Genomic DNA, 144,179 nt, shown 5'->3' on the forward strand with positions numbered 1-144,179 from the left:
AAACTTAATTGCACAACAGAAGACTAATATATCCAGTGTTAAATATTACAATTACACAGAAAATTAGTAATTAATATAATGGTGGTGTTTGTTGTCAAAATTAAGCACTCTGCTTAATATTGTAGTACTCTCCTCCATGTTGAGTATGTTGAGTGTATAAATAATAAACATTTGATATAATGTATGTTTTTTACATTAGTAATTCATTTTACATCATTTTGGGTAATAAATTAGCCATGTGGGAGCCGAAAGAGCCGGCTCTTTTTAGGGAGCCGAGCCAAAAGAACCAGCTCACTAAAAAGAGCCGGAATTCCCATCACTACCAGGAATGATGCTTCTGTGTAATTAAACACCTCATGTTTCAACAATTACTCCCAGTTTTGTTGTTAAGTCTGCCGTCATTGTCACCATAAACTGCATATGTGCAGTGCGAAAATGGAAAGCTTGACAGACGAAGCAATAGTAACTAAGGAGGGCGGTGCTTAGCGAAGTATCAGTTGTGTGTAGGATAGGGTGAGGCAGCCATGATTCGTATGGATGCATATGTGAATGCAGTTCATTGAAAAAAAAAAGTTACAGTTTAATTTATTTTTGTTGTAGGCCTGAAGTGATTTTTCATTTTCCAATTGTAAAAATGTGTGGCCTATACACCAAATTTTAAAAAGTTTCTCTAAATTTTGCCAGTGGCTATTCTCCAATCTGTCTTGGCTAGTTATGGATGCTGATGAGAAAAGAAAAAATCTCCAAAGAAAATATGGAATTTAACAGTTGTGGCTCAAGGCAGACTTTTTTTTTACTCTCAAAAAATGCCTTAAAAGTAAAGAAGGTTGCTGTCCCCATGAATATAGTAACACAAATGTGTGTGTTTGTTGGGTAGGGGGGCAGGTGTGTTTCAGTTTATTCCAGGAAAGCTGATGGAGGACGTGGTGTGCACAGTGATTATTTATAGCAGTGTGGAGCCTGAATTTGGTGTGAAAATACACTCAGATGCCTGGATACACAACAGAGACCCCGATGGAGAGCTCTCAGCCAATCAGGACACAAACACACACACACACACACACACACACACACACACACACACACACACACAGAAGTTATAATTATAATCAGCATGATGGATATGTGGAGCTCCTAGCCGCAGTGCAGAGTACAGAGGATCCTCCTCCTCACTGTCAACACTCTGTATACACAACAAACACAAACATACAGTATGTGCTCAGCTATAAAGAGATGAAGGGAACACAGGCAATAGTCCAGAACTTGGCAACCAAGACATGTTTTTACAGTTTGAAGGGATAGTTCAGATTATTTGCAATGAGGCTGTATGAGGGACTCCTCCATAGTCAGCGTATTACCTACAGTAGATGGCGATCTACACGCCAACAGTTTGGAGAAGCAGCAGGAGCACTGGTGTAGGAAGTCAGTCAGCAGGAAAATGTACTTTAGCCACCAAAAAAAGTTTAAGTACATGCAATATTTAGAATATTTTCAGTTTTACCTTGCAGTCAGGCAGCTTTTTCTGACAGGATATCGCTCTCTCCACAGCCACCAGACTCCATTGGAAAAATCAGTCATTTTACCTCACAGAACACAGGCTTGTGTACTACTGCCTCGATTTGTTAGTTTGTTTGCGTGATTGTGTGACTTCATTGAATCCCAACTAACCCTTTAAAACGCCAAAGTCACACAATAACTCAAACAAAACTAACCAGTCTGTGTGGCGGTAGACCAGCAACTCCTGTGTCCTGTGAGGTAAATGGAGTCTGGTGACTTTTGAGAGAGCGAACGGTAGTTTCTAGTCAGAAAAGACATCTGTTTATCTATCTATGTATTTGTGTGCATGTGTGTGTGTTTTAATATATTATTATTTACATTTAAAATATTTTAAAATTGCAATCCTGCTAAATAATCATATTTCCTCTAAATGTAACTGCAGTTGGATTACAGTTTATTTTCTGTAGCTAATAGAATACAGTTACCTTTTTTGTATCCTTATTATGTAATCTCATTACTCTGTTACTCCACAAGTATTCCTCATGACAAGTGCTTTGACTTTAATGTGAAAAATCATGGATTGCCCCTCATCTGTAACCAGCTGTTAACAGCTGTTTCCCTTTTAAAGATAAACTGTTGTACCATCCAGTCAGTGTTATTGTCTGTCAGTGATCAGCTGTCTGCCCATTTTAATCCATAACTGCACATTTTGTTCCAAAGGAAAAATCTCTCAGGAACTCCTGACAGATTGTTATGAAATTTGATTTGATGTGATTTCTTGGTGGTCAGAAGATGATTCTGGTGACTCCTGTGAGCTTTACTTTCATCATACCTAAATGTCTACTGCTGCACAACAAATCTAAAGGCAGATTACCATGAAAATTACTGAGCAAACTTTTACTCTAAGACAATGAACTCTTAAAAAAAAACAAAAAAAAACATCATGAGCTTTCCTCTACCACCACCCTCAGGACAAACTAAGAGTTGTTAAACTCCCGAGAAAGCTGAATAATCAATGTGATGTTCATCACCTTAGTCCTTTCAGGGTATCATGAGAACATGTTCATTCATTAAGAATTACATTTTGAAATATTACATAAATTATATAAAACAAACATGTGTATCTCCAGATGCTGATAACGAGACTGAGCAAGAAATAATGTGTATTATGGTTGCACATATTGTATTGTGTTTAGGAAAGAGTTTGAGAATACATATTGTGTAAAACACAATCACTGAGAGGAAAATATTCTCACTTATTTTGAATGTAAGGATAAAGAATCTAAGTACTATTGTAAATTTATTTTATTATATTAGACAAATTTCATTTTCATAAATAGAATTTTTAATTTAAATGCATCTTTTGAGTTCTTAGTAACTGAAACAGAATATTATTTTGAGTCTCTTAAATTCATAACAAATAAGAAATGGATGTCAGGTGCTAGAATTTACTCAGAGATGTTTATCATATCACTTTTTGATGACACTATAATTTTTTTTCCTTTCTTGCATCTTTCTTTTGCACATTCTTATTACAAAAAAAGCTTGCTATCACTCAAGGTGGGAGAGAAAATCTTGAAAACAAACCTTTTTATAATTTGGGTGTGCTGATGTTTGAACATGTGTAACAGTGCTCTGTTTGATCCAGGAGCTGAAGGTCTGAGTGTCAGTTGTTTTGTGGTGGAGTGCTGCCCCCTTGTGCATAAAAAAGGTAAGACAATAGATGGGAACGGTAACTTCTTACTTCTATCCTCAGGATTCACACAGTTTATACTGGTATTAATGACAATACAGGTAAATGACCAGAAATGACCAGAAATGTGAAATTAAAATATAAAGAAATATATTATAACAAAATGAATAACAAATAACATCTTAACTAGCTTCAGTCTTTTTATATGGGCACTGTGCATAAAGGGAAAGACATGCACGCACACACACACACACACACACACACACACACACACACACACACACACACACACACACACACACACATTGAAACCAGCTATCCAACCACAGCGTCTGCAGGGCTGGTCTGACAATCAGGTTACTGAGTGGATCATTAACATGAGTGATAACTGAGGGCCAGAAACCAGCAGTTCATATTCAACTAAAGTACACACAAGTACACACAAGTACACACACACACACACGTGACTCAAACACTGAGGAAACAACAGTTAGAATAGTTCAATAGTTCTGTCAGATGGAAGACTGTAAAGGTTCATGTACTGCCTGTTTGTGTTGATCAGCTCAGTATCAGTCTGCAGATATTCAGACCAGAGCTCACTGAGCAGAGGAGAATATTTTAAAACTGCTGCTGATGCAGAGGAGAAACGTGTGTCTTTGAGCACCGTGTTGATGGTTGAGGAAAAGTCAAGGTGTCACTGCAGACTTGTTGCTGAGGTCTGACTTTGTTAGAAATACACTGTGTCAACATCCACGCAGGTCAACTGGATGCAGCATCTCAGTTTAACATACAGTGTTGAGCTTTTATGACAGTACGCTGCTGACCTTTGACCTTTCATGTCATGAAAGGTCTCAAAAATGTCCACATAATCAATACTGAGAGAATAAAAATGACATTTGGTCAAAAATAAGCAAGCCTAAATACACGTTGAAGGAACTAACATATCTATATTACCTTCAGAACAGATTGTGCCAAGTTTGTCGTGACTCAACTATATGTCCATGGTTTTGTCTGGTTTGTCCTTTTTCTAAATGTATTATATAAATTTGTATTGTTAAATCCTCAGGCATATGAGACTTAATATGTTTGTACATGTAAAATTCATATCTTCTAACAAGATCAATGCCTGATTTTCCATTTATTGTATTATTTTCTGCTTTATTGGCCAGTGGCTGTACCCATGAGACTTAAGTGATGTCCATCTGTAGCCTACCAGAAGTAGCCTGAACAACGTGTGCTTTTACATTGTGGGGGGCTGAGACTGATTCAGAGAAGAAAATGACACAAACTATAACAAATATAACAACATCTGCAACAAAATGCAGATGGTGAAACTTAAAAATGAAAAAAAAGTTCACTCTCTGCTACATTTAGTTCTCTGTGATGCACTAAATGTCTGAAGGTTGTAGCTACGTTGTTTTGCTGCCCTTTGTCGACACACAGACTTCGACCCCTTCGTCCTCTGACCCCTCTGACATTCTTAACAGGAGCGACAACAACAACCAACAACAATGTTATCAGCTCCAGGGTGAGTTAGTCTATATCTGCTCTATATGAAAAGTTCCCTGTTTTAACTTCACTTATGATTTGCTGCTATATAAGTAAAATTTCCATACAGCAGATTTCCTCCTGCACGTGTGATTAGTCACCTGCTATGTCATGTATTTTCAGCAGATTGTAATGAACCTGTTCAGAGTTTATGGCTGTAGAATGACCCACTGTGACTGTCCACTGCTGCCTTATCTCTGTTTCATTGTAAAATACACTTTTATGTGCACACTGCTGTTGAGTAACTATGGAAGAATAAGCTATGACGTAAAGAAATAAGGAAACAAAATGAATAAAGTCAAACTGTATCTAGCATTAAAAAGATATATATATTCCTCTGATATATAATATATCAGAGGAAGAATTTGCTTTTATGTTGGTGGTGGTGGTGTGGTGTTTTTTTTTTTCTTTTGATTTTGAGAATAAAGCCAGTATGTTGAGAATTAAGATGAATGAAGTCAGAATGGTGTTTCAACTGTCTCAGCATTTCAACTTTATTCTTAACCTTTATTTAAAAAAAAAAAAAAAAGGTGTAAGAAAATTAAAAATTTCCTCTTCTGATTATGTGTAATATGTATGTCTGGGAGTAATACTGAAAGTTTATCTTAATTCTCAACATTTCAACTTTATTCTCAGAATACAAAATTTAAAAAAAAATCTTCTTCCTCTCATTGTTTCCTTGGCCCCAAGACTCTTACGTAGTTTCTCAACAGCAGTGAGCACATATAAGTTTATTTTATAATAAATCAGAGATAAGGCAGCAGGAGACGGTCACAGAAGGTCATTCAATAACCATAAACTCTGAACAGGGTTATTATGATCTGTGGAAACATTGTAAGTTCAATACAAACTTAAACCAGCCTGGATATGCAGTTATTATTGTATACTTAATGTAACTCTTAAAATGGGCTCTACTATAATGGCTCACACTGGTGGACTGAGATGGGAGCCAGTTGCCTCCCTGGAGCCTCAATATTTGAAAAAACATTGCAGAACTGGCCTCTTAATTACCCTTGTGGCAGATAAAACCTCCCAGTGGACAAAACATGAAAAGGAGCCTTCTAAGGTGGCCTTCCAACAGAGAAAAAGTGGCAAAATTCCTTCTTGGGGTGCAGAGAAAATGCCATATGCTAGAAGATAAGTTGTCCTCTACACACCTCTAAATGGTTAAACAGTTAATTGTTCCTAGTGTGTTTTTATTACAGAAGTGTAGTAGTTGTTGAACTTTAAGTCACATAATAAAACAACTTTAATCTAAACCAGGGATTGGAACTGTTTCGCCATAAATGCATCACAGCTTTCTGCATGCTGGTGCCCCACCACATACACCTGGTACCCTCTTTATTCATTTGCCCCTGCCCCTCTGACAGCCTGAGTTCACCACTGTTGGTACACAGGTACACAATAAATTGCCATTTATTTGTTTTATTTGGTAACACTTTATTTTATAGGTCTCTAAATTCCTAATAATTTTCAAAAAAGTTTCCTGGAAAAAAAAGTGTAATTTTGCAGTTGTTGAATTGGCCCACTTATATAGGCTACTTGAAATTCATTGCTAAAGCTAACATGATATCTTTTATTCAGAGCACAGTGGGTCAATTCAGCATAAACATGTGCAGTTTGTCTACAGGCAGCCAAAAATAATTCAAGCTTCAGAATAATGGCAAATGTTTAAATGGAGGTTAAGAGCAGCACAAGTAGAAAAGAGTGCTAAATGCAGTGAACTTAGATGGTAAAGAGTAAGAGCTACCTTAAAGGAGAAATCTGTAATATATTTATTGTAATAAATCATGAAATGACCACGATGTGTCATCAGAGATCAATGAAACATGTTAAATTGAAATACTCATTACTCTGAGAACATCGCTACAGCTGCAGTGTCTGGACCAAAATAACTGTTTTTGTTGGCCCAGTTCACTTTCATTAGAGTTCAAATTAATGCCAAATGTTCACTGAAGGAGTTAGTATCTGTTTATTAGTTGTAAGAAATCATAAATAATTTTGTAGAAGGTGTACACGTTTATAACTGTTAAATTGAGCAAAATGTTGATGGAGTTTGGCAGTCAGTGAGACAGGCAGCCTCTAAACTTCAAATCCAGAGTGTAATTTCAGAGCGTGTAATTTCAGAGCGGTGTTGTGTTGTTTTCAGGATAACAGGCTGAAATGGATAATTTTTGCAGAGATTATGACACATGGAAAAAAAATTACACAAGTGGTGGTTTCTTCAGCGCCCACATTCTTTTTTATACCTCCAAGTATTTTGCAACTATGAAGCAACTGAAAGGTATTTATTTACTCCAGTCTTTATTTGGCTTAAAGCGCACTTAAAGGGATAATTCACATTATTTGAAGTGCGGCGGTACTTCTCCATAGTCAGTGTATTACCTACAGTAGATGGTCGACATGCTGCCAGTTTGGAGAAGCAGCAGGAGTACTGTTGTAGGAAGATAAGCTATGTGCTGCTGTGGACAGAGTCAGCAGCAAAATGTACTTTTTACACCTAAAACAAATCTATATTAGTTCAACTGTATGCTATATATGGTATATTTTTACAGTTTTACCTTCCTGTCTGACAGCCTTTTCTGATGGGAAACCGCTGTTATATAAGCCAAATATCACTCTCACCAAAGCAACCAGACTCCAGTGGCAAAAACATCATCATCACAGATGTTACCAGTGATACTAATGAAGGTTCTGTTCCATTCAAGTCAAACAGAATCAGGGTGCTGCTTTTATGCATTTTGGCTCCCTGGAAAGGCTCCACTACGCTAAATGGAATGGGACCTAAATTTATTTCATTTATGAAACCTGTGTTTAGCTTCTATTTCATGTCAATATGACTGCCTCAACAAAAGTCCATTCATTTGGAAATCAACAACCACTTACTTTTAGTCTTTTTCTTCACTTGTATTTGTTTTCCTCACATTTTTTCACATTTTAAATAATGTAAAGGTGCATTTCTTGTTTTATTCAAATTTAATATAAATTATTGTAGACAAGGAATTATTCTTGTAATGCCACAGCAAAATCTCCATAATATTCATAATATTCCCATGGTCTTTGAGCATTAAATTTCCCTTTGGGAACTGTATGTATAATTAAATCAAAAGCAGTGGAAATTATTTTAGCCTGTACTGTTTTACGGACATTCATTATCCAAAATTTATGGATACATCATCGAAAAATTCAAGATCCTTTGACAAATACTCATTTCTCCCAGTTGGGATACTTTTTAGTCTTGGAAAAAAAGGAAAATATAAAATAAAATAAAGTATAATGTTAATTAAAATAACCTTAAGAGGGATTTAATAGCTATATAACTCAGATATAGTACATCAGGTGACAGTAATGAATTATCTCAGTTGACAGTAGCTTCCGTGTGGTTGGGTTCATTCAGAGACTCTGGCAGCTGATAGGCTGCCCCCTGCAGCCTCATGGCCCGTCCTGTCCAATCACGATGCTTTATTTGCGTGTTATGTAATTGGGCGGCCTGCTGCGTGTGTGAGCAGGGGGGAGGAAATTAAAAGCAACGGTCTCCGACAGATCCTCTCTTTCCAGACAGGCAGAGGAGAGCAGGTCTGCTGCAGGGGGTAAGACACACACACTTTACTGTCTTCATCGTGTCTCTGAACTCTCTGCACGGTGCATGAAACTTACAGGCGAGCATGCAGGCTGCTGATTGGTCTCCCGCCACACAGGCACTGATTGTTTGCATTTGCAGAAGAGACAGTTGGTGTTTGTAGTAGTTATTGAGGAGACACGTGATCACGTGACTTGACAGAAGCCGTGAGGACAATAGAGGATTATTGTTGTGAAAGTTAGTTTCTGCTTAAACTTTGTGTCTTGAAACTTGTCTGTCTCAACATTGTCCCCTCAGCGGGCTGTCAGCCCCCCCCTCACCTCCCCTGTGCCTCTGATTGGTTAACACCAGAGGCACGAGCTCCACTGAGGGATTTGATTGGCTGGCAGGACATTAGGCCGCGCCCCCTGTCTGTTCAGGGTCAATAAACTGTCAAACTGAGAGTCATTATTGCTGAGCACTTTTGGATTTAGTTGGACAAATGCTGCTCTGACCTGCTCTGTGGTAGAGATCATAGTGTTTTTATGCTGAGTATGTCTGTATTAAGTTATATATTAAACATGTATAATGACAAACATACTGTTTCTAATATTTAGTGAGGAATATATTCCAAAAATATCCAGATTTATTCACAATAACACTACACAGGACATGTAAATACATTATTGTATGTGCTTTTGATAAAGCATCTGCAACTAGTGTCAACTATTAAATTAATCGTTAATTATTTTGATAATTAGTGAATCATTTTTCAATAAATAATGTCAACATTTTCAGATTTCAGCTTGTTAAATGTGAATATTTTCTGGATTCTTGACTCCTCACTGACGGTAAACTGAATAACTTTGGACTGAGGACAAAACAAGATATTTAAGGACATCGTTTTGGGCTTTGAGAAACACTGATCAACACTTTTTACCATTTTCTGACATTTTTTGGGCTTAACAACTAATCAATTGACTGAGAAAATCAACAAACTTGTGTCTTGAAACCTATTTTTCAGCATATAAGATTGTGACAGGATTAATCAATCAATAATTGATTTGAGTCATTTTTTAAGAAAAAATATCCAGATTCTCTGATTTCAGCTTCTTAAATGTGAACATTTTCTGGTTTATTTACTCCTGCATGACAGTAAACTGAATATTTTTGGATTTTGACAAAATAAGATGCTTTAGGATGTCATCTGAGGCTTGGAGCAACATTTTTCACCATTTCATGACATTTTATGGACCAAACAACTAATCAATCAATAGAGAAAATGATCACCAGTTTTGCTGATAATGAAAATAATCATTAGGTGCACACCTATTTGAAATTGTTTCATGCTAAAGTCATAGCATGGTGAAAGTACCACAGAGTTTGGTCTTTGGACCCCCTCACACACAGACAAGACCCTGACATGTTTGCATAAAGTGTGACCTCTCAGTCTTTTCAAAATGACCTTGAACTGACACACACAGCTTTATCATGAAATGTCTGCACACAGACAAGAAGCTCGGGTGTGTTGTTGTCTCTGAGCTGTGCTGAGTTCTTCTGAAGTCAGTGTGTTGCCTGAATGAACGTCACAGTCTCCCGGACCCTTAAAGGGACAGTTCAGATTATTTGAAATGGGATCATATGAGGCACTTATCCATAGTCAGTGTATTACCTACAGTAGATGGAGGTTGACATGGCAGTTTGGAGAAGCAGCAGGAGTACCAGTGCAGGAAGCTGAGCAATGTTCTGCTGTGAACAGGGTCAGCAGCAAAACCAAGTGTACATTATATTTAGAATATTTTCACTGCTTTACATTGCTGTCAGATAGACTTTTCTGACAAGAAACTGCTGTTATTTAAGCCAAGTATCGCTCTGTCCAAAGCAGCCAGACTCCATTGGCAAAAACAGTCATTTTACCTCACAGAACGCAGGAGTTTCTTGTCTATCACTGTCAGTTCACTTGCATTTTTATGTGACTTTACTGAATCCAAACTAACCTTCTGAAACACCAAAGTCACACAATAGCACAAACTACAAACCAATTGAGGCATTGATAGCTGAGCAACTCCTGTGTTCTGTGGGGTAAAATGATGATGATGATGTTTTTGCCACTGGAGTCTGGTTGCTTTGGTGAGAGTGATATTTGGCTTATATAACAGCGGTTTCCCATCAGAAAAGGCTGTCAGACAGCAAGGTAAAACTGTAAAAATATACCATATATAGCATACAGTTGAACTAATATTGATTTTTTTTAGGTGTAAAAAGTACATTTTGCTGCTGACTCTGTCCACAGCAGCATAGCTTATCTTCCTACACCAGTACTCCTGCTGCTTCTCCAAACTGGCAGCGTGTCGACCATCTACTGTAGGTAATACACTGACTATGGAGAAGTACCTCCTCACTTCAAATAATGTGAATTATCCCTTTAAATGCGCTTTAAGCCAAATAAAGACTGGAGTAAATAAATACCTTTCAGTTGCTTCATAGTTGCAAAATACTTGGAGGTATAAAAAAGAATGTGGGCGCTGAAGAAACCACCACTTGTGTAATTTTTTTTTCTATGTGTCATAATCTCTGCGTTTTGAATTCTTGTACTTATTACAGCCATATTTTCTGCGCTTGTATGACGTGTGTTTCTGCCTCTCCAGAACACAGTGAGGTGTGAGGATGAAGATCGCAGTGATTGGTCAGAGTCTGTTCGGACAGGAGGTGTACAAGGAGCTGAGGAAGGACGGCCACACCATCGTTGGAGTCTTCACCATCCCTGACAAGGATGGCAAGGCCGACCCACTGGGTGAGAACTGCACTGGGACATCCAGACTTTGGCTTTTCCATAAGCACATATGTGTAGACCCAGTTAGAGTGAAATATTAAAGGGACAGTTGACAGTTGTAGAGAAGGCAGATATCTCTCCAGCTGATATCTCCAAAACTCTGCAACTCACACCAAAACAGTATAGAGGGATAAACAGCACTGCAGGCCAGAAGAAAAATATGTATTTTTGATTTTGGGATGAACTGTCCATAATCAAATGCAAATGCTGTCTTTTCTCTGTCAAAAAATCCTTATTGAGTGTGAATTTCCAAGCAAGTACGTTTGCTATAAAAAAAGACTCAGGATGATGCCAAATGAAATTTGGACCCCTTACAACACTGGTTTTTATCACTTTTGTCATCTAAAAAAAAAAATCAATGTAGCTCTCCTATCAAAGTTGCACAGTCATGACTGCTGGCGTCCAAGTTCAGTGTGTCTGCAGCTGTTTACTATCTTTATATGTGACAGTATCAGGTCATATTCTTTATATCAGGACAATGACCAGCAGTAAAACATCCCCTTCTTTAGTGGGTTTAAAGCATTGTAAGGAAGGAGGGATGAAACAATAACTGCTGTCATGATAAACTGTGATTCCCCGTAATTATATAACTCTTTCACATTTTAATTATCTAAATGACCATGTTTGATTACCATGCTTTAAAAAACTCAAAGTAAATATTGTCCAACAGCAACAAAATTACAGTCTGTGTAAAGGAAAAAGGGAAAGGTTAAACTGTTGTTCACCATGGCTCAGTGACGTGCTGGGGCTGATGCTGTCCCCCAATACTATATAAACCCCACAAACCAACACACACACACACACACAACAACACTGCCTCCCCCTCACCTCACCCTCCATAACAGTCAGTGACAAACGTACCTTCAGTGACTCTCTCAGTCCAAATCAGCTCAGCAGTTCACTTCAGCTCACTTCAGTTCCAACAACCTGACACAGAAGAAAAAAAAATACACACCATCCTGTCACCGTCCTCTGGCTCTGGTGGCTCAGACATGTCTGGACATGTCCAATAAAACTGCTGAACAGAGTGTCCATGTTTCAGGTTAGTTTCATGTCGTAGTGGTGTTTGACACTGAGACAGTGGAGTGGACACACCCCCAGTGTTTCAGAGCACTGCTCAAAGTAACTGCTCATTTTTCATAATTTTAGACCTAATTTTATACACTTAGTGATTTTTTAATCATTCAAATTTGGCTGGATGTCATTTCATATTGTTGGTGAAATTATTTCAGTGTGTGTATCAGTGCTTTTTAAACATTTTTGTTTCATTTGAACAAAACCACAATAATGAAATTTTCATAATTTTTAATCTCTGTAGGGAAACAAAAGGAAGGACTACTTGGCTCAACAGTAAGAGTTGCCTGCTTGCCCAGGGCAAGTAAAATGCCATGTTGGGCAAGTAAATCCAAAAATAAAATGATAAAAAAAAGAATTAAACTATGTTATTACCATAATTTTCCATGCAAAGTGGCAGAAAATGCCAGTTTTAGCCTCTCAAAGATGGACACTTCCTGCTTTTTTCTATTTATTCAGTTTATCATATAAAACTGAATATCTTTGGATTTTGGACTGACAAAACAACATACTGGACTTGAAACTTTGATGGATATTTTTCACTATTTTCTGACACTATTATAGACTTTGCAGACCAAGATTAAACATGGCAGTTAACTTTAGTCTTTGTTGTTATTGGATAGCCGCTAATAAATAAACCAATTTGTACAGGGGCAAGTAAAAATTGACTTTGGGCAAGTAGATTTCAAATCCAAGAAATTAGTGTTGCTTTGATTGGCTGTGAGTGAAAGAACTACAAGTTCCAGCATTCTCTTTGATGCTTATTTAAACTTCTAAATGATGAGCTATGACTGGTCAGCATGGACTGATTTGGTTTCTGATGAAGGGAGAGACAGTTGAGAGTGAAAACAGCATTAGGCTAACTGATAAACTGTCTTACATTCTCAACACATGATGAGCTCTCATCTGGCCTCAGGTCAGTGGTTTCCAGACTTTGTCTGTCATGCTCCCCTCTGGAAGATGAAAATATTTTAAAATCTGACTGACAGGCTCTGTAGATGCAGAGCGTGAAATGCTTTTGATCTAAAAATGAAAAGCCAACTTTTTGAAATTATACATCTCACAAGTGATACAGCATTCAGGCTGCTATGTGATATTATTTCTCTTTTATTTCTCTCTCTTTCTCTCTTCAATTCCATTAGGATACCCACATTCTGAGTCTTACTGAGGCTGTAGTGTGCTCCGAAGTTAAGCTAAAAAGGGGGTTAACCTCGAGATATCTGAGTGAAAATGGGTTTTATGAGCCAAAGAGTCTCCCCCTCGCAGACACACCCACTTTATGTTAATCCTATGCAGTCCTGGACAAAAAGCATGCAGTTATAATGTATTATATAAGTTGAATATTCCTGCATTCCTGCATAAACAGCATCATGTCATAAATTGTGAGACTCTCGTAATGAGCCCAGTTGTTTTCATGTGTGATGATGATGTGTGAGAACATTCTTTTGAAACTTGATCTCACTGCATAAAATGACCTCAAGTGACCTTTAGGATAATCAGCCAGTTTTGAACAACTCCCACAACAGAAGTGCTCGCCCTTCAGTCGCCAAAGAAACAGAGTTCTTACAGAATGTCAAAGGTTTGTGAACAGTGTAGTATTTTGGAGGTATTTTTGACCATTTTTGTCAGGTCCCTTGTGGTCAAAATTTGTTAACTTTGGCACTTAATTTGTCTAATAAATTGTATCAACCCAGAAATTGCCACAACAGTGTATGAGACCTGACAGAGCACGCTGGCCATCATAGACTTCATAATGGAAGTATATGATAAACTTTCAAAATGTGAATAGGTACCTAAATAAAACAAAATGTTTATTACAGATTTATGACCAGAAAATAGATAAATAATGATACTGAAAACTCATGGTATGGTGATAAGTTGATGATAAGATATCTAGCACATAATTTAAAAACAAAGAAACTGAGGGCTGTTATGAAATAATAAATCTGATGTACTTGCATTTTTCTATCATGTAAAATTCCTTTTTCCTTTTTATTTTTTACGTGCTACTGCTCTCCTTTTTAATAAAATAAAAGTAGCCTGAATTCTCTTTTGCAATAAATGCTTGAACTGCAAAATGAAAACAATGCAGCAGTCAGTAGTGGATCTTTTCTAAAACAAATAAAAGATGCAATGTTACATTTCTAGTAGAAAAACTTGACTCACAGTGCTGAGATGCATCTCAAATCAATCTGTAAGTTTCCATCTTTCAGATCATGTACATCACTTCTATGTGACATACTATTGACATGTTATGTCCCCTTAAAGACCCCGTCCCACTAAAAAAGACAAAACTGAGTTTATGGAGGGGAGGGGAGGAGTGGAAGGGACTGAAACAACAGACTGAAACATTTTTCTCTTGTACAAACGTGCAACAAAACACACACTGCTCTCATGCTGATTTCTCTTGAGGAATATATTCTGTATACAGTCATAAATACTTTGATTTGATTCAATTTGATATTGATTCAGTCTGGGATATTTCAGTAATAATACCAATTTTGCTTGAATATGAAAGAGATTCTCAGAAAACTAATATTGTACAAAGACCCCTCTAACCGGATTTTAATTTTATACATCTAGTTGTTGTGGGGCTTTGGGCTGTTGGTCAGTCAAAATAGCAATAAGTTATGGACATTTTTTATTTCTCTGACAATAACTTGAATAGTCAAACAAATGGAAAGACGAATGGATTATAACAAAAACCAAACTAGAGACGTTCTGATACCATTTTCCCTTTCTGATATGATTCCAATACCTTCGACCAATACAATCTGATAATGGTGCGTTATTGTACGTTACAGCTGCAATGATTAATTAATTATTCAATTATTAATCAATTATTCAGTTAATTGCAAACTATTTTGATAATTGATTAATTGGTTAGTGCAGTTTTTTTTAAGAATAAAGTCTCTTCTCTTCTTTCTTCTTCTCCTTTACGACAGCAAACTTATTTTCCTCTGGTTTTTAGTTAAAACAAGACATTTGAAGACATTATCCTTTGCACATTTTTCACCATTTTCTGACATTTGAAGACCAAACAACTATTGATTTACATATCGGATCGACGCATAGGTTTGTGTAGTCGACAGTACCCACACCATGTTTATATGACACAGTTTATGAGTGCGATCATTGTTTTTCCCCACAGCAACGGAGGCGGAGAAGGATGGCGTTCCCGTCTTCAAGTTCCCCCGCTGGCGTTTGAAGGGCCAGGCCATCCCAGAGGTGGTGGCTCAGTACAAGGCCACCGGCGCCGAGCTCAACGTCCTGCCCTTCTGCTCCCAGTTCATCCCCATGGAGGTCATCGACCTCCCCAAACACGGTTCCATCATCTACCACCCCTCCCTGCTGCCTCGCCACAGGGGAGCCTCCGCCATCAACTGGTAAGTGACACACGTGTTCATTAGGTTGAAGTAACCACGGCGACAAGTCCAGCCTTTTAACCTGCTGTGTGTGACACACAGGACCCTGATCCACGGTGACAAAAAGGGAGGGTTCACAGTGTTCTGGGCTGATGACGGACTGGACACCGGACCAATCCTGCTGCAGAGGGAGTGTGATGTCGAACCCAACGACACCGTCAACACGATCTACAAGAGGTTCCTCTTCCCAGAGGGAGTCAAAGGCACGGTAAGTGTACTGATGGGGCAAACCTTCTGTTGATCAACTTTAAAGAAATTACACACCAACTTTTTAAAAATACCTCCAAAAGCAAAAGAGCTTCATTTCAACGTATTCAATGACAAATATCCCCCAAGTGATCTCCTCAGACGAAAACTTAACATCGATAACAAAAACCGTCTATTCTGTGATGAGGACACTTATTTTTCACTTGTCCATTCAGCAGTGTCTTTTGGGCTGACATGCATAACTGTCTGCAGATCAGAGTTCACTCTCTCCCTCATCACATTTGGAATCCTAAGACAGGATAAGAAATCAGAACTTTGATTAAACCTTCTAGTCATCCTGGGGAAATTTTTTACCCATAAATGCAGATGCATCAAAACACAACCTTGCTGGTGTTTTTTAAGAGAGAGGTAGTCACTGAAGCTTATTGAAGACAAAAGGAAAAAGTGACCCCTTATCTTTTGCTTTTGTTCTGTTTTGTTTCTTTTGCTGTATTTTATTTGATTTTATTGTTGTTTGTTTGTTTTTCTTCTTCATCTTTTTCTTTCTTGCTTTGTGAGTAATGCTTTATTTGCTGTGTCTGTTCTCCTTTCTTAGAAGGTTCACTTGTTTTTTTTTTTTCAGTGCCCTATATTGTTGAATATTTTGTTCTGTATAAATTAAAAAAAAAAAAAGTGTACTAAAAGGGCAAGCTATCATGGGTAGAGAAAACACAGGCTGTGCTGAGGTGGTATAGGCTGAGCTAGTTGCTAAAATAATGTGGAAAAGGTTTGGTATGCAGGAGGTAGGGTGTCATAACCACAAAATACACATTTACATGAATGGAAAAGCATTCCAAGCTCTCAGAGGAAAGGTGAGTGTGTCTCAGGTGCCACAGGTAAACTTTAACCCTCTGGTGGACTCAGAGAGGGTCGAGTGCCTCTGTGAATGAAAAAACACAGCAAAAATGCCCTCTTGGTTGCTCCTAAAGTAGATCAAATCTGCCCTCTAGGGTGCTCTTCCAGTGGACAAAACATGGAAAAGTTCCCTCTACAGAGACAAAACGTGGAAGAATTCTCTCAAGGCATACAGTTGGTGCCCTTTATATTTCCACCCCTACTTTAACCTGCTTTTGTTTTGCCTCAGAAGTTAAAGTGGGTCATATGTTTTACTGTATTTCTATATAAATGTTCAGTCTGTATAACAAGATGCACTACTTAAGATTACAATTTACATCTTTGTTTTGGGCCACAGGGGGCTGTACACATCACACACATTTGATGTTATTATGGCTTCACAGAGTTGATATAGCTAACATGTAAGCCAACTATTGCCAGTTTACACATCCTGCAGACACTGAGCAACATTAGTATTCATGTGGTGTGGTGTTACAAAAGTAACTCACAATATTCCCTCACTTTTTAGCTCTATTTTTGGTCTCCACCAGCTTTTGAGAATAATATCTGGCGCAGAGGCTTTGGACTGAAAAAACTGTTGAAAAAGTTGTGCACCATAAAATCAAAACAACGAGCTGAAATATGCTAAAATGCTACATGGAGCTAAGAAGAGTTAATTAATACAGTAACTTTGTTTGTTCATTGTTACAGATTGAACCCATTGTTCATACAAAAATATTGGTAACGCTGTCTTTGAGGGGGTGTGCATAAGACTGACATGACACCTGTCATGAACATGAAGGAGTCTTTATGAATAGTTTATGACAAGTGTCATTCAGTTATCTTTAATGCAAAGTTGACATTATTGTTGATTGTTTGACAACTTGACATAATCTGTATGTCACATTTAATGACATTTTAATGACTAGTTCAAATTGTACTACAAGGAAAATATTCATTACACAGTTATAACAGTCTCATGACAGCAAAAGGAAACAACAACCACATATGAAATTATGATGTAATGTTAAACTATAAAGCTAAGTAGATTACGTTTGATAATTAGGTCTGCTGTGGAATGTTTGACATGTTGAACCAGTGGCTGCCTGGAACAGTCGGAAGATTGTCCACAAATCTGAAACATTACAGCATGCTTTGCAAAATTAAAAAAACAGTTGCTGTATTAATTAAAAAGATGAACTAAGACCTTACAAAATATAAAGAGCACTTTCTCATTTCATTAACAGCAATTGTAGGTGAATCCAGGTACCAGCTATTAACATTTTCCTGCGAAAATTAAAAACATATCATGTTTAAAGTGTATTCTGTTATACATCTTAATGCTCGTCTGCCTTTACTTGCCTGTAGTCAGCTTACCTCAGCAGTTTCCCAACATAACAAACACTGTGGTGGCAAAGTCCACACGCACGCACGTTTTGTGTCAGTGACTTGGAGTGTGTTGTTGTGGTTCCAGGTGGAGGCGGTGAGGCTGATCGCAGAGGGGAGGGCCCCGAGGATCATCCAGCCACAGGAGGGAGCCACATATGAGTGCATTCAGAAGAAAGACAATTCTAAGGTACGACGACGTCCAGACACATCAGTGCTCTTTACCTCATTATCTATTTCTGTAGAAAAATAAGTAAACACACTCACTCTTGACAGCTGGGCCAAAGAAATATATGTGTGTGTGTGTGTGTGTTGTGTGTGTATTTATTTATATATATATTTTTAAAACAAAGATGATTATAATAGCACATTGTATACCTATGTTAGTTTTAGATTCTGACCACATTTTTAAATAGTTATTAATTCTTGTCTGGATGAGGGTGTTTTTTGGCGCAGAGCATGTTACGTAATTAAAAAAAAAACAAAGCAAACCAACAAATTTTACAAATCACAACTGAAGATATCTCAGTGCTGTACATAGTTGTATATTCCATCTGAATACTTGATAACCAGAGATTCCTCTGTGTCGGCAGATTGACTGGAACCAGTCTGCTGAGGCTATCCACAACTGGATCAGAGGCAACGACAAAGTGCCTGGTGCCTGGGCAGAAGTTGATGGACAGGTAAGAGACAGCAGACAATATCTCATCTGCATCCTTAGTTTATTTGTCCCACTGCTGGACTGTGTTTTTGTAGTGATCAGTTATAACGTAATTCATACTTTCTGCTGATATCCTATGATTAGAATGAATCTTAAACACATGAATAGTATTTTATTTTTCATAACTATGAATTTTGGACCAGAGGAATGACATAAGTGCAAAAAAAGCTAAATGTCCTTTATGAGCACAGATCATTTCTTGGGGCAGTCGTCCTCTGTTAGGGCTGCCCTCCTATGAAGTGATTTATTACCAATGCAAAACCCAAGAAATGCAGCAGTGACATTAGGTACCACCATTACAAATACAATTTATGTTCAGAGATTGTAGTTTTGATTCTTGTTTGATTTGATTTTTGTTCGCAGAACAGTTGTAAACTTTGTAGCTCTTGATGCTAATGTTATCCAGCAGCAGACTGCTGTTCACAGAGGGACAGTTAAAATCTCACCTCCTGTTCTGGTTGAAGAATAAACAACCTGTGTCGATGTGTCTCCTCAAACATTTTCTCATCCAGACTTGTTTAACTTCTGTGTCTGTTTGTCTCAAGGCAAAGTTTTACTGCAGCAAACTGTCGCACCGCGTCAGTCTCCAGTTGAAAGTGTGCAAGATTTGTGATCTCACAAGATTGCATTCCCCCTCTTCATAATCTTAATATAAAGCTATAATAAGGCCTGGTTGTAACCTGGAGGACTTTGGAGAAAATCTAAAATGGTATTTAATCAATATTTAATAGTCAGTGTTTTATTATGAACGTCCAATTAATTTTTTTAAAAGAAAAGTTGCAAAAATGTTTGTGAATGCTGTCAGTTACAGTTCTTAGAAAGACTGAAAATCGGAATTGGCCAAAATAGGAATCGGCAGTTCAGACCTTTAAAAAAATCTGAATCAGCCAAGAAAATTGAAATCTGTGCATCTCTATTTAAAGCATTTTTCAAAGGTCTGTAGATTACACACACCAGTTTTGAAGTCTATCTCATTTATTTTCTAAGAGGAGTTCCATAAAATACAATGCTTGGAAATGGCAGAATATTGTCATGTAGATGTGCTCAGGCCAGTTTGTAGCCGATTGAACAAAGTACATTCAAGTTGCAACAACTTCCTCTTTCATGGCAAAACATCGACACCACACTAAAACCACGCCATTCAACAAAAACTCAGTTGTTCATTAAATTTTTATTATGAAGGTCTCTAGATTCCTTACACCAATTTTGAACTTGATCTAATTTATTTTCTAAGAAGAGTTTGCTAAAATACAACATGTGGAAACTGGAAAAAATGCCCTAAAATTCGACAATAAATTCAAAATGCCCTTTTGGGTTTTGGGTATGACTTTGGTGAAGTGATACAGCAACTCTCTTTTCCATGGTGAAACATCAAAATTCAATGCTAAGGCCACACCGTTCAACAAAAACGTAATCTTTTAATAATTTTTCATTGCAAATGTCTCACACCAGTTTTGAAATTGATCTGATAAATTGGGTTTGTTAAAGTACAATACTTGGAAAATGCCAAAACTGACCACTTGATTCAAAATGGACTCAACTACCTGTTGGGTTGGGACTCCAAAAGACTTTTTGTACGTCACTGCAAGATACATGGGCCGACTGATTCTCGTGTCTGCAGGTCAAATGTGCTGCAGGGGCTGCTGTTTAGGGAGTGTGGTTGAGCTGTTTTGCCATGTCCATAGGTGAGACTCGTTTCAGACGTAAATTTTCACCACAACTGGTGCATTTGCCAAGTTTCATGAGTTTTCAAGCCCCCTAAAGAATGCAACTTATTTGGACAAAGAGAGGTAATCAAAGCAATTTCAATAGAAGCTCTGGCCCTAAATATTCCATGAAGGCAAGTTAACAGGAGCACTGCTGAGATTGCCAGCAGCAGTGAGTGATTTTTCAGCAAGAAAAAAAAATGACGTTAGCATCAGTATGTCCAATAACAGAAACAAATGTTGAGTTCTACTTTCAGTTGTGCTGTTTTGTGTCTCTCTTCCTGTAGAAAGTGACCTTCTACGGCTCCAGTCTGGTGGATAACGGCACCGCGGCTAATGGACAGCCTCTGGAGATCCCCGGAGCCAGCCAACCGGGCATCGTCACCAAGGCAGGCCTGGTGCTGTTTGGCAACGACGGCAAGACGGTAAGTCAACTCATGGAGTCGGGAACACACTAAAGTATTTCTTCACCAAAGTCCACCAGATTTTCAAAGCCAATAAATGATCATACGTATAAAAATGTAAAGCGTTAGTTAGTCTTTTGTTAGTCTAACTGCTAAAAGTGGGGAAATGGGCGTTGACTTTGCCTCTATTGGCTGTTCGGCCTTGAAATGAAAGCGTCTCTACACAGCTGATGGTTCTCTCTTCTGGAATTTAATTGGCCCAACAGATGGCAGATTTCTACCCTGTTGTGTGATGTATAGAACTGTATTTTTACAAACTTGAATACCAGCATAACAGAACACACATTTGTCAGTATGTAAGAATATCACCAAAGTAAGCACTAACTGCTGCTAACTGTAGCTGCCAGTAGCTAGTTGGCTCAGTTAGCCACACAGCCAGTGGTCCATTGCATTGGGAAAGAGTTGGCGTTTACACTGCTTGGACAGGAGCTTTGGGCTGCAGTGGGGAGGAGATTTTCAGGCCCAGGGTGGGGGAGACCCTGTGGGTGCTGGTGGGGAGCGGTGCCACAATGGGCACCGGAACTGGAGCCAGGAAAACAGGCAACAGAGCCTCTAGATCGACAAATGAGAAATACAGTGCTGAGCTGATTTGCAGGAGCTCCAACTGGATGTAGACTGAATATAAGCCTGCCACTGGGCACCTGTTTCAGCCAGCGTCCTCAATCTGCGTTTTCCTACGGGAAGCAACAAACTCTGAGCTAACAAACTACATGCTGAAAATGGCAGGTTAGCACCTGGTCTCTAGCAGGACAAAACCATACAAGCTAGCTGCTTTTACCTTTTCTTATGATGGGATTTTAATGCTATGGATTGCCTCTGCATGTTCCACTAAAACAAGTTCCCTCTGACTCTGTTTTGTTGGGTCATTGTCTCTGCTTCCTGGGCTTTGCACCGCCCAAGAAGATTGTGATTGGTTAAGAGGGATACACAACAGTGTTTTTTTACGTTCCCCTATAGCAGAATGATCATGTCTGGAGAGAAATTTTCATTGGAAAATCCATTTTAAAACAAAGATGGTTATAAGAGCACATTTTTATACCTGTGTTATCAGTGGGTATCGTTAGTTTTAGATTTTAAAGGCTTGTAACACATTTTTAAAATGTTTGAAGCTGTAAATTCTTGTCTGGGACAAGGCCGTTTTCTAGCACAGAGAAAGTTTAGAAATGTAAAAAAATAAAGCAAAACAAAACATTTAATAAATTATATATATTTCATGTATAAAAATCTTTTAAGAATACATTTTCACCAGAAAATTAGAATGACTGTTAGTATCAAGTTTTTTTTGTAGGACATGATTTGTCCCGATCCTCAACACTGGATGATGAACACTAGGAAAAACTTCTCATCAGTTGAAATGACGAGATGTGACTGTGAGAGAGAAGAGCGTCTTGTTCCCGTTAACCAAAACTGAGGCTGTTTCCAAAGTCCTGTTATTCAACGTTTCTTTTCTTTTACACACTAAAGGCTTCTTAAGACATGGAGTACATAATATCACTGCCTTCGTCTATGTGTTACTGACATTTTGGCGTCTTTCATGTTGATGTTCAGTTCGTCTTCAGTCAGACATGACAGGACATTTATGGAAAGAGCTGCATGCTTGTATAAAATGGACTAATGATCGGTTTAGATCTTAAGTGTGATTTCAGTAGAAAATCAAGTATAAGTCGTAATTTATAAAACCTTACTTTGTGATGACAATAATCTTATCTTTAACCAAAGTCTACTGGACTTAAATGATTTTCCTGCTGGTTACGTCGGTGTGCTGCAGCCTGTGGTGAACTTTGCATCAACTTCATGAACATTGTGATAAGAATTATCAGTTAAAGATGTGAGGAGTCAATAGTGACACAGTCCCAAGCTTTATGTTTGTCTTTGTTTGGCACCTCACTTTTTAGTCCACTGAATAATCTGTGCTCTCTGGCTTCGGTCTCCTCTACCATCGCCGTGATCTCATCCTCCAAAAAGTTTGCTTTTCTCTTTTGGTCCATGATCCAAAAAAAGTTTTTCCGACCTGTAATCTTTCATTACTCTAATAATTTACTTTCTTCTCTCGATAAACTTGAATCTTTACATTTTAGGAACCCAAATAAGTCTGTATTTCAAAAATTCCTCACTGATTTATAAGTACTTTGGTGTTTCAGAATTAAATGGTTGCAAGTGAATATATTCAATTATTATTGTGGATTCACTTTTACAAATTTACTCAACAAGTTTTGAAGTAGATCTACAAAATGTTTTGTGTCTTATAAGAAGAAAAGTAAATATGTCAACAAAAGATGATAGGAAATAGCTTATTTCAAAACTCAAGAGTTTGAGTTTGATACAGAAGTCAAAGATTTATTGGAGACAGTTGACGAGTTTTCTCAACATTTTTTTTTACAGTGTTTCTGATGAAACTCATCTGTACTTCATTATAAAAGTGGAAATCACTGATTTGATTGATAGCTGCTGTCAATAAGTTAAGTTGTGATTAGGGATGTAATGATACATTCAACTCACAATTCAATATGATTTCTGGTACTGGCTTCACGATACAACTGTAATTGTTTCTCAGACCAAAAACACAACATGTCTGAGGTAGGGTGTGGCTGCAAAACACAAACTATCCAATGAATGTATATTTTTAAAAATATTTATATTTGAATGTATAAAAACTACAACATATATTTTCTCTTATCTTTGACAAATTAAAGATTTATTTTTTATCTCTGAGAGTAAACTGCAAAACAACCCACATCAATATAACTTTATGAAAAAAATGAAATCTCTTCAAATAAACAAACTCAGTCCTGCATGTGTTCCTAGTTTGAAAATGTGCTTGTCAGTGTGGATTGTTCTTTGAACAGTTTCTTTGTTCAGACGGTGTTGACTTGAGCTTCTCTCTGTTTCCAGGTGACGTGCTGCATCATGTTGGTTGTGTTACTTGTGTAGGTCATCACCCTCTTGCAGTATTTGCACGCAGCTTTAATCTTGTCTGTGATCTTCTCGCCCTCTTCATTTTTGAACACAGAGGTCTCTGTCATACACTGATCTAAAGCACAAGTGGAAAACGTGAGGCACAATGGATTTAATTTAGTCAAGGTGTGCCGTCTTGTACCAGGGGTGCAGGTGTATCCTGTCCTGTCCTGCCCCTTACACCACCAGCACACAGAGGGATTCACCTATCAGGTGTGACCATGTGCCCTCATTAATTCACCGGCGAGTTTAGAGAGATGACAGTGATGTGCGATTGTGTTTTTTCAAGCTTTATATTTTCATGTTCACATACTGTAGCTGGTTTACAACAGGTTCATAATATGACTGAACTTTGGCAAAATAAACAATACTGATATGTACAGTGTATATAAATATAGAAAACAACTTCAAAATGCAACATAGATATCACTAGTTAACAGACGATGTACCACAGCTGTATATGTTATTATGGTGCATATTATTAATTCAGTTTTTAATCAAAAAATGTTTTAAAGCAGAATGAATTTAAAGGAATGAAGGCTACTGAATGAACATAGATATGGGTTTTATCTTTTTTCAGAAGTGTTTTTAATGCTGCAAACTCTGGTGGTTCATAATAAAGGGACAGTTCACCCCAAAATAGAAAAAAAAATTCCCCTGGTCTGTAGTGCTATTTATCTGTCAAGATTTTTTGGGGTATGAGTTGTAGAGTTTTAGAGATATTGACTGTAGAGATTTTTGGAAAGAGACACTGGTTTTGCATTCTTTTGGCGCTTTGAGCACAACAAGCCAGGTGCCATTTATTCCCATTATACTGAGGAGAAGGCAGGCATCTCTACAGCTGATATTTCTAAAACTCTGCGACTCACTAAATAGCACTACAGGTCAGGGATTTTGGGGTAAACTCTCCCTTTAATGTTCACCATCGGTTATGAGGACAGAGAAAATATCCAGCACATCTGCAGTTTATTAAGTGGTCCATGATTTCAGAGAGGCAGAGCTGAATGTCCTCCAGCATGCAGCTGCTCCTGCAGTGTCCTCTTACATGGAGAATCACGTGACCTCTGCAGTTGTAGACCACAGACAGTGCATCACTGTCCGTCTATTTTTATGTTTTCTTTGTTTCTAATCTACCAAGTCTCTACAAGGGCTAATTATTGAACCGACCAAATGTAGCAGAGTGAAAGCTGTCAAGTACCCAAAGTTGGTACCAGTTGCCTCTTCAGATACTTATACTTCAGTCAGATAAGACCTGATTTACAGGAATAGTTTGACATTATGGAAAAGTGCTTTCTTGCTCAGAGTTAGATGAGAAGATTGATATCGCTCTCATCTCTGTGTGTAAAGTCGAGATGAAATTTAAAAAAAGCCCTTTTAACCCTTTTAGATAACAACCCTGGTCATATTTCTTTGTATTCTTATATTATAATCCCATCATGTTTTCTTCCTGTAAAATAAAATATAAGACGTGTGTTTACATAGGTTTTGAACCTACCAGTTTCAACCAATAATATAATGACATCCAACCATCAATCAATCTTCTGCTTCCACCAGCACACAGATAAGATTAATTAATTAGCCAGCTAGGAACAGTGTAGTTTATTGGGTTTTCAAATTTCAAATCAAATTCCTTCTAAAGGTTATGTCCACCTTCGTCAAAATATGGAGACTAGAAACTCTGAAAATACTGTTTCATCTAGACTTTAAATGGCTCCAGCTCCATACATGACAGTGACATCAATCTTCTAGAGTTGCTATTGGTCTTTAAACATTGATCCAGTAATAAACTTAAAAAAAAAAAATACTTGATACCTCTTTCAATGCCATGGCAGAAAGAAAAAAACTCTAAGGGACACAGAATTATATACATATATATGTGTGTACATATACAACCTTTAATATTTGAAATGTTTGGCTTCATGTGGGGAAAAAAAGAGATTCCATAGTGTAATTTAAATCCTCAAAGCAACGTTCTGAAAAAAGTATGACAGGCATCTGGTACCAAAACTCACTGCAACTCGTAACAAAACATCTCACAAGATACCCAGCTGTGCTTTCTACTCAGATTGTAGAATATATTTGGGTTGTGCAGAATGTCAGTTTTTTTTTAGCATTTGAGGATTTTTGATATATTGTTGTTTTTGAATCAAGTTTTGAATGTCTTTTATGATGACATCAGCCTTGAATAAAATCCTCAATTTAAAGTAAGATATTCATCAGATTAAATGAGTGAAGAGTTTAGGCTTGGGCGGTATGAAAGTATTATGGTATACCAGGGTATTAAAACATCCAGATGGTATGATTTTCAATACTGTCCCAGATACAGATGGTCATCTGTCTATTACACAGAAAGGGAGATGTTGTATTATAGAGCGCAGCGCATGCCACCAGGGGTCAGTCGGCACTGCAGACAAATATAGCGTCTGAGGGACAAAGTAACAGGATTAACTTGTAAAAAAAAATGCCTCTGTTTGGGAGTATTTTGGATTTAGTCCTGATGATAAAAGTAAGTTAACAAACACTGGCAGAGTACCAACTGGTAAGAGGAGTGTATCATAGCGAGTGTGGAACTATATTGAGCATGAGAGAGGGTGAGTGGCAGACTAATTATACTGTCTGCAGTGGCAGATGGTAAATGCGCTAAGCGGAGGGTAAGGTGAGTAATGAAGTTGTCTGACTGGCAGTAAATGTACAGTTGAGTATGTCAGTGAGTACAGCCTGCAGCTTCTCAAGCTGAAGCAGAGCTCCTATGTGTGTGTGTGATGTCTCATAGCTGCAGGAATAGCCTCACTGTGATGATCAGCTCCACCTATATGTTAAGGGAGCACTACAGTATAGTGGAGTACAGAGCCGTTGTAAACAAGTTTTATACAAATGGCGCTATAATACTGTATACCCCGGTATAATATCAGGAAGGTACAGAGGTATGAATAAAACAGATACCACCCAAGCCTTATTTCCATATGTTGTTTTTCTCTGGTAGAAAAGTGCTGGCAGGGTGCTGGGGAGCACTGGGATGAAGTGCATTCAAATGTTGGTTTCGAATTCGAATACCAACATGTGAACCAAGCTCCAAAGCTTTGAACTGTCCAGTACAGTTCGACACTATATGTAACATGCAACTTAAATGACATCTGTTCTGAATTTCTAGGCAGGACTTTGACTCGTGGACAGTTTGACTCCATGAACTTTTCGCATGTGCCTCTTCATCAGCAGCCTTTCAGTGAACAACTCATCACAGTCCCCACATTTGTATGGTCTCTCCTCTTTATGTTTGGCCAACACGTGTTTCCTTAGCGTTGAACCTCTGTTGAAAGACTTGTCGCAGATGTGGCAGCTGAAGGGCTTCTCTCCTGTGTGGGTTCTTATATGTTCTGTCATGTGCCCTTTCAGTTTAAAGCACTTTCCACAGAAGTGGCAGCTGTAGGGTCTCTCTCCTGTGTGCACTCTCATGTGGTTCTGCAGATTGCTCTGACAGGGGATGTGTTTCCCACATATGTGACAGTCAAAGTTCCCCTTGCCGTTGTGCGACTTGCTTTCGTGTGTCTTTAGGTGCCACGTGAGCACTGTTTTTTTGGTGAAGATGTAGTTGCATATGTGGCAGCGGTACAAGGTAGTACTCGTCTTCTCTTCAGACTGCTTTGGATCCTCCTCAGGGGTCTGCTGTGACTCCCTGCTCTCCTCTGCTGCTCTACAGTCCTCTAACTGCTGCACTGTCTTGATCAGTTCTTTTGTCAAGGCATCCCCATCGTCGCTGTCCTCCGCTGAAGGTTGCTCCTCGCAGCCGTTGATCCACAGTTCTTCTTTCTGCTCCTCCTGCTCGTCTTTAATTTCAGAGGGTCCTGGCTCATCCTGGCACAGAACTGGGGTCCAGTCATGCTGTTTCAGGGGACTCTCCTCAGGAGATGGAGGTGCAGTTGGCTGTTTGGCATCTGCAAGGATGGAAACGGAAATGGATTATACTTCCAGTACACATCAAAGTCATCAGCGCCAAAATACTGCTTCACACCCATCAGGAATTTTACCTTTGAGATAGTTTTGATCAGCCGCCTCAGAGCCACATCAACTTCATGAAGGGACAAACCAGTCAAGAGTGGAAAAGTGGCCTACACAACCCGGGAGAGCATCAAACTAGGAACCAATGTTCTGGTGAATTTGTGTCACACCAAAACATAACAATAGCAATCAAATAGTATTTCATTTAATATTATTAAGGATGTGTATATTGTATCTGGGTACATGAAGGTGTGTTGCCGTGTAACCACCAGGCATTAGACCTATAAAATGATATAAGACAAATTTTTGCCACTGGTCATTTGCTCGAAGTGACTCATCAAACTTAAATTGTATAGCACCCACAGGCTAGTGGTAGCCTAGCATCAGCAGACTAATATGCAAATGTTAATTAGTCTGGAACCTTTCAGTTAATTTTCAATTTCCAAGGGGCATTATCAACGTGCGCAGATCAAACTATCTCTGAATGCAATTGGAAAGACCTACAACCAGTCCCTCCATGATTTTGCAGGGATTTTGAGGGGGTTGTTGTGGGGATTGTTGCTCACAATTACAAAAATTCAAACAAAATATGCTTTATTTTTAAAAGAAGAAAAAAAAACCCAAAAATGTTAAACAATAAAACATCAAGTCAGTTAAGTGGGACATGTTTGCATGGAAGACTGCCATGATAGGTGGAATTTGTAGGAAGCTATGGTGATTGGTCAAATTTATGCAAAAAGTTGTTGTGATTGCAAGTTCGTGCAGAACCTTCAGGGATTGGTTGACTTTGCATTACTTGTTCCTGGTGTATTATATAACCGATCAAAGCAGTGGAATGTGTGATGTAGTGTGATGAAATAGGAGAAACGGTAAAAGAATTTTGATCGATATTTGATCAGCGCTGGCTCGTCTGACAGGTTGATCTGAGTTTCGGGAGCCTGAGGCATTGCGCTCAATGGACCTGCTGACTTTATGCCATTGGACAGACCTACAACCAATCAGTGCAGCAAAACACATGACATGTGACTCTTCAAGTCTAGACCGGTGATGTGCCCATTTCACCCAGTAAATGGATGTGCTTGACCCAACTGGATCCAGTGCTGGAATTCTGTCTGAATGGAAGGGGGTCAAATGAAAAGCCCAGGTTTGTCTGGTTCCCAGGGCAGGTTAGTTCAGACTCTGTAATCACAATGCACTGGTACACTGCAGGTGACTTAGAGCACAGCTGGAACATTTGCATATTAACAGCAAATTCTTGGCACATACTGGTATTCACATAGAACATTGTAGAAACCCCAAAGATATATGACATCATTTTGCATTTTGTGCCATAGCACTGATTGTCCAGATAATGCTTTCAGATTTTCTACTCAACATATTTTACATTTGACTACCATATTTTTTCTTAATTATTAAAATTGATGCAACACAAAGACTTTTTTTTTTTTTAAATTCCACGCAGTTCTCTTCTCAAAACCAGTGGTGGTGTCGACATTACCCACAAAGCAAAGCAAACTACTCAACAGTTAGGTTGGAGATTAGAGTAGCATCAGATGTAGCCTCACGCAGAGATGAAGAGCAGGCCTCAGCGGTCCAATAAGCTCACTTTTCTCCAGCTCAACATTAACAGATTGATTTCATTGTCAAAAAGTGAACATCATTTGGTTAATCTATTAGTGTCCACTTCAAAGATTCAGCATCAGCATGACTTTAATTTTTCTTTTGACATCATGATTTTAAATCACTGATTTCCACATATATTGCTTACATACACACAATGAAAAGACTGTAGCAGTATTTACATGTACTGTAACTTTATTGACATTGCACTCTTCAAAACAGTACAGTACATCACACGCATTGTCGTATATTGTAAACCAATAAGAACAAAGTCACACATGAATTAAAATAAAAATACTGTCAATCACAAAGTTGTGCAGAAAGTTAATTTTGTATGTAAAGCCCTTGACATGCATTTTATACGCATGTTTAGCTTTATACATTTGTCAAAGTCCGCCATGTGTTTAACTATAGTGTGTATATTTCTACTGAGCATGTTACATGTTAAGACTTGAAGCAGATTGCAATTACAGCAACTCATCAGAAATGTCTGAGAAGTTGGATTAGTGCAGTGGGTCATAAGTGCTAATTTGGGGAGGGATGTCAACTGCAACTTCAACAAACGTACAATCATTAAAGATAAACCTTCAAAGAGAGTGATCCCCCTGTATCTGATTAAACAGACAAGGTCCTCTGATTAAAACTGCATTTACACCTGGTATCAAAATGTGATCTGTATCCAGACACGTTATCCAGATGAGGAAAAACGCATGTTCATGCAAGGTGTTCATGTGTCAGTATGGGAATGTGAGTAGATCATATTGTGTATAATATTCTGGCATCTGTATCTGCAGCTGGAATTTCATTGTAGCCAACATAAAACATAGGTTTTTATTCAAATTTAGAGAGCATGCAAATGAGAAGGCTCAAAGACAAATCTCTTAACTTTTGATTATCACTGCTGATATTTGAAAAGATTGGGCCAACCTCCTTGTGATTAGATTTTTTATTAGATATCAACATCACCTCTGTCAGACTGAAAATCTGAGTTGATGTCGAGTTAACAAAATGTTGCATTTTTTCATTTGACAGTACAGTTGTAGTGAGCATCCATTTTATTTTTTAAAGTGTCTGAGTTCTTTAACGTTAATCAAAATACACATTTTTAAACCATAATTCTTATTTAGCTTTGATTTAGAAGGACTACAGAATTGACATGTTATGTTGAGACACATCTGATAGCAATATTATTGAATCAATTTATCCAAAAAAAGAAAAAAGAAAGAAACAAAGAAACAAAGTTTACCAGTGCTTGAGCAGTATTCCCACCAATCTAAACCAGGAAGTGAGACAGGGGTCCTTAGTGTATAGCTTAACATTTTTTTTTACCGGATTAAATCATGTTTCTGTAAAAATCTGATGGAGTTAACAGAAATCTGGGACACACTTTAAAGGGCCAGCATTTTCATGAAAACTATATTTTAAAACAAAAAATATTGTAATAGCACAATTTTACAGTCAGGCTATCAGTAGGTGTTGGCAGTTTTAGATTTTTAAGGCTTTAACACTTTTTTTAATCATTTTTTGTGACTTCATGTCTGGGACAAGAGTGTTTTCCAGCACAGAGCAAGTTTAGAAATTAAAAGAATGTCAGCAAACCAAAACATTTCATAAATTACACAGATTTCATACATAAAAATCCTTAAAGAATACATTCTCATCAAAAAATTGGGATTAGTGCTGGTATAAATCATTTTTAAAGTTTTTGATAGGACATGATTTGTCCCACTTCTCAAAAGAATTGTTGTTACAGGTCTATTCTGTGTCATGTGTTATGACTGTGTGCAACAGTTTGCTTTGCATTCATCTGTGCAGCTGGGCTGCTGTTAACAAGGCGTATCATTTATCCAGTCACAGGCAATCCTAGTGTGACATTTTTTTGAGAATTCTGCAGGACATGAGATTCCTGTGAGATTCTTGTTGGATGAGAATCCATTTCACTATTCATCATAGGACTGGGATGGTCATGGGGAAAAAAGTCAGTGGGAGCCAGGACAGGAATCATAATGACAATAAGGTTGTTGTTTTTTTAAGTCATCATTTTTCTTTGTTTTTTAATATGACAAAATATCATATTTTTTTTAAATCATGGTACTAATGTACCATGAGTTTTTGGTATTGTTGCATCCCTTGTAAACATTCAATTTTATTTTAAACACCATGGCAGTGTGTAAGTGCGTGTAATGTGAACATAATAATTTCATTTGTAATAATACATTTCCCAGACACAGGATCTTTGTGTCCAGGTTCAATTCAAAAAAGGAATACATTAATGTATTATATTTGCAGAATTTACAAGAAGGGACAAATAATTAACAATATGTGGTAGTTTCTTAAGTTTACCCTAACTCAGGAGTCTGCAGCCCGTGCTTTTCATTTATCATTTTTGTGTCATCTAATAGTAAAACTGTGCAACCAAAACTTTTTTTTTAAATATTCTGTCAACCAAAATCTGCGTCATGGCGTGCATCTACGACTCAGCGCCTTTTCCTCTAAATTTTGCTAGTCTTAGGGACTAGTCTTATCTAATATCAAATCCAACAAAATAAAAGTCTCTGAGGAAAATGGAGAGTTTAGGTTGCAGCTCCTGGCAGATTGTTTGCTTTTGTCAAAAAATCACTTTTGTGAGAGTAAAGGTCACAGACCCCAGCCCTGACTTAGCAACTGACAAAACTATGACTTTTTTTAAGGAGGAGGCTGATTTGCCGCCACCTCAGATTACCCACATCTAGGGCTAACAAAAACGGATTGAAAACATCAGGTGTAAACACTAAGGCAAGATTGGATCTTTTGGGATAACGTATCCAGTACAGATTTCATGTTAACCGCAGGTATAAATATAGTGTATGAGAGTCAGTGTGACCTCTGAAGTTTAACAGTAGTCAGCATTGCTACATCAGCTGTGTCTCATATAGAGTAGGTGATGTCGTGGACAGTCTTCAGGTGTTGTTTTAACACAACGAGCAGAGGGAAGCGCTGGCTGCACTGTGTGCACTTGAACGGCATGTTCTCCCTGTGTTTGATCCTGGCGTGTTTGCTCATGGTCGAAGATCTGTTGAAGCTCAGCCCGCAGATGTAGCAGGTGTAAGGCCTTTCCCCGGTGTGAGTCCTCATGTGTTCCTTTATGTGGCCTTTCAGTTTGTACCTGTTGCCACAAATGGGACAGCCGAACGGTTTCTCCCCGGTGTGTGATCTCATGTGGCAGATCATTTGACTCCTGGTGTCTGTCGTTTTTCCACAGACGTAGCAGCTGTATGGTCTGCTGGTGGACTTTTGTGAAGTGTTTGTCGCATGAGCTGCGAGGTGCAGTTTCAATTCAGCCTTTTTCAGAAAAGGCTGACAGCAAATATTACAAACAAGCATGTTTTTCTTCTTTGTATATGTTGGAGATACTCCAAAGGATGATAACGGTTGGTCAGCTTGTGATGGCATCTCGTATTCTAGGTGCTCTCCCACTGTTACGACTCGAGTTAGGCTGTCCAGGCCTTCGTATTCATCATGCTCTCCAACTGTCACGATTCGAGTTAGGTCGTCTGGCAGCTCATTTTCTTCATGCTGTCCCACTGTGACCATTTGAGTCAGCGGGTCCGTGACGGTGCTGTATTCTGGATGTACAGGTGTCTCCACAGAGCCGGTCCAGGATTCAGCCACTTCCTCTTTAAAGGGCAGGATGGCTGGCTGCTCGTTGGCCTCAGTGGGAATACTTTCCTTCTGTGTCTGCTGCTCCTGAGCACAAACCTCCTGTGTCGGTGTGGGCAAATCGATGTGCCTTGTATCTGTAACAGTGGATAGGAAAATGTTTTTGGTAGCAGCTAGAAAAATCACTTCTTTGATCACACATGAACTACTGTAGGTGTTGGGAAACTTGAATGGTCCCCAGCGGTGACGCTCGTCCTAACAGCAGCAGAGAAATCAAATGCAAGTTAACATTTGAAAACACTGAGTAGAGACTTTAATAAAACTCACTCACAGCACACCAAACATTAGAACGCAAACACTAGATAGAGGTTAGGGTTAGCTTAACATGATTACTGCACATATGCATTATTCACAATATCATAATCAGGCTTAAACACAGAAACGTGAGCAGAATATAACATTTTTTCTTTAGACCTGTACCATTTAAAGCTTGTGGTTTATGATGAGCCATTTTAACATTTTCAGTAGCAGTAATAACAACTGTAGATATCAACAACTGCTTTTTGACTAGTTAGAATTCCAGTGAGACAGACAGCCCCTTGACTCATCTTCCACAGTGTGTTATTTCAGAGCAGTGGGCTTTTGTTTTCAGAATAATGGGCTTAACTTTACATTGACAGACAACTGACAGTTATAAACAGCTGGACAACTCATTCTCGCTTGTTATTGTCAATGTACGGGGTTGTGTGCGTCCGTCAATCCTGTGGAGCTCCTCTAGCCTGCTTGTTTATGGCATGTCTGAGGGGGAGGGGGCGGGGAGAAACAACTTGCCTCAACCATAGATCGTATTTTAAACAGCACTGCAACCTATTTAATATACAGTATATGGCTCAAGCTCGCTATTTGGACCACTGTACTCATTTTTGCATGTGCTTAAGTTACATATTGCTCCTTTAATTACAACTAAATCATACAGCTTGACTTATACTTAAACTAATATAGATATCTATAAATGAATTTTGACATAATTTCAAGCTGACATCCATAATTAACATTTTGATTGGCCATTTTGATATCAACAATTTAATTATCACTAGTGGAAATTGTTGATGTCAACAAGACATTCTTACTAGTGGAAATGTTCATTGTAGATATTTACAATATTATTACACTACAAACATAAATTAAATTCAAGATATCTAAAATTCAGTTTTAACTAGCCAAAATTAAATAAGTGATGTCAGCTTGCACTAGTATCCAGTAAAAATGTCATTTCAGATATCTGAAATGACATTTTAACTAGTGAAAATTAGATTTGTACAAGTCACAATCATATCTGAGATATTTACAATTTCTTTCATAACTCAGAATTGATATAAAAAAGTAATGTCCACTAATCAAAATTACATTGTAGATGTCTTAAATGACACGGGTCTACATATCCAATCATTATTCACACTAGTGAAAAGGAACTCACTATCTAATAAATATCTAATAAAGGAGATCTGTAAATCAATTCTAACTCATCGAAATGTAATTTCTACATGTGAAAATATCTGTAGCCTCAAAATTACATGTATTAATTATTTATTTCATAAATTAACATTTCGACATGTCAAAATCACATTTTGTCAGTTGTTGACTAGTTCAAAGGGCTTGCCATATTAAATGACTGTTCATTTACACACAGTGATGGCAGACACTGAAGCCAGTACAAGTCAGAGTGCAGTTCTGTGAGCTGGAGGAAACTTTTCATGTCAATCTATGTTTTGTGTAGGATTTGTGTTCCTGAGCAGAGGTGATCACTACACAAGATATAGTAATCACCATAGCCAAGTTGTCTGAGCATCACAACACCAACACTCAACGTCCACACTGACAAGGCTTTGAAACCCTTCTTTTACACAGGACTGCTGTCACATTACTGTCTTTCTTTAATCCAACTAAGTGTTAAACAGCTGCACTGTGTAACTGCCACAACGCTAGATGGATGGGTCATGTATTTATTATACTGGTGGTGCAATGGATCATTGCTGGTCCGCGGTCTGTACGGAAAAGATAAGGCAGGTGCTCGGTGTGCTTCACTCTGAAGCATTCTGTGTGGCACCAGGAAAAAAAAAAAGCCTCAACTGACCACAACTGTGGGCATTTTCACTGGTGTAACTGGGAAACTGGGCATGCTTGTCATCACAGAAACGGATCACAAGACTGTGATGTTTACTGTAGATTATTGAAACTACAAAGCACAGTAATGAATTATACTATAAAGTCTATAATTTTCTATTATATGTACTATAGTATACTATAATACAATAGATCATTACTATTAATATTATTATTATTTATTATGACTGTGAACGTGACCATAGAGAGAGGATAAATCAAAGCCAAGTGCATTTTTAAATTTAACCCTGACCTCACTTTTTATTAGAGATGTAATGATACATTCAACTCACGATTCGATACGATTTCTGGTACTGGCTTCACGATACAATTTTTTTCACGATTTTTTTTCACATAATGAGCTTGCAGACAAATTATGACTGAAAAATATTCCTGTAATTATTTCTCAGACCAAAAACACAACATGTCAGAGGTAGGCTGTAGCTGCAACTATGCAATCAATGTATATTTAAAAAAAAAAAAAATATATATATATATATATATATATATATATATATATATATATATATATATATATATATATATATATATATGTATATTGTATAAAAACTACAACATATATTTTCTCTTATCTTTAACAAATTAATGAAAATCCTTTTTAATTTATTTTTTATCTCTAATGTAGAGTAAACTGCAAAACAATCCATATGACCTCTTCTTAAAAGTGATACTGAAATGATATTTTATCTTAAATAAAACTTTAATACAAATTGGATTTTTAAATAAACCTCACATCAATATAACTAAATGAATAATAGAAATGAATGAAATCTCTTCAAATAAACAAACTCAGTCCTGCATGTGTTCCTAGTTTGAAAATGTGCTTGTCAGTGTGGATTGTTCTTTGAACAGTTTCTTTGTTCAGACGGTGTTGACTTGAGCTTCTCTGTTTCCAGGTGACGTGCTGCATCATGTTGGTTGTGTTACTTGTGTAGGTCATCACCCTCTTGCAGTATTTGCACACAGCTTTAATCTTGTCTGTGATCTTCTCGCCCTCTTCATTTTTGAACACAGAGGTCTCTATCATACACTGATCTAAAGCACAAGTGGAAAACGTGAGGCACAATGGATTTAATTTAGTCAAGGTGTGCCGTCTTGTACCAGGGGTGCAGGTGTATCCTGTCCTGTCCTGCCCCTTACACCACCAGCACACAGCGGGATTCACCTATCAGGTGTGACCATGTGCCCTCATTAATTCACCGGCGAGTTTAGGCCAAACGCAAGTGATGGCACCATGACAGCAGATTCACCAGGAGGAAACAAAGAGAAAAGATTTTTAAAAACAGATCTCCTGGTTTGAGGAGTGAAAGCATGAGAGCGCACAATATATCATCTTCATCTCCTCCTCCCATCCTCACTCCTCCGTCCTGCTAACACTACTGTGGGTGTAGGAAACAGAATTTGAAAGTGTTTTTGAAGTTTGAAGTGTGCAAAATTAAACACGGTATATCCAACCAGCTCTGTCAGAGGCACACATACCTTTTTCTCTCTGGGTCGGGCCGGTCTCACACAGTCTTAGGCGCTCTGCTCTTTAAAAATGGTATTGTGATTAATTTTTCATCTCAACTGATTTCAGTCATCACACATTTGTATCGATTTTTAACTGTCTCATAATGCATCGTTACATCCCTATTTTTTGCTGATCCGACTAAACTAAAAACTGACTAAAAACCGGGATATGATCTGAACTGTGAGCTTTGTGATCTGTTACACCCCTACTTTGTATTTCATTGTATTGACTTGACAAATAGTCATAATACTGATGGTTTCTACAAAGGTTTACTCAAATGCTTTGAAGCTTCTACTGTTGCCAACATCCAAATCAGTATCTGAATGCTGTGTTGTTGGATTTCTTTGAGGAGTCACATCAGCTGTACCAAAAAAGATAAACAATGATATATGGAGCTCCTTGATGGTGTTTCAATAGGCATGTGAAGATTACAATGTAACCCCATATCCATTCAGTGTGGGTTTAGTTACACATTTGGCTGATATGAGTTAAGGTTATTTACAAGTCAGAAACACAAAATTCTGATGGCATTAACCTCATGCCAGTGGACCGATCATTTTTATTCCAAATGCAGCTTTCTGCTGCTTCCATGCTTTATGTAGTTTGTGTTCACAAGTGAAATAGGTTGATTAATTTCAGCTATTTTTAACATACTGTGGATCTCAGGTGTGAGTGGATACTGTGCAGCTTGGTTTCCCCTCTTCAGGTCAATGTTTTTACTTTCTCCCATAATCCCATCATGCTTTTTATGAGCCACTTCAGAGAAAATAACAGCAAGCTAATGTGTCCACATTCAGTCTGGATGTAGCATGATAACACCGTAAAGACACAAGGTCAGAGGTTAGAATTACAAACAGCAAATTACAAAAAAGATCCAAAATGCAGTTATAGTATACAAGTCATCACATCAGCGTAATGTTCATTAACACACACTCACCATTAAATACATGTTCACACCATTTTAAATAAGGAAAGTGCATCCAGTCCATGGAAGCAGCTGCTCCACTTGCTCTACATGCAGCTGGAGTCTATGTTCACTTCAATGGTGTTGTGTTGGTGAGACTGTATTACAGCCTGTAGGCAGTGTTTTATTCATCCAGGAATAAAATAATGTGACTTCAGATGAATTTGAAAATAGACAAACCAAAGACAACCAGCTTGTCCTGGCTATAAGAATGTTTAGCCTATTTTTTCACAATATTTTAAACACTGACACATCATCTCCCTTTTTAAGTTGTTTTTCCCAACCTACAAGCAGAGTTATTATAGTTTTGTATTTTTCATTAGTTTTTATTTTTATTTCATTTTAGTTTAGTTAGTTTACAAACTGTTTCAGTTTTGTTTTTTATTGTTACAAAAGTTTGATTTTAGATAAATTTGACCAAAATGACAAAGAATAAAACTAAAGACATCTCCTGTATATTTTTACATTATCTTACTTCTGTAAGTACACAACATCATTTAGTTTTTGTTTTTTCTGGTCCATTTTTAGATGATCCTGTCCTGAGACATGATCTAAAGTGCAGAGCGCAAGTGCAATTTGGGGCTGTCCAACTCCACTTTACTACTTAAACAGGACAGAATCTGGGCGCAAAGTGTAAAAGGATTGCATTTATTCTCTTAATAAATTATAGGTGTGTTTTGGGCTTAACATGAATTAAACCAATCAGAGTATCATCTCCCATTCACTTTAAAAGTCAGGCACAGTTGCCTCTGGCACATTTTTATTTCAATGACTGGTTCGGTAAGATGGAGATGTGAATAGGAATGTTGTCTTGAAGCGATGCAAGCACTGTGGTTAATCCACAGGTCAGATCATAAAAATTAACATTATGATTAACAGCAGATGGGTTGTAGGTGGGTGAAATAGGATGAAGCGTCTCCCTGTACACATTTACGCACAAGGCACAGCATGCATACTGTTACATTACTGCATACATGGAAATGTTATTACATAAATCACTGAGAGCAGCATCTCTACTCATTAAAGTAAATCTGAAAAGAAAACATTCATAAATAAATACAACACACAATTACGAAATTACCTGGGAAGCTTGCACTGCTCAACATAATTTAAAAGATGATTTAATGATATACTAGAGGCTGCTTTCAGTCATTTTAAAAGTCTGCATGCACACAGTAATGTTACTTTAGCAACTACTGTTGATATTTAATCTCCAGAGGAAATCATTTTTAGTCTGATGGAAGCTCTGATGGAAGTCAGGATTTACTCCAAACAGTTTCACCTTATGAACTTTGACTGTATGAGACCTTCTGCATGTGTATAGGAACACAAAACATTGATTAACATTAGATCAATCAGTGAAGTTACAGCTGCTGTGCCCTCTTTCTCCCACCTGCAACCCATCCGTTACTAATCAGAAGGTGAATTTTTCTGACCTGTGGATTAACTGCAGTGCCCTAGAAACAGTGTAAGCACGTTGTGAACCTGCCTTTCAAGGCACATCTTACTGTCTGAATAATGCACCTTTTACACAGCAGGAAAATACTGCACCATTTAGACCAGGTTTTTGTTTGGCGATGGTGCAGTCACTGTCTGCCACCTCAAGATAGCAATGCACCAACAATATGCCTGACAACTCCTCATTTTAAGATTACCACACCCATGGGCGCAAAGATGGGCGCAAGTACATTTGCTACCTACACAACGTGGGCGTGAAAATGACAACTGTGACAGTCGGAAAATAGCAACAACAGCTGCGCCGCGCGCCAGGGGGAGAATAGAGCCCTTATAGCTCCTCACTCATGATGGGATCACTCAAGACGAATGGTAATGCCAGGTGCAAACAGGCTCAATGTGGCTCACAATGAATTTGAAAAGAGACAAACCAGAGACAACTGGCTTACAAGTGGTCACACATGTGGACACATATTCTCAAGAGACAACTGGTTTGTCTGTTACAGTAATGTCAAGCTTATTGTTTAAAAGTTGAATGTTAAAAACACTGAACCGTCATCTTCCCTTTTAAGTAGTTTTTTCCCCTACTTGCAAGGTAGGAGTTTAAGTGTTGCTACTGGTGAAACAATGTCATTCAGGTAAAAGATGGCCATGGTTACTCCACGCCTGTCCTGAGGCTGTTTTTCATATTTACTCCTACCAGATATCATTTGTACATTTGAATATAGCTCAAAAACACTCAATGAGTCGCCTTACATTTTTTTTAAATCTGCACAAATTTATGTGATTTTTTTTTAAAAAAATGTACATAAGGTAATAGTGTTTCAACAGTGAGAACAAAGGACATCAATCAGCCACCAGCCAACATGAGCCCTCTTCCCCCAAACTGAAAGCTGTCAGGCAGAAGTGTCAAATTTAAGAACTTAAAACTGGGGACTGTTAGGTAGAAAGAAGGTATGCCGAATTTACCAGTGAATCTTTCAAATATATTTTCTGTCAATATGTTACACAAGTAGCACATAAAGTATCCCCATATGTAAAATCACTTTTAGTTAACATATTTGTGTAAGTAAGTTTGGTGTATTGGGTCGTAGAATTGTGTTAAGCGAGCCAGAATGACCACAGATTGAATTACGTTTAACATGTGTAAAATGTGTCTTTTATGACAAAAGTATATACATGTGCTGACTTAACAATAACACGTTTATATTTTTAATGTTTCCGCAGTGTATTGCTACGACAAAAAATATAATTTGTATTAAAGAATTTGCTTGTTTAGGCATAAATAAAGTTTTATTTTGGAATTTGACCGGAAATGTAACTCTCGTTTACCACCTGTCATTAGCTAGGGACAGCAGCTAACATGGCTTGCTAATGTACCTGAACGTAGCGAATACGAACATGGCACATGCTGTCATCTGGTGTACTTTGGTTAGTAATAATGTTAGCAAAGTGGCAGAGGGTGTGTTAAGTTAGAAACATACCTGCTCTGTGCAGTCTAATCTCGGGTTTGTAGACCAGATCCAGCAGCCGCTGCAGCCTCTGGTTCTCCAGTTTGGTTCGGTACACCTCCTCCTGATAGTCTATTATCGTCTTTTCAACGAAGCCATATATGTCTACCGCCGCTGCGGTTAACCTCTCCGTCAGAAACACGTTGAATGTCTGAAGCGTAGCGTTTGCCATTTTGCAGCCTCACCGTCAGCTCCCAGTTGGTCGGTTTTCAGGCTGTGTTCACCAACTGTGGAGTGTAGCAGCCTTCACTAATGATACAATATCAAACAAGGGCCAGAGCACCACCTACTGTACTGGACTGTGTATGACACTGTTCTGTTCAAAAAGACTGGGCTGAAGTCCAAAGTCTGCATTAATATATTCATACATGTTAAATCCAGTCCTCATATTAAATTTCACACTTTTTGATAAACAACACCTTTGACCTCTTGATTACAAAAAACCTGCTGACCTGTATAAGTCTGAACAGTATTGTCACGGTAAAGCAGACATTCATATCTTACATTTTGACATGAAATTGAAAATTAAACACAGGTGTTACCAGTTAAATTAATTAGGGTTCATTTCAGGTCAAACAGAATTACAGTGTGGCTGTTGTGCAGGTTGGTTCACTGCAGAGGCTCTGCCACATTAAATAGAACAGGACCTTAATTAGTATCAGTGGTAACACCTGTGTTTACACGACTCTATCATATGAATATGACTGCAGTGAAAAAGGTCTATTCAGGCTGGATGATACATATCCTGAAGTGCATTAAAACTGTCCCAATTACTTTATAATAACCAGAGTTATTGTAATTTAGTGGTCATTTTTATTCATTTTTATTTCACTTTAGCTTCAGTTAGTCTCCAAACTGAGTTCGCTCATTTCAATTTCATTTTTATTGTTTAAAAGTGTTTTGTTTTGTTTTATTGTTATTTGTTTTATTAGCTTATTAATTATAATATGTATTATGTATGTATTGCATGTATAATATGTGATCTCCAATATGTATACTCCATTATCAGTATATATGTATATATTATGCTAAGCTATCAAATTATTATTACTATTGCTGTTATTATTACTGCTGTTATTACTCTATTTTACTATCTATTATATATTTAGCATAATATTTCTTTTATATAGCCATATTACAATATTATTACCTTATTTCCTTACCTGTGCTCTTTGCATATCAGATTGTTTCAGATTGTGTCCAAGTCCAGGTCAGGGTCAAGGTTTAAGAAGTTCTGATTAGGGATAACAGTGCAAACACAACACTTGTGAAGGCAACTGACTCGCAGTCAAGTGGACATCTCTAGGCAGACAGTCTTAAAAGCCTCCTCATGCTTTTAGTGTTGATAGTTTGACTAAAGACAGTTCTTATATATTTTTATTTTTATTTGATTTACCCCCTGGGGGCCTTGGACCCCCTGTTGAAGACCCATGATCTAATGAATGGCAATAGTAAAATACTGATGTTGGATGAGTTTAAGTATATTTTAAGTATTATTTTGATATATTTAGTCAATGAAAAACTACATTAAGGTGAGACAAAACATTCCAGCCGTACTTATTCAGTTAATTAAACACAATCACACAACAAAATGCTAGACGACGAGGACGAGCTCAAAATCCATGAATAACAATTTCTTTTCTTTTCAAGCCGTCCATGTAGGAGTAGTTTTGAACAACAGAATATCTTCTTAACAATATGATTATCATAACCAAACATCATATATATATATATACACTAATGTTGTTGATCATTTCATGCTGTCCTTCTGTACAGCTGCTGGTGAAGAATCTCCAGTTTGAAGATGGGGAGATGATCGCTGCAGCACAGTATTTCCGCTCAGGGAGCAGCGCTGCTGTGGAGCTGACAGAGGAGGAGAAAGCCTTTGCTGAACAGATGAGGGTAGGGCCTCCTCTCCTCTCCTCTCCTGCTAATTCTAGAAGCTGAAAAAAAAAACTCACAGAGAAGTTGACAGCAGATCTGTAACGTCTGCGTCATGCTGACTTTTGTGTCTCCTCACAGGCGGTGTGGCAGAGTATCCTGACTAACGTCACTCAGATTGAAGACTCCACTGACTTCTTCAAGTCTGGTGCTGCTTCCATGGATGTGGTCAGGTAATGAACAACCATGAAAGACCTCCTTAGATAGAATCCTACTCATATTATTGGAGAACGGTTTGTTCGTTTGTGTGTCCCACCATTTGACGTGTAATAAAAACTTAATAAACATCTCTATGACATGTCCAGAATGTACAGTTGAAGTTGAGATACAGGAAAATATTCATGACATGACTGGTGAAAAAAACAACCACATATGACAGTTTAATGTAATGTTAAAATATAAAGACAAACAGCTTATTTAAGTTTGATAATTAGGCCTGCTATGACATGTTTATGATAGTTTATGTTGTCTTGGTTGATGTATGAATGAATAAAGACTCCATGTTCATGACAGGTGTCATGTCATGGTTATATTGGCATCATGTCAGTCTTATGCACGCCGTTTCAAAGAAAATGTTACCAAACTAAGCAGTGATGTAGGCTGGTGGAGTTTGCAGGCCTGAAAGGTAAGAGTCAGTACACAACGTGTGCAGATGGACTGCAGGTGGTGCTTGAGCATCCACCCGTTTGGCCTCAAACCACACCAAGCGTCCCATGACGTCAGTTTTCAAGTGTGTTGTTACGCCTGAGAAATGCAATTGAGTTGTAATTCTGCAAGACCACACGAGACCCCGCCCCTCCCTCTTCAACTTCTCTTGTCACAGGCATGACAGGACAGGTAATGGACGATCACAGCATGATCCACGTGTCCCCGACCTGCAGCCTTCATTGGTGCCATGTAACGATAGCGTTTGCCTTAAAGGGATAGTTCACCCAAAAATGAAAATTCTGATTTTATCTACTCACCCTCATAGCGATTGAAGGTCAGGTTCAGTTTGAGTCTCACAGGAAAACAGTGTTGAAGAATCTCCTAAATAATGGAAGAAAGGAGAAAATAAAAACATAAAATGCCTCCATACTGCTCGCCTGGTGAAATCCAAGTCTCCTAAAGCCCCAATATGCCAAGTTCATCTAAAAGACATCATTTCCACCATGTTTTTTAGCCTGAATCTTCACTGTAGATCCTGAGCTTGGAGCCACGTTCACATGTGTGTGCACACCGTCTGAAATGGGTGTGTTTGGTTGTGTGGTGTGACAGTGTGTGTGTGCAAGTGGACGGCCTGTCAAGACTTTATGAGACTTGGATTACACCAGACGAGCAGTAAGGTGGCTTTTTATGGATTTTTTTGTTGTTTTTTCTGTTTGAAAACTGGTCTGTTTGGGAGATTCCGCAACACTGCTGTCCAGCAAAACTCCAGCAGTGTTAAGCAAACTAACAAAATTAACCCAACCTTCAATCGACATGAGGGTGGGTAGATAATGACTGAATTTTTATTTTTGGGTGAACTATCCCTTTAAGCCACATTACTGTTAAACACACCTGCCAACCTTGAGAATTCAAAAACAGGGAGGATTTCAAAACCAAAGCAGGGGTGTCATGGTCCTCCCTTTTCATAGACTTTATATCCTGCATTCTGGAGACTTTTAAAGAATGAAGTACACTGCAACACCATTTTATGTTACTGCTTTTAATTTTCTTTTAAATTCTATATTGTAATTCTACAATCTACAAATTTAATTCTGTATTTTGCCCCTCTGGCATTTACTAATATTCATTAGTTTTCATTTAATCATTAATTTCTTGTCCCTGAGCCCTTAGAGAAAATTACAGGGAAGGTTCACAGACTCTGTGCCCCTTTCTGTTAAAACCTTCCATAAAAAATGGGAAATCCAGGACGTGTGTTTCTGCATGCTGCTGTACAGTGACACAAACAGGCTGTGATATCAAAAAGGGGAAAAGAGGTGAAAATCAGGAGAAATCCAGGAGAACTGTGAGTCCAGGAGGAAACCAGAAGAGGGCAATGAAAAACTGGAGTCACCCAGAATAATTGGGAAGGTTGACAAATATGCTATTAAACCATCTGAGACAACCGCATGGGAACAGGCTGCTATTAAACAAGCCAGTAGTCTGGATTAAAACAACATCGTCAGTGAAAAATGAGTGAACTCTGGCAACTGAAATAAATAAATCTGTATTAGGTGGCTGATGATCTATGATGATGATATGAGAATAGCTATTGTCTTAGATTTAGATATCATTATATGGTGATATGACATGAGTTTTCTCTTTTCCTGGTTTTAAAGGATGAATTACAGTAAAGTGATGTCATTTTCTGAACTCACCAGACTGTTGTATCTGTTCTATCTTTTCGATTTTTACCTACATAGTTTTATTTACAATACTTACAACTATTTTTTCAAAAATCTCACTGTGTAAATCTTTTGTGAAAGCACCAGCAGTCCTGCATAACATTGTGATATTTAGTCAAAAATATTGTGATATTAGATTTTTCCATATCACCCATCCCTGCTGCACAGCACTTTAATCTACAACAACTCACTGTGTTCTTTAAGGTGACCATATGTTTGCAGTAATTTGAGAAATTACAGTATGTTAATTTAGAGAATTTGTGTATAATGAGATATTATATCTTATATTGTGGCATAGCTTAAAAATATGGAGATATTATTTGTAAGCCATATAATCCAGCCAGGGCGGCACGGTGGTGCAGTGGTTAGCACTGCTGCCTCCCCCAGCTCCTCAGTTGGGTCAGGGCCTTTCTGTGTGGAGTTTGCATGTTCTCCCCGTGTCTGCGTGGGTTCTCTCTGGGTTCTCCGGCTTCCTCCCACAGTCCAAAGACATGCATGCTAGGATAATTGGTGACTCTAAATTGCCCGTAGGTGTGAATGTGAGTGTGAGTGGTTGTCTGTCTGTGTGTCAGCCCTGCAATGAACTGGTGACTTGTCCAAGATGAACCCCGCCTCTCACCCAGTGTCAGCTGGGATAGACTCCAGCAGCCCGCGACCCTTACGGAATAAGCGGTTACAGAAAATGAATGAATGAATAATCCAGGCCTAAGCTGGATGTCAGAAACTTTGTCCTAGAGAGAGAGCTACTGTTGTGTGTGTGTGTGTGCGAGAGAGCAGCAGCTGTGCTCAGGGTGGATCTGAGCGATGTTGGAGGGAATGTTAGATAATTTACTGAAGTAAAACTAAAGACCACTGTGGTGTGAACTCATCATTGTGCAGAAATCCATTGTGTATTAAACAGCTAAATGAGTGTATAGCTATTGACATAAACACACACGAATATGTAAACAAGTAAAAGATGCGCTGCCATATGTCAGATTGAATTCTTGTCAGTTACAGTGTGTGTTCACAGCTGAACATATATCAGCAGAAGACTGGAAAGACTCCTTGAATGCAAATTTTAGACCAAATACTGGAGGTATTTTATCACATCTTGATAATATAACAGACGTTATCTCTGAGTAGGGAGCAGTTGTTGGAGAGGATGTGGAGAACAAAAAGCAAATCATACATGTATCTTTTTTAAGTGTTAACGAAAACCTCAGTGAATATCTTTGAGTTAAATGAACGTCTGAAACTTTGGTATTAATTTTCTGGAGACAATAAACACTGCTCACGTGAATCTCTTCAACAGACAGCATGTGGCAGCCATGAAGCAGGTGACGACGACATGGAAACAGAAAAATACACCTAAACTAAAACTATGGTTAACAACAATAGAACAAATTTTACACGCAGGAAAATTAAGATATACATTTAGAGATGACATTCAAAAAAAATAAAGAAGAGCTACTCTAAAGACAGACTTGGAAGAATCTTTAATTATATTAATCCAACCCAAGATTTGCAGTCGATATTATTCCCAAGACCCCCAGTCTCTTTTATGTTTGTTTTTTAATTTCATTTTTTATTATATATGATATAATAAATATTATTTTTTCTTTTTTTAATCTTTTATTTACCATTACTATTACTACTAGAGCTGCAACGATTAGTGATTAATTAATTATTAGTCAGTTATTAAGTTAATCACCCACCATTTTGATAATTGATTAATCGGTTTGAGTAATTTTTTAACAAAAAAAATTCTAATTCTCTGATTTCAGCTTCTTAAAACGTGAATATTTTCTGGTTTCTTTTTCTTTAAACTGAATATCTTTGGGTTGTGGACAAAACAGGACATTTGAGGATGTCACCTTGGACTTTGGAAAACACTGATCAACATATTTTACTTTACTCTGACATTTTATAGGCAAACAACTATTAATCAGTAAATCAAGAAAACATTAGAGGCTTTTAATTTATTAAGAGTCATTTAAAGAAAGAAATCCCAGTGAATGAAAGGTCTCCTGTCTGATTCCTTCCTCTCTCCTGCCGTCTCTGTCTTCAGGCTGGTGGAGGAGGTGAAACTTCGGGCCAGTACCTGCCAGCTGCAGAACGAGGACGTCTACATGAACACCACTTTCCAGGATTTCATCCAGATGTGCGTCAGGAAGCTGAGAGGAGAGGACGACGAGGAGGAGCTGGTCGTGGACTATGTGAGCGCAGTCGGCCGTGTTTAAATTCACAGCTGTGTTCCTGTAGACAACATGCTGACTGCTGTCTCACTGAACTCTTCAGGTGGAGAAGAACGTCAACAACATGACCATAAAGATGCCTCATCAGCTGTTCATCAACGGAGAGTTTGTTGATGCAGAAGGAGGGAAGACCTACAAGACCATTAACCCCACTGACGGCACGGTGAGCAAAATTCATTAAAATGTAATCAACTTATTTCCCTGTTTTTCAGTAAACATCATCTTTATGTTTTAATGTCCAACAAATCTAAAATAAAAAGGTTTGTATCTTTAGTGGCTGCGGCTGCTGACGGGTTGCTAGGTTACAGGTATGGAAAGATGCTGTATCATAGACATCAGCGCTCATTATAATGTCTGTCAGTCCACACATTCTGTACTCCAGGAGAAGTACAAATACTTCTTTACAAGTACAAGTACTAACACTGCTTAACTGCAGTAAAAGTGAAAAGGTGCAGGCTCTGAAATGTCCTCATGGTATAAAAGTAAAATGTCTCCGTCTCAAGAACATTTCTACTGACTGTTGTGTCTCTCCCCATCTGTTTCATTTTTAGTTATTTCTTTTGTGTAATTTTCATCCTGTTATGTCTTGTTTCATCTTTAATGTTGTTTTTATCTTGTTATGTCATTCTCATCTGGTTACATCTTGTTATGTATTTTATGTAGTTTTTTGTTTTGATACATCTCTTACATATTTTTTGTCTTGTTATAACGTCATTTTTGTCTTTTACATTCTTTTCATCTTGTTTCATCTTTTACATTGTCTGTATCTTGTTACATATTTTATGTAGTTTTGGTCTTCTTAGATCTTTTACATCGTTTCTGTCTTGTTACATCTTAGTAGATAATTTTTGTCTTTTCACTTCCTGTCATGTTGTTTTTGTACTGTATATGTCTCCTTGCGTCAATTTTGTCTTTTACATAATTTTTGTCTTGTTATGTATTTTTATGTTGTTTTCATTTTGTTACCCTATATTTGTCTTGTTACACCTTCAGTGCTGTTTTTATGACTTTAACGTCTTTTCTGTTGTTTACGTCCTGTTATCCTTTTTACATTGTTTTTATCTTACATTAAAATTAAAGTAAAGCGTTTGTGTTGAAAATGTTAGGAGTAGAAAGTACAGATATTTGTATTTAAATGTAGAGAGTAAAAGTAAAAAGTTCTCAGAAAAATAAATACTCAAGAAAAGTACAGATACCTGAAAAATCCACTGAACTACAGTAACAAGTATTTGTACTTGTTACCTCTCATCTCTGGTTGCAGTATTAGGTGGAAGTAACTTTGAAATAATGTAATTTTTCCAGACTGACTTTGTCAAGATTGTAACTCAAAAAGACAGAAGTATTCACTACATCACTGGTGACGAGGGAAAATCCTCCCTAACTGATCCGACACCAGAGTCTTTTTGTCTGTGGTTGAAGTACTGCTCTTTGCTCTGCTGGCTTTGACATTTCATGTCCTGTCTGTGTCCTCCCTGCAGGCCATCTGTGATGTGTCTCTGGCCCAGATCAGTGACGTGGACAAGGCAGTGGCTGCTGCTAAGGAGGCCTTCGAAGAGGGAGAGTGGGGCAAGATGAACCCCAGAGACAGAGGCCGACTCATCTACAAGTCAGTGCACGCATTTTTACTAAACTGAACAAGGATCATTTGGATTTTTGGAAGTGTGTATGTATGAGGTCCTTCTCCATACTCAGTGTATTACCAGCAGTAAATGGAGGCCGACACGCCCACAGTTTAGAGAAGCAGCAGGAGCACCGAATACTGTTAGACAAGCCAAGTATCACCCAAACCAACCAAACCACATACTTAATAACACTAAGTTTAGCTCACAGAACAAGGGAGTTGCTGATCTACCGCTGCCTCAAGATGTCAATTTTGTGGTATTGTGGGACGTCTGTGAATCTGAACTAACCCTTTAAAACACTTAAAGCAATAGTTCACCCAAAAATGAAAATTCACTCAATATCTACTCAGCCCTGTGCTGATGTGAGGATGGGTGAAGATCTCCAGTTCACAAAACACTCAATCACTCACACTTCAGTGGAAAACATCGTTGCAGTCAAATCCAGTACAATTGAAGTGAATGGTGACCAGTTTTAAAATGTAAAAAAAGAACACAAAAAAGACACACAATGTCTCCATACTGCTCGTGTGGTGTAATCCAAGTGTCTGTAAGGTGTGACAGTAAAATTTGACCCAAAAAGACGCCATTCACACCATGTTTTTAGACTAAATGTCAACTGTAGCCTCTCAGACCAGAAACACGTGCACATGCCTGAATCTGGAAAGGATTTTGTTCATTACACCACCAGTTTTCTGTTACTCACTCTGTAGTCCGCAGCTGCATGTGGGTCTGTTTGAGCTGTGGCTACCTCATCCATCTCTCTGAGTTCCTTGTCAGTATATTCCGGCTCAAACAAATATGGCTGAGCAAAGAAATGATGTTCCTCTTCTATGTCGAAGTCCTTGGACATTTTCTTCTTTGTTGAAAGTTTGCGAACTGTGCGACTGAGTCGCTTCCAGGTAGCATGTAAACACAGGCGTGAAGGTATCACGAGATCTTGTATATCTCGTGTCGCGCCGCTTGGGCGCGAACTTGTGTACCTGCTTCAGACATGTGCATGAGGATCAGGTCTGAGAGGCTACAGGTGATATTTAGGCTAAAAACATGGTGTGAATGGTGTCTTTTTGGGTCAAATTTTAATGCTGCGGCTTACAGACACTTGGATTACACCACACAAGCAGTATGGAGACATTTTGTGTTTTTTTTTTTTTTTACATTTTAAAACTGCTCACCATTCACTTCAATTGTTCTGGATTTGGCTGCAATGATGTTCTCTGCTGAAGCTCCAGGAGTGTTTTGTGAACTGGAGATCTTCACCCATCCTCACATCAGCACAGGGGGGAGGAGATATTCAGTGAAATTTCATTTTTTGGGTGAACTATCATTTTAAGTCACACAAAAACACAAACTAACTGATTGAGGCAGCAGTAGACCTGACACTCTGTGTTCTGTGAGCTAAAACACATTCCTGCTGCCAAGTCTATGTAATTCCACTGTTTGACAGCTGGGGGCAGTAATGCACCAAGAATCATAGCAGAGCAATAACAGTGAGGAAGCAGACTGGTAGCACTTTTGTGAATTACATGTCTTTTGTATTTGCTGATGTATAAAACTTATTGAGGTGAGAATTCTTCTAGAAGCCTCTAAGGATTTTTTAAATCTCACCTGCGCAATTTGGTCCTTTTATTTTTTTTGCTGGTGTATTTCTGCTGCATTTGATTGTGCAAACAGATAAATTAATGATTAAAATTAGATTTAAAGAACTAAATATAATATTAAATGTTTAATGAGGAATAAAATATAGTGATACACACAATGTGTTTGGGTGTGAACCAGTGAATGTAAATGTATCTTTATTTATAAGAAAACTCCAGAGGGCACCATTAAGGTGTCTGGATAAATAATCTGAATAGACACCTTCCATCCAGTCAGAAACATGTGAAGCTGCAGTTTTAATACTGAAATTATCACTAACTATTTTGATAATTGATTAATTGGTTTTAGTAATTTTTTTTAAGGAAAAAATGTCCCAAGTTCTCTGATTTCATTTTCTTAAATGTGAATATTTTCTGGTTTCTTTACTCTCTGACAGTAAACTGAATATCTTTTGGTTGCACACAAAATAAGAAGTTTTTGTGGTCATCATTTTTCACCATTTTCTGACATTCTGAGACTTAACAGTATAGAATAGAATAAACAAATAATTGATCATAATAATAATAATGATGATCAACAGATTAATTGTTAATGAAAATAGTTATTACAGGAAAGAGTTGAGAAATAGATCTAAACATGTTGAGATGTCAGCGTACACCACATGTTTGTGTGGTGTACACAGACAGAAGACTGTGACAGGATTTATTAATCAATTATTAATCGAGAAAATAATCGACAGATTAATGATAATGAAAATGATTGTTATTTGCAGCCCAACAAACATGTACTTTGCAATATGCAGTAGTATCAACCAAAGGTTATTATAAAGGGCTCTTTGCGCTCGTAGTACTATTGAAGCTAAGTTTCTTGTTATTGTCTGTGTGTATTCACAGTTAGCCTCAGTGTAATCAGTTATGTGTTGTTTTGATCCTGTGCTACTGGGCAGAGAAAAAATAATGAAAGTCCCAAACTGCCAGATTTTCCTGCGTGATCCTCGGTGTCAGTGACCCTGTGTCTCCTCTGCCTCTCCACACACAGGCTGGCTGACCTGATGGAGGAGCACCAGGAGGAGCTGGCCACCATCGAAGCCATCGACTCCGGAGCCGTCTACACTCTGGCCCTGAAGACTCACGTGGGCATGTCCATCCAGACCTTCCGCTACTTCGCCGGCTGGTGTGACAAGATCCAAGTAAGACAGCATGGAAGACTGTGTCTTTCATATCACTGGATGGCTAGTCAGTAACAGATCATTGATAAATACATGGAAATAAATGATGTCATTTTTTCACAGGGCAGCACCATCCCCATCAACCAGGCCAGGCCCAATCGTAACCTCACATTCACCAAGAAGGAGCCAATAGGGTGAGAGATGGATGAGTGGATATTTTAAGGACTTAAATATGAGCATTTAAACATATTTCCCTGAATCACGGACTCATTCCATTGTTTTTTTCCAATATTTCATGAATAAATTAAAGTAGCAAACAGGCACTTGTGTCATTAGCATGTGTTCCTTTCTCCTCAGAGTGTGCGCCATTGTGATTCCCTGGAACTACCCTCTGATGATGCTGGCCTGGAAGACCGCAGCCTGTCTGGCAGCTGGAAACACCGTCGTCCTCAAACCCGCTCAGGTCAGCAGCAGTCAGGCTCTGTTTGTGCGTGACTAAATGCAAAAGGCTGTGCAGTCTGCAGTAACACTGTCGAGTGGATGAAAACAAGATGTAAGCCCAATTCCACTCCGGCCCCTACACATTCCCCCTATACCCACTCTCACTGTTGGGACGTTCATGTGGAGGATCCACCACACTGAGTGTTGTTCCAAACCAGTCAGCCTGAAGTGTGAGTGGGTTATAAAACCCTCCAGCATCGAGTCTGCATCAATGCAGGCTCACAAACTGCACTCCTCTCAGGTGCAGCACCTCTTTGTGTGTAGGACTGACAGCATGTTCATTTTAACATGTTCAACATCTTAGTTTAGCATTTTAGCATGCTAACATTTGTTAATTAGCACTAAATAACGAGCACACTGAGGCTGATGGACATGTCAGTTTAACAGATGATTGGTCATAAACCAAAGTATGGATCATCAAGGTGCCTAATGATAAAATATGAAATCTGTAATAAATTTTCTGCAATAGATCATAAAATGACTTTGATGTGTCATCAGAGATCAAGGAAACAGTTTGAATACTTGCTTCACTTGACATAAATGCTGCAGCCTCGGTGTCCTTTGCAAACCAGAGTAACTGTTTTATTTGCCTGTTTATATTATTATTATTATTATTATTATTATTATTATTATTATTATTATTACTACTACATCTTCAAATTAAAGCTGAATGTTTACAGAATGACATTAATAAAAATTGTGTAGAATTAAAATTGAGCAAAATGTTCATGGAGCCTGGCAGGCAGTGAGACAGACAGCTATTTGGGGGTCCTAACAAAGACATCAGGACATTTCACCCAAACCTCATTGTGGCACTAGAGGACAAGTCAGGGTTATCACCAAAGTCACTAGGATTCTGGACCAACACAGTGGACTGACTGATGGACCAGCATGTCCAACCAAGAGTCCTGCTGCTAGCATGGCTGAAAAACAAGTCCTGTGTCTCGTGCAGGTGACTCCACTGACAGCTCTGAAGTTCGCTGAGTTGGCAGCGAGGGCGGGAATTCCTAAAGGAGTGGTCAACATCCTGCCTGGATCAGGTAGGAACACACACACACAAACGTCCACTGGGTCCCATTCATACAACCAATCAGCTTTGATTTTAAGTTTGAATTAAGTAGAAAAGAAAGTATAAGTAGTACTTTATAAAAACTTACTTTGCCAAGTAAATAATCTCTAGACTTAAGTGATTTTCCTGCTGGTTATGTCAGAGTGCTGCAGCCTGTGGAGAACTTTGCATCAACTTTATAAACAATGTGATTAGACACACTCTCAATTGACATGTCTTTCACTCCACTATTTAGTTCACCAAATAATCTGTGTTGTCTCCTCTACCATCACTGTGGTCTTGTTTTCCAAACTGTTCACTTTTCTCTTTTGGTCCATGACTATTCACTGTAAAAGACAAAAAAGAAAATATGGAAGAAACTCAGAATTTCAAGGCAACTCTCTCAAACATTTCAGTTTTTAAATAAGCTCAAAAAAGGTTTACTGACCCATAATCTTTCATTGATTTAAAAACTGACTTTCTTCTTTAGATCAGATAAACTTGAATCTTTGAGTTTTAGAAACCCCCAAAATTCTGTATTTTAAAAATTGTTCACCTGATTTATCATTATTTTGGTGCTTGATTATTAATTAAATGGTTGCAAGTGAAAATCTTAAATTATTAACCATCATTCAGTTTCACTTTGAACAATTTTTGAAATACAAAGTGTTTTCTTTCAAAAACTCAAAGATTCAAGTTTATCTAAAGAAGAAAAGTAAATCATGTCTATTAAATATTACAGGCTGGAAAAACATTTTTTTAAGTTTATTTGAAAAGTTTTCGTTTGATTCAAAAGTCAGAATTTAGTGAAGACAGTTTTCTTTTTTACAGTGTTCCTGACAAAATCCTTATCTTTAGTCTGTTATCTAAGTAGAAATCACTGATTGAAAGGCAGGTGTCATCAATAAGTTATGTTTAGATTGAAAGGGTCACAGATTGTCTTCTCTTCCTGTGTAAACACAGTTTTTTATGCTCAGAAACCTTTATGAACTGAACCTGAGCACAACGTCAAAAATGATCTTAAGACTAAGTTCAGGTACAAATCTTTTTATGAATGAGGTCGAGGTTTGAGTTGACTTATGAAGCTGTGTGAGGTGTTATTAACCTCCAGCTCTTCTTCCAGGGGCTCTGGTGGGTCAGCGTCTGTCTGACCATCCTGACGTCCGTAAACTGGGCTTCACAGGTTCCACTGAAATTGGCAAACACATCATGAAGAGGTGAGAGGAAAAGCACATTTACACAGCTCTGTCTAACAAACTTTAACACTCCTGCTCACCTCTGTTCCCGTGTTCTCCTCCATCTGCAGCTGCGCAGTCAGCAACGTGAAGAAAGTTTCTCTGGAGCTCGGAGGAAAGTCTCCTCTCATCATCTTCAGCGACTGCGACATGGACAAGGCTGTGCGCATGGTACGCTCATGGCACGGTCATGTGACACACATTTAAACAGCTGCAGAGGTGAAACCACTGTGTTCTCTGTGCGTTTCAGGGGATGAGCTCAGTGTTCTTCAACAAGGGAGAGAACTGCATCGCAGCTGGCAGACTGTTTGTTGAAGACACCATCCATGACCAGTTTGTGAAGAAAGTGGTACGTGTCCTTTTCCATCACACTGCTGATGTTTCTCAGGTCAGATTTTAGCCACACCTCTGCCTCCTCAGCCACACAACACAAGGTGGATGCCAGTTGTAGGAAAGAGGAAATAGAGTGAAGACGCGCAAGGACGGAGGAGACGGAACTCTGAAATGAAAAATCCTCGTTTCACAGCATCAGTCCGAAGCGACGTCAGTTACTGATGACATGTTGCACAGCTGTATTAGCTGTCAGAAGGACTGCACCCAGGGCCCAGCTTTTAAACTCAGAGGCCCAGGTGAGCTCAATCAGCTGACGATCGTCCCATGACAGCCAATTGGCCAAGGCAGGCTCCAAGACAGTGGTCATCTCCTCCGTCCTCGTGTCTTTTCCTCGCATCCCTCTTTCATTTCCTTGCTGGGTGGAGCTAAGGTGCAAGGAAAGGAAGCGAGTGGAGGACACAAGGAGACCAATTTACCGAATGAAAAGCACCCATTGAATTCTGCCTCCTCATCTCCTCTCTCCTCCGTCGACCGGGAAGTTGTTTCCCTTCCACCATGACGAAGGATCTTCCATTTGCTTAAATGCACCTAAAGGAGACAAGGAGTGAGGAGAGAGGAGGCTTCAGAGTGAGGATACACCAGTGTATCCTACGTGGAAGACTTTTATCAAGTGGAGTGACGTTGATTCTGACTGACAGAGGATTCTGCAGCAATTAAATGATTCACATTGAATATTTATGTCCTTTGGCATCACAAAGAGCTCATGAAGAAATAACTGATTATAATCATTATTAGTATTTTTAGACTGCAAATCTCTGCATGTTTTGAAAAATGATACACGTTGAAACAGGATGAAAAGACATTCAGAGATTATTACTGTTGGATCACTGTCACTTTTTAATGGACTTTACTTTATAGTGTCATGTACAGGGATCAACACATAATAAAATAAAACACAGTTACATGATGAGATGTGATATAATGTGCCATCATGTGTTGACATCTAACACTTTATAATAAGTTAAGTTCAATGTGTGGCATCACACAAAGTAGCAGTTTGTTTTTTATTTATTTCACAATAAAATCAACACACATTCTCACACAGCTGTGTGTGTATAATTGTGCAGATAACAATAATCCAAGTAAATAAATAGCCTCAGTAAACAGACAGCACTGATCCATAGCCGATATACATTAGAAGATTTAAAAATAATATTAAGCAATGATTAAAATCAGTAAGAATACTGCCTTCAATGCTAAAAGGAGCCAAGGATTTTTCATTTCTTAACTTCGTCTCCTCCGTCCTCGCATCTCTTCCTCACATCTCTCTCTCATGTCCTCGCTGGGTAGAGCTAGAACATGAGGAGAGGAAGCGAGTCAGAGAGACAAGAGGACGAATTTACTGAATAAAAAGAACCCATTGTGCAATTTGAATGTGGAGCTCTTAATAGATATAACCTGAAGTCCAGTGATGGTGATTGAGATCACTGGTAAAAGTATTTGTGATGAATGACTGATGCAGGCATTTTAAAATGGAAGCAGACAACAGGCAAACATTATGAAGTAACTGTTCAGTGTAATAACTACAGAGTCACTGATTGATTGATTGATTCTTTTTATTTTCATGTCATGCACAAAAAGTGTCCGACCCTCATGGGTTTATAAGACACCAAATACAGTTGCAGTGCTCAAACATTTTCCTTTCATTACAAAATTCTAGTCCATTTCATCGCTCAGTCTTCAACAGAATATTCTGCCTTCTCTCCCAGCCCTGAAAAATAAAATCTGACACAAAAAAAGTTCCCCTTTCTTAAGCACAACTCAAATTTTGCATACTCATCCAACCAAAAAAAAAAAAAATCAGCATAGACAGAGGACATTTTAGTGATTTAGAGTGATGACACCATCTGTGTTTCGATTGGTTCCCTGTTGGCGTCACTTTCTTGATGCAAATCTGTCTGCCAGTGAGCACAGTTCCTGTCAGAAAAATGACAGACTAAATTAATGAACAAATTAACACTTTTTCTCCTGTTTTCTTCCAACGTTGCACCCCCTCCACCTCAACACCGACCCCTGCTGTCGTTACTTGTTTGTGTGAAGCAAATTGCTAACGTTCCTCAAACATCTTTACAATAACTTCCCCACCTGCGCCATTTCCATCTCCTGGAGAATCCATCTGAAATTTTTGGATCGAATATTAATCCCTACTCTTCACCACATCTCACCATCTATCATTAAAGAGACTGACATTTTTTGCCACCCCAATATTCAACCCAGGTCAGCACCCATGAGTGTACCTCGTCAGTGAACATGCATCTTCCTTCTCCTTATTCTCCTTATTTTCAAAGCGGTGTTGATAATGTCATCATGTAGCTCGACCCTGAGGAAGCAGAAAACGAGCTACAACAGCGGTAAAAACAGTAATACCATCGGGAAATGCTAAGATGAGAGTTGAAATATTGTCTGTTTCCACTTTAAATAGCCCGAAAAGTAATTAACTGGAGTCCGTCTTGGGATGGGACACCCATAACTATATTGATTTTCTGACCCATGAGTACTCAGTCATCGTTATGTTGAAGAAAACTTGTACTTCTGGTCTGGTCATTTTTACTTTGATGAACAAAACATAAACTAGAGGGCTCATTCTGATCTGATGGGCTCTGAGGCGAGTCTGAAGATGAGTGATGTCTGGCGCAGTACATGACCCAGCTCATGTACTTTAGCTCTTGTTTTGTCGTTTGTCTTATTCTCATGTCTTTTCTCTCAGGTGGAGGAGGTGAAGAAGATGAAGATCGGTGATCCACTGGACCGCTCCACAGACCACGGCCCTCAGAACCACAAAGCCCACCTGGACAAACTGGTGGAGTACTGTCAGCGCGGCGTCAAGGAGGGAGCCACTCTGATCTGTGGCGGCAAACAGGTGCAGAGACCAGGTGAGGCGATGTTACCTGCACTGATAGTGATGATGCAGTCAGATATCAACCAGACTGTGAGCTCCACCTATACACTGCAAAGATTCTTCAGATTTTCAAGAAAGTAAAAGTAAAAGCCTTGTTTCTGTTTCTTATTTTTTGTCTAAGAAATTTTATCTTGTCAAGCAAGTTTTGCATAAAAAAGAAGTTATGTCATTTTTAAAAAATATATCTAACTTAATATGATATTACAGCTGATATTGAACTATATTTAACCAACAACAAGCTACAACAAGAATTTTATGAAATCAAAGTTTGAATGAATCTATTTTTGTTTGTTGTTTGATGATTATATTCGGTTCAGTGATGCAGCCAGATCCTGAAAGCATCATCATTATCAGATATGAAAATATGAAAGACTTTTATTACTTCTAGAAAGTAGAGTCAGAGTCAGAGTTGGTCACTTCCTCCATTATTGATGGACACAGTGTTGTCAGTGTTTTCCATTGTAGCAACTGTTTTCCCCATTAACTGTTTTAAAAAAAAAACAGTTTAAAAAAAAACAGTTTAAAAAAAAAAAAGTTAATAATAATTGAAGAAATTGTGTCTTATTGTAGGTTTTTTTTTTGTTTTTTTTTTTACTAATTATTAATGTCAGTTTAAGGTTTAGATTCTTAAAGTCAATCAAGCTTAATTAAAAAAATCTGTTTCAAGAAAATGTATCTTTTTGTAAGCTTAAATTAAGGTACAATTTCTTAAAGTCAACTCAATAAGGAGACTAACTTTCTCATTTTAAGAAGAACCAGCTCTGCAAGCTTCTGCAACAACTTTCAGACTTTCACATTTATTTTGGACAATCATCACCTCTGTGCCTCTTATGAGGTCACTTATGACACAGTGTTTATAGATATTCTGGTAGTTTTTAACAATTAATTTTACTTAAAGATTTGCACCTCATATTTTAATTTTATTCATAGCAACTACCATCCTGTTGTTTTCATTTCTATTTATCATCCATTCTGCTACACTGATGTACACACTACACTTTAAAATGCCAGATGCCTCATAGTTCAGAGTTCTGTTTGTGATTACGTCTTGTTAAGTTTTATATTTTATATGTGTTTTTTTTTATTATTATTAATTATTATTTATTTTTTTTACATTTCAATATTTCTATGTGTCAGCACCTTGGGCTGTGAGAAATGCAGTTTAGTTCCCATATACTCTGTATGTGGAAATGACAATAAACAACTTATATTTACTTATATTTCTGAAATAAGTTAAATATTTGGCTTTTTTTCTAGTTTTAAGGCCCAGTTTTTTGCTTAAACAAGACAATTTGATTATATTTCAGATTATTTGGTTTCTTTCTTGTGAGTCTGTTTTGGCAGTGTGACAGAAGATGTTAGTTTGTTCTGTGTCTTTCTCCAGGGTTCTTCTTTGAGCCCACCATCTTCACTGATGTGCAGGACAACATGTACATCGCTATAGAAGAATCCTTCGGCCCCGTCATGATCATCTCCAAGTTCAAGAGCGGGTGAGACTAACATTATTACACTTCATGTATCCAAATGACTCCTGCACTCTCCCTGCCACACTTGACCACAGCTCACAAAAATGTCCACATCATCCTCTGTCTTTTCTTCTCTGTTCTGCTGTGTCTTCCTACCACCCCATCTCCTGTCTGTCTCCGTGCCTCAGCGAGGTGGACGATGTCCTGAGAAGGGCCAACGCCACAGAGTACGGCCTGGCGTCGGGTGTTTTCACGCGGGACATCAGCAAAGCTCTGTACGTCAGTGAGCGGCTCAACGCCGGCACAGTTTTTGTCAACACGTACAACAAGACTGACGTGGCCTCGCCTTTTGGAGGCTTCAAACAGTCTGGATTCGGCAAAGACCTGGGTAAGAAAACTGCTGCTGTGTCTGTCACTGTGCAGCTGTACATGTTTGACTCAAGTATTTTACTAGTATTAGCACTGCAGGTAAGCACTGTAAGTTTTATTTTGTTATAGGGCCCAGTGGCTGCATTAAATCCCCAAATGTTCTTTTATCTTGCCGCTGAAAAACACTGATCACTGTTCTCCAAAGCCCAAGAGGACGTCCTCAAATGTCTTTTGTCCACAACCCAAAGATATTCAGTTTACTGTCAGAGAGGAGTAAAGACACCAGAAAATATTCACATATAAGAAGCTGAAATTAGCTCCTTTAAAAAATGATCAGTCCATTATCAAAATAGTTGGTGATTAATTTAATAGCTGACAACTAATCAATCAATCAATCAATCAATCAATCAATCAATCAATCAATCAATCAATCAATCAATCAATCATTGTAGCTCTAATTGTGATATTTGATTTTGTCCCTGTTGCCCAGCCCTATTATTTACAAACAACTTAAAGGGATAGTTCACTCCAAAATGAAAATTCGGTCATTATCTACTTGCTCTCATGTTGATTGAAGGTTGGGTTTAGTTTTTTTGTCCTCAAATCACTGCTGGAGTTTCACGGGAAAACAGAGCCGCAGAATCTCCCAAACAATGGAAGTGAATGGTGACCAGTTTTCAAATGGAAAAAAACACCAAAAACAACATAAAATGCTTCCATGCTGCTCGTCTGCTGTAATCCAAGTCTCCTAAAGCTCTGACATGCTGTTCACTTGTGTGAGCACACGGTCACACCACACACACATACACACACACACACACACACACACACACACACACACACACACAGTTCAGACAGTGTACACGTGAATGTGGCTCCAAGCTAAGGATCTACAGTGAAGATTCCGGCTAAAAACATGGTGGAAATAACATCTTTCAAGTCAACTTGGCATTTTGCAGCTTTAGGAGACTTGGATTAAACAAGATGAGCAGTATGGAGGCATTTTATGTGTTTTTTACATTTGAAAACTGGTCACCATTCACTTCCATTGTTTTAGAGATTCCTCAGCGCTGTTTTCCTGTGAAACTCCAGCAGTGATTTGTGGACTTGACACGAGGTTGAGTAGAAATGACTGAATTTTCATTTTTGGGTGAACCGTCCCTTTACGTTTGTGGTAACTGACATGCAGATTCACTGACAGTGTCTCTGTCCCTCCAACAGGACAAGAGGCTCTCAACGAATACCTGAAGACAAAGGCAGTGACCATCGAGTATTAAGTCACGTCACAGGAGAGAGAAGGCGTCCGCTCTCTGCAGCCAGAGGCAGTGGTGTGTGTGTGTGTGCATTCATGTGTGTGTGTGTGTGTGTGTGTGGACGCTGCCAGAGCAGAGCCATGCTGATGGACGCTCAGGATGTCATGTGGACGGTGGAGTGATGTCATCTCAACAAAATCGACTCAGAGCTGCAGTCACGTCACAAGACTTGTTCTCTAATTAACAAACACTGAATGTGTATTAGCATGCTAACTGATCAATAACATGAGAAATCAGTCCTGTCAGTAACACACATCTGAGACATGTTGTCACAAATAGTGTCCTCAACTATGCAAATCATGTATTTTTCTAGGTACCCTAGGAGACTGTCTGTGATCACTGTGATTGACTTACACAGTAGGAATATTTTTAAAAGTTGCATTAATTTGTACTGTGGCTTACATTAGGTCACAAATGTAACATTTGTAGTAATAATGTTTGGTTATCAATGAAAACTGCTGAGCACCCCACTGCTGTGGACGTCTGTGTTTCTGTTGTGTTATTGATGATTCAGTACCATTTAAAAAATACAATACCAACATTTAATCTATTCATTTAAAAAAAATTAAAGGCATAGTTCAGCCCCAAATCAGAAATACATATTTTCCCCCGGCCTGTGGTTCACAAAGCAACAAAAAAGAAAAATACTTGTGGAAAATTCTAAACCAGTGTCTCTTTTCAAAACTCCTGACCCAGTTACTCAAGATAATCCACAGACCACGTTGTGAGGAGTTTCATGTACTACTTTGTTTCTAGTAGAAAAGAAAGTAGTTCCAGTATATTCTACTGTAGAGAGTAGTTCCTACTTGAAACTGCTCACATCAAGGTCTGTGGATTATCTTGAGTAATCGAGTCAGGAGTTTTGAAAAGAGACACTGGTTTAGAATTTTTCAAAAGTATTTTTTTTAATCTGTGACTATCTCCAAAACTCTGCAACTCACATAAAAATATGTTTTTGATTTTGGGGTGAACTGTCCCTTTAAGTACTTTTGATACGAGCAGCGATGAGAGCAGTTCTCATTATAGAAAATGAAGCTTGTTCCTCAGGTGTGTTTCTTATCCACTCATGTGAGGAGTAATGTCAATGAAATATAATTACGATAATTACATGTTATAATATTATTATTAATGTAATATCTCTAATGAGTGTTATACTGCTCCTCCACTACATTTCAGAGGGAAGTACTGTGTACGTTTTATTCATTTATTTATACACTACAGTTATTTTGTATCTTCACATTTTTTATAGAACCAGTAAACCAGGAACCAGTAAATAAATTCTGATGTATTATAATAGATTAAACTAGCCAGCAGTATATAACGTAGTTAAACTGATGCATACATATTAATGCATCTATATATAGTCAATTATATCATCTATATTAGTGAAACTGGTCATTCTACATAATGTGTACTTTTACTGTTGGTACTTCAAATATATTTTGATGCTAATAGGCCCACCTTTGTACTTTTACTTAACTAAAATCTTGAGTACTTGAATTCTTTTAAATTGAGAGGTGGGGGATTTTGGGTCACGTGACTTGACATAAGTCACAAATTTGAGGACTAGAGACTTGATTGAAGACTTGACTTTGACTCGGTATTCAGGACTTGGGACTTGACTTAGACCTGAGACATGACTTGAAAGGAGTTGACTTTTTTTAATTAAATATTTTCACACACGAGGCAGCTACAGTATCATGGGAGAGGGCGTGTCCAAAAATACTAAAATTTAGTTTCATTGCCACAAAATATGAAATATCAGAAGGCGTAAGCAGGCTGTGACACAATAATTAATTAGTTATTTGGCCTATGAAACATCAAAAGATTGTGAAAAGTGTCAAAAAAAATAGATTTTCCAAAGCCCATCATGATGTCCTCAAATGTCTTGTTTTTCTCACAACCCAAAGATATTCAGAGAATAATGACTTTTAAAAAAAAAAATACTCAACATAAATTTAATCAATTATCAAAATAGTTGATAACTAATTTAATAATTGCATCATGGAATAATTATTACAGCCTTCTGTCCTTTAACTGATTAAAATGACCATCAACATTTTGTTTGACTTGATTTGTGACTTGTTTGACCTGAGCAATGACTTGACTTAAAGCAGGGACTTGACTTCACTTAACTTATTACAAATTCTCAAGTTACTTTCATTAAGTAGCTTTTTGTGTTCTTGTATTTTTATGAGCAGATTTTCAGGTCTACTCTTACTTCAGTATGCATTACACAATGTAATCTACTTAGTTACTTTTAAAATCACAATTGAGTACTGAGTACAATATGAATGAATATCCAAACCTTTTAATGTGCATTTTTGTTGACATAAGGCTATCTGATCACTATTGATAATCAATAGTATAGAAATGGCAGTTGCACCTCATTTGACATTGTTTTGTCTGGTGGAGCCATTTGTTGAATCAGGAAACTTACAATAACAAGAAAAGTGACAAAAAATAAAAACAAAGTAGACATGAGGAAAAAAAACATGGATTTTTTATGTTACAAATTATTAATGACTAATTGATTGTTAGTGTTTTCAACTGAGCAGAACAGAGAATAATTTATTTAGATTTGGAGAAACACCTTTGATTGAATATCTGCTATTGATAATTCATTAAACATTAAGTAACTAATACTCTGAGTAGTTTTTGAGAAGAATACTTTGTACTTTTAGAAAAGTAAAGTATTTTTCTTTTTTACTTGTAATTGAGTAATATTTTAGTAATGTAACAGTACTTGTACTTGAGTACAGATTTCCACCACTGCTTTCTACACTATATGCTCCTACTTTTAGTCGAAGTGTAGTAAACATAAAAGATCAGAAAGCTTCTTACACTCCTAAAAGTAACAACAGATTAAAGAAAAAACGGTTAAGAATAATAAATCAGTGTTATGATATTTTTTCCCTGAAATTTGTTCTAACTTTGTTACACATTGTCTATAACAGCCACCCCCAAACTGAAGAATGCCATGGACCAGTCTGAAATCTGAAAATCCTCTGTGGCCCACCCAAAACTCTGATAAACACACAAGACGAATCATGGCAATTTTTTATTTTACTCTATTAATCGATTAATAGGTGACTCTATAAAATATCAGAAAATTGTGAAAAATGTTGATCCCTCGTTCAAGAGGACGTCCTCAAATGTCTCATTTTGTCCACAACCTAAAAATATTCAGTTTACTGTCAGAATGGAGGGAAGAAACCAGAAAATATTCAACATTTAAGAAGCTGAAATCAGAATTTGGACATTTTTTCTTTAAAAGGTACTTAATTAAACCAATTAATTGATTATCAGAATAGTTGGCGATTAATTTAATAATTGATTAATCATTGCAGCTCTAGTACCAATGATGAGATATAAGATGCATTCTAGTGTTAATGTGATATGTCATGAATACAGTTTAAAGGGATAGTTCACCAAAAAATGAAAATTCAGTCATTATCACTCACCCTCATGCTGATCGAAGGTCAGTTTAGTTTTTTAGTCCACAGAACACTGCTGGAGTTTCACAGAAAAGCAGTGTTGCAGAATCTCCCAAACAATGGAAGTGAATGGTGACCAATTTTCAAAAGTAAAGAAACAACAGAATAAAAACATAAAATGCCTCTATACTGCTCGTCTCTCAAGTCTCTCAAAGCCCCAACATGCCAAGCTGACCAAAAAAATGTTATTTGCACCATGTTTTTAGCCTGAATCTTCACTGTAGATCCTGAGCTTGGAGCCACGTTCACGTTCAAATGCACATGCACACTGTCTGCACTGGGGTGTGTGTTGTGATGGTGTGTAAACGGCATGTTGCAACTTTAGGAGACTTGGTTTACACCAGATGAGTAGTATGGAGTCATTTTTTAAGTTTGAAAACTGGTCACCATTCACTTCCATTGTTTGTGAGATTCTGCAACACCATTTTCCTGTGAAACTCCAGCAGTCCACAGTTTTATTTTGTGGACTAACAAAATAAAGTTGATAATGACTTTTCATTTTTGGGTGAACTATCTCTTTAGCACCAGTTAAACTAGGTCAGATAAATGAGGGATAACACATAATTTAAATTCCCTGGCTTTGTTTTATTACTTTGGATTGCCTTTTTGAAATTAATGATACGTTTGTAATGGTATATTCAAACTTATAAAAGTGTAATATTTTCTAAATGTATTTTTCATGGTTTCTCAAGGCCCGGGGTCTTCACAGTCCAACGGTGGACCCTGACCCAGACTTTGGGAATCACTGGTGTACACACATGCACACATGCGCGCACACGCAGAATCAGTGTCCCTTTAAGATGAGAACAGGTAGAGCATCATAGTGTCTCTGCACTGCCCTCTGCTGGCTGCAGGTTGAACTGCACCGCTCATCATCACAGACATGTTGTTTTGTAAAGGGGCGCATTTTGAGCATTTCGGCCCCCACTCATCATGATCCCACCACCGTGTTTCGCGTGAACAGCCCACTCGGCCTTCTCATTGGTGCCTGCCGTGCGCGGGGATGGGCACAATCCTGCAGGAGCGAGTGCCACAACACTGTCTGGAGAGGCTCTCCATCATCAGGGAGAGGGAATGGAAGAAGAAGGCGTCGTGGAGCAACAACAGGCCCAATGTGGACAGGTAGCGTGGGATGGTGTTTGTTATTCAGGAGGACATGGAGGACACAGGCAGAGCTGCTCACTGTAATAACGCTCTATAACGCTGCTCCGGCCGCTCTGCTCTGCCGCTGACGCGTTTGTCGCGTAGCCGCACTTTGATCTCTAAACGCTTTTGTGTATTTATGCCTGAAATGTGTAATAACATCAGAGAGACGCTATGTCGCACTGCACATCATGGAATATATTTTTATATCTATATTTTAATCATTTTCTTTTCTTATCCAGCGTTATTTGGGTCATTGGGTCTGTTTAATATTTCATATTTTTCTGTTTTTTTTCAGCAATAAAATGGGGAGGCGGCAGTCACAAAGGAAGTCACTGCAGCCACAGTACATGTTCCCAAGTCACGAGAACAATAATGAGAAGGTGAGTGTGAGGTGAACTGATTCCACGAGTTACTTCACTCACTACAGAAAAATATTTGGCAAATATTTTCATAAATGATTATTAATTTTCCAAATATATAGGAAAATATATCAAAGTGATCAGAGCCTCCATCACTCTACATTAAACATGTCTGGGTTTTAGAACTTTTGGTTGGACAAAACCAGTCATTTATAGAGGTCACCTTGAGCTTTAAGAAACTGAACAAAAAGAAAGTGATTTTTTTTAAGAAATAATTGTCTGATTAACTGATAATGAAAAACTTGCAGTGTTAGTGCGAGATACTGATATATGAAGCCCATTTCTGCCTGTGTGGTGGAAAAAAGACCCTGTAAGTCACTATAAAGAGAAACTATTGAAATATTAATTACTGAAATAATGAGGTAGTTAAGGTTGGACCAATGTATTGCAGTCCATCACTGTTTGGTTTTCTGAGGAGGGGTAATTTTGTAATTTTATTTTGCTTATTTAATGTTCTACACTAGTGAGAGCTGCTGCTCAGTGACAGACTCGTTCAGCAAGTGAGAAATGTATAGAGTCATACAAACACAATCCCTCTACATCAGTGTTTCTCAAACTTTTTAGACCACGTACCACCTTGGAAAAAACAAGCTCTCCAAGTGCTGTGTTTCGATTACGTTGTTTGGTGCCAGCAGGTACTGTGGCATAGCCACTAGCCACTGGTGCTTCCTAAGTAGCCACTAGCAGCTGTGCTGGGTTCACTGTCCACTTCTCCTCCTGATCTGCACCTGATCTGTCTTTGAAATAGTTTACAGTAGGAGCCACAATGACACTGTTTTTTTTTCTCCATTTTCATTCTCTTTGTTTTACCTCTTACTATTTTACACCACAGTGTCGTATGTTGAGTAATCATGGATGATGTATGCATCATCATGCATGACCAAAAATATAGGAAAGACAAAACTTTAAATGACATTATTTTCATTTTCATTTGTAGTATTTTGATAGCATTAATGCATTCTGTGTAACTTTATTTTTTTCACTTAAAAAGAAATATTTGACATCTCTCTGTGTACCACTAGAGGCACCCCGTGTTCCACCAGTGGTACACGTACCACAGTTTGAGAATCTTGGCTCTACATCAGTGTTTCCTAGCCCTGGTCCTGAGGGACCCCTGTCCTTCATGTTTTAGATGTTTCTCTGCTCCAACACACCTGATTCAAATGATCAGCTCAGCATCAAGCCTCTGCAGAAGTCTGATAATGACCTGGACCCTGTTTCCCAGAGCCTTCGTAGCGCTACGCGTGTTGTAAGTTGTATTTTAAGGTCTCCCTTAAGGTTACGGGCTGTTTCCCAGAGTTGGGACAACCTTAAGGGAGACCTTAAAATACAACTTACAACACACATAGCGCTGTGAAGGCTCTGGGAAACGGGGCCCTGATCATTTGAATCAGGTGTGTTGGAGCACCGAAATATCTAAAACATGCAGGACAGGGGTCCCTGAGGACGAGGGTTGGGAAACACTGCTCTAGATCATCACTTATGACCCATCAGAAGTGTGTGGTGGTGTGCGTATCTGCAGAGAGCCTGCCCTCTGCCTATATTTTCTCATTTTGTCATGGTGGTGTGTAGACCCCAGCTAATACAGCGCACAGGTTTTGAGTTTGAAGTCTAAAAATGTAGTGACCAACTGTTGCATCGCATCTCCATCTCTTTCCTCTGTAGGTAGTAATTACTAGGTAATATATTTTAGAATTTCTTAGAAAGAGATTTCATGGTTAAGTATGTGATAATTAGCAAATACCATTTTCACTTTCCATGAAATCTAGGGGTAACTTGCAGGTAATTTCTACAAAAATGTAAATATGTGACTTGGTAATTACTACTCATTTTCCATCGAATTATAGGACCTGGAAATTGAAGCGTTACCATTGGTTCTAGCTTCTCCCTCTCCTAATTCACACTCTAGGTCTCTCGACTTCCCTCTCCTTTCTTGAGTCAGGGAGGAGGAGCCAACTTTGAATGCTGCATTTACAAACAGTTTGGAAAACTCAGTTTAATAACATTTTGTCCAAACTGGCGTTGGTGATTGTTTGAAAAGTGGAAAGGTGAAGGTGTAAGAATAAAATAGGTGTAAGAATGTGCCCTTTCTTGATACTTTGTGAGTTTATTTTGTTTATTTATTGAACATAGCAAATGTACATAGTGTACATAACATAACAAAATCACTGAGTAGATACGGGGGATTGTGGATTTCTTTTTTCATCACACTGGCGGAAATGGGCGTCCATACTTGTGTTTGTAAAGAATGAATGTATTAGTGATAAGTTGAACGTGTGCAGGCTTCACAGTGACTGTCTGTGATCACAGAAACTGCAGCAAAGAAGAAAGCACAAACCGAACACACCCTCAACCAAACGCAAACCCCCTCAACACAGGTGAGATCTCTGTTTGTGCACATTTCATGCCGTTCTGTGCTGCCTGGATGTTGAGACTATATCATTTACTTTTCGCTCCAGTTCTCAGGGAAGCTCAGAGACAAAGACCCCTGGGGAGAGAAGGATGGAGCCAAAGGTGCAGCCGACTGCTCAGCCCTGCAGCCACAGAGATCTCAAGCACACAGGAGGAGGAGTCAGAGGGAGCAGACACACACCAGCCTTCCCCTGCCACCGCCTGACTGACTCCAGTCCTCACCTGCCGGAAAGGCTGTCAGGAGACCCAGAGGGAGGAGGTCCGAGCGGACACGGAGACGGCGACAGTGACACGGACCTGTCTGACTCAGAGAGACTTCCCGTGTCGCCCTCTGCTCGCCGGGTCCCTCCACGGCTTGAGCTGAGGCCGGAGCTCATTGAGCCTGAGGACGACTCCCCTCGCAGCCACAGGCCCAGAGGACGCGGCCCTGGTGCTTTTGACTTCCCAGACTTCCTCCCTCCACCTTTCAACTCATGGAGCCTCAGTCAGCTGGCCGCCTTCTACAACATGGAGGGCCGCGGGGCCCCTCGGCCCAGGCCTGTGGGCCCTTTGGAGAGGTACCTGGACAGGCTGCTGCAGCTGGAGTGGCGTCAGATTCAGACCTCCCAGGAGGAGAGTGGGAGGTGGGCGGGGTCTGACATTGTATCCAGCTGCCACAGGCCAGCTGCTGCAGCCTCGTCACGCCTCAGCTCGCCAAAGTGCATCCTGCAGTGTCAGCGTGCCTTCCCCCTCACCTTCCTCTCCTCTCTGGCCAGCCACTCTGCCCTGCTCTCCGGGTGCGCCTGCACCCTCTGCCGTATCCGCTACTCTGCCTGCAGCACATCCTGCTGCCGCTCCACCCACAGCCACGTCCGTCAGTCCAGACTGAGCCCCACTCTGGAGCGTCAGGGCCCTGCGTCGCTCCCCAAAAGGAGCTATAGTGAGAGCCGCGTGCACTCCTCAGACAGGAACTCCGCCTACCGGGCTCAGAGGTTCAGCAGCCCCGTGAGGACCAGCAGCCACCTGAGGAGGATGCAGGCCTCCGGAAACATCCGCAACCCGCTGCAAGGTGCTAACAGCAAACCTCAGTCCACTGCCAGAGACTCCAGCGTCGTGGCGGGGAAGGAGCATGCGGGAGCGTGGGGGGACGTGTTGGACTACAGGACAGGGGGGTACAGGAGGAGGAGCGGCTCTGAGCAGAGGAGAAGTGGAGCAGAAAGACAGCAGGGTGCATCCGAGAAAAGACGGAGCGGGTCTGAGTGTAGGAGAGGAGGAGCTGAGCGCAGGAGGACAGCTGAGCTGAAGGAACAGGAGATCAAACCAGATGCTGTCACCGCAATAATGGACAACTTACCAGGATCCAGAAACTCTCCTCTGAACAGACCAAACAGAACCAAACAGGTCGAGTTTGTCACATAATGGCAGCTTCAGTACTGTAAGGCCCAAGTCCAGTCTGGCCCCTACACACTCTCACTCTGTTTGTGTGTTCACGTGGAGGGTCCAGAAAAGTTAGCCTGAAGGGTGAGTGGGTAATAACCCACAGGTACCCAGTGGTTACCCGCAAAAATGGGTAATCGTTCAGTTGTTTCGTCTATAAATTTTCAGCGTTTCCCAAAGTCCAAGATGACATCCTCAAATGTCTTGATTTGTCCACAGCTCAAAGTTTACTGTCAGAGAGGAGTAAAGAAAACAGAAAATATTCACATTTAAGAAGCTGAAATCAGAGAGTTTGGACATTTTTTCTTTAAAAAGTGACTCAGAACAATTAATCAATTACCAAGATAGTTGCGGATTAATTTAATAGTCGATTAATGATCAATTAGTCAGCTCTACAATACAATAACACAGAATGCAATAATTAGTTTTTTTCCCCTGGCTAAATCAGAAATTAAAGTGACTGTGCAGTATTTTTTACCATTTATATTTGCTAATACAGTAATATCAAGCCTAATCAGCTGCCAGGATTTTATTTTGATAGTCTACAACACAACCTTTGACCCCACATCCCGCCAGACTATGGGATGTCACTGTTTGATCTGACAGCGATGTAAGCTGTCTTACAGTTCACACCGATGACATAAAGACAAAAATACCAGATTGCAGACAGTACATTGTCAATGGCGAAGTCGGATGTTTGGGAGGATTATGGATATGTGTGGCTCATCGTCATTATGGAAACACAGGAGCTGTGTCAACTGACAACACAACTGAGTGACAGTGTATGTGTGTTTAATCACGGGTGCGGGTTGGGTCACAGGGTTTGTATTCATGGTTCCATGCGGGTGCAGATTTGCCTTGGAAATAATTGCAAGTAACGGGTCGGTCGTGCTTCTCAGCCTCGTAGGTGCAGGCAGGGGTGGGTTTGCAAAACTGGAGCTGTGCAGGACTCTGACTCCTACAGTGAGTCTGCATCGATGCAGCTCACACACCAACCCTCCTCTCAGGTGCAGCACCTCTGTTGAGTCCAGGATGGAGGAAACAACACAAATGTTAGTTCTGTTATTTCCAAAGGATCAGTAATAAGTTACTTTACCTCAATCCAGCATTTGACAGACTTTTTTCATGCACACGTGACGGACTGACCTTAGAAAAAAACGTTCAGATGTGACCAAAGAAGCGTGGGAACAAGTTTGACTATGACATGGATATAATAAATGTATCATGTCATTGCCACACATCTTTGACAGTGCTGGTTATTAGATAATCATTTTAATATTTATTTAGGTAGAGTATCCATCATGATGAATGTTTCCGTTCTTGTTTATGTCAGAGAAAGGCGAGGGCGTCCCAGAAGTTGCACCCATTGACACCCTCACCCTTTTTCAAGTGACCCTCCACAGCTGTAGTCACACTCATCACGGGGTGGGAGTGTGAAGGGGCCAGATGGGAATTGGGCATAAGAGTCATCTGTATACCACAGCTACACTCATCACAGTTAATATCTGAATATGAATGTATATTTTCCATTTTTTCCTCACATGAACAGGGAGACGGTGTAGTAAGTAAGTGTAGTAAGACTGTAATTGTATTTTTTTTTTTTCACTGCTGGATGTTATATTTCACCAGATTTATTTGTTCTCAGCTAACCATAGTTACATTATCAGTAGAGCCTGACCAGTACTGGACTTTTGGTGCTGATGCCGATATTAGAGAATAAAAAATTCTGATAACCACCGTTATCGTAACCCAAGACAACATAAGCACACATCAGGGCACTGATACAGTAAACTTTACAGGGAATTTAATAATTCACACATTCTTGAACCAGAGATTTGCGCTGGAAAACTTTGAAAGTTAGATCAACAAATTGAATTCCACAAGTTGAGATGTGTCTCAGCCATAACATGTCAACTCTGTAGCCCTTCTAAATCAACTTTGTCAGATTTTCTATCTGACATAGTTGATGTCCACATTTAATAAAAAGTATAATCACTAGAAGGTTGGCCTGTTACAAGGTTAAATAACCAAGATTTTGATCTTTTAAAATATATTTTCCAGCATAATTGAGGACTAAAAAATCAAAACCCCTTCAAAACACAGTTTTGTCCCAGTTCTCAAGAATAAGTAAACTTTGAATTACTATTAATTACTGAATTCCACTAAACTTCAGGTTGTTGTTATAATTTACTTAGGTAAGAAAAAATAGGCATATGGCATGTCCCATTTTGGGGCTGATAAATTATTGGTGCATAGATTCATGCTCATGCTTATAATTTAGGCATTACAGATAATGAATTAATGAACTTCAATTTAAAAAAAGAATGAAAGATACATAAGATACTGCCTATGAAACTTTTACATTTAAAAACAATGTATTTTTTTCACCAGTGGATGTTATATTTCACCAGAGAGTAAGAAATTCAATCAATATCAATATATTGAACAATATTCTTACACAGACGAAACATAAAGCACAGATTTTTTTGTTAAATCATAAATCTAAACATGACTAATTATCACAGTCATTTCATTTTTCTCTTTAAACATTTTTCTTTAACATTCTTTTAAAACATTTTTCAGTATTTTTTTTTTTATGTACACAAAATTACATAGAACAGAAAACAACAAGATCCATAAAGACTTACAAGGATAACATTTTATATGTGCTTTAACTTCATACCATTATACAGCTGACTGAGTTAAAATAAAAAAAAAGATAGACTGCAGGTCTTATTTCTGTCCCTCTACACTGTTAGATGGACGGGGGACTGACAGGAGACCTAGTGGCTAACCTCTCATGGATTTTCTTGTAATGCTCTCTCACATGTGGTTATCAAACACTTGTTAATTTAAAAATAAACTGAAACAGTGAACTTCACAGGGAACTTAATCATTCTAAATAACTATAAATAAGAACTTAACACAAATAAAAGATATATATGAGAAACCTTCTGATACCTGATTCTGATGCCTGAACTTTGAGTATCAGCTGATACAGAGTTCTGATCACATTCTAGTGTGCTGGTTTTTTTTAAAGTACTTTTTAACAGCTGTATACTGCTAAACCTGTATGGATGTGATATTATTAATATCATTTGCTCAGGTTAAAAAAAGAAAATTGGCGTACAGGACGCTGCTGGAAAATAGCAGGGTCCCATTTTGGTGCTAAAAAATTCTGCTATATTGAATCGGTGCATAAATACTAATGTCGGAACAAAAAACAATATATAAAATCGGCAGTCAGGCTGTAATTATTATGTGTAATCCATAGCTGTGTTTACTGTCAAATAAGCTCACGCAACAGTGGATGTTTACATGCACTTTTAAGCATACATAAATCATATGAACACGTGAATATTTATATCATTTATATACAAGTCTTTTTAACCCAGTAAGCCTCTGTCAGCACAACACATTATGTATATAGGATTTTTTTTCAACACAACCAGTTTTATGAGTTATTCTGTTTTGGTTTGTCAATAAAATAACTGTATGATTAAAGTTATTAAAGTTTACCAAACAGTTATAATTGGTATGTTTAATTCCTCAAGTTGTTGGAAAAAGTTAGACATGTTGTTGTGTTGGTTCAGTCCTCTGAGGCTGACTGGTTTCTTTATGGATTTAACACTGTGATTCATGGACATGCAATAATTACACAAATCAGTCATGTCAGTTTATATTCGTACAGTCCTGATTATGCTACAATCTATTCATTGATCAAGTCTGTTTTTTAAATAGAAATCTTCACAGTGTCATGGGAGTCACAGCGGTGGTCTGATGTGTCTGTGATGCGTGAATGAAGCAGCATCCAGCAGAAACATGAGCTAAATATTCAACACCAGATCATTCATCTCAGGAAAAAGGGGATTTTAAGAAGTAGGAAAAAAGTCAAATTGGGACCTCTAACACCAGAACGTGCACCTGAATATACAGTATATATTTGGGATTTATTCTTGATGAATTTATGGCTTATGAGACCAGAATTAAAACCTTGGCAGACTGAGCTGGCAGATCATTAGGGTCTGTTGTCAACAAGTTTAAAATATATAAAGATCTCTATGATGCATGTGTCTCCTACATGTTAAATATTGCTTCAGGGAGATTTAAAGAATGTAGAATATCAGATACTATACAGAATAGAGCTGCTTTTTCAGGTGTTTATAAGTTTGCTCCTACTTTGGCTGTTGAGGGTAATAAGTGTTGAATTCCTGGATCAATAAGGTAAAAATGTGAAATGATGAGTGTGAACTCGTTTCCATAATGTGTCAGAAAACAGGATCAATAAGAAGGATTTTCTTTGGAGTAAATTGTGCAATTCTCCATGGGCTACAGCGCTGCATGCTGTTTTTGAAGCTTAACTGCAATGTACTGTATGTCTAGTGAAGATTTTATCACAATAAGGACAAAGTTGTGTTAAAGATATTTTGTTAAAACCATAATTCCAAACATTTTCAAATCAAGCACAATTATTACACTGAAGCATATGATATAACAAAATTATCAAGGGGTCAAAGGTGTTTAGTTGCATGAAGAGAACAGGAATCCTTCCTCCGGCTCTTGAAGTTGTCAGATTTAAAAACATCGACAACAGGTTCTGTGAATCACCTGAATTAAGAAAAACTGAGAATGTGTCACCTTTTCCTCTGTATTGTCCTTTTTATGGTGAATTAAGAATATGTACCTATATTTCTGTTCACAATCCAGAAATGTGTCGGTGCAGTGGCAACAGCAGAATGGATTGGCTGTTTAATGACACAGTTTACCCCCAAATCAAAAATACTTGTTTTTGCCCCTGGCCTGTAGTGTTGTTTATCCATCCAGATCGTTGTGAGATATCAGCTGTAGAGATGTCCGCCTTCTCTCCAATATAATGGAACTAAATAGCACTCAGGTTGTGGTGCTCAAAGCACTGAAAAAATACTTTTAAAGAATTCAATACCAGTTTCTCTTTCTAGAAATCATGACCCTGTTACTCAAAATAATCCACAGCAGTTTCATGTAGGAACTATTCACTTTCTAGGAGCAAGGGAAATAGTTCTAATATATTACAAATAAGTTCCTGTAGATTCTACTGCAGAAAGAAAGTAGTTCCTACATGAAACTGCTCGCAACAAGGTCTGCATTTTTTTGAGCAACCAGGTCATGATTTTTGGAAAGAGACACTAGTTTTTGATTTTTTGAATGTTTTTTTTTTTCAGTGCTTTGAGCACCACAAGCCGAGTGCCAAATCTCTGCATCTCTACAACTCTGAACAGCACTACAGCCCAGAGGGAAAATATCTATTTTTGATTTTGGGGTGAACTGTCTCTTTACTGCTTATTTGGCCACCATTGTTTCTAAAACTTAGGAAAAAATGTCAGAGTGGTTTCATTTGTTTAGATTTTTTTAAACCAAGTTTTTATTGTTTTTTTCCTTCTCTGTTTATTTCTTTAGTATTACTTTTAATTTAATTTGCTGCTCTGGTTTCTGCTCATTTTTTCCAAATAATGGTGTCTTGTCAGCCTGTTTTGGGCTGGGCACATTATTTGTACATGACACAATAATAAAAAAAAATCCAATCCAATCTAATCAAATCATCCAAACACTACACATTAACAGAAAGAAACACACCATCTGCACAGTGAAGCCTGATGGTGGCAGCACCATGTCAGGGGGATGTTTCTCTGCAGCAGCAGGACCTGGAGGGAAGGTTAGAGAAGGAAGAGGAGGACATTTTGAGGGGAAACCCTGCCGAATTCTGCAAGAAAACTGAACTGCTGAGATTTTTCCAGAGAAATGACAGCCACAAACATAAAGCCAACTTTACACAGGCGGGACTCCAACACAACACATTCCACTACAGATTTAGTGGCAGGACCTCCATATTGCTGATGAGTCACGGTCCCCTTGGAATTTAACAAAGCCTGAGCAGTTTGGGGAGGAAGAATGTGGGGAGATTTTGCAAAGCTGCCAGTTCTACACACTGGATCAAATGATCTGTATAAAATGGGATGTAAAAAACATTCAGCATTGCAAGAGAGAGGAGGGAGGAGGTGAACCGTCATCGTAACACCTTAGATTAGTGTGTATATCTGAGTGTGTGGGGAAAAGGAAGGAAATATATCCCTCTCAGTAAGCACACGTTAGACATATATATATATACATATATATATATATGTTTTACCAAACGTGTTTTGTGATTTTGCATGTAAAGTGTTATTCCAGAGGTTCCCAGACTTTTCCCCCACAATACATAGATGCATGCTAGACCACAGACACCCACTTTGAGAGGATTTTGTCTTAAGGAATCCCCTCTGAGTGGATTACTTTACTAGTTTTTAAAATAATAAAATCTTCATAGTCAATCATGATTAGACTCCAATCACTATAATTACAATCAATCAAATTGGCCAACCCTGTTTCTTCCCTTGTTGATCCAACTTTCAAAAAATGTGCTAAAAATGTAAATATTCTATTCCTACTTTTGCTGGTGACCCCTTACAACCCACAGAAGGACCTCTGTTGGTCCCACGGACCCCAGTTTGAAAACCATTGAGTAAGCCAGCTTGTCAGTCTTGACAGATTTTGCACACAAAGTAGCTACTGTATATCATGTTGTCTCATCATGTGATCAAATGGAGATCTGAAATTGAACATCATCATACACATTATCCAGCAATCATCATTACATATCTATTTATGACACAAATACAAGAAAATAATTAATTATTAATTTAATTATTGACAAATTGAGCATACTGTCAAGGCAAAGTTAGATAAAACCTATAATTTTATGTTGTGACTGTCCCTTTATTTTTCCTATATTTCTTCTTTATTTTTAAGGCAGATGGCAGAAAAAAGTTCTATGGTTGCGTTGTGGCTTTCAATTTGGATTCCAGTCCAGTTGTAAGTACTTGTAATTGTTGTTTTTTTATTAGGTCATATAGAAAAAATGTTTTTAACCACAATAATACTGCTATTGTTTATGAAGCATTTTTTGTTGTTTAATATTATCATTATTTGGGTGTCATTTTATCAAATTAGGCGGATTTTGAGCATTTCTTGGGCCAAAAAACACCAAACCAATCTGGCAACAAAGCCCATAAGTGATGTAATGACCCTCCTTCTTTTTCATGTTCCTTGTAAATGTTAAAACCCTCATCTCCATGTAAGCCTGTGTGTGTGTCTGTGTGTGTGTTTGTGTTCGGGTTTTTTTTTTCTAAAAAAAAAAAAAATCCAAATAAACCCTTCATGAAGAGTTGGAGGACACATCCGTAACATCCGGGACTGTTTCTCGGGGATTTCTTACTGCGCGGCCCTCTTGCGGTCCTTTCTGGTTCCAGTAGTTGTTTCAGTCCGGACGTATTTTTGAAGCGACACAACTATCATGGACGCAGCTACCCAGCGTGTTTTGGAGTATCTGACAGAAGTTGAGGAGGCAGCTGAAGATGTTCTCACCACTAAACAACAGGTAACGAAATACATACATGCTAACAATAAACTGTTAATATACAGAACATGGTGGACTGATATATGTTAGTTAGCTGTTAGCTAACGGAACTGTACTGACAATGTTAGCAGCTAAGCTAAGTAATGCTAGCTAGATGATGGACTGGTGGTTCACAGCTACTTTATTTTCGCTACATTTTCAGTTTATTGTACTTATGGTCAAATGAACAAACCTGCTGTGTGAATGGTTTGTTAGCTCTGTCGCGTACTACTTAGATGTTTTCGTGTTTATTCGAGGCTGCTGAAGGATACCGAAATAACACTCTTATGGTAAAATGTTCAAAATACAGTATATATATAACTAGCTCAGAATAGACGTTTTTCACAGCAGCCATACTGATATGAAAAACACAGGTGTTACCAGTGATATTAATGAAGGTCCTGGGACATTCAGCTCAAACAGAGTCAGGGTGATGGAAAGGCTCTGCTATACAATCTGGAACGGCACCTTAAATAGCGTCATTGGTAACAAGCGAAATGGCGAAATGTGTGTCAAAATACTACTTTAAAGTAGAAAAAATATGGTCGTGCTGCAAAGATGTCTTGGCCTACACGTCAATACGTTCTATAGACGTAAAGGGATGGTTCACCCAAAAATGAAAATTCAGTCATCATCGACTTACCCTGATGCTGACTGAAAGTTGGGTTTAGTTTTTTAGTACACAAAACACTGCTGGAGTTTCACGGGAAAACAGTGTTGCAGAATCTCTCTCAATGGAAGTGAATGGTGACCAGTTTTCAGACAGGAAAAAACAAGAAAATAAAAACTTAAATTGCCACCAGCTCATTTTATCTAATCCAAGTCTTCTAAAGCCCCAACATGCTAAGTTGACTAAAAAATGTTATGACAGTATCCAAACAGCAGGTTTGGACTTAGGGAGATTTGGATTATACCAGACAAGTAGTATGGAATCATTTTATGTTTTTGTTTTTTTTCCAGTTGATTTTACATTTGATAACTGGTTATCATTCACTACCATTGTTTGGGAGATTCTACAGTGCTCTTTGGGTGATGTTTTTGGATGAACTATCCCTTCAAGAAAACATGTATGTTTACTATAGGTCCATGCAAAAACCCCATAATTATAATGTTTTTCAATGAAAATGAGAATAATTATGTACAAAGTAGCATTCTCTCTAATATCCCGATTGTAATTTCAATTAAAATAACCGCAAATAGATAATTTGCCAAAATGGTTCAGCTGTAATGGCTGCCATGAATAAAGTTCTACATGGGCAGTAGGGCTGGGCGATACATCAATATTATATAGATATCATGAAATTAGAGCTGCAATGATTAGTTGAATGATTGATTATTAATCAACTATTAAATTAATCACCAGCTATTTTAATAAGTGATTAATAGCTTTGAGTCATTTTTGAATAATAGAAATCCAGATTACAGCTTTTGAATTTTCTGGTTTCTTTATTCCTCTCAGACGCTAAACTGAGTATCTTTGGGTTGTGGACACCAGTGACCAACCATTTTCTGACATTTTATATTCCAAACAACCAATTTATTAATCGAGAAAATATTGACAGATTAATCAATAATGAAGATAATCATTAGCTGCAGCCCTACATGATATGCAACTGTTGTTATCTATTGTTATAGATTTTGGAAATCATTATATCATAATTTGGGACAAGTGTTGTTTTTCCTGGTTTTAAAGGCTGCATTACAGTAAAGTGATAGTCTTTGTTATCATATATCCACATTACTCATGATTATTTATTATAAGATTATAAATCTCATAGCATTAACATTTTGTGAAAGCATCATCAGTCATCCCTACTATCTCCCTACTATTGTCACAATATTGATTTGGAAGTATTTGGTCAAAAACATTGTGAAATTTGATTTTGTCTCAACACAGCCCTAATGGTATGTTATTTTAGAGAAAATATGTATATCAAGATATACATCATATGTCGAATAGCATAATAGCTAGCAGAATACCAAAAATGTTGAGACATTATTATACTGCATAATGGGCAACACAGAATCAGTTATCTATTTCAGTTTTACAGAAGGTTTAATGACAGAAGCCATCAGTGAGAAATGAAAAATTATGTTACTTTGAGTCATGAAAGCTCAAGCTTCTGTAACAGGAGCTAACCTGGAGATGGGGCTTGAATTTTTATTGGACTACATTATATTGAAACAGCTTATAATAATTTGTGCATCTCAGTCACTTAAGCAAATATGAAAGAATACCACAGACACCATACAGTAAAATACATGTTGTCCAAAAACATCACAAACTACAACCTCAAAGCTGACATTGTTTCATTAAGGTGGCATTTGGGAGGTTGTGTTATATTGTACTAGGGAAGTACACAGTTTCTGTTTTGATAGTAACTCAGTATAATGCAGTGATATATCACAGCAAAAGATAGTTCAAATAATGCCACCTGACAAACACTCAGTGGCAATAGTACAGTCTCCCTAAAACTCACTATATTACATATTTATATTCTAAAACTTTTGTCTACCTATTAAACATGTCTGTTGTCTGACTCTATGATTATGTTTTATTCATCAGTCGAAATTATTGACAATATTAGCTTGTTTTTACATTTTTACCTTCTGCAATCAAAAAGCAAACTGATGTTGCAGCATCATGTGCTTTAATGCTTTTAAATAACTATTGTTGTTTGTTGATGTTTCAGATTGTGGACCTGGACACAAAGAGAAACAGGAACAGAGAGGCGCTGAACGCACTGAAAAATGAAATGTCAGATACAGGTGAGTGACAGGATGTTGTCACTCCCAGCTGTTACTGCACATCTTGGCCCAAAGATTCAAACAGTCAGATCACTGACTAGGCATTATAACTGTTATAACAAAAGGGTTCTTCCTGAAGGGCTGTGGTTCTAACCAGAGCAATTTGCTTCTGAAGAACCCTTTTTGGATGAAAGGGTTTGTCAAGGATTGTTTCAAGGGTTCTTTGTGCCATAATATAGAAAGGTTCCTGAGTGTGCTCTAGATAGAGCCCTAGGAATATAAAAAGGTTCTTGGAAGAACCCCCTGGTTGGATTCTTGTTAGTGCTCTTAGAAAGGTAAGAGGTGCCTGAATAGAACCTCTCACAGGGGTTTCTAGGTGAAACTTTTCACAGATGGTTCTAGATACACTGCTTGGCCAAAAAGAAAAAAAAAAAGAAAAGAGGCACACACTCTGATATTTTGTTGGACAGCCTTTAGCTTTGAATATGGCACACATTCACCATGGCATCGTTTTGATAAGCTTATGCTTTGTTATTTCTGTCCAGAGTTGCATTAATTTTTCACCAAGATCTTGTATTGATGATGGGAGAGTCAGACCACTGAATAAAATCTTGTCCAGCACATCCCAAAGATTCTCAGTGGGGTTAAGGTCTGGACTATCAGTGTCTTTCACTATTTGAGCTTCCAATGAAAGACTCTTACCTACTTGCTTAGTTAAATCCAGGTGGTGACTAGAATTTGCAACTCTTATCACAGACAAATTAGGTTACAACAATTGTCCCAGTGATTTCACAGTGGAAACAACAGTTCATTATCTCATGAGTCAGGTGCGTAATTGTAATACTGGCTGTTTCTGACACTGTACTCCAGATGATAGTAAACACTGCTGTTATTTGCAGAAAAAGTGAAGGTTTGCTTCGGAAATATGTTCATCAAATTTCCCAAATCAAAGACAACAGAGATGATCCAGAAAGGTAAAAAAAATCCAGTTAATACAATCAAAATGAATTCAGTATATTTCCATCATAAATGTGAATATAATTTTTTTGTAAACATGTTGTTGCAACATATGAGATCATCCTTAACTCTTTTAATCTTTGTTCCTCCTCTGTAGACCAGGAGCAGCTGGACAAGGAGATAAACGACCTTCGCAAAGAACTGAAAGCAAAAGTCAATCGTCTCAATGAGATGCAAGGTATGAGGATTAAACTGCTACTGAAGCTAGTCAGACAAAGTATATGATCTTCTAAAGACAGAACAAACAATGAATGTGTCAACAGTACAAGTACTTGCTGGGGAGGATTCATGCACAGGCTGGCCTAGTCTGTACCATAGGGGCCCCACATGTGCCAGGGCCCCAGATTTGTGAGACTATTTTAATTATTTAGATTTACTACATAGAAATGTCATCCCTATTGGCCCATAAATACATTTCAAAAATTGAAGAGCTGACTGGGTAGATGTGGAACACATCATTCCTATGGTCAATTTGGTTTGCAAATAGAAAGCTAAAAGCTGTTAGCAATAAGTCTTGCCAGACATAAATTACTTGAATGCTTTGGCAAAGATGAAGAAAAAAAAATCACAGCTGCCACACGTCTGTAAACTTCCTTTCTTGGTTCTTAGTGTTTTCCAGTCGGTTGTAAATAATAAGATGCTACAACTTCTCTTTGTACACTTCTCTTTATTCTCCTGTTAATCTTCACCAAAACAACCCAACAGTACACACAGCTTCATTGCCCAGGGCAGGGTGGGGCAGATGGGAACACATTAGCTCTTAGATGTGAAGATGCAACTTAATACTACACATGTAAATGTATAACTAGTGCCGCAAATTATATGAAATAATTATTGCATGTAACTTTGAATGTAAAAGTAAAGTTTATTCTGCAAAAATAATAAAGTTGTGGAATTATTTCCACTGAAATATATAGTGTGCACAGTAAACAGCACAACTTAATAAATAACATAAACTTAGCACAGAAACATAATACAAATAACCCCAAAATGTAATGTGTACAGGAACCATGGTTACACTAGCAGCCTGAAACAGCAACAACATTTGGTTCCATTTAGAAAGTGTGGAACATCTGCTGAAAAGATGTTTTTAAAGTCATTGTAAGGACTGTAATGGTGTTATCAAGTCCCGTATCGGTATTTGGAATTGGTAAATACCCACATATAACTTGTACTTCTGCATTTTGTCACAGTTAATGGTTTCCAGACTCACTACTGGGACTAAATCATTATCAGTTTAAGTTTACACTATATTTAGAATATTTTCAACACTTTACCTTGCTGTCAGACAGACTTTTTTCCGACAGGAAACCGCCGTTATATAAGCCAAATTTTGCAGTCCTCAAAGCAACCAGTGACTCCTTTGGCATAAACATTTTACCTTGCAGAATACAAGAGTTGCTTGTCTGCCACTGCCTTGATCTGTTAGTCTGTGGTATTGTGTAACTGTGGTGTCTTAAAGGGTTAATTTGATTGCAGTATTTCACCATGGATACAGTAAACACAATAAACACATGTACAACTTTCTGCAGACCCACAGCTGTGGAATAAGCGCTGTCTTTTTGTTGTTCACTTTTTGTGGTGACTGTGTCAGAAAAGTGTTGATTAAATTCTGTGGTCATTTTTGTAAGGTTGTATTGGACCAAAATATATTGTACAAGTGTTTCTGTTACTTTATCTAGCCAACAATGACAGTTGCCGCTAGTAGTTTATTGAAATCATTGGAAGAGCAGTTAGCAACATGGCTAGAGGAACAGAGAGGATACTGAGATAAGATCTGGAGGGATGAAGTTTGGAAATGGTTATAATTAAAGCTTTTAAGAGGCAGCGACTATCGTTCCAATAAATGGAATGTACTTGCCTCTGATAAATATGTGTTGCAGGCTTTTGGCTTTGTAATTCACTTGGAAATATCTGACACTTGGACTATTTGTCTCTTGACTTTTCACAATTAATCTTTTGGCCTGTGAGAATCACTGTCAACATCTCTGATATATGTCTACACTGAAAAAGTGTCTCATCTCCAGTGACTTATGTTTGGATACTGAGGACCAATGAATACTGAGGAGTTGTTAAACTGTAAATGTCTCCCAGTGGTTTAGCTGTTGGAAGAGTGAGTGGAAACTGAGTCCAATGTGCGTTCAGTAAGAGAGCTGTAGACTTGGAGGAATAAACAGGGAGTGGTTGGAACTCAATAATTACTCCTCTGATAAGATGGTTGAAAAGGGAAATCCTCAATATTATTTTTGTAAAAAAGGGCTTCAGTCATAATCCAATGCAACTGGGAACATTTCACTTGCTACTATTTTGTGAACGCTACCTCCTTGATAGCTCAAGTCAAAACAGGTCTACATTGAATGTCCTCCCAGCGGTCTTGTGAAAGGTGACAATTATGTGTGTCCTTGTTTGTTTACAGGCAAACCAGAGCTGAGAGGCTACAATCTGTCTCCTCTGTCCTCTGATGAAGTCAAAGCTATCAACAGCCTTTTAAAGAGATGACATCTCATCTGAGAACTGAATATTTCTGTGGAACAAAGAGAACATGCTGACAAGATGGCAGAGTCACATCTACAACTCTAATGTGCTTTTCTCTGGATGATCTGAAATGATCCTCCTGGATTATTGACAGTACGGATGACATCTTCATAACCTGCCTTCAGGACATTTTGTATTCTAGGTCTTTAATTTATTAAAAAAAATTAAAACCAGGAGATTATTTACTCACGCTTTTTTCCTGTCAGTTGTTGAAGCTCCACTCCAACATTTTTCGGACATCATGATCAGCTGATTTAAAACCGCCACTAACCAGAATCAAGCACAAACCAAGACTGATGTTATTTTGGAGTTTTGTGTTCTGTCCTTAATTTTTGCAGTTCTTTTGTTTTTGATGGTTCAAACTCTTCCTCGCTTTTTGCACTGCTCACAGCTTGATAGCATTAGAGCCATCTTCCTGCTCGCCACGCCCACAGCACGTGTTGTTCCAAATCATTTCAAATAATGAAACTGAAAAGCACATTTAAGGTTAACTGCAAAACATGTCTGAAGAAATATTATAGTTCATTGCAACATCAGCAGGTTTCAACGTTAACATTTTTTTGCACTCGGCCAGTCGGGCCAGTAGGTCAAAAATCTACTTGCCCTAAGTCAACTTGCCCCAGTACAGATTGTTTTATTTATTAAAGGTTCCCAAATAACAACAAAGACTTAAGTTAATTGTCATGTTTCTTCTAGGGCTGCATTAGGGCTACACAGTTAACCACAATTGCAATAAAATTGCAATATCCAAATCACAGAACCAGAATCAAATTGTAATTTTTTGAAAAAGGAAAAATGTGAGAAAACTGCATTATAATGTGGTGTTGCAGAGATGACGTGGCCTAAAAATCTTAAATAAATAAGTAAATATCACATCATCACAATTTTAATAGTTTTTGTTTTAGCGAACGTGGAAATTGTAATGCAAAACTGGTAATTTCCACTAACTTTTTTTTTAACCACTTGCCCACTAAGGCAAATGAGTTGTCAGATGTAATTGCCTGACATGGCATTTGACATGTCCTGGGTAAGCCACACTGTAGAGCAAAGGTGGGCAATTATTTTTCCTAAGGGGCCATATGAGAAGCCCTGATTGTTGCCGGGGGCTGCACAAATTTTTGTCACACTGTACCTCAATTTTATTGCTAAGATTAAATACAGAAAACATACTGTACACTTACTCTTAGTCTTCAGCATTTATTATATTGGAAATCATTCCAAACAGCATCTTATTAAGAACATTAAATTATGCAGGACTTTGAAAATACTGTACAGGTAATCTAAAGCAGCACACCAGGGATGCTGTGGACACAACCCATCCTGTATACCTGTTTTATCTTTGGCAAGAACTGTGAGCTGCATAACAGCCAGATATAAAATATACCAAAAAATGCAGATATTACCGTTTTCAAATGAGAACATTAGTTTGTTTTTTAATAATCCACTGTGGATTCTCAGTGCCAAAAAGAAATAGCATGACAAAATAATACTGTTTTGTACACACAGAACAAACACGTAATGCTTGGATACAACTCATCATGTACTCCTGTTTGCTTCTTTGACAAGAACTGTTGAGCAACAAAACAAACCAAAACAGTACAATATCTTCTGTCCTGACCTATAAACACACGTGTATGTTACTTTTTTCAAATTATGAGAACAGGAGTACTTTTGTTTTTTGGATAATTCAGTGTGGATTCTCAATGCCAAAAAAAAAAAAAAATCTTAACAAAAAATAATACTGTTTTCTACACAGCAGCATGTTCGTTGCAAACTAAGCACACAGTCTTATTGCCGACCTCCGTTAAAAAAAAATACTTAACAGTCCATAACTTATTAAACACTTTACATTCAGCATCAACCTCACGCTCTTTAGTGCTCATTTGGTGACTCCAGTGTTTTCCTCCATCAATTGCGTTCCATCAACAAAATGAAAATCCCCATTCGCTCAACCTGCCGTGGGCGTGTCTCAGTCACCTCAGCAGAAGATGCAAACATCACTCGCATCAATCAATTGTGACAGGAGGAAGCGCACTTGCGCCACACAAGCATTTCAAAATAAAAGCCGATTTAGATCATTCGTCTCTGTAGCCTCCTAAGTAATATGTTGTGGTTTGTCTTCGACCTCATGGGCTGGACAGAATCATCATGCGGGCTACAATGCCCAGGTCTGCTGTAGAGCCTTGATGTTGTTTCTTTAGCCTCAACTTCAGCCATGGGTTTAATCATGCTGCCTTCAAATAGAGTCTTGTTAACTTGTTACGAGGAGAGTCCATATGAACGTCCCTCTCTTGAGGTATTGAACACTTCTGAGGTCTGAATTTGTGACATCTGCTGATGTTTTCAGGAATGGAGGCCATGGAAGTTCAATTTTAGGTGAGTTTTTCTTCAGAACTGTATTATGTTGAAAAAAATGGAAAATGTTGAAAACAACAGCCTCATCTTTTCATTATGCCTTTGCTTTCCACTATAACTTTACCCACTTGCTAGCGTGCTAAATTTCTAGCCCCTGGGACCTTTAGATGCCATCCTTTTACCATCCTTGTTCCTGTGGCATGGCAACAGTGTCCTCACAACTCAGCCACTTGAAGCCAAGCATATCGTGTCACACGACTTCCCTTCCAACCACAAGCTCCCAAGTTCCATCTGAAGGCAGCATCTGTTATGAGAACATTGTTCTCACCAAAGAACCTGCTAACATCTCAGAATGCAAAGGCATTTTTAACAGAAGTCCATCAGTGCAAAAGGTACCAGCAGTCAGACAACCACAGAGTGTAAACAAGCAGTTTTACTAGATTAGAAACCACTTTATTTGGTGGTAAAACTTGCAAAAGTTGCAAGACATCTACAAACAGCCACTGTAAGTACAGTTTAAGTTGAACCAGCAAATCTCTAAGTATTTGTAACAGGTCATGGATGTTTACAACCAACAGTTTGAATAATGATTTCACCATTTGCTTTCCTTTTCTCTTCCAAGTAAGTTTGGCTTGTTTACACATTGTTACACACTTGTGTTTCACATGACCTCCTGTGCTGAATGTAGTTGGTAAATGGCCACAAGGTGGCAGTGCAGTGCAAGTGTACAACAGAAGGACAGATCCTATTTCCCTCACTGCTGCCACAGCCTCACTACCAGTCATCAAATACAGCACTGTCTTATAAAAGTTTGGAAGTGAAAGGTAGAATTAGTAGGATTTGTCAGCTGCTGCTTGGAAACACACCAAAACGATAGTTGATTGTTGAGTCTCATTCTTAGAATGTCAAATACAGATGTTTTGGGTTGGTAAAGTGTCCTGAACACAGAAACATAATGAGAAGATAAAGTATGAGCAAAGGGCGGGGTCTCTGTAGATCAAGCTGTTATAGTCAGTCTATACATTGTTTTTTGAGGAAAATCTAAAATGAAGGGTTTAAAATAAATTCTGTGGATATATTTTCCCAAAATAAGGTCTGCTTGGGGGTATTAGTTTCCAAAAGTACAGGAACTTTGCAGCATTGAACATTTTTGATTGGTTGAGCGCTCACAGCATGTTATTTCAGATACCATTTAAAAAGTCAACATGTCAACATGGAGTTACAGTTTTTGGTGGAAAATCCTGCACATTTTGCCTTTAAACAAAATGATTAAACTTTGATGATGTTTGTAATGTACTTTATTCACCATCTGAGAGTAGTGTCTGTTAACCTGAGTGGAGGAGACTCCAGTTCTCGTCAATCACTGAGAGGGTGTGAACACATTACAGTCTACAATCTATCCTCAAATCTTACATGCCTTTTTTTTCTCAGTAATATCAGGCCAGATTCTCAGCAGTTCAGGTCAAAGGTCAGTACACCCTTATAACCCAAATTCCACTCACACTTAAGCCACGTTTTCACTGCAGGAACATTCCCACAGGATCAGGAATCTTTGGAGGAATTCAGTGCATTTCCACCACAAGTAGAAAGGTCTAAAATAAATTCCATGGACATTTCTGATTGGTCAAGAACTCGCAGCAGGTTATTTCAGCCGCCATTTTTAAAATTGTGCAGCCGCAAACCTTTTTTATCCATTGTGCTTCAGTCTGTCAACATGGAGAAGAAAGTTTTTGGGTAAAATCCTGCATATTTTTCCTTTAAATAAAACAACTAAACTTTGCCAGTGCATAATGTGAATTTTTTCATCTGGGTTGCAATTTTTGTACCATTTGGTGTATGAATAAATGCATTTAATGTTTATTTTTTTGGGTGATATGTATTTTTTTTTCATTGCGAGAAGTCACAGTTACTCACATTAAGAATTCACTGTGTTTTTGTTTAGATTTCTCTTTGTGCAAGACATACCGTACATTACTAGTCACAATGTGAGTTATAAACAAGCAGTGTGCTGTCCTGAGGGCGAATCCACTGTAAATAGGTGTGTTGTAGTGTAACTTCTTGCTCTAACATGCCACGGAGCATGAGAAGACATGAGTAGCCTCAGGCAACGGGAGAATGGCAGAGACAACGACAGCCACATAGTAGGTATGATTGTTTGTGCGAGAGGATGCGGAGGTGGAGGTGTTGTTGGTTCACACTCTCCTCAGTCTTGGATTGCGTGCCACCTCTCTCAGACCTGGAACCAGCTCTCAGTGATGAATTTATGAGTCAAAGGACGGGAACCCGCTTATTGCCTTGAATGGGAGATAATTATACCAAACAAGACACGCAAAGGTACTATGTTAAGAAAGTGACACACTGACACTCTGAGCATCTGTCTTCCACCTGTGAAACTACAAATCACTCTCCGCTGATGATTGATTATACAATGATGTTTGCCTCTGCTAGACGACAAGAACAAAATTATTCACGCCCAAGAGGAATGAAAATAAACTCATAAAATATGTCAAATTATGGTGCGTTTGACAGTGTCGAGTGGAGACGTATCAAAGGCCAAGCCTTTAATTCTGCCTTAGCTGTATTGATATATTAATCACAGTTTGAGGGCCAGACACCAGTATGTGTGCCAGAAAGCACTGATATTGCTGCAACAGTTGGATTAACAAGATCGAACATATCCAACAGCTGTCACTCTATGGGAGAGAACTTTAATTTATCTGCCGTTGATTACAAAAGTACAAACTCTTAACTACCCATGTGGAGAGGTTTGGAGTTTTCCTTGGCATGTTAAGCAGCATGTGTGCGTGTGTGGCTCCTTCCTGCAGCGAGACTGAATTGTTTAATAGCTTTCTAGAGAAAAAGATCTCATTTAGCTGTCATTCCCACGTCATCCTGATCTGCAGAGCGGGTGTAATGATTTACTGTAAGTTATTAGCTGTCTATGACTGCAGAAACCTCAGAGTATGCACTGTCACAGAGCCGCAGGGGTAAACATGAAGTCAAATCCTGAGGAAATAAGTAGAGGGTCCAGTTTCATGTGTGGGGCAGAGATACTTATTTTGACAGACCGGGCTGAGAGTCATGTCCTTTCACTTGAGGGGAAGAGACTCCCGTTCTCATCAGTCACACAGAGGGTGTGAAAATGTCTTCTTTTCCCAGTAATGTCAGGCCAAATTCTGAGCAGTTCAGGTAAAGGGTCAGTACACCCACAAATTCCACTCACACTTCAGCCACGTTTCCAATGCAGGAACTTTCCCCAGGGACTAGGAACCTTTTCAGGAACTCAGTGTGTTTCCACAAGACAAGGATCTAAAAGAAATTCCCTGGACATATCCTGCCCCCCCAAAACAAGTCTGCCAGGGGTATTCCTCTCCAAAAGTACAGCCGATTACTTAGTAATACCTGAGATTAAAGGTTTCAGGCAACTCTTTGCTGATATTTCTGCTACTTAGACTTCTGCCTCTTGGGCCAAGTATTGACCTGCATTACTTTTTGTACACTGACAAGCTGTCAAGTACTGAAAGCTGGCATCTGCTTGATCTGATTCATCCTCTGTTCTTTAAACCCTTAAACCTCTTTCACAAGTTGTAAAAAGAACACTGACACATCATCACTTTTACAGAATATTATCATTTGGGGTGATGTTTATGCCCATCTGATGATAGAGACATAGGAGATCTGTATCTGTGGCTAGATGGGATTAGACTAAAGCATGAGTTCAGGGGTGACTGGGGTCGTGTGCTAAGGTGAGTGCTTTGCAAGTGATTGCAGTGTTAATGAGGGCAGGGAGGTTGGGAGTTACCTTATAAGGCAGCAGGATTTGCAAGATCCAGAGATCAAGCCAGAATCCATCTTGCCAGGCTCCAAGTTATCTTTATCCACCAAAAGTGGTGCAGCCAGTCAGCATCCGAGGAGGGACTACTGGAAGAGATTAGTGTAGATGCTGTGATAGCATCAGTTATATCAGAACTGGAGAGTATTTCTTCAGTGAAAAAAGAGCAAAGAACGGCACTGAAGACTTCTTTTGATGGAAAAGGTGTTTTTGCTGTTCTCCCAACCGGCTTTAACAAGAATTTTATCTCATTGGTTAGCTGTGCGAGTTCATACAATCACCTGCGTTTTTTTTCTGTTTTTTTAAAAAGTGCCTGCCTTTTTCTTAACAGTTTCTTAGGGTGACTTCCCAGATGGTTCTGTGTAACAACCCTTTTGGTGTGTCAGGTTAGGCTGGAAGTGGGAGGACCAGTGATTTTTGAGGCTCTGTGTGTGATTTTGAGAAGTTCGTTCCTGCACGGTAAGAAGGAAAAGAACAGTAGAGGAGGATGGGTTCTATGATCCCACAGAGTGGGGTCTGACCGAGTTTTTGGATGGTGGAGAGCTTCTATTGGCAGCATTTACGGATGTCAGTAATGTGACAAACAAAACTGAGTTCATTGTCAAGGGTGATTCCAAGGCACATGGAGTTCTCAAGCATATTGACTGGTGGTGGGGAGTTGCTGGGTTTTTTGTGGGCTTCATTGAGGCGTTCTTTAGTTTTGGTGACATTCAGGAGAAGGTGATTCTCTGTGAAAATAGGAGATGGAGTGCCAATAGGCCATGACTGAGTTATTGTTTAGAAGTGAAAGTATAGCTTTGACATCTTTTTTATACTTTCATTGCAATAAATTCATGTTACATTTACAACTACAGTCCATTCAGTATTTGCGATACATAGTATATATGTATACCCCCATACATAGTATATATACACCCAAAAAAGGGGGACGTGAATGTGAATCTACTTCTCCACAAACCATTCACAGTACACTGATCATGACACGCTTATTATTTATAAAATTCATTATTTAATTCATTTAATTCATTAATGGACTCATCCCTCATCCACTTAAACAATCACCATCTATGCTTGGTCTCCTCATTCCTGACTCTGTAAGTTGCCCTCTCCATTTCAGAAATCTCTCTTATGGTTAATACCCATTTTTTAACCGATTGACTTACAGGTTTTAGCCACATCCTGGTAATTTGTTTCATAGCCCCTGTTCTCATTATTCTGTAGAGATACTGATCTCTTTCCTGCAACAGCTCAGGTAGAGATCTTCCTAGAATAACATGCATGGGGTTAATTGCTTTTTTTTATTTGAAACACTAATAATAGCTTTTATAACTGAATGCCAAAATAATTTTAATACAGGACAAAAAAAGAATATATGTGAATGCTTCGCCTTGGTCTCCCTGCACTTTCTTCAGCAATTAGATGTCACAGATGTGTTCAATTTTGAATGTACCTCTGGTGTAATAAAAACATCTTGAATAGAATTTCCATGCAAAATCTTTCCAATATTTAGTTTGTTGTTTTGTGTATTTCTCTGCGGCTATGACATCTTAATATTTGAAACACTGTAATGGGGAGGGGCTGAGACAGGGGCTCAGAACACAGCCTTGGGAGATATTGGTTTGATGGCAGATATTGTAGTGATATAGTGTGTGCCATTCTTCATTTATCACACCTAGACAGGTCTGACAGGTGCTACACTGTGTTTGGTGACCAGTCACATTAACAGTAGAACGTCTCAATAGTCGATGGTCTTGTGTTGTGATCTAATGTTTGGATGGGTTGCAGAAGATTTTCAGATTTTAAAATTGGGCCGTGGCATTCCCACGTTTGGGAATGGCTGACATATCGGAATCAATGAGAAGTTGAACTTGCTCGACGTTTAAATCCACTTACATCTGATGAGCTTCTTGTCTGTGGGCCAGTCTTTTACTGTGCGTGTGGTAGGTGCTTCACATTCTCTGGCAACCCAGCAGTGTTCTGACAGCTGTGGTAAAACCACACTGCTGCTACACAATAAATCAAAAACAGTCCCGTAACAGCCCCTCTCTCCTACTGTTTGTTTACTACCTCCTCAGTATCTTTTAGTGTTGTCCCCTGTGTGGCCTTCAGGTTCAGTTTCTGACTGACGTTAGAACTGGATGATGAAATTCGGTGCAACACCTTCTGCTCAAACAACCCAGGACAGTTAGGAAGATACTGATACTTACACTGTCTATAACTATGCTCTAAACTTTTCACAGTGTATTGTGCACCCCATATGTGATACACTGCTGGTGATATCATCTGTGTATTGTAGAGGGAATATAAATTGAGTGCAATTAAGGCTTTCAAGTAAGTTCAATGTAAACACATCCGCATCAAGTGATGTGGTATACAGAGTGAGAAAGGCCATGTATGTAGGAGGTGGGTGGCTGGATGGGTCAAACAAACACTGGTCTTTCATCCAGGAGGCTTGGGTTTATGTACCATGTGGTCAGTGTTAATAAAAGTTACAAAATATGCACATAATGCACAACAACTTCTCATCCTAACTTGTTAACATATCAACAATTTGTCACTGCCCCATGGTGTCTGATACTGAAGCGCAAGGTACCCTTTGGTTGCGTTGGCTTGGGGGGGACATGGAGTTATACCAGAAATAGTTTTATTTTGACTTTGGTTTTATACACGAGAGCGGCGCAGAGCCATAGTGAGCTGTGAACATGTGCGCACGCCTGAAGGGAGCCTTGAATTCAACAAGACATTCCCCTACTAGTGCTACAGCATTGAAATATTAGCACGAGTGCGGGGGGAATACTGCTACCTGACTGGTTTGTGCTGACCAGCGCGTTCGCAAGCTGACCCGAGGGCAGACAACAGTTACGACTCATTCGCCGATTTGGATGTTTGGACTTGGGAGGATGCTGAGGAAACTGGCTTGAGAGGCTAAAGGTAACATTGACTGATGCAAGCTAACGTTAGCTTTTCATGACTACACTAGCTAGCTACATTATAGAATCTAAGTCAACAAATTAACATTAGGTTACGTTAGCGAATTTTCATAAATTCCCTGTCATGTGTCACAGGACAGGCTATTTATATCAAAGAAGTAATGTTAGTCAGTGGAAGGTACGAAATTGGTGTGAATGCTGGGCATTCATACTATTATGGTCCTTTTCTTTATGTTACTTATTAACCGACTTTATTGTAACTGTAAATAAATTTGCCTTTCAATCTGAAACCAACTATGTATGTAGGACTAATGTTATGGGTAAAACAATTTACAGTTTTACTCTGTGGGTTAGGGTAGGCCTGTAGTTTATTAATCTTAACTTGTGAAACACTCCTTTTCTACACTTGGCATAAATGTGTTTTTTGAAATCAGATTTTTCAAGTGAACAGATATCTGTATAACATAACGTCTGAACCAAGTGTGAACAACCACCGTTCTATCAATTAAGCTATAAGTTAACCCTAATACTAATATTGTATTTCCAGAATGAGTGTGTTGGGAGAGAAAGATGCTGTGGTGGTCAAACAACTGGATGCAGGTATCAAGTGCAGCTGGAACTGGTCTTGGCTCAAATTAGAAGGCAAAGTCACAGTGAAAGGACAAGAACTGTCATTTCATCTGTCAGATGTGTTCGGGAAGATCAGTAAGCAGGGGTTTGCACGGTGCATTGTCTGTCAGAAAGACATTAACTATGCCAGAGCTGGGCATTGCACGGCCCCCGGGCCACATACAGTCCTTTGGTTGACTCTGACCGGCCTGTGAAAGGTTAATTGGAAATTACAAAATAAAAAAAGCTGCACTGCTTTTATTTTGAAGTTGTTTTTTATTCACGTACATAATGACGCAATATGTATATCAAAACGCACGCATGATTGGATCGTTGTCACAAGCAGGTCACAAGACGATTTTAGCCCTCAAAAATGTCCACTCATGCTAAAAAAAGGAAGGTAGATACCGAATGCAGGGTTTTCAACAAAAATTGGACTGCAAAGTATTTATTTACTGAAGTCAGACGTAAAGCTGTGTGTTTAGTTTGCAGGGAGGAGATCGCCATGTTTAAGGACTACAATTTGAGTCGGCATTAGCAGAGAAAACACGCAGAGAAATACAAAAACTTGACTGATGCTGAAAGGGCGCGGACATCGGATGCTTTGCTAGCTAAGCTGCAAAAGCAGCAAGGCTTTTTTACCAAGCTTCACACATCCAGGGATGCAGCAACCAAGACCAGCTTTGTGATATCCCACAAAATTGCTAAAAACAGTAAGACATTCTCTGAGGGGGAGTTTGTCAAAGAGTGCTTGGTGGACTCTGCAGCACTAATATGCCCTGAAAAAAAAGAAGCATTTGAGCAAGTCCCACTGTCCAGGCGAACCGTGACAAGAAGGATTGAGGACATTGCGGGGAATCTGGAGCTTCAGCTGCAACGTGAAGTGGCAAGTTTTGACTTTTTCTCCTTGGCATTAGACGAGAGCTCTGATGTCTGCGACACAGCCCAGTTACTCATATTTGTCCATGGGATAACGCCGGACTTCAAGATCACGGAAGAGCTGGCAGCAATGCGGTCGATGAAAGGGATGACGACAGGGAGCAACCTGTTCACGGAGGTAAATGCACGCATGGACACGTTGGGACTGAAATGGGACAGACTGGCAGGTGTCACAACGGATGGTTGTCCAAATCTTACAGGGAAAAATGTCGGACTTTTGAAATGTATGCAAGATAAAGTGACTGAAATTGACACAGATCAGAAATTGGTATTTTTGCATTGTATTAGACACCAACATGTGCTGTGCAAATCAGTGCTAAAAATTAACCATGTTATTGATGTTGTTACTAAAATAGTAAACTTCATCTGGGCACAGGCATTGAATCACAGACAGTTTGTTGCACTTTTGGAGGAGCATGAGACTGAGCATAGTGACATCGGCTACCACACAGCTGTCAGATGGCTCAGCCTGGGCAAAGTGCTAAAAAGAGTTTGGGACCTGAAAGCAGAGATTCGAGAGTTTTGTGAGAAGAAAGGCAAAGACATCCCAGAGCTCTCAGATGAGGACTGGATGGTAGAGTTTGCATTTGCTGTTGATGTGACTGGACTGATGAATGAACTGAACACCAAACTGCAAGGCAAGGGACTTTTTGTTCATGAAATGCACAACCTGGTGAAGGCTTTCATGAGAAAGATGCAGTTTCTTTCAAGCCAACTGGAGAGCAACAGTCTCACTCACATGCAAACCCTGAAAGAAGTCACACCATCAGCTGATCACCTCCGCAGGTACTCATCCATGTTAGGAGCATTGCATAGTGAGTTTTCAAGGTGATTTGAGGATCTCAGAACAATCGAGGATGAAATGCACATGATTTCCTCTCCCTTTACCTGCAGTGTGGATAATGCACCCAGTGATGTTCAGCTGGAACTCACTGACCTGCAGTCTGATGTAGTACTGGCACTTTAAGTCAGAATCTCTGGATTTCTACTCTTCTCTCAAGGAGGAGAACTTTCCAAACATTAGAAGACATGCTCAGAAGATGTTGGTTCTCTTTGGCTCTACCTACATATGTGAACAAACATTTTCAATGATGAGATTTACGAAATCCAGGTATAGATCCTCTCTCACGGATGATCATTTGTCAGCTGTGCTTCACATCTCTACCTCAGACATTCAACCTGACTTCGATGTACTTGTTAAAGCCCAGCAGAAACTAAATTTCTCTCACTGAACAAGAAAATGAGGTGGTTAGACTACAAATGTAGGCATGTAAAGGCACCAACTAGCAGTGAACTGGAATACTTTCTTTAGAAGCCCTTTTCTCAAAATCACAGTTCAGTGATGTTCAGTGACAGTTCAATATGATGCATCTTGCTTAATGTTTGGAGCACAAAGACAATATTGTGATGTCTTTAGAATGCTAAGAACCTTTTCACAACTATCCAACAGTATATAAAGCTCAAAATGTGTTTTGGAGTGAATGTGTGATGGCTCCTAGGCCTCTGACCTACTTTTTGGTTGGTTGCTGAGACCTTGGGAGTGGCTCATTAGGAGAGATGGCTAACACCTGAGTTGGTGTGGAGGCTCACCTATATTTATGGGTGTCTGAGGATTCAGTGCCCTCTCTCCTCTTTGAGTTGCTTGGTTTGGTTGGTCTTGGGTTATTTAGTTTTTTGTTGCCTTACATTTCAACACATTCACACACCCATACACTACAAACATTACTGATGAACTGACTTACATAAATACTTAGTTTAGTTAATTTAAATAAATTTAATTATTTTACTTTAAAGTGTCATGTTTGGTCTCCATATTTTGTCCTACCTTTGAGCCAGGTCATGACAAATGTGACTGAAAATGTTCACTAATATGAGTCACAAATGGTAAAAACGTTCACATTTTGTTTACCATTGTTTTGGGAAATTTGATTGAATAAATGACATTTTTTGTAAGGCAACCTCACTTTTTCATTGCTTAACTATATAACATATACTCTTACCAGCTTGTCAAAACAATGCTATTTACTGCTTTTTTTTATAAAGAAATACAATTAATATTATGTAGAAGTGAGTTCAGGCTTTTGGCCCGGCCCTCCACAATATTTTCTGTTTCTCATGTGGCCCCATGGAAAAAATAATTGCCCACCCCTGAACTATGCTAACAAGGGCAGCCATGCACTGCAGGCACACTGTCAAACAGAAGTGCACAAGAAGAAGGTGCAGGTTACAGCATCAACACACAGTGTAGCCAGCACCTTTCTTCCAAGCAGAGAGACAGCATCAACAAGCCAAGGTCTTGCAAGCCAGGGTCCCTGTACCCACTGTGAACTGCATAGCAAATCCAGAGGTAGGTGTAGGCCTGTTAGGCAGCATCACCATTTAGGCATAGAGCACACTACCAGTTCAGGTCACTGGCAGCATCATCACCTAAAAATGGAATACACTAGATTTACTAGATTTAGATTTACATAACTTGCTAACTTGCTACATAGCTTTAACAACAATGAAAAGCTTCTGCATATTGAGCTGTGGGGTGACTTTATGGAACAATTTGGATATGGAGATAAAACAAATAAGGGGTAGGGTTAGGAATACAAAAACTTTTTACTTCTACCTACTCCTTTTTTGAATGTGTATAAATACTTTATTATTTTTTTTATTTGTATATGAATGGCATTCTTCTATTTTTATTTTTTTGGATACATGTTCGAAAATAAATTCATTCATTCATTCATAACTTGTGTTCTAGGCAATAGTCCTTGGAGTGATTGCAGAGCATTCCCTCCCATTTGCTATGGCTCCAGTAATTGTGGAGCTCACCCAGACTCTTGCTCTGGACAAAGTGGGTTTGCAGGGAATGAAGCTGTCGAGAACAGCAGCATCATATAAGATGATCCATGGTCTAGGTATTTATATTTCTTTCTTTATTATTCTTTTAGCACATCATAGGAGCCAGCAGCCAGTATTGACTTTATATTGTACCTATTAGATTATGCATGTGATGAAAAATAAATCTGTCTGACTTTGTGTAGGGTGGACCTACTCTGAAAGGACCTTCTCCAACCTGAGGAGATTTCCCTTTTCTTTAAATTTGGATGAATGTACATCAAACAACAACAAAAAGGTTGGTCTCAAATTTTACTATAGCTATTGAAATCCTTCCATTTTTTCTTGAGTGTGTGCCCTGTAAAAATGTCGCATGGCAAATAAACTTTTTGATTTTGAAGGTCCTCTCCATGCTCGTCTGCTGCTTCCATGCTGACTTGAGGAAGGTGATGGTGGAGCATTTGGGTTCCTTAGAGGTTGTTAAGGTGGCCGCTGCCACCTTGGAGAGGGTGCTCTGCGAGTTGTTCGAGCAAAATAACATCCCTTGGAAAAAACTTGTGAGCATGCTGATGAATTCATGTTCCATCATGAGCGGCAGCAAGACCAGTCTTGAGACAAGGATCCACCAGTACTGTCCAACCCTGCTGGACATTGATGGAGACTCCTGTCACCATATCCACAATGCAACAAAGAAGTTTGCAGAGCCCTTTGACCATTACCCGGATCAGCTGTTCAGTGATCTCCAAGTAGACCATCAGTGGTGTCCAGACCAGGTAAAGTGCCAGGCAGCTACAGCGCTTTAGCACCCTCTGTAGGGCACTCACAATAGTGCACTCCCCCCGGTCAAGTTGGTATGACCTGAATTTGTGAGCTCTAGACTACAGCTGGCCCCACTGTACCTATTCTGCCATGGTAAAACTATGGAATGTGTTGAATGTCTGTTTATATGTTTCGTTCAAAATCTTTTTCATAATCTGTCTTTTGTCAGGTGATGTACCTCAGGGAGGTATGTCTCATCTTTAATGTCCCCACCTCTAGCCCTTAAAGGGGCTTTTGTACAACATCGTTGGCTGTCTGCATATGATGCCAGCATACAAGGTCCTCTTCTTTGGCTACCTCTCCACCGAAGACAAGGAGCTGTACAGAGAACCCTTGGAACTGATTTACACAAAGTACAGTGTTAATCAGGCGGCAAGAGCCAGAATCAGGACGATTCATCAGGAACTCAACCGGAAAGGTGATAAGACTTGATGTTACAGTCCCTTACAATAATTAACACTTTTACTTGTAATGAAGTTACTTATGATGAGGAATATTTACTGTACGACAACAACAACAACAACAACTTTGCGACAACAGTATGATCAGCTCGTCATCAAGCCTCTGCAGAAGCCTGACAACAACCTGATCATCTGAATCAGGTGTGTTGGAGCAGAGAAACATCTAAAACATGCAGGACAGTGTGCCTTGAGGACCAGGGTTGGGAAACACTGGACTATAGGTTAGGACTATAGGTATATGTTTTTGTTTCAAATAATAATCATCACGTGGAAAAATAATTAACTTGGTTGAATTCTTGTCACTGAAAAATGGATTTTTTTAAGAATAATAACAAAAACTTTTGTTTGCAGTTATGCCACCTTACATGTCAGTCAACATTTTTTTGTTATTGTTGCAAAAAACAAGAAATTAAAAGGAAATTCTCAGTATTATTACATTGTAAATAATACCAATAAAATACTACTTTATGATGATAGATTAATAATTTAACATTGACTGTATTACCTAATGTTCTAATATTTTTTATGGCCCCATTAGAATTGTCCTAACTCCCCCAAATACAGTGCCCCTCCTCACAACACTAATGACACCTGTCACACATGCTGTAGGTCATGAGTCACTGAAGTGACTCACAACATGATCACACATATCATGATGCACATAACATTATATACCTTACAACTTTTAACATGCACTCGGTACATGAACCCCGCTCTCCTGGGTGAAAGGCCCATGATTGTTTGAGTCATCCATCCACACCACCTCCTCCATGTGTGGACTGTCTCCTCCTTTATACTGTGTCGACAGCCCAGGGCGTCTTATACAGCTGTGGATGGGAAGTGACTTAAAAAGCTTGGCGTGTTGGTTTATGCGCTAACAGCTACCGTCTGCGTCATTATGACTCGCAGAGGGGCGATGACAATTCATCGGTATCCGACTAGTTGAGAGTCAGAACAGGCTGTAATGTAACATACTTACTTTAAACCAAACTATCATATTTTCCTTAACGTAACCAAGTCGTTTTGATGCCTAAACCTAACCAAACCGTGACCATTTCACAATGTTTACCACGTGCTAAAAAGGCTTTCTGGCAGCTTCTCATGCACATGCTGAAGAGTACCTCGTGCACCGGTGTGAGATGCCGAGGGGCATGACAAATACGTTGGTATTTGATGGAGATGGGATGAGAACAGGCTGTAATAACACATAACATTGACGAAACGTTCAAATAGACTGTAATTGTATCCTGTTATTCTTTTGCATTCCCCTGCCAGCTAAGTTTGGTATGAAGCTTTATAACTCCATTGGAATGTCAGATGTACAGTTGGGGTGTGTAATTCAGGTATGTTTCCCCTTATAATAAAGTGTTTGGCAAACATCAGCATATAGATAAAATCCTACATTCTGTATAAAGAACAGTTAAACTGCAATTCATAAATGAACTTCACTGCTCAGATGTTGGATGCACATGAACCATTTCTGTAATAGTTAATTACATCTGTTTAGGTTTTCCGATATTCTATTTATGTATTAACTGTTTAGTAATCCAAGTTATGATTTTAATGTCTTATAATTTCTAGAAATGTGTTAGCCCAAATGTTTTGGGGAGGAGAATAATATGAAAATAATGTAATAATAATAATAGGGCAGCACGGTGGTGCAGTGGTTAGCACCCAGCCAGATGGGAGGAGAGTTTGTGGCTGGGGCAGGGCCTTTCTGTGGGGAGTTTGAATGTCCTTGTGAGTTCTTCCTCCCTCAGTCCAAAGGTAGCCAGTATAATAGGTTCATTGGTAACTCCACATTGCCTGAAGGTGTGACTGTGAGCGTGAGTGATTGTCTCTATGTGTCTATGTCTATGTCCTATGATGAACTGCCAACTTGTCCAGGGTGTACCCCGCCTCTTGTCCAATGTCAGCTGGGATAGGCTCCACCCTCCTAATGGATGGATGTAATAATAATTATTCATGGAAAAAGGTTAAAAGGGGAAATGACAGAATGACATGAAGAGAAAAATCTTTTTAATGAATGTCTTTTATTTTGTTAATAGATCTTTATTAATACAGTAGGATTTTTTGCCAGAAACAAGTAAAAAATGACAGTAATGTAGGAATAAAAACAATAGATTCATAAATATAAAATGTATAAGGAGTGAATACAAACATAAGTGCCTAGCCTTCAGGGCTAGCCAACCTACACTGGTTCCCAGTTCTATTTCGTATAGATTTTAAAATTCTTCTTTTAACTTTTAAAGCATTGAACGGGCTTGCTCCACATTACTTGAAGGACCTTTTGATCCCTTATGTGCCTCAGCGGTCACTGAGGTCTCCAGGTTGTCCTCAGTTTCCGGCTCATGTCTAAAGGTGACTGGATGTTTGCTGTCAGAGCCCCGAGGCTTTGGAACAGTCTCCCTATGGAGAGTAGACAGGCTACTTCATTAGCTTCTTTTAAATCTTCGCTTAAAACCTTCCTTTACAGGAAGGCTTTTGCGAATTGCTAATCAAAGTCAATTGGTTTTTCCACTCTGCTCTGGCTTTTTTAATTTTCTCAACCAATTTTATCCCTGTCCTTGTGATGTTTCTATTTGGTTCCTTTTACCTTATTCATATTTACCTCCATTTGCCTTTATTTTGTGTTGTTTTACTTGCTGTTCCTTTATTTTGGCTGCTCATATTTTTTATTTTCTGTAAAGCACTTTGTAACTATGTTAAGAAAAGTGTTATATAAATAAAGTTTATTCTTATATATTAATATTATATAAACAATAAAAGTAAAATACATTTAAACTAAAATTGAAAAGTTGTTTGCACTGATATTGAAAGTATAAAAAGTAATAATGCGCCTAATATTGAAAACTATATATAGCACATTATGTTGATATTGTTGTTCTCAGTGTCCAGTGTTTCAGGGTGAAGAGGACGTACAGTTCACATGGATCCAATCATTTTACCCAGAGGGTTCAACAGATTAACAGAATCTGACACTTGGAAATGATACACTTGCAGTAGGAAGAAAGCCTAAAAACAGTTGATTTTTGAGTCTCATCTAGTTAGGTTTCATTTTCTGTGTCCTCAGCCCCTCCCACTAGATGAGCAGCATGCCCTTCATGAGAGCAAGCAAGTTTATGGAGGCAATGGCAAGTGATCACAGACCAACAGACATCAGCTGTGTGAAGTAAAACAGACACAGACATTAGGCCCTTTTCTCTTTACTATAATGCTGTTTAATGGCGACTTTTCCTGCTGTAGTTTCCGTCATTGATTCAGGGTCTTACCAGAGGAACGTGCACATGCAGCTGCACAAGTAGGAGGAGCCACGCAGGTCTGAAAAGACCTGTGATTGGTTTAAGTCTACAGTCACAGGCAGGTTCTCTAAATGCTGAAAACAGAGCCACAGATGAGGTGCAGAAGTCTAGTTCTCTCTCAGAACACCTGATTTACAATATGCTGAAAGGGTTTTATGAAGTTATTTCTCAATGATACCAAAACAATGTTGCCTGCCCTAGCTTTAGGTTGGCTCAGTCATTTCTCTCTCCACTTTGTAATAAACCTGGTGTGATGTTGTGGTGGACAGCAGTCGTAATTAGCAGAATCTTTCAATTCTGATGTAATTCGAGAGATTCTGGCCTGTGACAAACATTTGTTGTAAAATGTGTCGCAGAACAGCTCAGCGACTTTCAGTGTAGAACTGTCAAAATGTATCATCTTTCCAGGAAGTTAGTTCATGATTGTTTCTTCTAGATTTTCACTGTTGTGAAGTGGAAACAACAGCTCAGATGTAAGTACTGGACTGCCAAGTGTGAGCACTTAAAAAATCATCTGTCTTCCATCGCAACAAGATCCAAACTGTCTTGGATAGCAGTGTCAGCACACACACTGTTCATTCGGCTCTCGAGGACATTGGTTTCTATTGCCAAGCAATGACACCAGAAACAAAAAGATAATAAACACAGTGTTGGTCATAGGCTGGGGCTTTGTAAGCATTCTGCCTTTGGGCTTGAAGACATTGGAACATTTTGTTTGTCTGGATTTGGAAGTCTGATGGACAAATCTTGGTTTGGCAAATGCCAGAAAAATCATACCTGCCTGACCGCTAAGTGCCCGCTGTTTGCTGGAGGCGAGATAATGGTCTGGGACAGTCCTGATCATTTAACACCCAATGATGTTTAAGACAATAGTGCATGCTTCCAACCCTTTCTTGGCTCAATATCACAAGAGCCAATTGTGAGCAAATCTGGGTACATGAAGAAATGAGTTATTATTTGGTGTGGAAGGACTTGACTGGCTTGCACAGACACAAAGTTTGAACACCTTTGGGATGCAGTAGAACACGTGTTGGGAGTCAGGCCTTACTGCTTTACATCAGTAGCCAACTTCACAAATGCTAATGTGGCTGCCAGGTTCCCAGATCTTGTGGAAAGCCTTCAAAAGAGCAGAGGCTGTTAACTCCATGGATTTCCCTGGATAAAGCCTTTTTTGGCTCTCTAGCCACAGTTCCAAGTACGTGAGTGTGTGAGGGTCCACTAGGGTTCGGATGCTGTAAATTTCATCATCAGACGAAATCAGAGTGTACCCTCAATTTTGTTGTGACCATGCAGAAAGCATACTCCAGAAAGTAGAATGCATACAACTGCTTCATGTCCTTGGTCTCCTCAGCAATCCACATCTGTGTGGGAGAATAATCCAGGCTGCAGTCTAATAAATTGCATCAAGTCATGTCACTTGAGTCAGCATTAGTTAGGTTACAGGCTATAAGTTTGAAACTGAAAAAAATCTAGGGGTGTGGAGTTAGAAAGAAATGATCTTACAAGACCTCTGTAACTTAGAGTGCTTTTTTTTTAAATCTGTGGCTTTGGAATCATACACAATCACAAACAGAGGTGGCAAAAGTACAGACATTCTTCATTCAAGTAGAAGTTATTGGTGTCCTCAAAGTATAAATGTAAAAAGTAACCCTTGGTTTCGTCTTGTTACGTTGTTTTTGTCTTTTTCATCTTGTTATGTCTTTTATCATTTTCATTTTCATCTTAAGTTCATCATAAGTTTTGTCTTTTTACGTTGTTTTTCGTCATTTCTGTCTTGTTACATATGTTACATTGTTTTTGTCCCATTACATTGTTTCCATCTTATGTTGTTATGTTGTTTTCATCTTGTTACATCTCCCTAGATTGTTTTTGTCTTATTACTTCTTGTTACATTGTTGTCATGTTGTTTTGATGTTGTTATCTTTTTTTAACTTAGTTTTAGTCTTGTTATGTCGTTTCTTGTTTTGTTGCTTTTGTCTTGTACACAATTTTCGTCTTTTTACATCTTTTATGTAATTTTTGTCTTGTAATGACTTACACCAAGAATCATCTTTTACATCTTGTTTCGTTTTTTACATCATTTTCATCTTATGTTTTGTTATGTTGTTTTCGTCTCATTACGTAAGCTTTGTCTTGTTACATTGTTTTTGTAATTTCTGTCTTGTTATATATTTTACATCGTTTTTGTCTTGTTACGTTGTTTCCATCTTGTGTCTTGTTTTGTTGTTTTTGTCTTGTTACACAGTTTTCAACTTATTATGTCTTTTATGTAATTTTCATCTTGTTACTTCTTACACCAAGGAATCATCTTTTCTCTGGCCTTGAGGTTGGGCAATGATGCAAACTAAAAATAATCAATAATCCCCTTCAACCAGCCTGATTTGAAATGTATGGAGAACAAAGTACTCCTAAGTCAAGTACAGATACCTGAAAAATCTATGTAAGTACAGTAACAAAGTATGTGTACTTTTGTTACTTCCCACCTCTGATGACAATATAATAATACAATATAATAATACAATATATATAATATTTTGGTGCCCACACACTCTCAAGCCCCATGAAATTTATCTGACCACCTACAATAGGTAGCATGAATGGGAAATTTTCTTTTTTTTTTTTTGTGATCAAATTTTTATTCATTTATTGGCAACACAGTGCAATGTACTCATCCATTGTTAATCACATGCCTGTGATAGACAGCCAATGTTTGCAGCACAGAGAACAAAATAGAGAAAACAGAGTGAAAGAGAACAGATGGAAAATGAAGAAAGAACAAAAACATAAACAAAAGAAGAAAAAAAAAAGGGGGACTCTAACCAACCACTACAGCCAAAATTTAAGCTACGTTAACGCAACCGCCACATCTCTATTGTTTCCTCTTTCCTCAGGCCATCAAAAGCTCTAGATACATAATATCAAAATATGTCAAAAACTATAAGTGGAGGGAGGGGGTGTAGGGAGGCCTTTAGCCTTTTCACTGCTGTAACCCCAGCTAATAACGCTCGTTTCTTGACCAGTGTCAGGTCTGTCTTAGGTAGACAATTCAAAATGAGTACAGTGGGTGGGCAAGGAACATTCATCTCAAACATCTCAGACGGGTTAAAAGCAACCGTTCACCACAACATTTGAAATAAAGTACCTGTGACCTTCATTGGGCATAAAGAGCAGGAAGGGTCGGGAATAGTTTTCACTGAACAGAACTTCCTATGTGTTTTGTAAATAAAATTATACTGTATTTGCTGGCAATCGGGGGTTTCTGGAAGATAGAAACATGTTAGACCAGACTTTGTCCCAGTCCAAACGCTGGGTCCAAGTCGAGAACATCAGCTTTCCACATAATCTGCAGTGCCAGGGATCTATATGGAAAATTTTCTTTTGTGATTTGAAGTAATCGACCTGTTAAAATAAAACCCTTGTAAATGAAATAAAGAGACTCGGCTGTCAAAGTGTGATCATTTACTTAACGATTAACTTGCACTAAATATTCAAATGTGCTCCAGTTATTGTCTTCAAATACTGATATAACATTTAGCGGGTTAAGTTGAGAATATTTCTGGTTTTACCTCCTCCCACCAGCATGTTACACCAAGCAACCTGAAGGTCAACCCCAGTCAAATACTCCACAAATCTTTATAAAGCTGTCTAATCCAGTTCCAGCTGCAGTGGTTTAGCTCGTGCTCACATCAAAGTTGTCTTCTGTCCGCACTGAGAATCTGGCATTATAGGTTTTACATGCAGAGACAAACAGTCTCTCACCACGTCAGTGTGACAGCCGATGTGATGAAATAGACCACCGACTGTAAGAACACCAGATGAGATGACAGACAGATTTGACACCAGCATGAAGGTTGTTGGGTTCATACTGTCAAAAACCCAGAGGAATGAAGCTATTAAACTGTAGATTAATTCTGCCAACAACCTATGCCAACTGATATACTTCCTCCAGAAGAAAGTTTTTGACTTCAGTGACACTAGAACTGTGTCTTTCAGGTCTGCGCTCTCTCCTGTTGTGTTGAGTGGGAGGTGTTTCTGCTGAGAGAGCTGCTTCCACAGCCTTCAGTCAAAGAGAGGTCAGTCCTCACTCTGCTGCTCACCTCTGTCCTTCATCACTATACATGGTAAACAAGACAGGACGTCTGTAATCACTTTCAAACAATGACGGTAAACAGAATTCTGAGTGGTTTAAAATTTATAGTGTCCAGATGCAACATTGACGTCCTTGTTTGCGAGATGAGGTGTGTGTGGTCTGTATTTTGTAACTGTCTGTCTGACACATTCTTGACTTAGGAGCAGCAGACTTATTTATGCAAATTACCTGCTCAGAATATTCATTAGAGTGGACATAACATTTGGCAGAGGTGGGAACTGACTAAGCGCAAATACTTAAGTTTTCAGTTGCATTTACATTTTGTTATGATGTTTTCCTCTTGTTATGTCTTTTACATCTTGTTATGTCTTTTGTCATTTTTGTCTTGTTACGTAATTTTCATCTTGTTGTGTAATTTTTGTCTCGCTAGATCTTCTCAGGCATCTGTAGTTTACTGGGGTATTTCTTTTTCTGAAAACTTTTTACTTTTACTCTCTACATTTTAACACAAAAATCTGTGCTTTCGACACTTTACATTTTCAAAACAGGTGCATTTTAATTTAGTCTAATTCAAAATGACGTAAAAGGTGTAACAAGATTAATACACTGCCTGGCCGAAAACAAGCCACACCTGGATTTAACTAAGCAAATAGAAGAGCCTAGATAGAATATAAGAGCCTTCCACTGGATAATTACTGCAGTGATTCATATGTTTCAGCTGGTAGCAAATTAGTGAGCAGCTTCTCATTCCTTAAACAACCATGTCAGAAGACATATCCTGTGGTCATAGAAAAGATGTTCCTCTGTTTCAGAAGAGTCAAATTATTGACCTGCATCAAGCAAAGAAAGGAGACTGATGAAACTACTTAAACTGGTTTAAGAACTGTCCAACACATTATTAAAACCTGGAAGGATAGTGGAGAACCATCATCTTCCACAAAGAGATGTGATTGGAAGAAAATCTTGAATTAACACGATCAGAGATCACTTAAATGTCAAAATCATGAAATCACATTGTAAAAAATTAACAGTAGAAGTCAGGGCTGTGTTTAATGGTGAATCTAAGAGCATTTCCACACACACAATGTGAAGAGAACTCAAGGGATTGGGACTAAACAGCTGTGTAGCCTTAAGGAAAATACTAATCAGTGAAGCTAATCAGGGAAAAGGCTCCAGTTTGCTAGGGAGCAGATTGGACTCTGGAGCGATGGAAAAAAGTCATGTGGTCAATGCCCCCATCATGCCCAGTGCCTGTGGGGACAGAGTTATGATCTGGGGTTGCTTCAGTTGCTCAGGTCGAGGTTCAGAAACGTTATGTGTCCAAAAAATGAGGTCAGCTCACTACCTGAATATACTGAATGAACAGGTTTTTACATCAATGGATTTTTTCTTCCCTGATGACACAGACATGTTCCAAGATGACAATGTCAGGATTCATCAGGCTCAAATAGAGAAAGAGAGGTTCAGGGAGCAGGAGACATTATTTTCACACATGGATTGTCCACCACAGAGTCCAGACCTGAACCCCACTGAGAATCTTTGAGATGTGCTGGAGAAGACTTTACACAGCGTCTGACTCTCCCATCATCAATACAAGATCTTAGTGAAAAATTAACACAACTCTGGACAGAAATAAATGTTGTGACACTGCATAAGCTTATAGAAACGATGCCGTAGCGAGTGTGCACCATAATCAAAGCCAAAGGCAGTCCAACAGAATAGTACTCACTGGCACATGAAGCCAAAAGAACAATTTCTTGCTATAAATCTTGCTCATCATGTGACATCATTATACAGTTTGGCATTTCTGCACCTGCCCTGCAGTGAACAGATCAGCTCTGCTAATTTTCCACATCATAGATTTGAAGTGTCCAATCAGGATATTTTGGTGGTGGGACGCTGCAAATTCAGGGGTGTATGCTAGGTGGTTTCTAGCTTACATATTTTTTTTTACTTCTTCTGCAAACAGTGCAGGGGTCTCTTTCTTTCTCTCACTCTCTTGAGCTGTGCTGGCAGGCAGGAGGCCGGTCATGTCTAGAAGAGATCCCAGACCTGCAAAAAATCTTGCAAGAGTGATTATTCTGATAAAAACCCTGATCTTGCGAGAGTTTTGTGAATCAGCGGTTCTCATTCAGTGACATTGCCATAGCATATGATTTCTGATAATTACAAACTTTGATTTTAGGCCCAATTTGCAGCAAACACTAAAGCAAATTCTTTTCTCAATCTATCATTAGGAACACAAATGTAGCCAACAATGAGTGCATGGCTGGCACTGACAGGGCATGTCACATGATTCATTTGCATTTGTCCAAAGACTGAGATTAGGTGAAGGTCAACTTTATTGTCACATACATGGTACAACTTACAGTGAGATTCAGTCTTTGCATGTAACCCCTCTGTATTAGAAGCAGTGGACAGCTTCTGTGCAGTGCCACAGGACCATCTCCAGTTCTGCACCACTGACAGGAGAATTAACCTAGCATACATATTTTTGACATTTAGGCTAATTGTTGTACATTTTTTGACAGTATAAACCTGGGGATAAATGTCTTATAGGAGAAAAACATTTTAGATTATGTATTTTAGTATTTCAAGACCAAGTAGTATACTTTATACTAAAACTATTTCACATATTATGTTATCCAATGTGCTTATCCATCAGCATCAGCCTCTGACAGAAGTGCCAATACATACCTTTTTCTCCTCGGGTCCGGCCAGTCTCATGGTCAGATATAACGTCTTGTTGATTTTTATGTTATAGATCATAATTGCTTAATTCTTGTTTTTCTGGATCCCAATAAACATGCAGACACAAACACTCCCGCTGCTCCAGCTGTCATGCTGACTGATCTATTAAAGACCATCTGACAGCTGTGATCCCGTCTCGTGCACACTTTGCAGGTCTGCTGAGATTTATTAGTCTTTATAATTATAATAATTCTTTATTCCTTATTAGTGAGAATAATTTTAGATACACACAGCCGCATGCTGTTAAACATAAATTAAAGGTGTTTTGTGACTGATGAGATGTGTGTGCTTTGGCCAGAGATGTGGGTTGCCATCTTGTGCAGACAGACCTACTGCGTCACAGACTTTGCTCTTCAACCAGGTTTCAGTCGGTCTAAAGCACAAGTGGTTTTGACTTCCAATATGCTGAGCACAAGATAGCAAATGCGCCGGGCCATGCCTTCGTTTCGCCTTCATTTGTAGACCTCCCGCTCACGGCTGCACAGGCACAAGTTCATTTGCAGACATGAGGAAAATGCCAGCTGCACCGGTTTATGATAGCAATGCCACCTGTGCCATCGCTGCCATCTGCTTTGTGCTGGGTATAAGATAGGGCCCTCAGTCTTTTGTTGCCCCGGTCCAAACCTACAAAGCAGCAAGATTTATCAGTTTGAACATTAAATATCTTGTCTTTGTGCTGTAATTGACTGAATATAGGTTGAAATGTATTTGTAAATAATTGCATTCTACATTTTGTAAATTAATGCAACTCTGGACAGAAATAAATGTTGTGACATTGCATAAGCTTATAGAAATGATGCCGTAGCGAGTGTGCGCCATAATCAAAGCCAAAGGCAGTTCAACAGAATAGTACTCACTGGCACATGAAGCCAAAAAAACAATTTCTTGCTATAAATGTCATCATGTTGTTGCCCCGGTCCAAACTTACAGAGCAGCAAGATTTATCAGTTTGAACATTAAATATCTTGTCTTTGTGCTATAATTGACTGAATATAGGTTGAAATGTATTTGTAAATAATTGCATTCTACATTTTGTACAGGGTCCCATCTATTTTTCAGGGAATTTGGGTTTTATTTTAAATATATTTAATAGAAATACTGCCCATCTGTGCTGGTGCTGCAGTCTACTGTACCCACATCTGATGACACAGACATGTTCCAAGATGACAATGTCAGGATTCATCAGGCTCAAATAGTGAAAGAGAGGTTCAGGGAGCAGGAGACATTATTTTCAACATGAAAAGTACCCACATCTGTTGTTTGCTAACGGTAAAGCTGCTAATGCTGCCATAAATTGACACAAATAACTTTACTGTATTCTCAACGAAACACTTGACAGTTTATGACAGTTTAGAATTCATAATTTAACATATATAAACTCTATAAAGTGTGACATTAGTTGCGCATGCAGCTGTTCAAAGGCAAGACTGATCCAGGGCTCTGTTCTGTGAGTTGTTGAGGTGTGGCTGAGTAGCTGTTTAAAGACAATAAATTACAATAATCTGGAATATATCTTTTCATGTTGAAAATCAAAAATGCAGCTGTTGAACTATTAAAAAAAGAGGATCTTTGTGCTATGATGGAGCAGGATGTTTATTTTAATTTCCATTCAAAATTCCAGCAATAGAGGCATTATTTAATTAAACTCCCCACAAAAATGTTTAAGCAGCTAGCCAAATTATACATCTGACTTCCTGTATATGGGTGGACATAAGGTGGAAACAATCCTCGGAACACACTGCAGTATTTCACTGGGTGGACATTTTTTGATTTTGACTGAAGTGCTTTTGTTCTCACATTCCTATTTATTCTTTATGTACCTATTCAAACATTTTCTTTTCCACCCACAGGGGACGGTGCTTAGTTATAACCATATGGGATGTACGTCATGATTTTTTACCCAATATGTTAAAATACCGTTAAGCATTCCACAAATTAACCACCTGAGTAGGAGGATAAATGCACTGATCCCATGAACCCCATGCATTGACTTTTGTGTGCTGGTTTCATCTATTGCTTATCCTCCCCTGTGGAAAAAATGCTCTGCACGTCTACAATGTAAAGAAAAATAAATACAATGACATCTACAGCACAGAAAACACATTCTTGACACTTTGCCCTGGAGACTGCGGCTTGATTACGTATACCTCCCATATGATGCTCTATGATTGATGAATAAGTTCCTGTGGAGACCCAGAGCAGCCGTTTGTCTAGACACAGTCACAGTAGTCTCGTCTGTTCTCATCAACTTCCAAAAAAACGCCACCACAGGATATACTGGTTTGTGTCTTCTCGTTACTCAAATGCAGTCAGTCACAGAAAACTGTCACTGGGCCCCAAAGATTCATGGACTGGAAATCCCTAAAGAGATCACACAACAACACAAAAAACACATTCAAACACTGTTTTCCATCTATCCTGACCCTCTTCCTGAGAGGTTTTGAAGTCCTTGAACAATGTGACACAACTTACACCTTTGGTCCTCGTAAACAACAGTCATTAAATGCATGGTCACATGAGGTCCAGGTCAGAAAAAGGTAACACAAGTCCTTTTAAAAAACAGTGTTGTTATTTCTCAGGCATGGACACTGATTCTCTGCCTCGCAGTTATCACCCAACACCACCACAGTGAAAAATCTCCATTGAAAATGATATCATAACTGGGTCTAAAAAGGTCTTTTTCTTCGCACTACATGTCTGTAACTTAGTTGTGTTAAATAAGAAAATAATAAGTACAACATGCAGACATGGTGCAATGATCACTAGCAAAAGCTTCTTTTTATTTTGTCTCCCACATGTCAAAAACAAAACTTTGGCAACAACTCTGTGGCAACTCTGAAAAGACACACTACCTCAACTACAGAAGGCTTTTAAATCTCAGTTTTGTGATGGAAGACAGCTCCGTGGTTGATGACTATTGGCCACCACGATGGACAATGACCCTCCTGATCTCATCATGATTGCACACATTGCTGTTCAATATTGTCATCCATCCATCCATCCATCCAGGGTAAGCAGGGTATTCTAGATGTCCCTCTCCCCAGCAACACTTTCCAGCTCCTCCTGGCGGTTACTGAGGCATTCCCAGGCCTGATGAGATATATGAATCCCCCAAGAAAGTTCTGGGTCTACCCCAGGGTCTCATCCCAAAGGAAGGTGACTAGGAGGCGTCATCATCATCAGATGCCCGAACCACCTCAGCTGGCTCCTTTTGACACTAAGGCTAAGCCCCACCACCCTACAAAGGAGACTAATTTCGGCTCCTTTTATTTGCGACATCAATGTTTTGATTACTTCCCAAGGCTCAAGACTATAGGTTAGGGTTGGATCTTGCCCTCCACCTCAGCTCCACCTTCATTATGATGATGCGGTACAATGTCTGCACCAATCCACCTGTTGATCTCATGCTCCATTTTATCACCACATGTGGACAAGACCCCAAAACAATGAAACTACTTTTCTTGGGGCAGTAACTCACTCCCACCTGGAAGGCGCCATTTTCTGGCAAAGAGCATGGCCTCAGACATGGAGGTGCTGACTCTCATCCTGGCCACTTCGCATTCGGTTGCAATCGGCCCAGTGCGTTCTGAAGGTCACAGTATGATGACACCACCAGAATCACATCATCTGCAAAAAGCAATTCTGTCAGAGCAGACAAATATTATTTTTTGATGGCTGTTTTGTGAATTATGATGTGTATCAGGGGTATTCAACTAAAATTCAAAGAGGTCCAGTTAGAGAAAATTTCCTAAAGCAACGGTCCGGAACATCATAATGTCTAACTTGTGTTATGAAAGTGATATATACTGAAGTAGTGTAGTAGTTGTATCAACGTCTACATCAGGGGTGTCAAACTCATTTTGATTCAGGGGCCACATACAGACCAATTTGATCTCAAGTGGGTCGAACCAGTAAAATTAAAGCATAATCTATTGATTATTCTGGCGATTAATCGAGTAATCAGATAAGAAATATTGCGTGTTCTGCATTTTTTTTCTATTACATTACTTTTGCTTTATTTAAGAACAATGGTAAAATACAAAATAGAAGATAAGACAGGTCTAACAACTATAAATTGCTAAAGTAAAAATACTCTGTAAAGTAACTTTACTTTTAGTGTTGATTTACTTTTACTGTATTTACTTTAGCACAAAGGTAAAAGTAAAGGTAGTAATGTCTGCAGAAACCACAAACAGAAGAGTGAACTCACTCTTTTAACTGAAACAGTCACCAGGATGTTTTGTTAACATGTTAAAATCACAACATTTTTCTTCTGGAGCAGGACAGACGCTTCCAGACCCCCAGAGGACAGGGGACAGAGGACAGGGGACTGGTTTACCAACATGACACCTTTTTCTCCTCTCACGAGTTTGCACATCTGTATTTAGTAATAAAAAAATAATGATAAGAATACAATTAAAGTACAACAACAGCAATAAAAATGTTGATTTTTCAAAAAAGGAAACAATAACATGCAAAATATTTAAATTGTAATTAAGTAAAAACACTAATACCACAATGTAAAAATACCTAAGTAAAGAATCTGAGTATTTTTTTCATCACAGCAGGTCAGTGATCAGTGTTTCAGTGACTCTCTGTGGATCAGTGAATAGTTTTATTTATGGCGGCTGCCACATTAAAAACATCGGCACCATGACATGATTTTCTATTTTTGGAGCTGCGCACCTTTTTCAGTCGTGTCTAGAAGGTAACTCTTTATTTGCACAACTCTCGTGAGATTTGTGTTCGTTATTTCTACTAAAATATCAAACTCTTGCGATCTTTCGTGGGTCTAGGGTTCCCTTCTAAACTCTGTCTCTCTGTCAAACTACAGACAGCAGACTGTCTGTAAACAGCACGATGTTACACTCTGCAGTGTTTCACACAAAGACTTTATTTGTGTGGACACCCAGGTTTGGTTTGACACCAATTTTGTCATTTTTATTTTTTTAATCAGTCCAAGAGGACGACGGTATCAGTGATTGATTAGTGATCAGTCTGCCCTCCTCTCCTCCCTCACCTGTTCACTCTGTTGTGAGAAGGTCTGAAAGTTTCTCACAGAGAAACACAGACTCTCCTGTTTTACGTATAGGCCTCTTTATACAGTAGTTTAATTTTATAAGTGCATCTGGTTTGTGTCGATGTCATTAACCATCACGTTAGTTTCTGTTGTAATAAACTCCGTCATTAACAACAGTCTCCTCCACACGCAGCTTCTCTGCAGTTGGTCTGTGTGTTTCCTGATCAGATAAATCAGCGCCAGAAAGACTAGAAAAGTTGCGCCAGTTAAAATAGAAGCGTCCCGTCAAAATTTAAAATCTCTTAATAATTTATTGGTTATAGGTCTGGGTCCGTATAGGACGGCGTGTGGGTCCAGACTCGGACCGCGGTCCGCCTGTTAGGGTCCCCTGATGTATACTTTTGAATCATTGCCTCTACACTAAGATATGGCTTAATCAAAAAAAAAAAAAGGCCAAACCTTAGCTCACTGTCACTTCCACTGACTGATTGATGAAAATTTCTACCACATCTTCAAATTTAACCAGTTCATTTACCTGTTGTACATTGATTTTTTTTTTTTTTTCGTGTGAGACATTTTCTTGCTGTCTGTCTTCTGACCCAAGTCGTGAAACCCCAGCAGATCAGTAGGTTACAATGTTAACTTTCAGTTGATAAAAATGACAAGCCAGACATCCAAGTGCTACTTCAAAGGCCTGTAAACATGGTTTCTCAGTGCCCCTGTTGTTTTATGCATGTTTCTCTTCATGTGGTTAGGGAGGTAGAGCGGGTCGACCACTAAATGGAGGGTCAGTGGTTTGCTCCCTGACAAAATGTCCTTGGGCAAAATACCGAACCCCAAATTGCTGTGTGTGTGTGTGTGTGTGTGTGTGTGTGTGTGTGTGTGTGTGAGTGAGTGTGTGAGTGAGTGTGTGAATGGGTGAGCATAGAATCATCTGGATAGAATCACTCCTACTGAACAGGTTGGCACCCTGCATACAGCCTCTGCCATCAGTGGATGGATGTTTGTGTGCCAATGCTCACATGTGTTGTTAAATGTTTTGTCAGGGAGGCACAACCATTTATCATTGCGTGTGCATGTTTGTGTGAGAGAAGACAAGAGGTTTCCAAGTATTTGAGAGCCAGTAGTTATGTCACAAAAGCAAGATCTGAGCTTTAACAGAAACCGTGACACTTCCTAAAAATGCTTTGGAGAATGCCTCTTCAAGTGAATGATTTCACCTGCTATATGATGTCAGGGCACACTGTCTCCTTATTGCCAAAGACTTGTTTGTTTGGATGCCACGACAAGAGGACAGTTATGTTTCCCCTTATCTATGCAAAGTTTTGTTTCGAGTTATTGTCTGCGTCAAACTAAATATAGTCTTTGGGCACAAAGAGGTTAATTAAAGTGGCAGTCTCCTGTGATTTTCTAACCCCACAGGCTGCAGTCAATTGTGTAGCACTCGAAGCAGAAAAGAAAAGAAGAACAATAATGTGTCTCAGAGTTTGGTTGAAATCTCTATTGTACTGCAGATGATTTCAGCTCATGCCAGTGGTGGTGATTTGTACCACTTTAACTTGACACAGATGCTGACTCCTCGGATGGAATGAAAAATAAATTGGTTGTGTATCTCCTGGCAGAACAATAATTGCACGGTGACTCTGTGAAAATGTAAAACAAGCAAAGATTCATGAAATCTAGCCATCAGTTTTTCTAATCAACATAACACAGACACCTCACCGAAGCTGACCTCCTCCATTAGCCTTTGCTTTCAAAAATGTGAGCCAATAACCAGAACAAATTGGAGAGAAATACACAGGGCAGCGTGAGATCTATCAAATTCACTTTCCATCCACCATTTCACTCCTTCAGGAGCGTCTGAGTAGGAAAGACCAGCTCTCCTCAGAGCAAACTGATTTTATTTTTTTTGGTTGTTGTTCAAAGTTTATGGATCCAAGAGTGATTCTCTTTGTCTCGCAGGATAAAAACTGTGAAAGTGAAATTTGCTGAGACCCATGTCAAATAAATGCAGCAGCAGACTCAAACTTTCCTGTAAATTATCAACAGAAAACAATCTGATCCATGGCAAACAAAACCTTTGTGCAACCTAAGCAGTCTCTTCTGAAGACTCCGGGGATCTTCTGAACGTGGAACTGTAGCTGGACCTCCTGATTCTAGAAATTTGGCAGCGTTAACTTCTCCTTTGTCAGTTCTTTTACGTGCACAAAGGAAACCACCTTATTGGGAGAAATCAGACGACACAGGAAGTGACACAATGCTTTTACATGATCTGTAGTGGGCTAATCTGGTTACCAGCTGTGACATTATGTTTCAGTAGTGACTGATTTGGTGGTGACAGTTTTAGAAGCAATATATTTCAGCTGGTATTCGTCATATTACAGAACTTTAAATAACATGGAGTTTACTATAATACTTCTAATTTGGATTATAATTTATATGTACAAAGGATTAAGTGCTCTCTTTTGCTGTCACAACCAAAACATCATCATCATGTTTCATTAGTGACTCTGTCAGTAGTGATCATTTTAGATAATTCTGAGCTGATCTCAAAGATGCTCATTAGCATATGGTCCCCTCGCACAGTTCTGATCAGTCATGCACACATAAACTGCAGAATGTAGGTGTTCGCCTGTGATGTTCCTTTAAGTTTCACCTGGATTTTCTGACTTTTTGAACACATTTACTTCTTCTTTTTATTTTTAAGATTATTTTTTGGGCTTTTTGCCTCCATCCAGATTGGACAGGTGAAGACACAACAGGAAAGGGGGAAAGAGAGAGGGGATGACATGCAGCAAATGCGACACAGGTGGGAATCGAACTGACAACCGCTGCAGAGCACCGCCAGCCCGAACACATGGTACGCACGCCCCACCAACTGAGCCACAGGTGCACCCCGAACAGATTTACTTCAAGATGATGACACTTATTTCCTCACCACACATCAGTTCAAACTTACACTGTTTCTGTAGTGATATTAAGATGTATTTTTTTCAGTTTTCAACACTTTCAAAACCACCTAAAAGATCCTTTCGAAAACAACAATGGGAAAATTTGCTAAATTTATTTTAGTATCATTTTTATGAGTTGAAATTCAGGGCTTAGGGTTCAAGGCCCCAGAAATGGTGACTTTGTATACTAAAATTACTGCTATCTCAAATGAAGCTCAGCGTAAGTTCAATCAGGAAGACCTTCTATTACGCTGCCTTCATTCATAACTTTCCTTTACTCGTCTCTCTCCTCCTATTCCCTCTAATCAGCTGTTTGTGGGCGTTCACCTTCGTCTTTACTATCCAATCAGATTTTGCCACGGTTGCTATAGCCAGTCAATTTGCTGCTGCCAAACTTTAAATCGCCTCTGTCTTTGCTCCATCAGTTGTCATTCAGTCAGTCGTGCGACCCTCCTCCACCCCTCTCTCCTCCAGTCATTGGACCCAGGTAGCCAGAAGATGTTCACCTCGATCCTCCCTGATGCCTCTCCTCCAGTCTTCAGGTCCAGGCAGCAGGAGTCCAGAGCCACAAGATGTTCACCTCGATCCTCCCTGACGCCTCTCCTCCAGTCTTCAGGTCCAGGCAGCAGGAGTCCAGAACCACAAGATGTTCACCTCGATCCTCCCTGACGTCTCTCCTCCAGTCTTCAGGTCCAGGCAGCAGGATTCCAGAGCCACTTTACCTCATCTGTCTCTGCTTTGCACCTCTTCATCACCACCACCAGTGTCTAGACCCCGGGGGTTCTCTTCACTACAGCTTCATCACCCCCATTTATATATACATATTGTTTCATCTCAGTGGGGTCTAACCGCCAAAGTCTGTTCATGTTTCATGTCTCATGCATGTGCAATAAACCATTTTTTTTTACTCTTAGTCTCTTCCTGATTGAAATATTATTTTGTATTAAATTAGTTAATAGGAGGATCTTAGTTAACACATAAGATTTGCACACTTACATGTATTGTATGTATTAAATTTGTTTTATGGTTGTGGGACAGCAGTTTGTATGTCCTAGCGTCACAACTGTGCTAAATGCAGTCTTTAAACTTTACAGGTGTGTAGTTAAGATCATAAATGAAAGCCATGTTCAAAGATTGGTGTGTGTTCTGCCCCATGAGCGCGTCAACATGTTCATAAGCGTCCTGGCTGATGTTCTCCATCACAAGATGGTCTCTAGTTATTGTAAGTAATGTCAAATTTAAAAACTGCTTAGGGGCAGTGCACCATTAAGCAGGTTAAGCTGATTTGTCAAACATTTTAGCAAACAGTTTCCTAGTTACAGGGAGCAACATTAGCATTTTAGGGACCTTTGTGTTTCTGTTCAGTTGATGAACCGATTGCTAAGATTTACTCTTATTATTCTCACATAGCCAGACCTGGTGGAAAGGTCTGGCTGCACACATGCTCTGGCTTGCTTGTATTTTTTTTAAACTAACCACATCATCTTTGGTAGCTAAAAATCCAGGTTAAGCCGGTATTATGCTTTCTGTTTGGGTGAGGGTCCAGTGGGATCCGTGTGACATAAATTTCGTCATCAGAGGGAGTCCGCATAGACTCTGTGCTGACATACGTGTAGCCCAATTTTTTGTGATTGTGCAGTCTTGTCTGCAAACTTGGCCTCATGGCCACTGGTCTACTGCACAAGTGTGGAATGCTTCCTCCAAGTAGACTCCAGAAAGTATTAGAAACAGAGTTGGTAGGCACAGCAAAATCTTTTGAAACTTAACAAAATTAAACCAGTGCTCCAAGCATGAAAAAAGTGAATCTGATACAGTTTTTACACCATAATTAGCATGTATATGTGGATTTTTAAATGTACATAAATCTGCTGTTTTTTAGTGGCAAGTTTCACTTTCATTTTTTTTCTAATGTGCTCTGTGGATCTGAGGCTCAGCTTTTGTGTGCAGGAGAGCAGAGAACGGCATTTCTAAAGTGTGTTCAGCACTCAATACTTTTGTAGCTTCTAACTGAATCTGTGGTTTGACGTTTAGCAGCTACTTTATTTTACTTTTTTGTGTTCACTTTCAGCTGATAAGAGTCGTGTCAAGTTACTGCTGATGAAAACCCAACATTTCCTTATTTTGCTGCTTCATAATAAAAGCTTATACCAAATCTTTTTTTGTGAAGGATTTATAGGAAATAAAATGTTTATCCACTGTTCAGATAAGCATGTCATAAGTAAACAAGCCAAGCAGCAAATGAAAAAGGAGCAAAAGAGTTGTTATAGTTAGCAATGGAGGCAACAAGCCTTTATTGCCTCTGCGGAAAAGGGGTGATAATTAGCATATCCACTTGGGTGTCATTTTTATAGTTGTATGTCACTGTTGATTGAAGCTGGAGTGGATAAATACCCATGGCTACTGCTGAGCCATTTGACCTGGGCCTGAATTCAGATTCCCACTGAAGACAAAAGCCAGATGTTAATGGGTGTTGGTGTTTTTTTTGTCTGGTGTAAAAGTGGCTTTCAGAAGATTATATGGAGCAGTAAGGATGAGAGGAGCAGGCCAATGGTTTGACACAGACACACCAAGGTGAAGGTGACGGCACAGAGGTCAGGATGGCCATATATACTTCAAAGACAGTTGACTGCCTGTGAAATTGTAACCTTTAACCAGATGGTTCTTATTTAAATATTTCAAAATCCTCAGTCGAAGTTTAACACAGTGATTCAGATGCTTGACAACTGTTAACATTTTAGTAGCCTAAAGTTGCCTTTGGCTAAACTTAGAGAATGACAAACAGATGAAGTTACAGGGAGGGAAAAGAGTGATGATTTCCATCCTAAACTCACCATCTTCACCTCAGTGTCTGAACACATTTAATGTGATAATGAGCCCATTTTAAAATCAAACACTTCACCTGTCTGAAGTGCAGATTATTGGTGTTTTGATCACTCTGTGGGTTGAATATAACATTCCAACTGGCTGATGTCTGCATGTTTTGGAAGAGCAGTGCAAAGATTTATTAAGATCACACTTGCAAATCACCTTTCTCACCTCTCTTTCCTCTCTGTTGATTCTTCATCCTGACGACGGAGCTACTGCCTCATATGATAGATGGTGTTATGTTAACAGACCGTGGGCCCGAGGGGATAGTGATCTGCTCAGGGAATGATAATAACGTGATGATGATTATCACACCAGTCGCAGTGAATTAGCATCATGTTTTTTGACTGCAGATTTGGGAGTCTCCAGCACTGAAAACACAGGAGAAAAACAACACGTTGGCTATATTTGTGTGTTCAATCATGGTGACGGGGCTGCCAAGGGTTACTGACCTTTCTTGGCAGGTGAATCCATATTGAGGGTCAGAAAATTCCTGTGGTTCCAGTGCTTTTAAATAAACAAACATGAATGTTCACACGGCAATGTGTGGAAAGCAATGTGACAGCAAAGAAGTTTCTGTAAATTCCTCTCGGTGCTTTATATTCCCCAGCTTTGTGTCCTCAGTGGCCTTTCACCTCTGCTGAGGACATTTTACTGTGGGCTTGGCCAGCAGTGGGCTGGCTGTGGCTACAAGCTATCAAGCTCAACAACACAAGCAACTTTCAGTCCCTATCAACGGTGACAGTTAACGGATAGGAAACGGCAATCAAAAGTCACTGTCCTGATCAGCTCATACACACAAGAGACAAGATGACACATGCATGATGCATCAGGCGCACAACACTGTGTGACACACGATGTGACTGAGATACCAAGTTTTCAGGGAGTCCCCACAAAAGAAGGTATAAGCCACTTTAAGCGCTAAGCGCTGCCTTCCTTAGTTACTGTTGCTGCATCTGTCAAACTTTCCATGATTGCACTGTATGCAGTTTACGGTGATAACAGTGGCAGATTTACCATAAAAATTGGGAGTCAACGCCCATTTTTAGTCTAAAGAAGATCTCTGACTGGGGTCTTTGGTTTTGTCGAGCCAGCTAATGCAAGGAAGCCTGGCTGTGTTGAGCCTCCTTCGTAGTACAGCCCTCTGCACTGTCCAGCCAACTTTTATTATTTTGCATTCCTTGCCTTTCCACCTTAAGTTTATTAAAGTCATCTTTTGTTTTGTTTTGTTTTGTTTACCTGTGGCTCTGTATTCTTGGGTCGACCTCAGAACAAAGTTGTGACAGAAATGAGAAACTGTGACTGATAGCAGAAGGATCAAGAATGAGAAAAACAATGTAAAAAAGAAAAAATTAATTGAAATATCTCTCACACGAAGAGTTTACTTGCAAAACTGGACAGAAGCTGTTCTTACAATGAATAAGATCCTCTTTGGGAGTCACAGAAAATATGATTGTGGGTGAATACAGATATATCTGTTATAGCCATAATAATTAATAATTATTAAACTATGTGACATGTCTTCTCATAAATAATGAAGTTAACCACAGTCAGATTGCATTTACTTTGAGGCTGTTTTCAGTGCTTCAGTTGGGCAGATGTAAGTGCATAGCTTCATATATTATCTGTATCTATATCTATTGTTTTACCTTGGTATTTTAAATGTGTTTGGTTTTTATGGTAAAGCTGCTGGAGGTTTAAGAGGCACAGTCAAGGTGCAGTAAAAGGGCCGGTGCACAGGGTGCACACTGCTGAGCTGCAGCACCAGCATCCCCACTGGAACACCCAAAGAAACAGCCTAGAAATTGTTTTTGTGAACAAAGTCCCAATTTTCTTAATAAATGCAGCTGCAGCTTGACATTTCAAACAAGGGAATACATGATCAGTCCACTCAGGAGTTCCTTATCAAGTGGGGTGAGCAGCAGTGTCAGCTCAAACACTGCCTGTGTGCTTTTTTTTATCGGACCATTTTTTTTAAATTTTGCTTATTCCAACTTAAGTTGTTGCTTCTTTTTAACATTTGTAATGAGCACAAGGTGTCCCTCTCCAACAAAAACTTTGATTTCACACTGTGTGAAATTTCTTTTTTTAGCCTTTCTCTCAGCATTTGCCATGGTCATCTTCATGTAGTCAGTACGAATGAATATTTCATAATAATTCATTTTATTGGTCATTACATGATGCTTGCTACATCTGCACCAGATTTGAAGCTGTGTTTTATATAGGGACACTGGTGCAGGACGTGCCTCCATGCTGTTTATAAATCAGAATATTTTTGTGAGTAAGCACTTTTTGTTTCGTTCGTACACAGCCTTTTGAGGTGAATCCTAAGCACAGATTTATGAATGAGGCCCTCACTCTGCTGCTGCCTCTGTGTTGCATCATAACACTTTGACCTCCTCTCAGTTGGCTTCGACTGCCCACTGTCTGGTCACTACAGTTCACACTTTCTCCAGGTCCTGGTTCTGTCCTTTATCTCCGTTACTCCTGCGTTTTTTCTCCCCACTTCAGCATGATGCCCTCCGCCTCCCGTCCTCCTGTCTTTTCCCCTTGGCTCTACTGCTGGCTGTTGTAAGGTGAGGAAACAATGTCATCACACGGACCTTTGAGAATGTTACCTGGCCTGTGGATCCTTGCTAGCACTGCTGGGTCTATCCTTTCCCCCGCCTTCTTCTTCCTCTGTTTCTGTGAACTCGCCATGGTGCACCCATAGGTAAGTTAACTCTAACCCTACATCAATCACTGGCCACATACACATCGTACACATATACAATCTACCTCGCACCAAATTTGTTCACATACATTATCATTTATTTGGAGTCTTGTTTCTGACCATCACTCTCTTTTAGCTCTATTTTTGGTCTCCGCCAGCTCCTGAAACAATAATGTGGTACTTTAGCCTCTAAACTCTCTAAATATATGTCATCCATTTGGTGGTGTACTAGTAGTGTACAGTGTTTCTGTTTTCTTGTTTTTTTTATAGTATTTTTTAACTGAAAACAGCTGCCTGCTATGGCTGAAAATAACACTATGAGAGTGGTGAGAGTTAACCAAAACCATAAAGATGTGGGTCAGACAGCTCAACAATGAGGTGACACTCACTGTAATGGTGCATTCCATTTACCTCGGTCGGAATTCAGTGCTGGAAAAAAACTTTTTTGAGCTTGATGACAAGATACAAATCCCACAGTATTTTTTGCGTAAAACATTGTCCACATATCATACTGTGTGTACAGTTGATTTAATGAGACACAAGCGCTTATAATCAACTTTACTACTGTTGATGCATGGAGCAGCCATATTGGATTGTGAGGTTGGGGTTTCCCAGTAGGAAATCCAACTTCAGGGGGTGTTCCACTTGAAATTTCCAACTGGAAAATGAAACACACCATAAGGCTCTGTAAAGCTGAGAGGAGCTGCAGATGTAGGTGATAATTTTTTCACATTGTCATTGATTATATTGTTAAAAATATTGATTATAACTGCTTTACAGTTTCCTACACGTGTGTTGTAGCAGTAGCCTGATGTTTCTATCAGGTTTCAATTTCAGAGCACACATTTCACCCCTCTTTATTTATCATAGAATTTGGAAGAATCAGCTTGAGTACAAAAATAAGGCTATGTCACGGAAAACTGGGCTAAATTTGTTTGTATCCGTTTTTCTGAACCTCAAAGACTTGCTGCTATGCAATCTTCCCCTCAAGCAAATGTGGAGAAGACTTTGAAACTTTGATCCTTAAGGATGTCCATATGAAATTCCTGCACAGTCTAGCCCAATATAACAAATTGAAAAACTGCTTTCTCCACTGTGCACCCTGTGTTGTGAATGAGGAATAGACCTTTTTCATGGTAGCCATATTGAGATGAAATAATAGGGGAAACACAGGTGTTACTCATGATATGAATTGAAGTCCCATTCCATTTAGTGTAACAGAGCCTTTGAAGTAAGCCAACATGCATGATAGCAGCTCCCTGACTCTGCTGGACCTGAATGAAACCAGAGCTTAACCCTCTACAGTACAGTGTTGCCTCTAGGTAACATGCAGATTTTTGGCCCTTTACACTGACACAACACATCTTCAATTATAGTACAATACTTTAAAAAAAATAAAGGCGGGGCCCAGAGGAAAGTAATAGCAGTGTTTGAATTGGTCACATGACCCTGGAGGTCATGTTGAATCCTTCTTTTGCAGCTTTCCTCACATGGTTCAGCTTCATCATCTCATGATATTTTCTCTTGATCATTTTACAACATGCAAATAATTGGATTCACAGCAAAGTTTAAATTTGAATTGTTTAATGTACTTTATTTGATAATTAAATCATGGAAAACTGTTAAAATGTAAATGTTGCCTTGAAGTAACACATTATCTTTATGGATTCCCAACATGACATTTTTGGTATTGTGTATTTATGTTTATATACTGTTGTTATGAGGGGTTCTGATAGTTTGGTTAGATAGATTGCTGATGTAAATTTTGCTGAAATATGCTTGCACTCTTAAACACATGATACAAGATGGTGCAATATTGCCTGAAGTCAACGCTCAGACAAACAAACTTATGAAATTAATTCATTTGTAATGTTTTTCAAATTCAAATGGCATAAATTTTAAATGAGTGAGGCAATTAAATATTTTCCATTACTATTCTAAGATTTTTTTTTTCAAAAGTTGAAACAATCTCTCTCTTTTTTCATTCCCTTACCTTTATGTTACCATGTTGCTTTACAGTAACACATCCTAAAGTTTACCCTAAAGAATATTTTCTGAAAATTTCTTCAAATTATGTTTACTTTGTCTATTTTATGACAAAAAACACGAGCATTTTTTTTACCAGCTGGCATCATGATGCATACCACAGAGGGTTCAGGGTCAGAGGGATAAGTATCATTGGTAACACCGGTGTTAACTATTTCATGTCAAAGTGACTGCTGTGAAAAAGGTCTGTTGTTGTATTTGCATACTTGCAAAACTGGACTATTGGTTTAGACAGGAGGTCAAAGGACATAATATATGCTGGGAAACATAAGAAGGACTGAATTGTGAGGTAGGAAAAGTTACTTCAGGTGCCCACCACCATTACACCAGCTACTGAACTGAACTGATCTGAATTAGATCAGTTCAAACGTTCATAGTCACTGACTGATGCAGTTCACTTTTTTTTTTAAGCTAAGTGGTTACGTCATTGTTCACTTCAGTACATGTAACAGTAAATGAACTGTAGTAAATGCACTACAGTATGCATGTCAGGAAGTGAACGCATCACTGATCAAATGCTGTTAAATCTGTGTGAGTAAGTTACTGTATCATTCTCATCCCATCCTCACATCAGCACAGGGGTGAGTAAATATTGAATGAATTTTCATTTCTGGGTAAATGTAATGAAGCTCAGGGAACACTTATACATTGTATCTGGGAATGTGAAAAAAAGAGAAATTCTGGAGGGAGGTGATTGATAAAATTACAACAATTTTATCGATGAACAAAAATGATACTGCTACACCTGCATCCAGCAGATCTCAAGCTGAGAACCAAAGAATATACATTTATTGACTTTGCAGTACTGCAGGCAAAATGGTTTAAAAGGCCTTTATTGATTCAGTATGTGATTGGCTGGTGTGATTTAACCACCTGTCCACTAATTGTCTATATAAGGAATCACAAAAGTCCACTCTTGTTGACTTCTCTGTCCATTTACACTCTGACTATATTCTTGTATTCTTATATTCTTCCTTGTTGCTTCTGTGAGCCAAATAATGTCGGCAGAGATTTTTTTCCAGCCCATCAAAACATTATACAAGCCTTAAAAGGTTTCAAAATAAAGCTTTGCCCTTTTGAAACTCAGATTGCAACATTTCAAAACTATTTCTCCCTAACATATGCTCACCAGCTTTCAGATTTACAAACCCAGAACACTAGGAGAACAGTAACAAAAAGAAAAACTAAGTAGTAATAATAATGTTGCAGGGATTTGTGATTAAAACTTAAATACATAATCATGTTGGCAGAGATTTTAATTTTGTTTTTAGCCCATCAAAACTTTATACAAGCCTTCGAAATTTAGTTTTAATTTTGCAAAGCCTTTTTTTTTATTAGTTTTTATGCTTTCAAACACTTTCTGTTTCAAATTATGGTATTACATTCATCCCATAATGTGTTACTGAGTTATTGTTTTATGTTTCTGTGGCCTTTGTAGTCTTTGAATGAGTTTTTAATGAGGAAGTGATGTACTGTGAATCACAGCGGTGCTGACAACTATGCTCTGAGTCACCAGAGAGGAGACGCACTGCTAAAGCTACTGATTCTGTCAGAGATTCAGAAGCCTTATAGTCAGTTCAGCTTCAAGGTAGAATCAAGGGGGGGGGCAGATAGCTGGGTTGGTGGAGCGTGCGTCCCATGAGCCGGCGCTGTGGGTCCTCTGCAGCAGCCGTGGGTTCGGCTCCCGCCTGTGGCCCTTTGATGTGTGTCCTAACCCAACCTCTCCTTTTCCTGTCCCAACCTCAGCTGTCCAATCTAAATGAAGGCAGAATTTTGTTGTTTTTTTTTAAAAAGACAGAATCAGTGGGATTTGTCCAAGCTCGCAGCACATGAGAAAGATAAGAAATATCATTACAAGCATTGACATCAGATACCTTTGTTCTGGGTTGATGAAACATCCTGTAGAGCAACATAATGAGAAAAATAAGGAAATGCAGGCAGAGGGCAGAGTGTCTGCAGATACAGACACCAATACACAGTTCTACTGGGTCATGAGTGGTGATTGAAGGGGATTGTGTTTATATAGGGTTTTTAATTTTTTTATTGATGTGTGTCTGGAAGCTGAGATCTGAATCAAATATTACTCGTAGATTTCTGGCAGTGGAAGAGACATTTGTGGACAAAGGACCAAGGCCTGGTTTTGATGGGAATAATGGAATTTGGTGGAGTGAACAGTGTGACTTCTGATTTTGAGCTGTTGAGTTGGAGAAAGTTCTGAGCCATCCAACAGTTTATATCACTGAGGCAGTCTGACACAGCAGCTGAAGACTTCCTGGTTCATCTGGTCTCAGCAGCAGGTATATCTGTGTGTCGTCTGCATAACAGTGGAATAATCTAGCAGAGTGGGAGCGTATAAATAGAGAATAAAATCTGACCTAAAAATGAAACTTGAACCACAGGCAATCTGGGTTTTAGAAGTGTGATTGGCTGCAAAGGTTCTATCTAAAAGGTAGGAATAAAACCAATGAAGTGCAGTGTCTCTGATGTGTCTCAGTGTCTCTGAAGACGGCCAATTAAAATGGCTTGATCCACAGTGTCAAAGTGTCACTTAGGTCTAAAAGAATTAAAACTGCACTCTCTCCCATGTCAGCCTTTGAGGAGGGCAGTTTCTGTACTGTGTAAAGCTCTAAAACCTGACTGAAATTTCTCAAAAAGATTGTTATGACACATAAAAGCTAAAAGCTGGGTCGAAACCACTTATTCTAAAACTTTTGATAAAAACAGAAGTTTAGAATTGACCTAAATTTGTTAAAAACAGAAGGATCGAGGTTTGACTGGACCACAGCATGTTTAAAAGGAGAGGGAAAAGCCTTGTGTTAAAGAGTTGTTAATAATCAGTCAAATACTGGGTCCAACTGTCTCTAAAACCTCTTTAAGAAATTTTGTTGGAATGACATCAAGGCTGATTTCATATGAGAGATTAATTCAGTTAAACACGACAGTGAAACTGGTTCAAAAGTGGTAAAATAACTAAAATGTTCCTACTGGTATGTAAAATACAGTTTGGGGGTTGATTTGTTGCCTTATTCTTGATTCTGTTAGAAAATAATTTTAATTTTAATTTAATGACAGGAAGAGGAGGTGGTGATTGAGTCAATAACCTTAAATAAAATTCTGGGATTAGATTGATTTGCTAAAATAAGGTTTGAGAAAAAAGGATGCTCTTACTTTTTTAATTGTTTTTTGATAATTGCTCACTGCAACTTTCCAGATTTCATAAAATACATATAAAGCTGTTTTCTTCCATTTTCTTTCTTGTTTTTCCCTGCAGTCTCTTTTCCTTTTAATAATAGATTCATTTAGCCAATGTTGTGTTGAACTCTTGGACTTTTTGTCTTTGTAAGGAGCAGTAGAGTCCAGAACAGTCTGACAGGTTTAGTTAAAAAGGGAGACCAGCTCCTCTGTGTTAGAATCTGGATTAAAAGCAGTTAAAGAAGCAGCATTAAAAAACTCAAAACTGACTGGTAGAGAGTTAAAAACAAAAGGGCAGATGGGTAAATTGTGATGGAAAGGTAGTTGGGATAAAATTACATGAAATAAAATTGCTTTATGTGTATGTGCAGTGTTTATAGCTATCTGCCATGCCAAGCTGGTGGAAAACACATGATGACAATAACCACAACATACACCTCTGTCATAGTTAACTTACCCAGGAGATTGATCTCTATAAAAGAACCCACAGCTCATCACCTGTTTGAAACCACTGTGAATGTCTGCTTCCTCAGCATCTGCAGTAATGTAATGCACTACATGCAGTTTCAAGCCTGACAGCTCCCCACCATGAGTAACAAGTGTTGGTGTAGAAATCTGATCAGCTCCTGAGGTGAAGGGCAGGAGTAACAATACACTTCCTGCCGTGAGGCTAAAGGTCAAATGCTGCGGCTTTTAAAGGTTTCAGCTCCACCACATTTGCAGTAGTGCAGAGATTTTATCATGCAGAGTTGTGGTGTAACTTGGACGAATCTCCTCTGGACACTTGATCTCATAACACTGTGGTCAGCCTCCCACAAAATAAACGGCACATTTTTTAACAGACCCAAAGCCACAATCAGCCAGGCACTACAGAGAAAACAGTGAGTTGTCTTGGACAGAGGCCCTTCGACTCTGGAAATTGGTGTCAGTTATAACTTTCAGGTCAGTGAGGAAAATTAAGGCTGTGGTCTCTTAAAGCATCAGTACAGAGTCTAAACAACAGTTTAAGCCATCCCTCTTTTTTATCTGCCATCCTTGTTTCAGAATAAGTGAGACGTTTAAACTAATTTCATAACTAACTCTGCCACAAAAATGCACAGATAAGATAAATAACAAATAAGATTTGAGCTCATGCAGGAACTCACTAGAGAATGAGCCAAATTAAGCTGTAATATTTGAGTTTCTGTAACTGTGCAAGGAAGGAAGGATGGATGGAATGTGGGCTTATAGAGACATATAGTGTAGGGTTGAGGCAGTAATTTTATTACAAGCATTGACAGCTGACTTCTCGCTCTTCTTAACCAGCAACTAGAGGCTGCAATTGATGAACAACTGCTTCAGTTTGAAATTTTGTTTCAGCTCAGGACAATGTACAGTATGTAGAGGTCTTGTTAATGCTTGTGAAACTTTGCAAATCTTCACTGGTTTTATCTGGCAGTTGTGGTGACATTGCAGTAGGTGCTTCACCACCTGTTGCCTGGTGGGGATCTGCACTCTGCTGAGAGGGCTTTCACGCTGGGGACCTATGCAGAAGTCCGAACGCACTTGACCCGCTTGAAGTCCAGTTCGTTTGATAAGTGTGAACACTACGTACTGTGCCTGAGTCCATTTGAAAAGGTAACCTGGAGCACGGTTTGTGCATGGGAAGGTCCGCATCAGGTGTGAAAGCAACTGGATGAAATCACAGAAGTGGGCCCATCTCATCCTCTGAGCTGCAAGACCAAAGAGGAAAATGTAAGAAGGCAGATGAAACAATCTCTCCAAAATATCAGCAATAGCAGCCATATTACGAAGGTCAACTCCATTGTATGGCATCTGAGATCTTGCAATGTGTGGCCAAGACATGTCGCCTAGTTGATGATGTACTCTTCTTTAACTTTGTGTTTATTAGCGGATCGCAAACCAACTAGGTGCACACTGTCACCCACTGTGTTGGAGTGTGTACTTGCACAATTGTGCTTGAGCTTGGAACTACTAGTGTGAACACTTGTACTGGTACTGACTGGCGGGTGAGAGGAGGAGGAGGCCCAATCATTCTCTGGTATGGTACGAATCAATCATACCTAATGTGAAAATGCCCTGACTAACCTCTTCTGGTTCAAGTTTAAACTTTACGTTTAAACAATGTTTAAACGTCACATTTACAAGTTTATTGCTGAAAAAACTTGAAAGCATAAATAAATGTAGTTATGGCTGTGAGACGTATTTGCGATAGTGAGCCTGCATGGAGCTGGTGGAGACAGCTGCACACATTAAAATATGAATGAAGAGAAAAAGCAAGGTGAGCAGATTAAAGCAGTTTGTGACAAAAAGGTTATGTGTACTATTCTAATACAAGACACTTTTTTTTTTAACAAATTCAATGAATATCTCCTCATGGTCCTCTAGTTCCCCGATCTGTGTGTGTGCTGTAAAACAAAATCTGTAAGGATATAAACAAAGTGGATAAAGGGACCAAGCCATGCAACACGATTCCAGTCAATCAGCAACAAATGATGAAGGACAGGACGAGGACGAGGGGACAGGAAGGAAGCGAGATGGACTGTAAACTGACTGACATGTTCACACCAAAACTGAAGCGAATATTCCACTTGTCTTATAATTGTGTTTATTCACCCTAAACTGGCAGCCGTAAGCTAATGAGCAACATGCTAGCAGCTATTGAGCACTGGTTGGCAGGCATAAACTCTGTGTGTGTGTTGGTGTGTCAGCCTCTGATAGTGGTCACCAGATTAGCTTACTGTAAAGTAAGAGTGCAGTCAGCTCCTCCATAGGTTGCTGCGGCAGACAGGTTATGAAGCAGGAGTGAAAATAAATCCACATTTTAAACCTAAAAGCTTAAAAAACAAACTCTGGTAAATGGGTTTGCAACTCCTCTATGGGTCCCTGCTGCAGACAGTTGAGAAGCAGAAGTGAAGATAAATTTGCTTTGTAATCACAAAAAATGAAACATAAACTCTGAGCTCTCCTCTTGCCAGTAAAGGAGTCTGCATCATAGCAAAACTACAATGTCTCTTCCTCCAGAAGCTCCTGTCTGTCCCCAGCTCTGTCTCCCAAAGCTCCCCGGCTCTCAGCAGCTGTGTGTCGGCTCTGTGCTTCAGCTCCGCTCTGGTCCTCCATACACTTGTATTTTTGTGATAAAAATATTACTTTCTCACACTGAGGCTACTGGTAATTTACCTTCAGGCTGTATATGGGCAGGATTCTGCCATGTTGCTTAGTTGTGACAGTTGTTTCTTTGGCAATTTGCGTTCACAAATTTGAGGAGCAGAGGGAGGGAGAGGGAGAGGTGTGTTTGCTTGGCTGTTGTGTTTAAATATCAACTCCATCCACCCCACCTTTAGAACAGTAGAATAAAGTGGGGGATTAATAGAAATAACCTGCACTTCACAGGTAGCCAATGCAGTGAAGCTAGGATAGGGATAATGTGTGATCTGTTGGCAGTCCTGGTTAGCAGACTGGCTGCACCAAGCTGGAGACGAGCCAGAGCAGCTCGAGTAAGTAAACAGGAAAAGATGAAGGCATGAATGACATGTTCTAAATCATAAGCTGATAATAAAGGTTGGATTTTGGGATGTTTCTTAATTATAAAAAGCAGAATTGAATGAATTTGTTGACATGGTGTTCAAATTTCATGAGAGGGTCAAATAAAACACCAAGGTTCTTGGACTGTTTGAAATGTCATTTGCCGCATTCTCAGGGCCAAAAACCATGTCAATTTTGTTGAAATTTAGTTGAAAGAAGTTGAGTGACATTGAGTCTTTTATAACAGTTAGGCAGCTGTGGAGAGCATCTATGTTGCTGAGGTCATTTGGTTTAACTGAAACATATAGCTGGGTGTCGTCTGTGTTACAATGATAAGAACTATACCCAAAGCACCTTATCTGGCCCAAGGGAAGCATATATAAGGAAAAAACAATATGACAGAGGATTGACCCCTGAGGGACCATATTAACAGTGAAGCAGGTGAGGACACAGGGCCCTATCTTACACCCAGCACAAAGCTGTTGTGCTGCCAGCGCAAGTGGCAGCACAACACGTCTCCACAATCACAGCACACTTTTCATTAATGTTAGTCAGTCGTACGCATGTGTGTCTTTAAAGATAAACTCACCAATAATCAAAAAAAACTAAAAGATCTAAACAGACCTGCAAAGTGCACACGGGACAGGATCACAGCTGTCAGATCGTCTTTATCAGATGAGTCAGCATGACAGCTGGAGCAGCTGTAGTGTTTGTGTCTGCGTGTTTGTAGTGATCCAGAAAAACAATGATTAAACAATTATGATCTACAACATACAAAATATACAAGACACTATATTTGACCACATGAGTCTGGCCCGACCCGGAGAGAAAAAGGTCTGTGTGCTTCTGTCAGAGCTGGTTGGATAGATCTGTATGTAATTTTGTGCACTTCAAACTTTAGAAACTCTTTCTGACTGTTTAGTATCAGGACAGAGGAGCGAAGAGAAGGAGGAGCACGGACAGCCACGTATCTGCTCCTCCACCTGGCTCAGGTGGGCCAGCGGAACCGGGCAGCTTCACGGCTGGACTGGATCGGTTTTCCTCTCCTCTCTACTGCACCATCTCTCCCCCCGCTCCTTATTCAGTAGAGTTAGTAATTATGATGATGATAATAATTAATCATAAAATACAACACAATTTCAAGGTGCTTCAGGTTAAAACAAAACCAATGACATTTGTGGTTCATTTATTGTGTTGGTTTTTGCAGGCGTTAATGTAAAATAAATTATTTACAGCTGCTACATGAAGCTGTTTTGGAGACGTCCTGCTGTCTCCATATATTGTGTGCTCTCACGCTTTCACTTCTTGAACCAGGAGATCTGTCTCCTCACTTTCAAAATCTTTTCTCTTTGTTTCCTCCTGGTAAATTCGCCGTCATGCTGCCTCCGCTTGTGCTGCTGGTGCACCTGCCTCTCAAAGGTGATGAGAGCTGATTTTTTGATTGGTTAATTGTATGTTCGGCCTAAACTCGCCTGTGAATTAATGCAGACACTTGGGCACACCTGATAGGTGTATCCCACTTTGCACTGGCGGCGCAAAGGGCGGGGCAGAGCAAAATATCACTCCTGCCCCTGGCACAGGATGGCAAAGGTGGATTTGGACACACCTTGAATAAATTAAATCCATTGTGCCTCACGCTTTCCACTTGCACTTTAGATCAGCACAAGATAGGGCCCTCATAGTTACCCAGAAAGTGATTATCTGACAAATATGACACAAACCATTTGGGGGATTTTCCTGAGATACCAATGCATCTTGTTCAGATGATTAATAAGAATGGCATGGTCAACGGTACCAAAAGCAGCGGACATGTCAGTAAGCGTAAGACCTAGGCAGAGTATTCCACCCTACAGGCTGCATAAGGAGGTAATTTGTGATCACCCTGGTTGTGGTTTTGACAAAAGCCAGATTGAAATTTATGGAAAATATTGTTCTCTTTGCTGCTTAGCAACAACTTTTCCAGTACTTACCAGCCGGAGGAGGGACGAGTTGACAATAGCAAGAACACCGGGGCCAATGATGGGTAGGACCACTTTAAAGAATTTGGAGGACAAAATGTCTAGTAAATGACTTGTGAACATAGTATTATAGTATATTTACTTGGTGAAGCACATGATTATTCATTAATTATTTAGTACATATGTGGCTATTGTTAATGGTTTTGATACTGCCTGACAGACCACACATCCACAGGTCTGTGGGGCAGCTGTACTGTGAATACTGCTGGGAAACAGCAATACCCAGCCACAGTGTCCCGCCTTTGAATCCTGGACTGTAAGCCTCAACCAGAAACTGTCCCATGTACAACAAGGAATTAAGGAATTAATAAATGCAACATTTCATCTGGTACAGTGGTATCCAGGTTGCAGACGGATGGAAGTTGAAATCCATGGCCCAGTAAGGTAATTAACAGTATTAATTAATACTAGATGTTCTTCATGAGTCGTGCATTCACTCATTATTATATATTATTAATTAATACATGTTAGTGGATCAGTATTGTAGAGTGTTACCCCATCACAGATAGGCTCTTCAGTATTGCAATTTAAATGCAATGTGTAAATTTGAAGGAACGATATGTAGCTATTGAGCAAGGTTGGAACCACAGACTGTATGTTAAAAAAGTTCTAATTGTGTTTAATATACAATCTGTGGTTGAAGTGAGTTGCTTACTCCCACCTCCTCCTCTCTAGACACGACAGAGACAGGCAGGCTGCAGGAGCTCTGCAGGAGCGCAGGATGCACCCTTGTAAATTGACAATAACAAGCAACAAATTTAATACTGCATAATTTAATACGCGCACAACCATTGCTCCAAATGGATGCGGGATACATGAGGCAGCAATTAAGCGTAAGGATGCGTATGCGAACGCATAGTTAAAAGCAAGTATATTTAACCTTAAGTAGATCAGCAGTTCATAATTGTGTGTCAGTGTAAAGCCTGTTATCCTGGAAACAAAAGCCCACTGCTCTGGATGATGAGTTAAGTGGCTGTCTGTCTCACTGCCTGCCAAAGTCCATTAACATTTTGCTCAATTTAACAGTTATAAACGTCAACGCCTTCTACACGATTATTTATGATTGCTTATGATTCATTAACAGACACTTACTCATTCTGCAAAAATTTAGCATTAATTTGAAATCTAATTAGTGTGAAATGGGCATACAAAACAGTACAGTATGTAATGGACAAGGGAGACACTGCGGCTGTAGCGTTTGTGTTAAGTGAAGTGAGTATTTCAGCTTACCATGTTTCATTGATCTCTGACACATTGTGATTTATTAAAGTAAATATATTACATATTTATCCTTTAAACATTTGTTTCTACCATAAGCATATGCTGAAGGACTCTAGAATTTCTTATTTGATAACAAATTCCAGTGTAATGGTATTTCCAGGCTATTGTCGGGAGATTGTTTGCACTCTTACATATCATGTGTAAGCAATTTTTTGCACTTTCTGTGATTGTGAACACCTGTTCCTAAACCTATGTACATCCTTACCTACTGTTCTGTGCTGAGCCCTAATGGAGACCCCGCGGCCAAAACACTGGATGAATAAAATGATTTTCACATGAAGACCAAGATGCAACCCACATTTTTCTTTACAGTTAAAGATCATGTAATAGAAAAAAGTTTTTCTTCTAAACACATCATAAATGGTAGAAAATAGTTGCTGAAAACATGAAAAGACCTATGAAGTACTGAATTGTGGAGACCGTAAAACTGTTGCTCTTGTTTTCTGTGCTTACGAGTTTTTGGGCAGACCTGAAATATGTCTATGATGCATCAGAACAATCGTCCCCCAACACTACAGAAGCCCCATGAACTGACACTCCAACGACACCACTTCCCCTTCCCCTCAACCTCTGTAACGGTCAGTTATGAATGTACTTTCAGTGATTCTCTGTCCAAATGAGCCCAGCAGTTCTCTTCAGCTCACTTCAGTCCCAAAAACCTGACACAGAAAAAACAAACACAGAGTTATAGTAATACTGTTGACGTACTGACTGGGGCCATAAATAGATCGCCTCAAAAATCTCTGAAGTTGTTAAAATGGCCCAAAGTTTTGTTCAAATGAAGCTTAAAACAAGCAGTAACTGACAGGCCAGTCCTACTGCTGAATTACACATGACATGGGGAAACCGCTCCCAGATGTGCCTCCAGATGCTTTCAAAACTTCCTCACCAGTGTTGACAGCAAAAAAGTCAAAGGATCTCTTTGAAAATTTTGCAGTAAGTGTATTTTAAATATTTTTTGTAGTTCAAAGTTGTCAGAAAATTGGTGTCAGCTGTGATTGCCTGAGATCAGTCTTCACGTCTTTATGACATCGAGGTGGAGACTGGGGTTACACACTGCACACAGTGCCTTCAAACTTGTCCTCAAAAGACTCAACTTGGTCTCAAGATTTAGGACTTCTGGACAATCTTTTTTGAATTTAGTGGTGAATTAACATTAAAGATCATGTAAAGCACAAATACATATGTGTTCTGGCTTTGTCACACCATGGAAACATGTTATTTACCACCCCCAAAAAAATGCCAAGTGTAAAATTAGGTCTCAAAATTAGCAGTTTCTCTGCTCTGAAATGCTGGGGCCATGTCACTCAGGGCCCTATCTTACACCCAGTGCACCGGCAGGCTATCTTACACTGGCACAATTACCATTTTTGCTATGTCTGCAAGATAGCAAATGAATTTGCACCTGGTCTGTGCAGCCATGGGCAGGAGATCTAAAAATGATGGCAAAACAAAGGCGTGGCCTGGTGCATTTGCTATTTTGTGCAAATGCGCACAAAAACCACTTGCACTTTAAACCAATAATCTTTTTTTTTAAAAAGAAACACTTTGTGATTTAGTTTCCTCCACCCACAGAAGAGTTAACAGGAATCTCAGCCAATAGTCCCCTCTGTGTAATCAATCAGTGTTTTCACCTGAGTGTATGTATGTACATATACACACACCTCTGTTGTTTGATTGTTCTGATTGTTGAGGAAGAACGAGGACTTGAAATCACTCCATCCCTCACTCATTGAACTCCTCAGCTAAATATTGGCGCATTTGCTCATATATTCTTGATTCCCACAGCCAAATGAAGTACCTTGTGGGGGTCGAAATTGAGAGGAGACGCTGGCTGAGGGTCAAGGACCATGTATCTGGCCCTCAGCGAGGTCAAGTATAGCTCAATCTGCTGTAAGCTCAGCTATACATGCAATTACATCAAGCCTGGCCCAACATGCCATGACACTTGACACCCCGGAGAAGGAGACCAAGACTTCATGGCACGTACATGCTTCTCTGTGCCCCAGTTGATTGTGCACCAATCTGTCATCTGTAAGGGAACCCATTATATTACTATCCAGGTAATTTGTGATGCATTGTGTAAAGTTACACATGTATTCACAAATTATCCTGGATCTAGCCATGACTTCTTTATACTGGCTAACTCTGTCATTCCTACAGTCTTTGAGGGGGATCTGTTACAGGACAATGGCTGTCCATTAAAGACATGGCTAATTGCACCATTTCTCATGCCAACAACAGTGCATGACCTTTTGTTCAATTGAAAACATGAACTGTAATGGAAAGAACATTTGGATAGCTGAAAATGCATTTCAGGTGTTTAGATAAGTAAGGTGGAACATTACAATAGAGCCCTCAGAAGTGTTACATAACACTGCCATGCATCATGGACGTGTCTTGGACCTTGATGACCCAAATATACAGCCAACAGAAGAGCTGTGCCATCTGTAGCCTGGTACAGAAACTGAATGGTTCAAAAATAGTAAAAAAAATTAAATAAATGAATAAATAAATAAATAATAATAAAAATAATTATATATATATATACATATATATATATATATAATTATACATATATATATGTGTGTGTGTGTGTGTGTGTGTGTATACATTTGGATCTTTACACTATTACGCTATTACTTGTGTATTTCAAACACTGAATAAACTCAGTGAAATGAAAGTGAATAATGGTTATTCTTTGAATATTTTCATTCACACTCATTGTGACCAGTTTTTGAAATACAATTCAAGTTTATCTAAGGGGCAAGAGGAAAATTTCCAAACCTTTTTTTTTAGTTTATTTCAAAATGTAAGCTAAGCTGTCTTTACTTTCTTTTTTTTAACAGTGTTTACTGAGAAAGCCTGACCAATTTCACTTTCTTTGTGTTTTAGAAACCCGTCAAATGTGCCCCAGACTGAACAACTGCCAACATGAAGCTGGGTTTAAGGTAATTATTTCAAAACTAAATAATTTCCAAAACCAAAGTTATAATTATGGATATTGCTTTCCATACACTAAATTAACAAAACTAAAAATTAACAAATCTCCCCCCCGTCTTCTGCTTTGCAGGTTGGGAGGAGCTCCATGATAGGGCCAGCCATGACAGAGTCCAGCAGCAGAGGGGACCAGTGGAGCCATGGACTGGGTGTGGCTGGATGGAGGAGGCAGTGGCAATGGCGAGGGAGAACGGACAGCTGGAAGAGGGGATGCAGAAGCCCAGTGGCGCTCGACTGCATCCATGAGGCTTCCCAGGCTGGCTGTGATGCGTCTGAGTGGCCAAAGCTGCGCCTCAATCTGCCTCAGGTGAGTGTTAAGCTGCTGGATGCTCCTGAAACGCAGATTCATTGTATTACTTTTTGTGGTAGTTAATGTTAAATTAAATATTTACACACAAAACCTGTATGGTTTGCACACATTGGATTGCCTGTGATGTCAGCCTCTAACCCCCAAATCCCTTGCTGCAAGGATAGAGGCAGCGAAATCTTCCGCTGGAATCAGATCCAGTTTGTTGATGGTCCTCCTCTTGTGGCTAGGGTCTGATGTTGGTCAGCAGCGAGCTTTAGCTTACCTCATGTCCTGACATCATTGTATCACTTACGGCATTGCGTAGCTGTTCTGGAGATGCCAGACGCCGAGATAATGTTCGCTGCTGTGTCCTCCCACACCTGGTTTAACTGTGCTTGCTTCGGAGGTGCCCTGCCATCTGCATAAATGGGTTTCTTGTGCACTTTCATCTCACAAATGAGGAGATCTATTTCCTCGTGCGTGAATCTCTCTTCTTGTTGCCAACTGGTAACTCCACCATCATGGTGTCAAAGCTTGCACTCTTGGTGCACCTGCCTCTTAAAGGTAATTAGAGCTGACTTTTAGAGCTGACTTTCTGATCCATTGCGCCTTTCGCTTTCAACTTGTGCAATGATCAGTGTAGGATAGATCAGTGTAAGATTAAGTGTAAGTGTAAGATAGGGCCCAAACCACGATGACCTGAAAACAACCTGAAACAAGGATGCTCCGTCAAGCAGCTTTATTGGACATGTCCAGACATGTTTGAGCCACCAGAGCCAGAGGACGGTGACAGGATGGTATTTTTCTTTCTTCTGTGTCGGGTTGTTGGAACTGAAGTGAGCTGCTGGGCTGATTTGGACAGAGAGAGTTGCCGAATGTACGTTTGTAACTGACAGTAAGGGAGGGGGAGGCAGTGTCTTTCCTGTGTTGGTTCATGTAGCTTATATAGTGTTAGAGGACCATGGCTCTGGAGAGTCATAGAAACATATTTCAAGCCAAAATATCCTGATGACAGAAATTGTGCCCCCTCAAAAAGACAGTGTACCTCTATTGTAAGTCTTTTCTCAAGCTGTGAGTCTCAATTCATCGTCCACACTCCATCATGAAAAATGCTTTTATTTTTATGATTTATTATTTAAGTAAATTTGCTTTGTAAAAAATAAAAGGAGGATATATACTAAAGAAAACAATGAACATTTAAAATTGTCATCAAACAGTTGATTCAAACTAAGGTCCCACCTCTCACTGGACAGATAACCAATCATACTTGTGTATAATGGGGTGGCGAAGGGGGTGCCCAATCAGATTTCAGGGGTGGCCACTGCTCCCCCCCCCCCCATGCCCCTACTCTAGCAACGCCCCTACTTGCAGTTAACGCCACAAGACTTCAGGCATGAAACATCTTGGATATAAAATCAGCATGGTCCCAGCAATAAAACAGAGGGAACCATTTCCAGCAAAGCGATAAAATGTGTTTTCACACTTAGAAAATTCTGAAAGACACAGCATTGTTGGGTGGTTACAGACAAAACAAGCTTGAGGTTCTTAGTTCTCTGAAAAATTGGAGCAAGAACGTCTCTTTAATGTTCTGAACATTGGGCCTCATGCAAGAACCACTCGTTGTTATTAAGTGGTGCGTATGAGTGATTTAAGAGAACTTGTCACATTCAACAACTTTCTCGTACTACTTCTTTCAGGTACAAACACAATTTACAAAGTCCAGACCTGTCGTAGAGTCATGTGCAGTCAGTCTGCTGTTATCCAAACTGAAGTTGTTCATTAATAACTGTATATTTCATTAGTTTGAAGAAATTTAGTGTTTGAAAAATAGATTACCCTTCATAATTATGTCAATATTATCCTGTTTTGCTTCATTTCGATTATAGAATTGTAAATTTACATATAAAGCCTATCATCATTCATTCGGTGACAGTCTGACTCTCTGGTAACACGGCATTAACAGCACGTGCTTTTCCATGTTTCTTTGCTTTAGCAGGTCTTTAATTCACTATTGAAGATTTTCCTTTATTGATCTCTGAAAGCGGGACCTCAAACTCCAGTCGTAAAGATCTTTTTTTTTTCTGATGTCATTTTCATGAATGAGCACTTCCTGACATGTGAAGCAGGAAGGGCATCCTTATATGGTATTATCGGGCCATTAATTATGCTAATTTACAAGTCTCATGCATGTGCATTCAAATAGGCACAGGTGGATCATGGTTTTCTGAAGTTATGAGAGTTTGTTGAATCTGGCGTGGCATGTTTGTATGAGGTGTTTGTATGAAAAAAGTAAGAGAAATTTAAGACAAGAATATGAAAATGTTCTTGCATGAGGCCCAGTGCTCTTTATTCATTTTAAATACATACTTAAATAAATCAAATGCAATAATTTGCAGATCTACTCTGACTTGCTTTAATAACAAGAGGGTCACAAAATTCAAATATTATTGTGACTATTTTATGCTGATGATGGTTGGCCTTCCCTAACTGAGACATAATAATTGCTGATATTTATCTACAAAGCCTTTTTGGGATAAAAAATTCTTAGATAGAATAATCTATAAATTCACCCCAAAAAATAAAATGTGTCACCTGTTGCCATTTTTCTGCACCCAGTTCCTCTGATTTTGTGCATAGTTGAGTCACTTGGCCCTGTTTCCAAGTCAGAAGTGTGGCACTTCTGGCCAGACTTCTTCGGACAGTAGATGGGTGTAACTGGGTCCTGCTTGTGACCTGTGACATGAAACGTGGTAGCAGAGTTTGTCTGTTCCTCACCCAGTTTTAAACCTCCTACACAGCTGTTTCTGTTTCAGTTAATGACTGTGTTTCAACCTACACATGGAACTGATGATCATTAGCACCTGTTTGGTATAGTTGGTTAATCATACACCTGACTATGATCCTACAAAATCCCTGACTTGTGTCCTAGAAGAAGTGATGTTTTGAAAGCAAAGGGTGGTCACACCAAATATTGATTTGATTTAGATTTTTCTTCTGTTCGCTCACTTTGCATTTTGTAAATTGATAAAAAATAAACAATTACATTTTATATTTTTGAAAGCATTCTTACTTTACAGCATTTCCTCACACCTGCCTAAAACTTTTGCACAGTCCTGTATTTACTGTAATAAATCATAAAAATTACCATGATATGTCATCAGAGATTAAGGAAACATGAAGCTGAAATACTCACTTCTCTGACAACAACACTACAAACGTGGTGTCCTACTTTGAAATTTCTATTCCAGGCTGACAAACTGCCCTATTCACATGAATTAGAGTTCAAAATGTCTGCTTATGAGATGTAAGAAATCTTGAACAATCTTTTAGAAAGAGAAGATGTCAATAACGGTTAAATTGAGCAATATGTTAATGGAGTTTGGCAGGCAGGTAGTCACTGAACTCTAACTCTAGAGTGTGTTTTCAAGACAAAAAGGCTTAACTTTACATTGACAGACAACTGATAGTTGATCAATTTCCAATGGAGGACTCACTGTTGCTTATTATTATCAATTTACTATGTTGGCCCGTCTTGCACTCCTGCAGTGCTTCAGCAGCCTGCCTCAGCTTCTTCGTGTCTGGGGAGGAAGAGGCAGGGGGAAACAACTCACTTCAACCAAAGATCATACATTAAAAAGGGATTCAACTTATTCAACCTACTCTATGGCTCCAGCTCCCCATTTGGACTGCTGTATTTATGTCTGGATGGGCCATTGTTATAGTGTGCTCCTTTAAAACCCTCTCCTAGACCATTTTCACTAATTGCCTTTTACCTGCCTATAAATGTTTTAAAAGGTTAGTTCACCCTATTCACCAAACACTGTTCCCACTCATGTTGATATTCTTGCTTTTATTTGCTGAGGTCTTAACGTATCTGGTGCCAGTCTAATTATTTTGCAATGCATCACAGCATTTAAAGGTTACACAGGGTCCCAGACAGTTCAGAAAATCCACTGAGCACATTGTATTCCTTGTGTACAATGTTATAATGAAAACTGTTTGTTGCAGTTCTGCAGGAGACATTTTGAGGAAACAGATGTCGCTTTTTAGTTCTTTTTAATAACATTTTTTAATGCTTTGAGCACCACAAACAAAATTCCATTTACTTCCATTGTATTAAGGGGAGGCATAAATCTCAGACAAATATCTCAAAACACAGTTTGCACTGGTGTTTTTTTATAATGTGTTTATAACTACAGCATGTGGTACCACAGCAGAACTAGTTGATTGTGGTCATTCAAAATGTTCATTCATACAATATTGTTTCTTCCAAAACACACTGCACACTTATTATTTATTACATGGTAATTATTTCAAATTATATAATGAATAAAAGAAATATTATGCATGACAGAGCTCTTGAAAATTGTTGCAAAAACAACTGGTCCTATATCTTCTTTTTTATTGTGGACTCTGCTGGACTCTCACTCTCACTCTGGTGTTTCCATTTTATATCTCAGTTTAATTGTTAGCAGTGCATTGTCGTAAAAGTGTGCAGGCTCAGTCAAAGTTCTCTCGAGGTTAACTGAAACATTAAACATGGGAGGCAAGATGCTGGAGTTGGACTCACAGTCATATGCAGCTCTGTGATGCATTAGATTATGACGCATGAGACTTTTTGCTCACTCAGTCAGGAGCACCAAGGCTCTTAGAACTTTTTACCTTTTTAATTTCATTGTTCTGGTTTCACACCACACAGCAGAGACTACTCTATCTGCCAAGCACCAAATGACACAGGTTGACTTGGTAAAATAGTCAAAAAGTCAGAGGCTGATATTTTTCTTAAAGGAGCAATGTGGAAGATATGGCCACCTGTTGAAGGAAATTCCAAACAAATAGGGGCTGGCATATCACCAGAGTGACCATTAACTACTGCTCACTATACTCTTTGGCTGTAGGTAGCAAGCCCTCAGGACAAGCACCCGGATTTTTGATTTTTGATGCACTTATGCCCAAAAGACTTAACTGTAATAATAGGGATAATTCCCATAAGATTACATTGTGAACGAAGTGGCTGTAAAGCGGTGGATAATTGTTTTGGAGCTCCACAACCCCCCACAAAATGGCTTGACTTGATCCATCCAATAACATTTGGAAAAGTCTAGAGGAGCTGCATGATTAGGTAATTGTATCTATATTCAAGTTAGCGGATGGCTAAACCAGAAGTTAGCCATGTGGCCAAAAGAAGTCCATAATGCACTTTCTTAATGGGTTGCTCAGACGAGAAGCATATAGGCAAACGTTGGCTTCATGAGACACTGATCAGCGGTTACTTCAGATTGTGTTCATAATGTCGGTTCATTTTTTGAATGTTTTGAAGTAAAAATATGGCCGTGTCTTACATCTTGCAACTTGAAGAGTTGGTGGGGACCAAACCAGAGCTAAAAGACAGTTAGTATTGGACTTGCATTCATCAGGTGAACAAAGACATGACCCTCAAAGGAAATGCAATACATGGCATGTACAGAATAGACCAACATAAAATTGCAGTATGGACAATCAGGATCAGGAACATTATAGATGAACTGTAAATATGTATGAAGAATATGGATCGGAGAGGATGTCAAGGGACTTACAGGTGCTGCCAAACAACTAAGAGCCACACAACCCCCTCTCCACCAGGACTACACAAACACAGAAGAGATAAAGCTCAAGCCAACCACACAGATTATATTCCAGAAAAGAACAAACATAAGAATGTGAGAGAGTGCATTATGCACACAAAAGAAAGAAAGAGACTATGACAAAGGCTGAATCATATGATCTTACAGGATTGTATTGGAATCAATTCTGATCTGATAGTTGAGTACTTAAAATATTTCTGATCTGATCTGATTTTGATTCAGATCTGGTGATCCAATCCTGCCTTTAATCTGGGCAAAATGCATTTCAAGGTATTTCAAAATTTAAGGCAGAGATCAATCTGATCAATTTGATGCTAAAATCCAGGATGTGTAGATCCCACATCACAGATGGGTTTGACATAGACCATCAAATACCTTTGGCCTCACTTTTCCCAGATATTGGTACCCAAAAACAGTGGTTCCCAAACCTTTTCTGACACGCACCCTCACAGAAGCTGAAAAAAGCCCCCCAGTATGGGAAGCACTGCCCAGGATGTTTATTACATTCATTCATTCATTTTCTGTAACCGCTTATTCCGTAAGGGTCGCGGGCTGCTGGAGCCTGGCTGCTGGGGTTCACCCTGGACAAGTTGCCAGTTCATCGCAGGGCTGACACATAGACAGACAACCACTCACACTCACATTCACACCTATGGGCAATTTAGAGTCACCAATTATCCTAGCATGCATGTCTTTAGACTGTGGGAGAAAGCTGGAGAACCCGGAGAGAACCCATGCAGACACGGGGAGAACATGCAAACTCCGCACAGAAAGGCTCCGCCACAGCAAGCCGGGGGATTGAACTCAGGACCTTCTTGCTATGAGGTGGCAGTGCTAACCACTGCACCACCGTGCCGCCCATGTTATATGTAAACCCTAAATTGAACGAGCCCTTCAAATGTGAATGTGTTCTAGCAGAGTCAAGTCATTGAAGAAATCATTGCAAAAGCATTGCCAAATTGGGCCACATACCACTGCTACAAATTTAAGTGTAACAAATACAACACATGTTTCTCAAAGTCTAGTTTCATGTAAACATTGTATCTTGTCTGCACCAATACATCCAGCATATGTTTTTGTTTGTGGTCACACAGTAGGTGAGC

At 39.0% G+C, this 144,179-nt stretch overlaps 5 protein-coding genes across 7 annotated transcripts; 4 read left to right on the forward strand and 1 right to left on the reverse strand.

Moving 5' to 3' along the window:
* The first annotated feature begins 8,198 nt into the window (after positions 1-8,198).
* Positions 8,199-61,447, forward strand: aldh1l1 (aldehyde dehydrogenase 1 family, member L1). Its single transcript, XM_084726696.1, has 23 exons — positions 8,199-8,328; positions 10,946-11,091; positions 15,356-15,590; positions 15,672-15,837; positions 18,184-18,285; positions 18,689-18,778; positions 20,810-20,947; positions 42,597-42,722; positions 42,843-42,934; positions 47,181-47,328; positions 47,411-47,530; positions 48,846-48,973; positions 51,624-51,774; positions 51,877-51,947; positions 52,111-52,216; positions 53,207-53,294; positions 54,426-54,519; positions 54,609-54,708; positions 54,788-54,886; positions 57,638-57,803; positions 59,214-59,319; positions 59,484-59,683; positions 60,886-61,447. Exons 2-23 carry the CDS (start codon positions 10,965-10,967, stop codon positions 60,939-60,941), a joined length of 2,709 nt encoding a protein of 902 aa, XP_084582822.1. The 5' UTR covers positions 8,199-8,328; positions 10,946-10,964; the 3' UTR covers positions 60,942-61,447.
* On the reverse strand, positions 25,102-41,816 carry LOC146331076 (uncharacterized). Of its 2 annotated transcripts, none has more exons than XM_084726683.1 (2): positions 40,794-41,816; positions 25,102-27,873 (listed from the first exon to the last, which is right to left on the reverse strand). In XM_084726683.1, exons 1-2 carry the CDS (start codon positions 40,990-40,992, stop codon positions 27,089-27,091), a joined length of 984 nt encoding a protein of 327 aa, XP_084582809.1. In that variant the 5' UTR covers positions 40,993-41,816; the 3' UTR covers positions 25,102-27,088. The 2 variants fall into 2 exon arrangements, with proteins under 2 accessions (XP_084582809.1, XP_084582800.1); XM_084726674.1 differs by lacking the exon at positions 25,102-27,873 and adding an exon at positions 32,359-33,333 and having other exon boundaries at positions 40,794-41,801.
* Positions 61,448-65,356: 3,909 nt separating the features above from the next.
* fam217bb (family with sequence similarity 217 member Bb) lies at positions 65,357-70,569 on the forward strand. The gene is made up of 4 exons (XM_084743915.1): positions 65,357-65,596; positions 65,916-66,000; positions 68,350-68,417; positions 68,499-70,569. The coding sequence occupies exons 1-4, from the start codon at positions 65,478-65,480 to the stop codon at positions 69,847-69,849; spliced, it is 1,623 nt and encodes a 540-aa protein (XP_084600041.1). The 5' UTR covers positions 65,357-65,477; the 3' UTR covers positions 69,850-70,569.
* A 6,592-nt stretch (positions 70,570-77,161) lies between these two features.
* pdrg1 (p53 and DNA-damage regulated 1) lies at positions 77,162-83,808 on the forward strand. Of its 2 annotated transcripts, XM_084726708.1 has the most exons (5): positions 77,162-77,320; positions 80,032-80,107; positions 80,986-81,060; positions 81,201-81,281; positions 83,520-83,808. In XM_084726708.1, the coding sequence occupies exons 1-5, from the start codon at positions 77,237-77,239 to the stop codon at positions 83,600-83,602; spliced, it is 399 nt and encodes a 132-aa protein (XP_084582834.1). In that variant the 5' UTR covers positions 77,162-77,236; the 3' UTR covers positions 83,603-83,808. The 2 variants fall into 2 exon arrangements, with proteins under 2 accessions (XP_084582834.1, XP_084582842.1); XM_084726716.1 differs by lacking the exon at positions 80,986-81,060.
* Positions 83,809-93,303: 9,495 nt separating this feature from the next.
* LOC146331079 (general transcription factor II-I repeat domain-containing protein 2B-like) lies at positions 93,304-95,250 on the forward strand. The gene is made up of 2 exons (XM_084742858.1): positions 93,304-93,460; positions 94,282-95,250. Exons 1-2 carry the CDS (start codon positions 93,304-93,306, stop codon positions 95,133-95,135), a joined length of 1,011 nt encoding a protein of 336 aa, XP_084598984.1. The 3' UTR covers positions 95,136-95,250.
* The last annotated feature ends 48,929 nt before the right edge of the window (positions 95,251-144,179 follow it).

The sequence above is a fragment of the Lutjanus erythropterus genome, chromosome 2, assembly GCF_056507025.1.
Source record: "Lutjanus erythropterus isolate fLutEry1 chromosome 2, fLutEry1.hap2, whole genome shotgun sequence".
Lineage (NCBI taxonomy): Eukaryota > Metazoa > Chordata > Actinopteri > Lutjaniformes > Lutjanidae > Lutjanus > Lutjanus erythropterus.

Bases quoted from the DNA above. Each gene is read 5' to 3' on its own strand.
- aldh1l1 (XM_084726696.1), top strand. From the start codon at position 10,965: ATGAAGATCGCAGTGATTGGTCAGAGTCTGTTCGGACAGGAGGTGTAC. The intron at 20,948-42,596 runs GTAAGTCAACTC...CCTTCTGTACAG, and splicing joins TTGGCAACGACGGCAAGACG to CTGCTGGTGAAGAATCTCCA. The intron at 42,935-47,180 runs GTAATGAACAAC...CTCTGTCTTCAG, and splicing joins GCTTCCATGGATGTGGTCAG to GCTGGTGGAGGAGGTGAAAC.
- LOC146331076 (XM_084726674.1), bottom strand. From the start codon at position 40,992: ATGGCAAACGCTACGCTTCAGACATTCAACGTGTTTCTGACGGAGAGG. The intron at 33,334-40,793 runs GTATGTTTCTAA...CCACTGTTACAG, and splicing joins GATTAGACTGCACAGAGCAG to ATACAAGGCACATCGATTTG.
- fam217bb (XM_084743915.1), top strand. From the start codon at position 65,478: ATGGGCACAATCCTGCAGGAGCGAGTGCCACAACACTGTCTGGAGAGG. The intron at 66,001-68,349 runs GTGAGTGTGAGG...CTGTGATCACAG, and splicing joins ACGAGAACAATAATGAGAAG to AAACTGCAGCAAAGAAGAAA. The intron at 68,418-68,498 runs GTGAGATCTCTG...TTTTCGCTCCAG, and splicing joins CGCAAACCCCCTCAACACAG to TTCTCAGGGAAGCTCAGAGA.
- pdrg1 (XM_084726708.1), top strand. From the start codon at position 77,237: ATGGACGCAGCTACCCAGCGTGTTTTGGAGTATCTGACAGAAGTTGAG. The intron at 77,321-80,031 runs GTAACGAAATAC...TTGATGTTTCAG, and splicing joins TTCTCACCACTAAACAACAG to ATTGTGGACCTGGACACAAA. The intron at 81,282-83,519 runs GTATGAGGATTA...GTTTGTTTACAG, and splicing joins TCGTCTCAATGAGATGCAAG to GCAAACCAGAGCTGAGAGGC.
- LOC146331079 (XM_084742858.1), top strand. From the start codon at position 93,304: ATGAGTGTGTTGGGAGAGAAAGATGCTGTGGTGGTCAAACAACTGGAT. The intron at 93,461-94,281 runs GTAAGCAGGGGT...CCTTGGCATTAG, and splicing joins AGATGTGTTCGGGAAGATCA to ACGAGAGCTCTGATGTCTGC.